The 121,896-nt window shown below is 41.4% G+C and overlaps 2 protein-coding genes across 3 annotated transcripts; one reads left to right on the top strand and one right to left on the bottom strand.

The window, feature by feature from the left end:
• Positions 1–251: 251 nt before the first annotated feature.
• On the top strand, positions 252–96,609 carry Rasgrp3 (RAS guanyl releasing protein 3). The gene is made up of 17 exons (XM_021659492.2): positions 252–537; positions 58,747–58,947; positions 60,216–60,318; positions 62,666–62,728; positions 63,235–63,366; positions 64,674–64,821; positions 66,163–66,336; positions 67,379–67,495; positions 70,177–70,452; positions 77,020–77,097; positions 79,204–79,320; positions 82,034–82,149; positions 84,914–85,061; positions 92,357–92,393; positions 92,650–92,775; positions 93,110–93,471; positions 94,756–96,609. Exons 2-17 carry the CDS (start codon positions 58,878–58,880, stop codon positions 94,762–94,764), a joined length of 2,076 nt encoding a protein of 691 aa, XP_021515167.1. The 5' UTR covers positions 252–537; positions 58,747–58,877; the 3' UTR covers positions 94,765–96,609.
• A 7,501-nt stretch (positions 96,610–104,110) lies between these two features.
• Fam98a (family with sequence similarity 98 member A) lies at positions 104,111–118,513 on the bottom strand. Of its 2 annotated transcripts, XM_021659491.2 has the most exons (8): positions 118,308–118,513; positions 114,226–114,374; positions 111,857–111,991; positions 108,157–108,341; positions 107,110–107,190; positions 106,419–106,535; positions 105,969–106,136; positions 104,111–105,883 (listed from the first exon to the last, which is right to left on the bottom strand). In XM_021659491.2, the coding sequence occupies exons 1-8, from the start codon at positions 118,358–118,360 to the stop codon at positions 105,224–105,226; spliced, it is 1,548 nt and encodes a 515-aa protein (XP_021515166.1). In that variant the 5' UTR covers positions 118,361–118,513; the 3' UTR covers positions 104,111–105,223. The 2 variants fall into 2 exon arrangements, with proteins under 2 accessions (XP_021515166.1, XP_060220344.1); XM_060364361.1 differs by lacking the exons at positions 108,157–108,341; positions 114,226–114,374; positions 118,308–118,513.
• Positions 118,514–121,896: the final 3,383 nt, after the last annotated feature.

The following is a 121,896-nucleotide window of genomic DNA, read 5'->3' as shown; positions in this document are numbered from 1 at the left end:
AAGTTGAATTAGGCCAAATTTTCTTCAGCATGTTTGCTGGTGTAGGCTTGAAAGGAACACACACACACACACACACACACACACACACACACACACACACGCGCGCGCACCTCTGACTGCCTTTTGAAATCAAATACATTTCCTGCCTCTTCTTTCCTCAGTACTAACACCAGCAGCTTATTTATAGCCCAGGAAAGGGGAAAAACAACAACGCTCCACTGGAGGCCGGAAAACTAAGTCGGGAAAGAATAGGAGGAAGTGGGCCTGCTTTACTCCTTTGAGCCCAAAGCCTAGCCCCTTCACAGTAGCGGTTGCTGGGCATAGTTGGCTTGCAAATTTCTTTCTTTCTTTTTGACTCTTCACATTGGGACTGTACTTGAGCCATGGAGGTGATGACAGCTTTTTCAAGGAGAGAACAGCAATCTCCAGGTGTTCCGGCACACTGAAAAGACACTTTGAAGACCCTGAGGAAAGAAGGCCGACTCACTACTGCCTGGACTTCTATTGACTACCTGACTGTGGTGACTGCGAATTCAGGTACGCCTCAGTTCTACGTTTCCCTCCTGGTGTGTCTTAACACATTTCATTGGCTTTGCATGTTGGCCACCGGCAGCACCTGTGATCTGAGGGCAGGTCCTCCTGAAAATACTTGGTGAGCTTTGTGTCTCTCAAGAGTAGACAGCCAGCTGCCTCACACACGGGCTCCCCCTGAGCCCTAAGAGTAAATGTGTACTTTATAGTAGTTGTTCCCTTGTGGTAGATTCCTCTCATTTCAGCATCATCTCTAATCTCATTGATGGTCTTTTTTTTCTTAAACATCTGCCTGATACTAGTTGTGTTCTTTGTTGTGCTGATCAAGAACCCATCTGCCATTTCTGTCATCAATACTGGCTTAGAATATACTTAATAAGCGTGTTTTTAAACACAACCAGACTGTTGCTCAAGTTATTTTACCGAAACTTAAGTTTTGTATAAAATTATGAAGATGAAAATTAGTCTGGTACAACCTTTCCTTTCTTGATCAGTCATTTTTAAGCAATCACAAACCCTATAAGAAGGTAAAAAATAGCCCAGCACTGAACTTTTGCTGTGATGAGAACCATTCATAGTAATTATTTACATTTAAATTATTATTTATTTCCCAAAACATTCCTGCTGCACGTATTCTGAGTGTCTTCAAAAACATCCCTGCCCTTAGAAACGGAGAGGTGGGAGGTCAGCTAAGTGAACCCAAGAACAGTTGGTGCTGCTCAGAAAATCCCGGGGCGCTCTCAAGGGCATTCCTAGCTGCTAAGCGAGTGTTTGTTTAAATGATGAGCCCGAGTGCTTCTGAGGCAGGTAACACCCACCTTTGCGTGGCAGAGACGCTCACTGATGTCGGCACAGTGACCGACAAAGGAGTGGGCTCTGTGGGTTGTTGAGAAGGAAAGCAAGCAGTTTGCTGCTCTCTCTGGTCCTCCCTGTGAGAGAGCGGTGTGTTTAGAATCTGCAGCAAGAAGACAGACAGCAAGGCTAAAAGCAGAACCAGGAGCTTGTTTTCTATTTGTCAAAGACTTGTTGCTTGCTCCTTGTTTCTGGTTTCCCAGTTTAATAAATATATTCATGAGATTCCAGTTATTTCAAATGCATTTTCTGTGAATTGCCAGAAGAGCTTGCCAGAGCTGGTGAGGTGCCCGGGACTCCTTTCTAGATCAGGGGAGCTCTCTTGGGCCCGTTTCCACGCTGAAAGATTTTAAGTGCTTGTTATTGTTGTGGTTGTTTTTTTTTTTTTGTGTGTGTGTGTGTGTGTGTGTGTGGTTGTTATTTTGTTTGTTTTTTTACTGCCTCGAAATTTGTAAGCCGTCCCACTGAAATGGTTCACAGAGATAATTTTTTTTTAATAGAAAAAAGAATGATTTCTTGCCTGTACTGAAGTTTTGAAAAGACAAAGGGAAACACAATGGCTCTAGATAAGTATGAGAGAGCTGAACAAGCCACTCTCCATATTGATTTTTCAAGGCACCACAATACTCTCAGGTCAGTTCTGAATCTGTCTTGTTCTACTGAGTCGTCATACATGTGGCAGGGACTGAGATCTTGCTCTCAATAACCCACATCTCCTGCTGCTGAACTCGTCCCTCCCAAAATCGCTAGAGCACTTTTGCCAGCTGAGCTGATGGTTTGATTAAAGTGCTTGCCAAATAGGCAGCAAGTAGGAAGATGGAAGTTTCAATCCCCAGCACCCACATGAATGCTGGACAGGCTAGTTTGCCAGGTTGGCAAACTCTGGCTTCATTAGATGATCCTTGCCTCAGTGACTATACGAGAGGAAGCCTCCCATGTCAATTGCACATCTTTATACCCACATGCACACCACACACACACAAGAAAAAGAAAAAGACACTTTTACAGTGAACACACTCAGATGCTTATCTTATGAGAATTAAGGTTTAAGATGAATCAGGTTTTCAGCAGTAGATAAAATGATGAGTTCTGGGTTTTAGTTTATAAATTTATGTTTTCTATTTGTCAAAGACTTGTTGCTTGCTCCTTGTTTCTGGTTTCCCAGTTTAATAAATATATTCATGAGATTCCAGTTATTTCAAATGCATTTTCTGTGAATTGCTTAATAGCTTTATAGATTATTTGGGGTATTTTCAGGTTTTTGAGAGTATTTTAAGTTAGGTAATTTAGAAAAACATTTGTCAGCAATTTTTCACTTTTCTATTAACCACCCCTAACATAACGCCTACAATTACTGTGTGTTTACAGTTTATATAGAATAGCCACCCTGGGCCTCGTGTTTCCGTACGAATGAAAGCAGGGTCAAAAGATCACATGGAACTGCAGTGATTTAGATGTCAGCAAGTATAATCTTCAACATATGGGAGGAGTAAAAGAGGGTGTGTGGTGAAGCAGGCGGAGGTCAGGAAGCCACACCCAACCCCCATCTGGCCTCAAGTTGGGCAGAGGACAGGGTGTGCTGTGCATTGGGTCTGCCCGATGAAGGGTCTTGGCAGATTCCCATTGTCTTCCCTCAAACCCTGCGATCCAAGCTAGAAAGCAGCATCACCCCACCAAAGCACAGCAAGTTCTCCTAGCTGTAAAATCCTGTCGTATCTTGGCACACTCAACATAAGTTAGAGAAAGAGAATCAAATAAAACACAGGAATTCTCCATATCGAACCAACTAATGATATAGATGATGAAGGAGATAAGATATAGAAGATAAGGAGGACCTCAGTCAGTGAGGCTTGATGGAGACATGAAGAGTTGAGTTGGTTCCTGGAGAGCAAAGATATGAGAACAGAAGAGGTGAGAACATCCACTGTAGGAAAGAAGCCCTGAGCCTGGACAGAGACGGAAATGAACATGGCCCACTCAGGGAACAAGGTTGTTACAGAAAATGAAAGTTGTCTACTGATGTGTAAATTTCTGGTTAAAAAAAATCACATTCTAATATCTATGTCCTATTGCTTGGGCTTGCACAGGGACAATTGAAAGGCTCATGTTTATAAAACAATTACCCTCTCACCTGAAATCATATAATCATATTTAATTAGATGTCCTTTTTTTTTTTTTAATTCTGCTCTCTGGCAACCCAATCAGGAAGCAGAGTCACAGCTTGACAAAAACAGAGAATGGAGTATGTGGGACCAGGGAGAATGTCTGAGAGGGTGAGGCCACACTGCCGTGGGACTGATGCAGGACTGAGGGATAGCATGCCTGAAAGATGTCATGGGACACTGAGAGATGTTGGACAGGTCAATGGCATAGATAAGACTTGAAGCAGGGCTTGCTAGGGTAGGGAGAACAGATCCCTGCGGCCTGGGTTCTGAAGCAAATGAAAAGTCCATTAGGGAGCAAATTGACCCACTCTGAAAACTAATTAGGATGGCTAGCGGAAGAGAGGGCCGAGTGTGATGGTGTGACTTATGGTCCACTGAACACCCATCACAAGTAGCTTCGAGCCAGGGAGTGACTGGGGGAGGGAGCAGATGATCAGAGATTATAGAGTTTGTGGTGATGGTGGAATAGCTAGGTGGAAGAGCAGTTAACAGCTAGAAACGCCGACTAGCTGGGAAGGAAGCCGAGGCAGCGCAGTAACGGCAGCCTGCTTCTACTGAACACTTACTGTATGTCAGGACACTGATGTGCGTTACCGTATTAGATGCTCACACCCAGTTCTGGGAAGCTTCCGTTTGCAGTCCCGTGAGAAAGGTGAAAGAGTGGAGCGCGGAGGGCGGTGCCAGCTGTCCACAGGTCAGGACTGCAGCAGCTCGAAGACAGTGGAAAATGCAACCCAAGCCCAGATTTGTGTGTAACCTAGATTCCTGGTCCTTTCTTGTTTCAGATCTGAGTGGACATTATAGAATTCTTCGCCTTTGGGATAATATCGCTGAGGAAATGGAAATAGTTTATACAAAGAGCTTTCACTTATTATTGTAATCACCTTTTCGTTTTTTATTTTTATATTTTTAGTCAGGGTCTCACTCTGTAGCCCAAACTGGCGATCTTGTCTCAGCTTCCTGTACTGGGTATACAGGAATGGGTATGATACCTAATTTTATTGTTATATATTTATTGCCTATTGTTTCCCCCTTATTACATCATTTTTCATTTCCCCATAATTTTTCTAACTGTAATAGAGATTGTGCTGAAGAACAAAACAAGGACCTGGTTACCCTCTAGTGGGGTCATCTGCTCAAAATCGTCAGCAGAGACTAGCCTGGCTAAGCCACTCAGGAGTCTTAAAGAGTGTGGCCCAAGCTTGCACTGCGGTGCCCGCTTTGTTTTGGAGGTTGTTTGTATTAGGAAGGCTGCAGAAAACACTTCATGAAATTACCTACACCCTTCAGTGGTAGAGCATTTGCCTGGCAGGTGCAAGGCTCTAGAGTGCATGATCAACACCAGGAAAAAAGAGAAGAAAGAAAAGAAAAAGAATTATGTTATTTTATTATGCTAAAACTCTAAATTAGAAATATATTTCAAGGAAATAATCACTTTCGGACGTTGTATGTAGACTTCTTTTTAAGGAATCACTTTTTACTTTTTTGTTTGTATTTTGCCTGCATGTATGGACAGAGGTGAAGCACCCATGTGCAGCACCCACGCATGCCAGAAGGGAGTATTGGGAGCCCTGGAATTGCAGTTGGGGGTGGGATGGTAAGCTGTTGTTATGTGAATGCTGGGAACTGAACCCTGGTCTCCTTCCTGTGAGAGCAGCGAGCGCCCTTATCAGGTGAACAGTCTTTAGTCCCTGGAGAAGAATCTTTATTTGCAACAGGCACACTTTATTACTAAGCAGAAAATTCAAAAATAAGGGAGCTGTTTAATATTATTCCATAATTTTGAATTTTATAGAGCCCTTAGAATAGTTAAAGGTGCTGGAAAATAGTCAGGTTTTTAATGTTACATGTGAAAAAAAAGACTATAAAATTATATTCGTGGTATGATCATTTTTTTTCATATATATGTGAAAAATTATATATTTATATAAATATATTTGTATACTTACATATAATTTCATGTGCATACATACATACACACATATATGAATTACGTTTGAGAATTCATAAGCTGACATGTTAACAGCAGGGATTTCTTGTCAGTGAAGAATACACACTACTTTATAACCAGCATCAAAGCCCAATACTGTCTACACAAAGACTCTGTCCTGTGCCCTGCCGTCATGGTGGACAATATGTGCTAATTCAGCGCTATGTGTGGCCTCCTCACCCGGTTCAGAGCGTATCCTGTTTGTGACAGCGTTAACTCTTGGTCATGGAAAAGCTTGTGATGCGCTGGCCACCTCCATGACTTCACTGTATTCACAGGCAACAGGAAAAGAACACACACACATACACATGCACACACACACACACACACACACACACACACTTTTTTTTTCCGTAATTGTTTTAGTAATAATTGACAATTGGAGGAAATGAATGGCAGAAAACAATTACAGGCAGACAAGATGTCAGCAGATCCGACTGGGAATTTCAGTGGCACCCCGTCTCCTCCGCTTTATTCCTGAGCTCACTTCAGATATTATTGTTTTGTTCTCAATCTACTGCTGAAATCACTATTTTTTTTTTTCTTTTTTACTAGCAGTCACACGATTCTTTGCTGGCAGCATGCCCCCCCCATGTGTGTTGAATTCAACAATATGGTAATCCATACCAGGAATTGGTGTTGAATAGTTTATGCTTACTGCTATGCGGGGAACTCCTCCCTGCACACAAATCCAGAAACACTATTCAGCAATATCTCTGGAATTTTCCTGCATCAGACTAGCTGCCTGCAGCCCAGACATGAACTGTTAAAATTTTTACTTTCTACTTAACTTGAACTTGAAACAATCACATTCATGTTTCTATTTCTGCAAAATGATCTCTTGGCTTTGTTTAGTGGCAGTAGATAGGGCTAGGGGGTAGGGGTGAAGGTGGTGAGCAGAAACTCAGGATGAATGATTCATGATTTGCCGTCCAGTTTCTATGCCATGATATGGGAATAGTCAATGACGCCTTAGATGAAAATGAAGAGTGTATTATCAACCAGGATACGCTTAAGGGAGGTGAGGTGCCACTCACCTTTTACCGGCTTATGCCCATGGCTGTTGTGATGTAAAGTATTTAGATTCCGAGCATGGGGGAGCTGAGCAAGCAAAGGCTGTTACAACCTTTGTCCTATTTGTTTTCCAATGAATTCGGTCTGGACTAAAATTCTGCAGTAGCTCAGACTACACCGCTTTGTACTAGGGAGGCCTTAAGACCAGTGGCATCCCACAGGGATCTACAGCGAGCCACAGGTGAGCCACGTGGCTTATTTCACCTTGTCAAGTGACCGCATTAAAATATAATCGAAATAACTAGGTTCAGTAAATTTTAGCAAATAATTTCATTTAACCACTTGGCTCTAGATCATTACCGATTCAACACATGATAGATCCAAAAACAGTTTATGAGATACTTTACATTTTCCTTCTCCCCCCCACCATCTTTGAAGTTTCTGTTTTGAATTCAGACTGGCTCCATTTCAAGTGCTTGGTAGCTTTGAGTGTCTAGCGGCTGCTGTGAGTGTCCACACATGTAACATTTGGATTATGATCTACCACTTGGGGTCCAGAATCTCCATCCTACCCAGATTGTTGGTAACCCTTTGGGGTCTCAACTAAGCTAAATAGTTAAAAGCAGGCAAAGAACTGATGGCTTTTGTCATGTGGTCTATTAGAACATCTCAAAGTTTGATGGGTCTGAGAAACTACTGATTTCTCAATTGAAGCCATAAGTAAACAGTGCTGGGGAGGGGGCACAGTGGGTAAAGTGTTTTCTGAGCAGTTCTGAGGACCTAAGTTTGCATCCTTAAAACCTCCTCCCCCATAAAAGCTGGAAGTGATGGCCTGCCTCTATAGCCCCAGAACTTGGGGTACAGAAACAGAAAGATGCTGGGGAACTGCCAGTATGCCCCAAATGGAAAGCTCCATGTTCTGTCTCCAAAGATGAGGTGGCAGCTGCTAGACACCCATGCCTGACTCCTGGCTTCCGTGCAGGACTCGTGTATCTGCCAGACACACACATACAACACCGGCAGGAGAGTAATGCAGATTCAAAACAAATCTGGATTACATATTTGTAATAGACTTTATTTTATCATCACAATGATCCCGGTGAATCTAGGCTCAGAGTAGATTCTTCTATACAGACTGAAACAGAGTTCCAGAAAGCATTTGTGATTTTGTGCTTCTAAAACTGCATCAAAAGGAAGACATTTTTAGCAATTAAAATGCGCACGCACGCACACACACACACACACACACACACACACACAGTTCTAGCATTGTGACTAGTTGCTGATGTTTCATTAAAGGGTAGGAAGCATGCTTCAATAGTGTAGTGTGACTCTCTGCCCTGGGGACTCCCATGCCAGTCAGCTGGGGTGATAAAGATAGCTCTATGCGCTCAATAAGGAGATGCAAAAATAAACCTGTGGAGGAGCATATAAAACCAGAGAACCCTGTAGGTTTCCAAAGGCGGAGACGAGGAAATCCAGGCTCCTGGAGCCCTGAAGAGGAGCTACGGCCAACTGCAGCAGTACTATTTGGGGTTCATTTCTGGTTACACAAGGGTTTGATTATGAAGGTAGATTTAGAGCAGTCAGAAAAATTCCAGACGCAGAAGAAAAGCTAATACCAATGTCTGAAATGCAAGTAATGCCCGTTTGCTGCATGGCTCACTCGCTGGGAATGCTCCAAAAGCTGGGGGATTTTCCTGGCCCTCTCAATTCACTTTCCATTTTCTGCGCTGGAACAGAGCTATAAATAGTGATCAGGCGTCTGAACCTAAAATGCCATATGTCTTCAATGAAATTGTTTCAGTGCATCTACAATGGGTATACACCCATTGGACAAAGCTCGGGCTTGATAAGCTATTGTTTAATGTAAATATGTTATTGAATTGCTTAAATTATTCATTTTATTTGCAAAGAATATAAGGGTTTATATGGTATTTTTACAGTGATGCAATGCACTATATACACACACTATTAATATGTTAATAATTATACGATAAATCCTTGCATAATATGTTAATAAACAAAATAGCCAACATAATAAGCCAACGTATCTTCACCTTGTGTGTAAAGAACCAAGCACTAGTAAAGACTGTAGGAAGCAGATGCTACCCTGAGTTCCAGGATCAGCCTGAGAGGTAAATCCTATCTGTTTTACCTGTGCATGTTGGTAGGAAAGCAAAACCATTAATAAAGAATGGGGAAATACAAGTCTCATGAAAGTCACTTACCTAAGTGACTTGGGAACAGTCCCTTTTAGTCTTTCATGTTTAACTTTACTTCCAAAAGCTGACCTTGGCACTTAATGCATAACCCTATTTAGGATTCCTTTCTATCTCCTGGTCATGCCTCTGAGAGAGGGGAGGGAAGTCTGTGGGGGTGATCCTAGCTGACACTCCTAGCAGTGGGATATGGAGCCTGAAGTCTCCATCTACCTCCTGTAGCCAGACTTCCAGTGGAGGGAGGGGGACACAATCCAACCATAACACTTTCAATCCAAACTTTGTCCTGCCTATAAGAAATGTAGGGATTAAGATGGAGCAGAGATGGAGAGAATTGTCAACCAAAGTCTGGCTCAAGCTGAGACCCACCCCATGGGAGAGAGCCAACCTGTGGCACTATTAATGATGCTCTGCTATGCTTGCAGACAGGAGCCTATTGTAACTGTCTTCTGAGAGGCTCATCCAGCAGCTGATGGAAACAGATACAGAGACCCATAGCCAAACAATAGGCTGAGCTTTGGAGTTTTGTGGAAGAGTGGAAGGAAGGCTTGAGGGATTTGGAAGGGTCAAGGACACCATAAGAAGACCTGCAGAGTAAACTAACCTGGGCCCATGGGGCCCACAGAGACTGAACCGCCAACCAAAGAGCATGCATGAGCTGGACCTAGAACCCCTATATAGATGTGCAGCTTGCTCTTTGTGTGGGTCCCCTAACAATGGGAACAGGGCTATCTCTGACTCTGTCTGCTGCCTTTGGATCCCTTTCCCAAAGATGGGCTTCCTTTTCTGGTCTCAGTGTAAGACGATGAGCTTAGTCCTCCTGTGACTTGAGGTACCAGGGTGGGTTGTACCACTTAAGACCCTCCTTATCTGAAAAGAAGTAGTGGGAAGCATGGGGAGAGGAAGAGTGAGGGCAGGACTGGATGAAGCGGGGAGGGAGCTGGTATCCGGCTGGAAAGTGATTAAAATTTCAAAAGGGACTACACTGATTTACAAATAGGTGAGGTTTTACTGAAGGATAGAAGACAGCAAATTGCAGAGGCAGTTTAGAATTAAATCCTGAAGTGTATTGGGAATGAAACTAGACAAATCAGCTCAGGACTGCTTGGGAAGAGGGTGAGACTGGGCTTGGAAGAATGACTCTCTGAAGCCTTTGGGGTCTGGGAAAGGAAAGGGAGGGGTATGTCGTTAGCTTTCACATCCCAGTTTTTTTTTGTTTGTTTTGTTTTTTGTGTTTTTTCAATTTTATTTTTATTAATTACAATTTATTCGCTTTGTATCCCCCCTGTAGCTTCCTCCCTGCTCCCCTCCTCCTCTTACACCCATCCCCCTCCCCCAGTCCAGTGATAGGGGAGGTCTTCCTCTCCTTCCTTCTGATCCTAGTCTATCAAGTCTCATCAGGACTGGCTGCATTATCTTCCTTTGTAGCCTGGTAAGGCTGCTCTCCCTTCAGGGGGTGATCAAAGAGCAGGGCAATCAGTTCATATCAGAGACAGGACACTATCTCTGGAACCCACTTGGACACTGAACTGCCATGGGCTACATCTGTGCAGGGGTTCTAGGTTATCTCCATGAATGGTCCTTGGTTGGAGTATCAGTCTCAGAAAAGACCCCTGTGCCCAGATGTTTTGGTTCTGTTACTCCTGTCCTCTCCAGGTCTTACTATTTCCCACTTCTTTCATAAGATTCCTGCACTTTGCCCAAAGGTTGGCCATAAGTCTCAGCATCTGCTTTGATACCCTGCAGGATAGAGCCTTTCAGAGGCCCTCTGTGGGAGGCTCCTGTTCTGTTCCCTGTTTTCTCCCTCTTCTGACGTCCACCCTCTCTGCCTTTTAGGATGGGGATTGAGCATTTTAACCAGAGTCCTCCTTCTTGATCAGCTTCTTTAGGTGTACAGATTTTTAAGTAGGTTTATCCTATATCATATGACTAATGTCCAATTATGAGTGAGTGTATACCCTGTGTGTCTTTCTGCTTCTGGGATACCTCACTCAGGATGATCCTTTCCAGTTCCCACCATTTACCTGCAAATTTCATGATTTCCTTGTTTTTTTATTGCTGAATAATATTCCATTGTGTAGATGTACCACAATTTCTGTATCCATTCCTCAGTTGAGGGACATCTGGGTCACATCCCAGTTTTTAAGCATTAGTGAGTAGCAGCAAGCTGGATTCTGCGATTGTTTTCTCTTTGTTTGTTTTTGTTTGCTTTTCTTATATTTATGGTTGTGAGCCTAGCCTTTAACGGCTGAGCCATCTCTCCAGGCCTTTTGTTTGCTTTTCTAAGCACTTGGAAGTGAGGTGCTTATAGCAATGCCAGACACAACTTGATCTTCCGTGAAGGTCAAAAAATCTGGGCTGAGTGTGCCAGTGTTTACTTTTACAAAACAGTAAGTAAATCCAGGGACCCACAAGGAGGTTGGGACAGAAGTTTGAGACAGGGAAAGAGAAAACACTTGCTATACTTGATTCTCCCTGAGAACTAAGGAGGTTTCTTTTGTCCTAGGGGCCTGGCCAACAAAGACAAACAGTGGTGACTGTGCCATTGGGGTGTCCTGAGGTGTGTTTTTCAGATAACACCACCCTAAGGCTCTTCTGTCATTAACCATCCTTTTTCAGTACCTCCTTTCTTGGTTTCTTTGTCTTTTACTTAGGTCATTTTCTGTCAAATATCTGCATTTCCCTGTGAAATAATCTTCCTTCTGGAACCCTCCACCTGTCACCCCTCCACACACACACACACACACACACACACACACACACACACACACACACCATGATTTTCTCTTTTCTCCATCACAATTTGAAGTTAACAAATCTGACCTCTGTCCTCAAACTCACTGAAAGCCAGGGAGAAACTGTCCAGGTGAATAATGTTTTTCAGCTTTTATCCTCTTTGATCTTTTTGCCTTTGAAGATCCTAACCTTTTCCAGGATTAGACACTGCTTGGTCCTGGTGTTCTTCCTACTGTAAACACTTAATTGATGTGTGTGTGTGTGTGTATATTTGTGTTGTGTGTGTTTGTGTGTTTTATATATTTGTGTGTGTTTTTCATGTGTGTTTGTGTGTTGTGTATGTTTGTGTATGTATATTTGTATATGTGTTTGTTTGTGTGTGTGTGCACATATGCTAGTGTGCCTGTGCCATAGCATTCATGTGGAAGTTAGAGGACAACTTCTGGGGAGCGGGTCCTCTCCTTCCACCTTGTTTTGAAGCAGGGTCTCTCTTGTTTTGTCATTGTGCTGTGTAAGAGAGTTTTCAGCTGATCTCCCTGTCTGTGCTGCTCATCTTCCCATAGGAGTGCCAGGATTACAGATGTGTACTGCCACATCTGGCTTTTTAAATTGAGCTCAGGTGGTCATGCTCATGTGGCAAGTGCTCTTACCCACTGAGCCATCTTCTTAGTCCTTCTAACCTTTCAAAGAACTTCACCTTCTCCCCACAAACGTCACTGTTTCCCACTTCTCTCTAAATCCATTCTCCCCAGGTACACTTTTTTGCCACCAGTGTGCAAATAACCCTGAGCTTCCTTAAACAGCTTTGAGAGAATTGGAGCTTACGTCGTATGTCCACCATTGTCTAGTTGTCTGCAGTATCGCTCTTCTTGATGTTCCTCAAACAGGGTTTCTGAGATGAGAATCGAGTCCTCCATCGATGTCTGCTGTGTGGTTCTTGGTCCTTGAGGTGCTGACATCACTCTGCAGCTGTGGCCATACATCCCTCCATCATGCCCTTCACCCACCGTGAACCCAATTGGGCACCCTTTCTGTGAAATGTGTCTTCTATTCTCCGCACTGTTCTTCCATTCCTGTTCCTTTTCTCCTCATTTCTGGAGTCTCGTAGTGACCACACAGCCGGTTCCCTTCTTGTAGGGACTCCCTTTCCATATACTCAGTCCAAAGTCCTGAGAGAACAGTGAGTCTGGGAGAAGGTGCAAGCTGCCTAGAGTCTTAGCCAGCTTGCAAGAAACAGAGATATAGACAAAGTGTTTTATCTGTTCCAAGTAAAGCCATGTGTTACATAAATGGAAGAAGTAACCAGGGAGGTGAGGGCCTTTCTCTAGAAACCACAAGGTCAGGGGCTAAGGCTACATGATGGAACATGACGGGCACTTCCTTATCCCTTCCTTCATTCTCCCACCCAGCTTCTTCTTTCTTAACCTTGCCCTACACCCACACACAGGAATAGAAAGAAGTCTAGCAACTCCCGGTTTATCTCTCATAGAAATTGATACACCTATTGTGAGGCTAAATTTTTGTTATTCTGTTTTTGAGGCTTGGTCTCAACTATGTATCCCTGACTAGCCTGAAACTTGCTATATACACGAGATTAGCCTTGAACCCAAAGAGATCTGTGGCTCTGTGTCCTGAGTGCTGGGATTAAAGGTGGGAACAACCAAGCCTGGTTAATTTAATTTTTGAACATTTATTTGTATATAGACAGGGTCTCCCTGTGTTTACCAGGCTGGCCTCCCACTCAGTATATAGCCCAACCTTGCTTCAAACTTTTAATCCTCCTGCCTCTGCTTCTGAAGTACTAACATTACAGTTCATGATACCCAGCTCTAGCCCATTATAGATTTGTTTTGTTTTGTTTTGTTCCACGCTGTTGTGGTTGGAAAAGCGACTTGACAAGGTTTCAGTCTTTTGTAATTTGTTAAGACTTGTTTTATGTCCTAATACCTGGCCTATTCTGGAGGCTGTTCTGAGTGTGCTTAAAAGAATGCATGTTCCATGGTTGGATGGAAGCTCCTCAGTGCTATGTCCATTCAGCCTAGGGTGTATTGTTCAACTCTATCATTTCTACCTTGGCTTATTTTCCATTACTGAATGCTAGGTGTCTAAATTTCCTATGATTATATTGTGTATTTCTACCTGAAGTCCTGTTCAAATATCTAAGCATTTCAATAATAATCACACGTATTTATAGTTATTAGAGCCTTTTATGAATTAATTCCTTTATCATTTAATGCATTTCTTTTGTCTTGTTTTACAGCTGTTGACTTGGCATCTTTTATTTGTAGCTACCTCTGTTCTTTTGGCTTATCTTGCACATGGAATGCCCCTTTGCATCCCTTTACCTTCAGAGTGGCCGACAGCAGACCCTTGTAAACAACACAGAGTTGAATCTTTGGTTTTTATTCATGCAGCCACTTTATGGCTTTTGACTCAATCCATTTAGCAAGCAACCACTGATAGGTAGGGACTCTATAGTGTAATTTTTAGTTGCTTTCTACTCTCCTGTGTATATGTGGTGTATGCATGTGTCTACCTGTTTGTGCATGGATGTACTTGTCCATATGTGCATGTATGGAGGCCACAAGTTATGTTGAATGTCTTCTATGACTCTCCAACTCACTTTTTTTTTTTTGAAAGAGGGTCTCTCACCAAACCTGGAGCTTGCTAATCGGCTAGACCGGCTGACAAGCAAATCCCTAGGATACACCTGCCCTGAAAAGGGGTGGGTGCGCCACACCTGATATTTCATGTGGGTGATGGGGCTGCAAACTCAGCGTGCTTGGGCAGCGAGCACTAAACAGCAGAGACATTTCCCCAGCTCGTGGCCCACTGTTTTAGAGATCTTTTGTTCATTCTTCCCCGGAGGCTGACTCCTTTGTGGTCTAATTTTTGTTGTTGTTGTGGGAGTCTGCTTTGATTCCTAACTTTTTATCTCTTGTTTGCTCCACAGGCTTTGCTTTGTTGTTACCACCGGAGGCTTACATAAAACATCTGATATTTTTAGCCATCTGTTTCAAGCTGAAAACAATACCTTTTTTTGTTATTGATGTCACAATTTACGTCATTCTATATTGTGAATCTATTAATACAATAATGTAGCTATAGCTAATATTAATATATTTTGAATTCTACTTTCATGCAATACTTAAAAGTGACTAGGCCATCACCATTATGGCATTAGAATACATATGGGCTCATACTTACTATGGGCTTACAATTTTATTTTTAGTCTTTTGATGGTCAAAAGTGAGCCCATTCTATTGGAATCATATTTCAAATATCATATTTTGATCATTTTTTTTCCAGCCAGTGATATACAGCATTTATTCTGTGATGATACTGGACAGTGGCCATGAGTTCCCTGACAGGCATATGATACAGAACAACCAACTGGCCCTCTATACCCAACTGTATTGTCATGCTGCAATGCATGGAAGGTTTGGTGAAATAATTGCTTTTTTGACTCATAATATTTTTGACATCTGATGCTCTTTTGGGGGTGTGGTACCATTGTAGGTGGAGGAGTAGCCGCATTCTGAACTTTGCTAGATACTCACTTTTTAACAGAGATGAGTTTAACGTCTTTAAATTTTATTTATTGTTTTCAGTGGATGGGTATTTTGTCTTCCTGTGGTGTCTGTGCAGAGGCCAGAAGAGGGCATCAGCTCCACTTGGGCTGGAATAGCTGTTGTGAATTGCCATGTGGGTGCTGGGAGCCAAACCCTGGTCCTCTGTAAGAACAACCAGTACCCTAATCCACTGAGCCATTGCTCCGCCCGTAGAGATGAGTTTGATACTTCCACACAGCTAGTTAATAACTTTTCACTGTGAAGACCTCTCTTTAGCTCCTAAGGCATGTCTAATTAGTGATGAAGCCTCACACCTCTTGTGTGTCTGGGGAAGTCCCTTTTCTCTTCTTCATTTCTGGAAGATGGCCTTGCCAGGTTTATTATCTTTGGCGGACAGATTTTTTTTTTTTCTTTCAGCTTCTGTATACATCATTCCATTTTTTTTTTCGTGGACTACAAGGTTTTCTGAGAATTGTCTTCTGAAAGTTTTCTATTTATGTGGTGAGTTGCTTTCTTTCTTGCCTTGCTGCTTTTCCTTATTTACTTTGTCTTTGAGTTTTGAGAAATGATTACATTGTGTCAGTGTGACGATATCTTCCTATGTTAACTACTTGAGGTTCATTGGACTTCAGGGATCTGAATGTTTATTTTTCTGTCTACATCTTAGTAAGTTTCTGTCAACTCAATTACGCACTTGGAGATTTGCAGAAAGCATGGAGAATGCAAACGGGGCAGAAGTTTACTGGAGGAAATAACAATATCTTCCTGGCGTGGCATCAGAATTCCTTCAGAATGAGGCAATGCTTTTTATGTCCTTACCTTGGAAGTTGAACTGTCACTTTTCATGTTGGCCAGAGAGGATCTGCCTTGATTCAGTGTGAGTAAGGGCTACACAAGAGTCCATGAGGCTGGCTGAGGGCCATTGCAGGCTACTGCACACATGCACCAACTCAGCCTTCACAAAGTTGTGATTAGAGAATCTCATTTTTCTTTGCGGTGCAATATGTTAACTTTTTAATAAGGATTTATGATTTTTAGAATCACAAACCTGTAAGTCAGCAAAAGTTCATTAAGCTGTGTTCCAGAGTGTAGAAAGTTGTCCTCTACCACGGTGACATGAAGGTGAATGATCTAGACCTTCTTTTGCTTCTGACAAATCTGTTAACAAGGAAAGTGGAGCTTGGCTAGGAGGAGGGATAGTTTCAAAGGCAAAACACAAGGCTGGGAAGAATGAGCCAAAGTGGAACATCTAAGGAAGGAATGAAAGCACCCAAGGGCCAAGACGTCAAAATGAGTTGATCTTTTCATAAATATGAACATATTACAAAGGCTTCCAGCTTCCAGCTTCCAGCTAGAGATGTCTTCCCCTCCTTCTTCCCCTCCTCACCTACTTTTGCTTCTTTCTAATATTGTATTCAAATGAGATCAAAGAGTTTTTGCATAAAAGAGAGATCATGTCTCTTTGACTATAGCAGAGACTGGGGTTTATTCTCTCAAGAGGTTTAATATGAGATATTTTGATTGCAGGACTCTCCTCTCTGGACGAGATCCAACTGAAGACAAACATATTTCAAACTGGGGAACTGACTCCAGCTTGAGACCCAGCTCTTTTCTCCCCTTTAGCACTTGGAATGCTGTGGACACTCAGAAAAAGTTCATAGGTTGTAGGTTTATCTTAGAACTTGGCTAGAGAAAAGAAGTCATCTGATTTCACATCTGAAAACCACAAGGGTTAGGGGACAATCTACCTGAAGCGGTGTTTGCTTCTGCAGTGCTCCCAAGTGAGCAAAGCAAGAAGGTGCCAGTGACTGGCTTTGCTTGGGTCCAATGCCTACCTTGGGCAAAAGTAGACTAGGCAGGTTGAGACTGTAGTTGAAAGTGGTGGCGGAAGGAGGTGGAAACCTTGAGCAGACAGTGTCATAGTGCCAACTCAAACTTCTCAGCCTCTTCTGTAAGAGATGACATCATGTGGACAACAGCATCAAGGAACTTACAAAGTGCCTCATGAAAGTAAGAAATACATACACTTTATGTTTTGACAGTACAAGTTTTTTTTTAATTAAAAATTTTTGAGGTTATAATTTAATCACCAGGCATGATGGTACACACCTTTAACCCTAAAACTTGGGAGTCAGATATAAGAGGATCTCTCAGTTCCAGGCCAGCCTGGTCTACAAAGCTAGTTCTAGGCCAGCCATGGCTACACAGGAAAACCCTATCTTGAAAAACCAAAATAAATAAATAAAAATAAAACTTAAGCATCTCAGTTTTTCCCTTCCTCCTCCAAACTCTCCTATGAACTCCCCCTTTGGTTTCTTTCAAATTCATGGTCACTTTTTAAAAATTGTGGCTTCATCTATATATCACATATAAAATACAGATTTCATATATATTATATATCACATATATAGTATAGATACTATATACTTATATAGCTTTATATATAGTATTTATACTCTATATATTATTGTAATATCAGGGTTTTCTAGAGTAACAAAACTTACAGAACAAATCTCTCTCTATGTATGTATACACATATGTGGGTTTCATTAGAATGACTTACAGGCTGTGGTCTAGCTAAACCAACAATGGCTAGCTGTAAACAGAAAGTCCAAAATCCAGTAGTTGCTCAGTCTACAAGGCTGGATGTCTCAGCTGGTCTTCAGGATATGCTGGAATACCGAGGAAGCAGGTTCTAATGCCAGTGAAGGAATGGATGTGCTAGCAAGGTGAGAGCAAGCAAAGAACAAAAGCTTTATTCCTACATGTCCTTATATAGGCCTTCAGCAGAAGGTGTGGTCCAGAATAAAGGTGTGCCTTTCTACCTCAAGATCTCGATTAGAAGTGGATTTTTCTACTTCAGACTAAGCAAAAACTCTTACAAATATGCCTTCCATTTTTGGAATTTAGTTAATTCCTGTTATAGTAAAATTGATAACCAACAATAGATGTCACTAAAACATGATATATATATATATATGTATGTAAATATAGATATAGATATGTCTGCGTATATATAAATGCTTCCTTCTCAGTCTGTGTAATGTAACTTGTATGTGTACCTTTTCCGGAGCTGACCATTTTATATCAGGAAACCCGTAGGTGTGCTTGTCCCTGGGGGAGACCATTTCTCCCATACTGAGCTTTCCTTAGTTGCTCATAATTCTTGTGGAGGGTTGAAGACTTATCATTTTTTGTTATTCCTAACCCCATCCACGTTAACAAGTCTACTGGTATTGCTGTTGTTCAGACTTAAGACTCACTCAGCAAGACGGAAATCTTGGTACTGGAAACGGCCATCGACCTAGTAAAGTCGTGGATCTTAGAGGAGAGTCTATAATAGCCACTTTACTAAAACAACATAATCCCCAACTCCATTCCAAATGTTTCTTCTTATACACCTAGATAAATTTTACCCCCTCCCATGGAAACTTCTCTTTGCAACGGTTGGAGACCGTTACAGTAAAACCACAACTAATCAAGATGCAGAGCTGAGGTGCCCAGTCCCAACCAGCTACAACACAACTCCTGCACCTACAGCGCAGGGATCATTGCACAAGAGGGGGCACTCACTCATCTAGTTGATTTATGATTAAGATGGGCTCCGAAGAGCAGTGTGGTAGAGTAGCTTACTGTCCCTCAAAAGGACTAAGCTGAAATAGCATGAGAAGAAAGGAGAAGCCTAGTCTTGGGGTTCCTAGTCCTGTTCAATGTTCTATTTTAGCTACTCAGTGATCAGTAAGCATCACAACTTCCTTGAAAATTGGGAATAGGGAAGGACATTTGGAAAGATGCTTTCTTCAAGTAAAGAAGATTGCTGTCATGTTCCTAGTTCCGTTGTATCTCAGGCACAGTTCCCCTGCACGTCATTCCCCAACACGTGTAAAATGAATGGAGGATGAGAAAGTACTGCCATACACAGCCCAGAGGAACCACGTGGCCTCCTTTTGGAATCAGACTAAAGGATTAACTTCTGGAAAGAATTTTCCATCTGTTTCCCTGATAAGACTGATTAGAACCATCTATCTAGCTTTGCATACTCTGAACTAGCAGAGGAACTGTACCATCTGGCCCTGCTAAATTTAGTGCAGATTTCTTCAAGGAGTTCTGGCTCCATTATGCAGGCAAAGAGTTCCTTTTCCGAAATCCAAAGGAAAACAGGAGCTACCAGGTGCTAGAGATGACCATCTGAATGCATGGCCCATTCACGTAGGAAGTGTTGAGTGATTTTCCTTAGACTGGCTGGACACCTGGTAGCCAACTTCTTGTGAGTTTCATTCTTTTTGTGGTGGACTTAACGGCACAGACCTCCTTTGTACTTCTCCCATCCCTTGCTTTTCCTACTGCATCAGTCAGTGTCTTCTTTTATTTTTGGCATAAAGAACTTGCTTTTAGGTAGTGTCAAGGTTTTAGAATAGGCAGTTTAAAGGGATTGAGTTGATGAGAGGTATCTCGCTGGTCCTCTTACGTATACACGAACAACCTTATACCTCATAAAAACTGAGCTGACCTCAGGCCTGTCTCCTTGTTTGCCATTTAGTGACAGGCTTTACTCACTGATTGTGAATTGAGACAATCTACACTGTGGTCATTAAAATATTATGTAACTTTAGTTTTTAGTATCACATGTTTTTTTTTTTTTTTATCTCTCTTGTTTCTGTCTCTGTCTCTCACCTTCTTTTGAATTCTTAAAGTTTGCTATATTCCATTTTTCTCTATTTGTGTTTTGGAAGTTACACAATATGTCTTCTTTGTTTTATAATTGGAACACACACTCTATTTAACAAAGTCTAATATCAACATAGTTAATCTGAGGCAGGCTTGTGACCCACATGAACTATTTCAGCATTTGAGAGGCTAGAGTTCGAAGCTAGCTTCAGCTACATAGTAAATTTGTTCAAAGGCAGTCTGAGCTGTTCATTAAGATCTTGTCTAAAAAAAACTGAAATCAAATCAAGGCAACAACAATAAAACACCACCGCCAGCCTCCTCCTGAGTACGTAAGACCTTAGAGATCTTTAATTCTGAACTCATTCTTCTTCAGTGCTATCACTGTAAGGGGTCCCCAGAGTAAACACAGAACACACCCAGACACCAAGTTCTCAGAACAAAGGAGATTTATTACCCTGGAGGGATAGGGTTGGGGCCTGGGCACTGCCTCTGAATAGGATAAAGACAGGTGTTTCTGCAGGAGTGGTTTTAAAAGAGGAAATGGGGAAGTCTGTGATAGGGTGAGTTGGGAAGTCCTGATGGGACATGTTAGCCAGATAATGAATTTTGATTGCTGGACATTGGTGTTTTGATAGCTGGAATTTGAAGTTTTAGTCAGGCATAAGGAAGTAGTCAAATAAGGGAATAGACCTTGGGGGCTGCCTTTAGGAGTGTACTCTAACTGGCTTAACAATTATTGGGCCTGTTAGCCCTTCCACAACTGCTGAACATTTAATTTCTACTTAAAAAAAAAAAAACTGCCAAGATACAATGGGCATAAAATAAATTGTGCATATTTAAACTACAATTAGATTTCTTGACATAGCACAAATGCATAAAATAACTGTTACAATAATGATTAAGATACCACAGAACAGATTTGGTATAAAGGAGATTTATTGTGGGAGATAGGGAGAGAGAAAGGAGGGTGCAGAGAGAGAAAGAGACAGAGACAGAGAAGAGAGAAACCAAGAGAGAGGAGAGAGAGAGAGAGAGAGAGTGTGTGTGTGTGTGAGAGAGATTGAGAGTGGGCCCTTTTTATCCGGCACACACCTGGTGGCACCTCTGGAGGTGGTGGCAGGTGATGACATCAGAAGTTGCTAGGCCCCTGAAAGACAGGCTAGTGGAATTGCCTGTGAACCAACAAGGACCACCATAATAATAAAGGCAATAAACATCATACTTCCAAAACAAATCAATCCAGCTCACACTCAGATAAGATCACTGTATGGTATGAAGATCTGCTAGTTTCCTGAAAACGTTAAAAGTTCTAAAAGCCTGATGGCTGGGAAGGAAGAAGAGGAAGCAGCAGAGGTCCTACCATCCTTTCCAAGCACACACATCCGATAACCGAGAGTCCTCCCATTAAACCCCACGCCTTACAGGCCTTATTGCCTTGACACAGCACTGGGATGTGGCTGAGCCTCTCACACCGGTGTCTGGGGCATTTATTCAAACCATTTCAACACTGAGTTTGTATTTCACTTAAATTTTACTTTTAGGGCCAAAGAGTCGGCTCAGTGGCTAAATGTGCTTGTCGCACAAGGCTGATGACCAATGTTCAGTCCCTGGAAACTGTTTGAAGGTCAAGAGAGAGCCAACTCTACGGAGTTGTCTTCTGATCTCCACATATGTGCATTTCCCCTGCCACTAATAAATAACGATAATAATAATAATGATAATAAATGCTGATTGTAGAGGATGAACTATTTATTATAAATATAATTGGTGCTAAAATTAATCATATAAGCAAATCAAAAGTAGAATCCTGTTTGGTTTCATAAGAATAGATATATATTTGTTTTCATCTTTTCTCCTGGCTGCATGGTGTATACTTCATTGAATATTCATTCTGGTTATTTTGACCAACTGTTTCTTGTCTTTGGTCCTTTTTTTCTTCTTTCCTAAGACAGAGAAGCCCGGAACTCACGATTGGAACCTTGGCTGGTCCTCAACTCACATAATCCTGCCATAACACTCCACCTGAGAATTAGTATCACAGGTGTGAGGCTCTGATTTCTGCCTCCTCCCCTAATCTTTGAGTTGTTTTTCTTTTTAGCATGACATATGTTGAGTTTGTTTTACATGCGTCTCTGTTCACTTGCTGGCTATTTTTATAGGCCAAACTTCTGAAGTAGAATGTATTATTTCCTTTCTAAAAACCTATGCAGGAAACCAGTGCAGCCACCTTTTGAGTTGTGTGTTTCCATTTCCTTATTCAAAATGAAGTCTTTTTTTTTCTTTCTCTTCAGAGGTTCAGTTTATACATGACTGAGTGGGGAATGAGAACCCCATCGCCTGTTCTATGGAATGCAATTCCCCAGCTCATCCTATTACCTCTCTTACTAGGTTAGAAAAGGACTAACAAAGAAAATAAAAGAATTTGTGGTAGAATCATCAGGAAGATTACTATGAATTTTAAGCAAACAGCAGTCTATGGGATTGGGGTCCAGGGGACCATTTAAAGCACTTTTATTCTTACCTGGCCTTTCAATTGAGGACATGGAGGTGAGAGCTAGGGTTCATTGATCATTGAGTCCACAGGTGCCATAAAGTCACTGTGTATCTAGGCAGCAGAGACTTGCCTGCCTGTATTTTGTTCTGAAGGAAAAAACATTGCTCACCTGGGCCAATAAGTTGGATACAAAAACAGACTTGTATTTATTTTACCTAATTAATGTGTTCTTGAATTGTGTGTGTTGAACTTAGATTGGTGAGGTGTTATTTATTTATTTATTTTTTTTATGAACCAGGAGCCTATGTATATCTCATACGCTTTAAACAAATGTGTTTTTAAAAACAAAGAATGCTTGAGAATTATGAACAAATTCCCTCGTCTGTGTATTTGTCTGTGTATTTCCCTTGTATGTCTATTTCTTATACAACTTACAATTTTTTTCTCTTAAGGCCAGGAATCTGGAGTGTAATTGTTAGTGAGTTAAAATGTGGCTGTAGGTGCTAACATAGCTGTGAATAGTAATGCAGACTGCATACACTATTAAAAATACTCTCGTTCTAAGGTCTTAGTCTAATTTACCACACTAAAGTACGCAACAAAGACTTAGACGGTAGAAGAGTTGGTTTTGTTTGTTGACAAACTATCACATCTGGGGGGGGGAGTATTTGTGGACATTGGTGATTCTTGGCCCTAGGTTGATATTATATTCTTGCCTTGGGTGTCACGTGAGGTGCTGGCTCTTCAGTTACAAGATTATAGGCCTGCAAGCCACACAGAGTCATGTGTGGGAGGGACTGACCACCTCCCAGCAGCAGTGCATGCTGGGAATGTGCAGGAAGATGCTTCAAGATAACCTTACGGTTTTGGTTCTTTAAAGCCTGCCACTTTTTAGCTTCTCATGAAAACTGATCATTATTATTATTATTATTTCCCTAAGACAGAGAAGCCTGGAACTCACTATTGTAACCTAGGCTGGTCCTCAACTCACATAATCCTGCCATAACACTCCACCTGAGAATTAGTATTCCAGGCGTGAGGCTCTGATTCCTGCTTGATTATTTTTTTTCTTTTCTTTTTTTTTTTTTGCCAACCAGCAATTAATCTAGGGACTGAAATAGTCACTAGAGTTCATGGGAGTCTTAGTATGGGCAGATAATAAATGCTAAAATAACAAAGGGTGGCAGGAGGCATGGTAATGAACACCCATAATCCTATCATTTGAAAGGCTGATGTAGAAGGATTGTGAGTCTGAAGTAAACCTGGTCTATAGAGCACAACCCTGTCTCTTAAAGAGGAACTAACGCGCAAGGGAAAAACAACATTTAAGAAAAACCAGAAGTTGACAGACTCTAAATTTTAACTTTGACAAAGTTTAGTTTAGTTTAAGATCCTTTGGAAAAAAAAACTTATAAAATGTATAAAACTAAGCAGGCACCTTCTGATTCAGTTATTGAGTAGGCATGGCTGGAGGGATGTATTCTGAAATGAAATGTTATTGCTTCGCATTCTACAATCCAACTCCTCCAAGTTAATGTTTCTCAGAATGTTTCAGCCTGGGACCTTTTACCACTACTGCTGTTCAGCTTAGGAAAATAATTGAATTTTTTTTTTTTTTTTTTTGTCAAATCAGACATAAGTTCAAGGGACAAGGACAGATTTTCATCAGTAATCACTTTGGCAATCCTGAAAAAAGAGCCTGACCTACAGACTAGGGGGTAATGTGATTGTACAGAAGTAACCAGGAATCATAGAGAGAAAATGAGGGAGCAGCCAAGTAGGGGCTCAGTAGAGTCAGAGGGTTGGTGGCTATTGGCTGTCTGTGTCTGCTACTTATCAAACTCAGGAAGTTAGCAGTTACCAAAGTGAGAAACCTCTCCTCCTCAGAGAAGGAATGACTTAGGTCTTGTCTCCCTGGTGGCTGGAACAAGCAGTAAGGATTTTTGACAGCCTTGAGCTTCCTCAGGCAGGTACATCTAAGGGCAAACTAAAGCAGTCTTTCAGAACAGATGGTACCTTGACATTCTAGAAACTATTTTGAAGTTTGTTCAAATTGTGTGTGTGAGAGAGAGAGTATGTGTGAGTGTGTGTGTATGAGACAGTGTGTGTGCTGTGCTGTGTGTGTGAGTGTGTGTGTGTGTGTGTTGTGCTGTGTGTGCATGAGTGCAGGCGGGCACATGTGTCTCATGGCACACCCTGAGAAATCAGAGGACACGCTCCAGTGCAGGGCATTACCTTCCACCTGTTCGAGATGGGTCTCTTTGGTGTTTGCCACTGGGCATGCTAGGTTAGCTGCCTCTTCTTCCTGTCTCTTCCTCCCATCTCTCTATACAAACATGAACTACTATGTCCATCTTGTGTGGGTTCTGGAGCCCCAAATTAGGTCATCATGCCCATGCAACAAACCCAGTAAGCTATCTCCCTAGCCTGGGTTTGGTTAAGTCCTGGTAGGTCTAGATTGATAAGAGCCGGGGTTAGGGGAGGTCTGACTAGCATTTGATCAAGAAGAGGATCTTTGTCAACTGAAATTAATAAATGAGCAATCCTGATAATCCCATTTTGGAAATCTATATTATAGAAATAAAATAACCAACAACTGAAAAAAAAATGCATGCAACAATGTTGTGGGCAACAGTGTTTACCGAAGCAAAAACTGAAATTTGAATATTTAGCAACAGTGCAAGTGGGTACACTCTGTTTTAGCTGTACAGTATGGTAAAGTATATAAATTTAAAAAACTGTGTTATTGAGTTTGGAGCCAATATACATGACCATGCTTTAAAAAAAATTTAGAGGGTATCAGTTTTAAAAGCATATCCATGCTCCCTATCATTTTAGAATCTCATATTGCTGACATGTGACATAGAAAATTTATGTCAGTGAGACAAGGGAAAGGGATTGGTAAATGCCTCATGCATAACTCTGTCTTCCTCAGTTTGCTACCATGAGCGCGTAATGCTTTCATATTTAAGAATTTCATAAGACGAAGCACAACAGTGCTGCTTTTGTGATTTTGTGAAGTTAGGTGCATCCTTACCCCACCCTCTGGTGTGATGTGATGCCTGTGTTCTGGTCATTAGAATACGGGTCTAGAAGGAAGTTGTGGGAATCCACACTCTATCACAGCCTCACAGTGTAGGCTGGTCATTTCCAGCTGAGCAGCCCATGCTCTTTTGTTGCAGAGTCTCACTCCTCAGAGCTCATTACCACTAACAGAAGCTTTATTGAAATTTTAACCTCTTGTGGTCCATGGAAGGACACAAAGCCAGGCTGTCAGTTCTGAGCCCTCCATGTGACATGACTTACTTCAGAAGGGTAAATCATGTCTTTTTCTTGCTTTTTCTCTGACAGGAGTAGACATCACAAAGGTGAACCCTGAGAACATTCCAGTTTTAGTAAAAAGGTTAGGCAAAAAGATACTTTGTTCACCATCTTTGATGTTCTACTATATGTGTCTTCTTAGTTCACCCTCCATGATCTACAAGTCAGAAGATTCTTTTGCAATAACATTAGGTCCTCATTAGCTGGCTCCTACTTAGCTTGAGGTCTTTTCTGTGTTCTCGCAGGAAGTCCTATGAAAAGAGCAAAGAGCCCAAAGGATCCCTACACAGCAGTGTAGGTTCTCAGCCTTTCTATTGCTGAGACACTTTAATACATTTTCTCATGGTGTGGTGACCACAACCATAAAGTTATTTTCATTACTACTTCATACCTGTAATTTTGCTACTGTTATGAATCATCAATATCTGATATGCAGGACGATCTTAGGCCAGCCTTGTGAAAGGGTCATTTGATCCCCAAGTTGAGAGCCACTGCTATACACCAAGAAACCACTGAAGAAAAGTTAAACAGATATAGTATAAGTAAACTGTGGCCCTATTTATTGAAACATCAGATGAACTTTAGAATGGGATGTAGAAGTGAGGCCAAATGCCCGGACATTTATAACCCGGAGACTGTGAGTGGTTGGTTAAAATGTGAGGAAGAAGTTTGGCACTAAGGTTGGAATGACTGATTTTGGAGCCAATGTATATGGAGTAGACTTGTAGTTAGCTAGCTGGGTTTGGTAATCTGGTAATTAAGTGAAGAGAAAAACCAGTTAATTGATTGACCTTCTTTAGAATTGTGTACAATTTCGAGCATGTAGATTGGCATACAGATAATATAGCTATTCTACGATTATAGGCCTGGTGGAAACATCCACACAAATGTCCCTCGACCCATCCATCTCTCCATTCATTCATTTATCCATCCAGTATTAATTTTTGCCTCATTATCTCTGAACCAGGCTTGTATTTTCTGCTTTGAAAGTCAACTGACTGGATGCTAGACTAGAAAAAAAATAGTAAATCTGAAAATTGCCCTCATAGTATTCTCAGCACCCAGAATGATTCTCAGGAAAATGCATAAAGCTGTTTGCAGGATTGAAAAGGTGCATGCTTCTTCTCAGGAGCTAAAAGAATCTTGGGAACAACAGTGGCATCCAGAAGAATAGCACTAGGTTCAGATCAACTGGCACAACTTACCTGCCAGTCTCTGGCTTATACCGGCGACGTCCTCACCGATTAATGAACGTTGCTGTGGAGTCGGATTTTAAAATAAAACCATTAGCAGAAAAAGCTACTGTTGTAAGTAATGATGCCAAGCAAAGTGTCTTGTGGTGTGAATGCTAAATTTTACTGCTCATGTTTTGTGGAATCTAGCTTCAGCTGAGTTTAAAGAGCCAACGAGGAGGGAGTGCTTTAAAAGAAAAACACAGCCATAAAGGTACATTTAAACAAATTTAAATTTAAAAATACAGTTATGCTAAGGGTAATGTCTTTAAAAAGTGAGTGAGAATTTGCAAAAGGAAGGGAAGAGGAGAGCCAGACAACAGGACAAAACAGAGAACTGAAAGGGGAAGTCTGTTTTAGTCAGGAGTAGTTTGTCTGCAAATTTGGGAGTTTCTCCAAGGACACTGAGGAAGAGGAGCTGTGGAGGCTGGGTGCAGAGACCAATTCTGATGGAGGCTGTTCCCCCTCGCTTCGTCTGTTGTTATTGAGATGATTTCTAATTCATCTGTGGAGTCCAATGATGGGTTGTCTGGAACTCAGCCTTGTTTATTCCACAGAATGCGTTTGTTCATAAAGAGAAGGCTGTAAATGTCCTTTTGCTGCCCATCACACAGCCATTTCACTATGGTAACTTGCTAAACATCACATTTGCAGTTGATAATATTAAGCAGCTATTCTTTTTTGTTTGCTTGTGTTTTGAGACAGGGTTTCTTTTTATAGCCCTGGGTGTCCCGGAACTATCTCTGTAGGCCAGACTGGCCTTGAACTCACAGAGATCCAGCCGCCTCTGCCTCCCGGGTGCTGGGAATGAAGACATGTGCCGCCACCACCACCTGGCTAAAGAAGCTATTCTTACGATGCCAATAGTTAAACTCTCAAATGTAAGAAAGATGACTAGATCGCTGTGCCTTGAGGCAAGTAGGCCTAACTAGATGAACAAGTCTTCTGTGGCTTCAAAGATAACCTCTGCAGCTACCAGAATGATGGAGTGATGTGCAGGGCTTAGAGTCAGAGTGGCCATCTGGGATTACATCCTCATTCCTTAGACTGCTTGAAAGTCGTGAGTAGGCTAAATAACCTCCACAGAAATCATCTGGGAGTGATAACAGCATCTCCCTAGAGCTTTGCAATGAGAATAAACTTTTTGTACAGCAGTTAGCAGGGATTATATTAACATAGTACATGTATATTAATATATTATAATTGTTATTATAATTACTTATTCTTGTATACGGACCTCTAGTGTTGCTCTTTATTCCCAAGGAATTTACGTTCAGAGATTTTTGTCTCATTTTGATGCTCTTTAGTAGATTGAATGCAGCAGATTCTTTTTCTAATCATTTGTTGACATTGGTTGTTTTGTGCAAGGGCAATGAAACTAAAAATCTGAACTCTGAACACATAGAAAACAATTCTTTCTTTTTTAGAACAGGAATGTAGCTAGCACAGCTCTTACGATGAGTTCACCATGATCGGGTGGGTACTTGCTTTAATTTCGCAGAGTTGGAAGGGAAGAAAGGAAGGGTCAAGCAAAAGGAACAGAGAAAGTGTCCCCAGGATTCATAGACAAATGATGAAGCTAAAAGAAATACGGGGTGGGGGGTGGGGGGGGTGGAGTGGGGTGGAAAGTGAAGGGCGAGGGCTGGCTGAACAGAGCGATGCTGAATGCAAAGTCACGACGCATGTTAAGGCCTCAAGCCAACAGCAGATGCTGTGTCAGCAACTCAGAGCAGCTTGTGTGGAGGCTGGTACGAGGCAGGGAGCCCCTGGCAAGGAAGAGGGTGCTTTCTGTCCCCAGGTACGAGATGGGAATTTAGGAACTCTCCTTCTGTAGACACAAAGCGCAAGAGGGTACCCCGGCAGCAGAATCTGGGGTGTTCAGGCCAGACCACTGTTTCTCCCCTCTTCTCATGTTCGTGGAATCTACCGGTTTCATCACGTCTAGCAATTCCCTGTCACATATTCCTCCCTAAGACTTGCAGGTGATCGAACTGACACATATCCAGCTGTGTTAACGAACTTCCAGGGTTCGCCCCCAAACCCCTGCTCTCTGTTCTTTTTTCCCAATCCTTTTTCTTGTCAGTGGCTTTCTCCTCTGTGTAAATGCTGAATGAACACATATATCTTTTAGATTACTTCCTCTCTCTTGTACTTTTGCTTCATTCATTCATTCATTCATTCACACATTTATTTATTTATTTATTTATTTTTGGGAGAAGTCTCATATATCCTAGACTGGCCTTGAACTCCCCATGTAGCTGAAGATAGCTTTGAACTTCTGATCTCCTGCTTCAAGCTCCCAAGTACTGGAGTTACAGGCGTACTCTGGTTCAGGCCAGCTCTTTACCAACCGAGCCAAATCCTCAGCCTCAGTTCCCCTTGTCTCATTTTTTTTTAAAAGATCTTGAATTAAAAAACAAAACAAAAAGCCATGATGTGGTCAGGAATAAGTGAACTTAGCTCTCAGAGATACTCAGACAGACACAAACTGTCTAAAATTTTTGATATTTGTTTTAGGCTTTTTCCTACGTTCACATACATTCTCTTGGAAAAGTGAGGTTGGGATGGAGAAACTTTTGGGATATTGTTTTCACTTACCCAGCACCAAACATTTCCCAGGTTAAGGATAAGCCTGAACATGGTTCTTCTGTGACCGTTGGCTAGCCCTGTGGCTGTGAAAGCTGCCGCCGAGGCGCCTCTTCCAGCACTCAGACGCAGCCACACAGTTATGCAATCCACAGTCTTCCCTTGGAGCACATTCTTAGAACAGGAACTGGTGAGTAAAAGGGAAATCACAGTTTAAAGAGCGTTTGCCTCACATTACAAAATTAGCTTCTTCACATGTTGTACCAGTTACTTTTTTTTTTTTTTTTTTTTTTTTTTTGAGAAAGGGTTTTTCTGTGTAGCCCTGGCTGTCCAGACTGGCCTTGAAACTCAGAGTATCTGATTACTCAGTATCTGCCTACCTTTGCCTCTGCCTCCTGAGGGTTGGGATTAAAGGCAACCACTGGCCGGCTTATTAGTTACATTCTTGACTGCAGACTAGTGGAGTTTCTATGTTTTAAACCATCTAACATTGGAAATTATCATTTTTTTCATTTTTTGTCAAGTGTATAGATAACAAATGATAACTTATTTTCATTTAATTTGTCCTTGGTAATGAATCTGATTTTTTTTCACATTCATATTGGCCATTCACATTTATTCTTTTGTGAAATATTTACTGATATCCTCTGCCCAGCTATTACGTATCAATACTGTTTGTATATTAAAGCTATTTATCACTTACCTGTATGCTTCTCTTTTTAAATACCATTTAGATATTTGTGATTTTACTTCAGTTATGATGAAGCAATAGTTAATACCCAGAAATTTTATCTACCTTTTAAATGTTTTAATTTTTTCATTATAGTCTAGGGTCTTGTGACCGTGATTGAAATATTTTTATGATGATTAAAGGATTTAATCATGATTAAAATAATTTTCAGGTTATGAAAACAATCATTTTCTGCAAGTTTTTGTTCCATAGCAGAGAGAGACAGAGGGAGAAGGTGGGCTGGAGAGAAGTATAACAAATAAACAGGGGCATATGGCAAACAGAAATTGCCCAAGCGACCATGGCCCCTGAAAGGCTTCAATCATAGCTAAAATATGAAAGAGGCATTGAGGTCATGAACGGGGATTTTTAGAGGCAAGTCAATCAGCATGCATGAGACATGTTAAAAAACAGGAATAAGGAAGAGTGTTTACAATTCAGGGTTAGGTAGAAAGGGAGGCCACATATGAGGCTGAGGAAAGATGCAGTAAGATTTTGAGCACACCCCAGGAGCCGCTTAGTCAGTTGGGTCAAATACAGACAAAAGCTCAAGTAAAATAAGAGCAAAAGCATGTCCATTGCTCTTGGGGTAAGCAGTGTTGGTGAAGCAGGAGAAACCAGACCTCAAGCAGACTGAGCCTTTAGTGAGATCCGAGAGGACAACGACGACGACGGGAAGACAAGAATTTCTTCTCCAGAAACTTAATTGTGAAGAAAGACTGAGCTGTGATAGTAAGAGCATCACATCGGAAAGATCGTTGTTAAGACGCAAGAGCCATGTGAGTGGGCACAGCTTGATGGTGAGAAAGGTGTACTGAGTGGGAGCCGTGTGGAGCTCCCGCACGCTGTGTAGGTGGCGCGCATAGACAGAGTTGGGAAGCATCGGTGGGAGGGGAGCCAGAAAGACGCAAGACTTTGGAGTTGAAGGAAATGGTGGGCCCCTGTGGGCGAGGTGGTTAGAAAAGTGCTCTTGAGGGCTGGAGGGATGGCTCAGAGTTTAAGAGCACTGGTTGCTCTTTCAGAGGTCCTGAGTTCAAATTTTCAGCAACTATATGGTGGCCCATAACTATCTATTATGAGGTCTGGTGCCCTCTTCTGGTTTGTAGGCATATATGCAGAGAGTATACAGAATAATAATAAGAATAATAATTATATATATATATACACACATATATAAACCAGTTCTCTCTTTCCTTTGCAAGGCTGTTAGATGACATCACTATAGAGCTATCAGTCACCTGACTAGACCCAGAGTAGAAAGAGCCAATGGCTTGTTCTCCAAACTGACATTTTGCTTCCTAAGTACGTCAGGGTCTGCTCTTGGCTGTAAATAGAATTGGCGAAGAATCTCTCTATTGTTTTTTTATTTTTATTCTTTTGTTAGTCACTGAATAGTTTCCAGAAGTCTCTCCTTCCTTGACTATGTGGTATATAATGGATTATCAAAATAATCAACCTGGTCAGCTGTAGATGAAGTGACTGGTGAGTGTCATCGGGTCCAGGAGCTTCTGTTTCTGTAAACATGGAGTATAAATAAACCACAGAAGAATTTCAGATGATTAGCAGGCTTCCTTTTCTGTTTGGGAATGGAGTTTGAGTCATCGACACAGGCATGAAAAGGCCTCTGGAAATGGCATGTTTCAGGGCATTGCATCCCCAGATTTGGAGTATATTTCTATTGCTGACATTAAACTCTCACTGATAGGTTTTGATATCTCTGGTGTTTTCTATTTATACTATGGGCTTTCATAACTCAATAAAAAAATTAAACCTAAGAAACTGGCCGTCTTCTTCTTCTTCTTCTTCTTCTTCTCCTTCCTTCCTTCCTTCCTTCCTTCCTTCCTTCCTTCCTTCTTTCCTTCCTTTTTTTCTTATATTCTCTTTTATACAGAGAGAAATTTCTGCTTTAATTATCATCACAAAAAGTGTAAGATGAACCCCATTTTGGAAGGTTGGCCATACATGATCCCACACTAAGGGAGTTTACGCTCTTTAAAAATCAAGGCTGGCAGTGTAACAGGCTAATTATGACCCAGGAATTCCCTGGAGGACATCCTTTCCGTAGTCTTTTCCAGATAAGCTGACTCTCAGCCAGATCTCCACTCTTTCTTGAAAGGTGAGTTCCAAAGGAGTTTTAGGAAGCGTCACCTTAATATTCCAAGAAGTCAGAGACTCAGGGTCTTGCACCTAAAGCCACATGCTCCAAGGGTTTTCTCAGGAAGGAAAGCGAGGGAGGGTGAGGCAGAAAAATAAACTCGGGTGGAAAGGATTAATCCAACACCATGGTCAGGACAGCCTGCAGCCACTGTGAGCAGACACAGAAGCTGCACCTGTCCCAGCTTCCCAGAACACAGAGTGGCCAACAGCACACCTGTCAACTGGTCATTTCTCTTTCCAGTCACCCTGGCTGACAATCTCAACTGCTCTGTGGTTCCCCAGAATGTCGACAGCGATGCAATAGGCAACTATGTAGAAGTGAGGTTTGAGGCCACATGAAATCATTTCCACTGGCTGTTTCCACAGAACTGCATGAGATCTTCTTTCACCCCTCTGGACTTGTCCCTAGCTGTCTCTGGCTGCAGCAGCCCTAGCTTTGGAGGGGTATGCCAGGTGGAAGTGGGCACACGATTAAGCAGTCTTAGAGGGCTAAGGTTTGCCTTCCTTGGGACAGACCCCTTAGTTGTGTGGAGAGCTACACACACTGGAGCCTGGAGTTCTGAGAAAATGAAACCAAGCTGAATGATGTGCTCTAATGGCACCTGACCTATAAAGCAACTTCCACCTGCTGGCTGAACTCCTGGTTCCCTTTTCTTGCTGACTAGACGGCCTAGAGAAAACTTAAGTGAGACGGGAGAGTGGTGATTTTCAGCCTCCCCACCCCCACACAAAGGCAGTTAGCTTTCTGTTTGTAGTGACCTGCCCTCTGCGGTGTGACTTATCAGCTCTTGGGCCATTTGTCTCCTAAAGAAAACAAATGGTGGAATGCACTGCCTTGCATGCTAATGAAGTGGCTGGGCCAACCCACAGCTTAGGAGAAGGTTTGCCAATGGGGAGAATAATGATCTTCAGTTTCTGACCTCCTGGCACTGAGCGGTGTTTATCAGGAGGTGCATATGACTGGTTAAGACACACAGCCTGGCTTGAAGGAAACAGCTGCTGGTGGCATGCCTCACACTTGGCAGCTAGACAGGCCGAGTGCTGGTGTGAGGAAGACAAAATTATCCCCGTAAGTAACCAGAGACGTTGGTGTGTGTGTGTGTGTGTGTGTGTACACGCACGCGCCTGAGTCTGTGTGTGTGCATGCATGGGTTTCAAGCCACCACCAACTTCTTATTTCGTGTCAATTTTGGTACTCTGTGACACTGTAGGAAGGCATTTGATTTGTGCTTGTTAATTTGTGTTTTTACCAGCTTTTTAAGAAGGTGTTCTTTTTAGCTACTGTGTCTTCCAGCTTTGAGAATGAAAGACTGGATTCCTGTCCAGCAAATGAGTTGACTTCTAGTTATCCAGAATTTCTGGGTTCATAGCCAGGATTTAAATCACAAAGTAGTGAACTGGTAAATAGGAGCTAGTGGTCGGACTTTTGCTAATGTTTTACTACTGAAACTTGAAAACATAGTTGTTGAAAATATCTGGTGAGTTAATGGTATAGTTGACTTGACCATTCCTAGTCAATTCTGGAAAAAAAAAAGGATTTATGTAACGTGTAAGATTCTGTAAAACATGCTTCTAAATTGAATGCTTAGCTCTATGCTTTTCTTCTGTAAGCTCACTCACTCTCACGGCTTTAAAGCTAACACTTTGAGTTGTTGTGGGTCCTTCTTATTTTAGTCTCTCTGTGGTGATCTTTATGACGTGAGTTATGAAAGCGTTCAGTGACTAGCTTGCTCTGGAGAAATCAGCAAAGTGGGAAGGATGGTGAGACTAAGCTGTTTGTTCAGGGGCACTTAACCCATGTGGAGAAAAGAGTAGGCAGAAGCCTGATTGATGACGTAGCTTCTAAAAGTGGCAGTTGTCTGAATCAGAGCTGCAGAGAAATGCCCAGGCAGCTTCCTTTTCTGGATTGCTGGGGCAATCCTGAGGGAGTAGAGAGGGACAGGGTTCATTTGGAGTCTCATGAGATGGCATCTTGCTTGAGGTGAGAGTAGGATACTGTGAGTCCAAGATGACTGATGGATGGTCCTCCTGGCTGAAAGCATTCAATTTGCTTACAACTGTTGCTTCAGGACACACTCTGTCATCTTCACCCTACTGTGCTCCATTGTATGTGAAGATAGAAAGAAAATGGTGCAGGGTGTGGCAGTTCTGTCACCATGTCTCTGGGCACAGCTGATCTTGCACACCTCATCAGCTTTCTATGGTCTACAGGGTGGGGGTGAGGGTAGGTGACAAGAAAAGGCTACTCTGGCACCAGAAATTCTTTCCACTCTTTTCCTTATAATGTGGAAGAAACTGCAAAATCTTGAGTGTCCAGGGAGAAAAAAAAATTGTTCCAATTTTTTGTTCCTCTTTATGCCATTTTGTGGGGTCCTAGAGTCAGCCTGTATCTTTCCTGTGACTTCCTTGTCTCCCTTCAGAGGGATGCTGTTGCCTGGGCCATTCTTGAGAGTTCATGTTTAGTAGAGTTCACATTTTCTCTGTTGAGACAACAGATGCATGATAACATCTAGGGATACTGTGGAGCCAGCGGTACAGCAGTTGCCTGGCATCCATGAGGCCCTGGGTATACACTTTCTACCCACCAAGCACATACACAGGGGTGTCTAAGTGGGACTCAGTGTCTTTTGGATTGTCCAACTGCCAAAGTTTTGAACACCCACAGAGTTTGAACAGTGCAGTGATACCCCAACTTTTGAAAGTATTAATAGAAAAATAATTTAAAAAATCATTAATTTTACATGCAAATAATATATACCATAGTGTCAAAGATCTGGATATGAAATTATACAATGTTGAGTTTAACACAGACAATTTGAAGATGGAGAATCTGAAGTACTACTGTAGTGACAGTAGAACATCAAGAAGCAGAGTGTATGCTTTATGCATTTACCGTACCAAATGATGAGCACAGATGCACATCTTTTCATAGAATATGCATGGTAATGCCACTAGGAGTCCGTGTCTAACCAGTCCTTAGCTCATGGTACCTCTACTTAACAATTTTCTCAACTGTATGATGGTGTGAAAGTGACAGGAATTCAGTGGAAACTGTGCTTCAAATCTTGAATCTGCAGCTTTGTCTGATCTGGCTGTTTATTGGCCCTTCTTCTTTTGAGATGCTGGGTAGTATTGTGAGCTACATCTCTCGGTTAGCCAGCCGACCAGAAGGCAAACAACTGGTACACTCCAGGGCACCTTGTTGCTAAGTTGCTTTGCTTTATTGAGTGCATTTAACTGGGTTAGACTCTTGGTCCATATATATTTTTTCAAAAGGTGGAATTTGTGTGTAATCACCACCATTTGAAGATCCCATCAATTGAAAACCAGAGTGTTTCTGTCCCAATGCTATCAGATACACAATATTTGTGTGCAATGGGCTTCTAAAGTCTCTACAAAAGGAAGGGCTAGTTCCCTCTGTGACAGTTCCAATCTAGACTCCAGAGGAGCACTGACTAGCAGTGTACTATTTTTCTTGTTGAAAACCAGTTCACAGTGAAGACTTTTGTGTTGGTAAGTCCGGTCCTTAGATTTTTGTTATTAACCTGGAATGCTCACCGACGCTTTCCCTTATGGCTTTTCCATCATTTATTTTCTTCTGTAACTACTTTTCTTTGGAGGATAGCCACCTTACCCATGCTGGTTTGGTACTGGAAAAACTATTTTCAGATCTGTTTGTATGGTTCAACTTAGAAGGCTGGTGGTTGTTCAAGTAGGTTGTTTTTTTTTTTTTTCTGTTTATTTTTTCTTTGTCATAAAAACAGCACAATCCTTCACTTTGATACTCTCAAAATATCACCCATTAAGTAGTCCAATATAAATACCACTAATATCGATACTACACCATCACCCAGTTAAAAAAAATTGTTAAATTAAAGTACTATGAGCCAAGGACTGGCTCAATGGCACGTAGCATACGCTATGCATATTCTATGAAAATACATATACCTCTGCACACCATTTGATATATTAAATGCACAATAATCATCACAGCTGTGCATGTGTGATTACACTTGTGTCTGTAGAGTACAGCATGAAATAGGTCCCGTGGCAGGGGACTGGCTAGGAGTGGAAGGCGGAGATCTGATGGCTGTTGCATGTGTCATTTTGCTATGAGTCATTCTCATCTTACAGTTTGCTTTGCTATGCATCTAGACACAGGCTGTCTCGCTTGCCAACAAGGAACCTGTGCTTCTTCTGGGTCATCAGTCAGGCTGAGCCTTTACAGAAAGCTATTTCTTGAACATTTTCACAAATTTCATCTGCATTTATATATCCATTCACTTGGTTAAATGTCAAAACTGTAATGAGCAAGAGGCTTTGTGTAATACATAAGGATCAGGGGGGAGTGGGAACGTTTTCATCAGTCTGGTGGAACATTGAGTAAATAAGCCTTACATGGGAGGGTACCTTGAGATCAAACTATTTATAGGAAGAAAAGACAAATTTTAATCTTTAGTTTTAGTCACCTAATCCCTCTAAAAGTAAGTCTACCAAAATAGTAGCTCTCAGTGTCTAAACCAGAACACTGAGAATTAGCTCCAATGGGAATTAGAGTTGTTCCTTAGTGTCCTTAGATGATAAGTTTTCAGGATTTCACAAACACCAGGAGTGATCCATATGTCCATGACCCCATATTCAATGGCATGGGGTATGATATACCCTATGTTGCTCTTCCTTCCTATGTGTCTTAAATCATCAGTGTCCTACTTGGAGATGTGACTTAAGAGTGTTTTTCTGTATTGCTTAAAGACTAATGAAAAGGGCAAAGGAGTTGTACATGCTCAATACAGATACCAGAATTTTGAAAAACATGCTTTAAATTCTTGGTTGGTTGCATTTCATAAAACCATGAGGATATGAAGAATCTGATCTTTGATGGAAATTGCTTTTTTTCCCCTTAAGGGAATCATATAATTCATTGAGTGCTAGTCAGACACACAAAGAATGGACTCAGAATTTTGACATCATTCTTAAAGCATATTCAAGCTGGAATGCAGCAAAATCAAATTCTTGCTTAATTTCTTGGATGTCTTACAATAGGGAATGGAATTCTATGATGCAGAGCAATGTGCATCTTGCCAGATTGTATGCCTTAAAGACACCTGTTCTCAAAGAGTTAACCCTATGCTCCCTTCTTTCCCTTCGTGTCTGTTGCTCATTTACAAGAGGAGTTAGCCATTGGGGTGGCAAGTTCTCATTGTTTTATGGAACCTGAGGTCTTGGGTGCTCTATTCTTTCAGGTGGTCTTTGTCCTTTCACAGTCTGTAGTATGTAATGTCACTGTGCTTTGATCTTTGGGTTCACCTTTGGGATTGAGAAAACAGAATGCTTCTTTTGCGTAGGAATTCACTGGCATTAGCACTCTCTCACACTTTGCAGCAATTTCATGAAGGCCTGTGGGCGTCATTACTATTGTTTACAGAGAAGAGACCAAGAATGAAAAAATATAAGCAACTCATCCATAGTCATACAAAAGGTAGGTGTCAGAATTCTACATAAAGTATATAGACTATTGGCCCGAATCCCAGGAATTTCTCTTGGTTTATGCTGTCATCCGGGAAAAACTAGTGTCAACTACATCATCACCGTGCGCATTTTGAACTGTCTTTTGTAATGAAAAGGGTTGTAACTTGTCATTATCATCTGTTATGCATTATATTATAATTATGCATTATAGTTATGCATTGGTTTACCTCTCGTAGACTGCTGGGTGATGCATATTTTGGATGGTATTAAAGAAGGTTATGAGCAGTTGACTTCAGGAGTGAGGCCATCTCAGTCACGGACACAAAAAATCTTGGCTTCAGATAATATTTGTCATGGAATTTAGCCATGATCTTTGCCTTTGATGTGGTTAGGTCGGAGTCTTAACAATGACAGCACAATGTAACGTCAGCTTTGAGGGAGTTTGTTTCTGCGATATAATAAGTCAGTTATATAATTAATTGATTAAATTTTCAAAAATTCAGTCTGTTCTCTTGCATGCATTCTCCGTGCCTAACAAAAGCACTGGCAATTCTTGGGAGTTCTGCTAGTCACAACACTCTCACATCCGGGGAGCAGGAGTGCATTCCGGCATGTTATTATTTCCGTCTGTGTAGTTATTTTCTCGCTCTGAACAATCTTAGCTTAGTAGACTAATTGAGTCTCTCTGCTGTTGGTCAGTTTTCCGATATGTTCATTATTTATTGGCTAACAACATTATCAGTACGCTGGTCAGATCATAAAAACTGATGTGATGTCCAGTGGTTGTAAGTACAGCTATACACAGTAATAGCCCGGCGAAACATACGTGCAAAGCATTTTGCAATAAAAGTTATTATAATAGCCTTTGTAATGTGACTACTTAATATTGTTTTCTTTGAACTAAAGGAAAAGTCTTGAAAAACATTTAATTCATGAACTGATCCAAAAGGTGTTTTTCACCTTTAATGGCTATTGTGACAACCAGAATTTTCTGCACCTCCAAAGAACACGTGAGTGAACATTTTTAAAAGAAAAAAGACAGTGAAATGGTTGGTTGTAGATGTCATGGATTTTATTTTTGTCAGTGGAATCCAAAGAAATGTAAATCTTGATGCCCCGACTGTAAGAGAAGGATTTCATTCAAGTCTGTTTAGTGACACGATTCAGGCAGCTGCAGCTATACCAGCATCTTTTAAGCTTCTGTTTAGTAGAATTGGCACTTTTATTTTCTGAAGGCTTCCTTATTTCCCAAATAAGGAATGTTGTCGCATCCTTTCCCTTAAAGAGGTGAACCGTCACCACCCCATAAGATGTCATTATTATTACATTGATTTGCTTTAGGATTATAAACATAGCCAGAGTTTTAATTAAGGACATGTTTCTGGTACAACCTGACAGAGAACTACCAATGGAATAAAAATAACGTGTGGTAGTTTATATCAATTCCCAGAGTTCCTTTTTAGTTATTGTTTTCCCATTGCTTAATTTTTTTCAAACCCGCAGACAAGTAACTTCATTAGAGAGTACATAAGTGATTTTAATTGCCTTTCTTTTTTCCTGTCTGGGACATTTGTAATGTGGCAGAGACCTAAGCCACTAGCCCGAAGGGAAATTGATGAGCGAGAAATGGACTTAGACACAGTCATCTGTCAATGGCAGAGCCTACCTCCAAGTGGACAAAACGGCTCAGTCACTTCTCTACTCCACAATCCACACTGCTTTGGACACCAGGATTCCTTGGTGTCTTCTGTATAAATCAGCATCGGAAGGCACATGAGAGAGCTGCTCCTAGAAAACTGCGTATTCAGGCCCCTGTTGCACAACACTTTCGACCTGGAATCAAGGACACAGGGAGAAGTATGTCCTTTCCCAGGCATACTGCAGCAACTCGCACTGTGAAGGATGCTCTTTCACAAATCTCAGGTTAATGCACCTGGAGCTCAGGCATACTCAAGAGGTTTAAGCAGTTTTAAATTGAAGAACCGAGCACATCCATGTTTGGTTCTGAGCTACTCACACTGCAAGTTCGATTTGAATGAACATTGGAGTCTGCTCAGGTCTCAGTTCTGCTTTCTCAGAGTAGAAAGTATTTCTGTGGCATGGGCAGTGGGCATTCTGAAGGGTGCTTCTGCAGGTTTCTCCGTGGCCCTCACTCCGCAGCCACTCTTGATTCTGAGAGGTCTCTGCTTCTGTCTGGGTCTCCTTTGTAGTAAGTATTTAAACTGTTCCTGCTGTGGGAAGGGGAAAGAAAATAACCTTTACTTTTACCTCACTGGGGAAGTGGACACCATTGTGAGGACTATACTTTAAGAGAAGAAAACAAGCTTCAGGAAAGTTAAGTGCTCTGCATTTTAAAAGGCCACCCAGGATGAAATTCTAGCTGGAAACAATGCCCAAGCATTTTTAACATAATGGTGCCATCTCTCATTCTCATTAAAAACCAATGCTGTCTATGGAAAGGACAGCCACTGTACAGTAAAGACCGCTGGCCTTTTCATGCAACTGATGCTGCATCAGGACCGATACGTATGTCATTTCCATTAGTAGACTTTTATAAGACAGAGAAGTATCTTTAGGTTCTGTGGATTCACAGCTGCACTCCAAGTCTCCTTTTAGTTCCTATCCAGAACATACTCATTCAGTATTCATTACTGAAGTGTTCTCTCAACTGTGGTTGTCTGTCTTTGTGCAGGGTGGTCCTGTAGAACTCAGCCCCTGGCAACACGCAAGCATCATTATACAATCTCTGATGATGACAAGTAGAAAAATGGTCACGACTGTAGGACTAGCAGATTCACCAAAAGTGACAGTTCCCTGAGAGCTGTATTTAAGTTTTATAAGACATGACATAACATTGGCACTGAGAGGGGCAGTCATACTCACTCATAGAAAATGTTTCTGGGGATCATTATTGTAGATAGCTAGAAGGGCCAAACAGAGCTAGGAACAAAACCAATAGAAGGTACCTCAGGGCACTTCATCTTTGTATTAAAAACAAACAAAGAAACAAACAAACTTTTTTCAGCCTCTCTTTGGAAGTTGCAAGAGCTTTGACTTAGCCAGTGATGGTGATATTGAACAAGATGTAAGAACTTCATGCATGAAACATTCTGTAACTCATCTTGAATATTATCTCATGCCAAGCTTATGGAAGACAGATGAATTTAGAAATTAATAAATTTAGAAAGTTATTTGGACCTTTAGTCCCTAAATTTAGAAATATTATTAAATCTGAAACTTTTAAAGGCTTAATAAATACAGTCCAGTTTAGTGGTCCCCTCATGCAGAAGTCATAAAGAGAAATTTAAAAATCTACAACTTTTTTTCATACAAGATGATTCATTCTGTATTTTAAAACATCAAGCATGGATAATTATATGGACTCCCCCTTCCCCAGAATTCTAACCAACTTGTTAATCATGCATGAATTTTAAAGTATTGCAGTTAGCACATTGATGTGCAAGGATATATGTTTATGACGCAGTGTTCCACAGAGAACTATTGTGCTCCAGGAAATTGAGATAACTCTATCAGGCTGAGCCAAAGAAGGTTTCCTGGACTTGATGACATTTGAGGTGGAGTAAAAACAAGCAAGCAGATAATAACATCATCATCATCATCAACAACAACAGTAAGCTGTTACTGTTGAGAAGAAAATGAGAGTATTTTCAAAAAGTCTGTTCTGGGGATTACAAACAACTCAATAGAGCTGAATCATAGAGCAGGGCAGATGGAGAAGGGCTTGAAGAGACGTGCTTGTAGCTGGCCAAAAGTAGTGTTTGCTCTTCTGAAATATTGAGATATAGTTGAGAGTTATTTAAAGCTCACAAAAGAACACAACTTTTTCAGAAGAGTGAAATAGAAGGATTAGAAATTTAAGGCCAACTTGGGCAACTTTGTAAGACCCTGTTTCAAAGAGAAGACAAAAAACCAGAAATAAAACAAACAAACAAACAAAAAAATCAAACACAAAACCCAAGTTTTTCTTCTGGAATATTTGAATATATACAAAAGTAAACAAAATAGCATAATAAATTCCCATGTTTTCATCACACATCTTTAAGATCTTTTACTTTTCAATGCTGTTTATATCTCCACCTATATTCTCCTCTTCCCTTCTGTAGTCTTTACTTATTAGCTCAGTGGGAAAAGGCACTTGCTGCTACCTTTGGAACCCACAGGGTGGAAGGAGAGAACTGACTCCCATAAGTTGCCCTCTCCACACGTGCGCTGCGGCACCGGTGTGTACACGCACTCACATGTGTGCTAAACAAAGAAAAAGATCAGAAACACACGCACACATTGTTTGTTTGATTTTGAGACAGCATCTCTATATATAGTCCTGGCTGTCCTGGTTCTCACTATGTAGACCAGGGTGGTTTTGAACTCAGATATATGCCTACCTCTGCCTGTGGAGTACTGGGATTAAAATGTGTACCATCATGCCCAGCTTGAATGAAAGAAATTTAATAAAATTTTAAAAAATCATTAACAAGTCATGGCAAACAGGCAGGAAATGGCATCTTAAATTCAAGGGAAAAGAAACCACCTGGACACACTGAAAACTAAGGACTTGTGCTGGGTGGGACGAACAGTTACAAAATTTAATGGCTACTCTAAAAGGTACATGGCTTGTCCACTAGATCTCAAATGCTAGAACTTTGAAAGAGGTGATCTTCAAATAATGAATAATATAAAAGTGAATGATGAATAATAAAAAACCAATGAATAATACAAATTTATATGATGGAAATGTTCAGAGAAACAAAAACGCCGAAAGAATTGGAGAGCGAACACCCAAAGGTTGCTCAGTGAATTCAACAACAGTGTTCTGTGTTTGTTCCTTTCGCATCGGTCCATGTATCTGTTCCGCTCTCTTGCCCAGCGGTGTTTTGTTTTCAAAATGAAGTCCAGAGAGCTACATACTTTACTACCAAGCAACTCATCGGACACATCATTAGTAAGAGTACGATATTATGGAGGATCCATGCTTTTCAAAGAGAGGTTTACCTTATCTGTGTTTATTTTCTCTAAAGGAAAGTTGTTGATTCCAGAAAGATAAGTATAACTTGTTGTTGGTTCTTTAGGGGTAGTTATAAAGACAAAACAAAACAAACAAAATAACAAAAACAAAGAAAAACCCTTGAAATGGCTGGGAAACCAGTTAATCTTGAAGAATTGCCCTACTCCCGGTGGTTCTCAACCTGTGGGTCATGACCCCTTAGGGTATATATCCTGCATATCGGATGTTTACATTACGGTTCATAATGGTAGCAAAATCACAGTTATGAAGTAGCCGTGGGGTAGTTTTATGGTTGGGCGTCACCTCACTAAGAGGCACTGGATTAAAGGGTAGCAGCATTAGGAAGATTGAGAACTGCTGCTCTTAAGGCATTGTCAGACGTGGGCTTGGCAAAGCCATGTTCCTCTCAATGAATATGAATCTAATTTGAATGTGAAGCTGCTGACACCTGGAATGGTGCACTTGCTGCTCTTAAATGAAGGGGCCAGTGCTAGAACAAGCCAGCTCTGACCCCTTCACAGTGAGCATCCCTCCACCTCTCCCAGCCCTGTAGATGCAGCAGCATAGATGGTTTGTAGGTGAAAGAGGGCCAAACACATTCCCTACAAGTTCACCAGAGAGTGTGCAAGGGGACCAGCTGTGCAACAGAAAAAGAGAGGAAAAGGTTTCTATGTGAAAGAACTCTATTCACATACAGAAAACAAATCACTGTATTCATGCTTATTCTCTGCCTCCCTCCAAAATGGGCTGGAACAATTGCATTGTGACATAAAAAAAATAATAATTATCTATGTAATTAGAACTACTAAAAAACCCAAAAATCCAAAGCCAAATTATTTCAGTTACTAGGGTGGGACCAAGTTCAGACTTAAAAAAGTTAAACTTTTACCTTAAAGGGCTCTACATGTTCCCTCCACCCCCCCATACTGTCAAATGGTGAGTGGGACTGAAGAAGGAGGATGCATTAGGGAGAAGATGCTGTGCATTTGGAAGAACCCAGAGTTGGGGAGGGGGCAGATGGGAGCCCAGAAGCACAGGATCTGGGTCAGGGAGCAGTGCCGTGCCTGCCTCTCTCTAACTCTGGCTCAATGAATGGCAGAGTCAGTGTTTAGGCCACACAGGGAGTGCTTGCTCTTGTTCTGCCTGGCATGTAGCTCTTCCACAGGGTTCCGTCTCACTGGGAAGGCCGACTATCCAAGTGGAGGGACCTCTCAAAATTTCTTTCAACTGTTTACTAAGAGACAAGTCTTTTTTCTGCACACAACATCCCATTTTATAAGGTAGAGAAACGTCTTCCCAAAATTAAATTAAATTGGAGCTGCCCAACCCCTTAAAATACTAGAGGGATTAATGGGGAGGCATTTGCTTTTGATTAATTTACTTGCTCCATCCTTGTCTTTGTTTTAAAAATTACATTTATTTAGTGTGTGTGTTTACCACAATACATTTTTGGAAGTCAGAGGACAATTTGTAAAACCAGCTCTCTGCTTCTACCCTACGGATTCCAGAAATTAAATTCAGGGGGCCAGGCTGGCTGCAAACACTTCTGTCTTCCAAGCCATCACTCTGGTCTCCCATTTTATTCTTCTTGAGAAAGCTGTCCCTGCCTCGTGTGGGCAGAATTTAGAGACGGGAGTGAAGCAAACTGCAATTTCCAGATAAGTTAGTTTAAATTTTGACAGATCAGGGGGTTCCCCCAATAGCTAGTGGTCTATTGGTTCAATGTCATAGCAACAAATGGACAGACAGGGGTAGGATCCAAGCCTGAGAGCTACAGAACCAGTAGTTTGTGCCGGAACCTACTTTGAGTTCTTCAGAGGTTCACCCCTAATTACCTGTCTTCAAGCATTTAGGAAACTCCCAGGATAGCTTCAGCCTCTCAGAGTCCATTAGCTAGAGACAGTGGATCTTTACTAAAGCCCCCACTTTCACTTTAGATTGCTGAAATAAAAATTTACTTTGACCAGGAGAGGTAACAAGGTCAAGATAACCTTTGCAAAATCAAAGAGTTAAATTTCCTTGACGTCAGACCAGTGAGCAGAAATTCCGTGACTGTTAGCAGATTGCCAAACATCTCTCTATAGCTAAATGACAAGTGGACTGCTTTGTGGTAGAAAATCCACACATCCATAACTAGGAGCTTTACTTCAAAATCAGCTTGCTTCGGCATGCATTCTGAACCTCAGAGACACTCCCACCCCTATGCAAATCTGGGTTCTAAACGCTTACTACAGTGGGCTATTTTTCTTTTGGCCACTATACTCATTGCTTACACATGGGCCAATCATTACCATTTTGTCTATATGAATCTTCTTTTAGAATAAGAATGCCAACCCCAAAACTAAGTAAAAAAACCCCTTGAAAAGTGGAAATGCACCTTGTGTCTCCCATTGCTGCAGTCTCCTTCTGAATTAGAGTTTAGTTTCCAGGATAAACCCAAAACATTATCAGAAAACTTGAATGAACAGGAAGACGAAACTGGGTGGGAGAAGCCCAAGCCTGCAGCTGCCCGACCAGTAAATAACCTTCTGTTCTTTCTGGTTTCTCTTCTTAGAGTAACAAACAACCACAAAGGAAGACTACCAGCTCAGCTTCTCCAGCCAGTATTTACTTGTGACTTCATTTTTTTTTTCAAGAGCTACAAATGACACACAGCAAACTATTCTGAAAGGCCCACAGTGGGGAGCGTGTGTGACTTCCATGGGCCTGCATGGAGAAGTCAGATATTCTTAGTTGTAGTTAGCAAGCCCGGAGCAACAGGAAGAGAAAGCAGGGCAGAGTGTAACACTATATAAGTGTACAGCACTGAAGGAGGTGTTTGTCTCTAAGATCAGGGAGGTACAGTTTTTAGAGGTTTTCAAGTCAATAGACATTTATATTTTCTTAATCTTTTTACAGTATACTAAAGGAAATGCTGGGAAGGTATAGACCCACATGATTCATTAGTGAATGCCATCGTGCCATCACTTCTTTGCAGGTGTATGTGTGTGTGGTGGAAGCATGTGTGTGCAGATGCAGATGGATGTGTTCCTGTGTGTGAAGACAGGATCTACCATCGAATCAGGAGCGAATCTAGATACCTAGGTTGCCTGGGGGATCTGTTGTCTCTTTCTCAGGATTACAGGTGGGCTGCCATGGGCGTGCTGATCTGAACTCTGGTTTTTTTTGTTTTGTTTTGTTTGGGGGGTGGGTTAAGGCAGTTTCTCTGTAGCCTTGGCTGTCCTGGACTTGCTTTGTAGACCAGGGTGGCCTCAAACTCACAGTGATCCGCCTGCCTCTGCCTTTCTGAGTGCTGTGATTACAGAGCATCCAGCTCTGAACTCTAGTTTTTATGCTTGTGTGCCAACTGCTTTATCCATTGAACTCTCTTTCATCTGAGAATTTATTATGAAAGAAAAAGAAAAACCCACAGAAATCTGAGGGAATTGTAAACTTCGTAGTAATATACACATTTAGGGATAATTTGAGTGAAAATAAATAATACCTTGTTAGCCTAATGACAGATGTGCAAAAGTCCCCCAAACTGCTTTGGGCACAGGTGGAAGATAGAATTTGTTTTGCACTTTAACCCTCTGTTTTGAGTGAACGTGACGGGAAGCTTGAGTAAGCACAGTAGCCTCCTTGTCTTCCCTGGTAACTAATCCACATGGAGAACCATTCCCAGCCTCTTCACAGTGAAAGGTCCTTCTTCGCATTTGAATCTGAGAGGTCAGAGGACCACCCAATGGGGCACTCTGAGATGGGGGCTGGCAAAGAAATGTTAACAGCAAGCTGGCACCAGTTCTTTTCCTAAAACTACCAAAGGAGGAAAAGCACATCACTGAATAAGTAACATTCGGTCTCAGCCTCAGGGGACTACAGAAAGTAGTGAAGATTTAGGCAGCCTGAGAGAGACTTGCTGGTTAGCTCAATCAAATATTGCCTCATGGTTGGCAAACCTAGTAACAGGGAGATTTGATTTTCCTACAAGAATCAAGAAAACTAGATATTAAAGTGGAAGTTGGGTTTGTGTATTATTATACATGTAGCTGAAATCTTCTTTTGAAAAAATTAAATACCAGCAGCACCAATAAATAATGCTATGAGCTGCGTCATTTCAGGAGACCTCCATTTTGCAATCTGTAGATGGAGGTAGAATTGATTTGCCTACACGATCGTCACTGTAGAGAAGACATGGAGACTTGCAGTCTGTTAGTTGTCTGTCATTAGATAGGCTTTCTCAGATAAGAGGGAAAACGTGCAAAGAGAAAGGCGTTTGTGAACGGTATTCATGTCTTTATAGGGGTGTGTTCTTGCAGTTCACCGCTGTCACGTTAGAGACAGAGTTTGGGGTGATTATGTAAAGCAGGCTTGTGGTTTTGGACCTGCAAGCACAGCTGAGAGAGACATTGCTGATGTCATGCTCATGGCATTCCGACAGTGTTCTTGTCATCCACATAGGCCTCAGTTAAAAACTCAGTGGAATGATTTGGATATGGCCCATGTTACACCAAAGGTGCAGATTTATAGAGTGCAAAAATATGTAGGAGGTTGGCTTTTCTTCCTCTTTTATGAAGGTAATGACTGCTTTCTCCAAAAGCCAACATTACATTTTAGGAAAGAAACTACCAATGTAGAAAATTACCTTGCTAGGCATTGTGGCACATGTCTGTACTTGCCAGCACTTAAAAAGGACTTAAAGCAGGAATACTTAAAAGAAAGAAAGAAAAAAAGACAAAACAATGCATACAATGCATACATGTCAGATCTCAAGAATTTCTTAATTTTCATATGTAGAGACAGTTCCAGGCATTTTGGTATTTTTCCTAGTCATTGAACTTTCTTATGTGTGTGTGTTGTATTCCTGTGTATGACTGCAGGCATGTATATGCTATGCCACACTTGCACAGGTCATAGGACAACCTCAGGTCTCAGTCTTTTGCCTTCTACCTGTTTGAGACTCCTGTTTGCAGCTATGTACCCAGGCTAGCTGGCCTATGGGCTACCTGGATTCTCCTGTTCCTGCCTTGTGTTTCACTGTAGGAACAACAGGGGCTTTTGATACCACCCTTGGCTTTGTGTGGGCTCTGGGGATCCAAACTTAGGTCCTTACACTTGTGTGGCAAATACTTTACTCACTGAGCCATCTCCCAGTCCTGTGTTTTTTCTGAAACAATGAAAGAATGTAATACCAAATTAATGAGATGTTTAAGCATTTTAATTTGTATTTTTCAGTTTTAATTACACAAATACACATTACTTGTGTTACATTTAGTAGTGAGGAATTATCTTTTTAACTAAAATTCTGGTGAATACTGAATGTGTGATTAGTAAAATAGATAAACAAAAAGATCAATAAATACATCCTCGCTTTCTTTCTATTTCTTTCTTGCTCGCTTGCTTGCTTTCCTTTCCTTTTTTTTTTTTTTTTTTTTTGAGACAGGGTCTCTCTGTGTAACCCTGGCTGTCCTGGAACTCTCTATGTAGACCAGGATGGCCTTGAAGTAACAGAGCTGCCTTCTGTGACAGTGCCTACCTGCCACTGCCTGCAGAGTGCTAGGCCTAAAAGCATGTATTGCTCAGCTTGGAGCACATGCTCTGTCCCCTGGGCTGTGAACCAGAAGCTAACACTTAAACAGAGCTGCTGTAAATGAGATAGTGTGATAAGATACAACTGGCAACAGCCAGCTATTGTGGAACCCTGCATGCCTGTAAAATCCCCACAGATTACCACAGAAGCTGTTGTGTTCTGGTTCTAAATTTACTACCCTTGGTTTCAGTTGCTATTTCAACCCTTCAAAAATCCTTATTATGACTAGCAGATCCATTCACAGGACTTTCAGTGGAGATGGTGCACTGTCCGCATTCAGACATGGTTTCAGGGATGCTAGTCACTGGGAAGCATTATTCCTGGAATCTGACAGTGAACTTTGATCGAGACAAATGGAGAAAGAGAAGGAGAGGGAGAAGTGAAGGCAGGTCCTCATGAAGTACCAGAGTGTTAGAGGAGACCAGGAAACGGGCAGAATGAGACCCGTGGGCTGGGTCACAAAAGGAATTAAGGAATGGGAATTTAGTCAAGTGTGAGCACTTTGAGATGACTGAAGCTATCACACAATGTCCCCTGTGCTGTGCCAGTGGCTGACTCAGGCCTTGAGACCAACACCTCCTGCTTGTCTCCCCTCTCTATTGGAGCCAAATGGTTCTCTCTAAATGATCACAGGACACCCTATTTAAAAATCTTTGCTCAGTTCTCTACTGTGTTACATAGCTCTAAGGTCTTTTCTATGGCGTGCAAAACCTTTCATAAATAGCCTCTTACCCCAGGGCAAACCCTTATCCCAGGATGACCCCTTAATCCAGATCTACCCTTTACCTCAGGTCCACTCCTTACCTCAGATTGATTGAAAACCTCCCTCTGCTCCTCTGAAAATGACCTTCTTTTTCATAGTCCCCATGCTTGCACATTGCTATTTACTGTTTTTAGAAGTGCCGTTCTACCCCTGACATGTTTTAGTCTGATAATAACATACACACTTTTCAACAATTCTCCACCCCTCAGAACCTTCCAGACAGACTTTGGCACTCCATGAACTGATTTCCTCTCAGTTTTGTGTGATTTATACTGCTGACTGGATCTGTTTTCCTAGGAGGACAAGACTGCACTTTTTGAGACCCCCTACCCAGAAGTGTGTCTGATATCTTTATGTGGTTATTTTTTTCTGCCAATAGGTTCTTTGCTCTTCCAACATGACCTTTAAACTTCAGATTTGTTTCTCCTTCTTCCTAATTTTTGCTCTCCTCTGTTTGTTACTTCATGAAAAGCTAGCTTCCTTTCCTTCTATCCTTCTTTCCCTGTCTTTTTAGGTTACAAGTCACCATTAGATTCCTGGCTCTAGGAAGTGGATGGTTTTGGAAGCTAACCATACCAACCCATGCTACCAACCTCTAAATCAGTGCTTCTCAACCTACGGGTAGAAGGTCCCTTGGGGTTGCATATCAGAATGCCTGCATGGCAGATATTTACATTTTGATTTATAACAGTAGCAACATTGCAGTTACAAAGTAGCAACAAAAATAATTTTATGGTTGGCAGTCACCAAACATGAGAAACTATATTAAAGGGTCATAGCATTAGGAAGGTTGGAAACTATGGCTCTAAAATGCTTGAGAAACCCATTTTTTTTTTCCTGTGGTATGTTGACAGATCTCCCTCTAAAACCTCCTCATCCTCCTGTATGTAAATATGTTGTTAATGCATTCATAATGGTGTCCTAATGGGAAACTCTACTCCAAATTCCAGAATACTACTTTGCAAATTCAGTTGGGAACGTTTCACAACTTCGGAGCTTCTTCATCTTGAAATCACGTGGTTCAGCGCTCTCAAACCTTTTCTCAAATGAGTTCTTCTGTTCTGGCGAGGCAGGTGGAGCGCTTCTTTCCTGTTGGAGGATAACAGTGAACATTATAGAAACTGAATGGGACCAATGGTACTGCAGAGTGGTCCAGTAACTTAGGCTTTCTTTTCTGTAGGTCTGTGCTGTGAATCAGGCATAAGCAAATTAGTTGCTGTCTTGGATATGAGGATGAGCAATGTCGCAGCCTCTTGAGATTTTTTTTTTTCCTTTTAGAAAAAGACAGAGAAACCCTATTTTGGAAAAAAAGAAAATAAAAACCGAAGAAATATTTGTGGTAGGATAAACATTTGAAATTAAAAAGAGAACAGCAGTGTCGTTAAGAGGAGCTCTCCAGTTGGATGCTTCAAGCTGTGTAAATGAAACTAAAAGCAAAGAAAGAATTTGAAAGACACTTTTTTTAGGTTCTTATGTTTGGCTTTTAGTCAGTTCCAATAAAAAGTCTAGCTCCAAATCCCTGATTCAGAAGCAATTTAAACTGAGATTTTTGCCATCTCATAAAAGAGTACTATAAACACACAGGTTTCTAAATAGAAACAAATGTTTTCACTTATATTTTAACATAGTACAGTTTCAGTTGGAGAAGGAAAATAATCCGTATTACAGGTTTTGGAGGCTTTATTATCCGCACACGCAAAACTGGTATCAAAACGATGGAAAAAAGTTTATCTTTTAAAACTTATCACTGCCAATGATAAAATAGCTAAGGTCATAAAAACAATAAAGCATTCTGTCCCCTTGTGCTGTTCTTGTTTTAATTTAATTTTATGTGTATGAGTGCTTTGCTTACATGTGTGTTTGCACAGCACATGAATGCATGGTGCCCATGAAGACCATAAGAGGGTATCAGATAACCTGGAGCTGGAAGTTGGTTGTAAATTGCCATATTGGTGCTGAGAGTTGAACCCAAGTCCTCTGGAAGAGCAACCAGTGCTCTTACGTCATCTCTCTAGAGCCTTTTGCTTTCTGATTAAGTAATTAGGTTAGCACAGAACGTGATGCATTTCATCGTGTCATCTTCATACACAGGCGTCACTGTACTTTGGCTTCAGTTGCCACCATGTCCCCTCTCCCACTCTGGGGGGTTCCCTCCAAGTTACTTTCTCTTATGCCTAATTACCTCACGTATTCCATTACTCTTTCTTATAGTTTTGCTTGTGAGCTTAGCCTTTAACGGCTGAGCCATCTCTCCAGCCCTCCACTACTCTTTCTATTTTCCATCCAGCATAGGGTATCTTCCTTCTCTCTCATGACTGTCTTTCTAGTTTTATGAACTACCACCCCTCTAGTTTTTTTTTAATGTTTTCATTTACTTATGCAATTTTGTTGTCTTTGAGATTGGCATCTAGCTACCTTGCCCAGGCGACTCCCAAACCCTTAGACTTAAGGTGGCCTCCCCAATAGCTCTACCACTTCCGGCTTGTTCTGTACTTTTTTTTTTTTAAATTTAAAACCTGAGTTAGATGTTGTAGTGTGTACCTAATGATCCCAGAACTGGAAGTTTGAAATAGGAAAATCATGAGACCCAAGGATAGCTTGTACACACTGACACCCAGACTCAGAGAAAAACAAACAAACAAACAAACAAACAAACAAATAGTTATTTAATTAAATCCAAGGCCTGGGTGCTGTGTGTGGCCCAGTGGTAGAGCATTTGCCCAGAAAGTCTGAGGCCCTGAATTGAGGGTGGGTGAGGAAAATGGGAGATGAGGGGCAAGGACTCATTCAGAATTCATCCCACAAAAGTTCATTGTATTTTAGTAACAATTATGTAATAAGGATTTTGTTACATTTTACATAAGGCTGGAAGGCTGGGGAGGGACAGAGCCTCCAGAGTAGATTTTTTGGGGTGTGTGTAGGTGGGGCCTAAGAAGCTCAGAGCAGTGACTGGCATGGAAAGTATTGAAAATGATTCCTTCTCCATGTCTTCTTCCTCCTGCTCCTCCATGACCACCACCGCCATCATCAAATTCACTCTGAAGTAAGTGCAACAATCAAAGGAATACAGGAATGTGATGATCATTTCAAGTGACTTGACATCAGGTCCTTCTAGGGTATTAGAGTCAGTGACAGAATTATTGTGGGGACAAGATTGGCTTCTTGAGATGAAAACATTGATTTTTAAAAAATATATATTAAAAAGAAAACTATTTTTCCAAACTCAAATATTAATCTTTCTTTCCTCCTCCTTTGTTTTTTTATTTTTTTATTTTTTTGGGACAGGGTTTCTCTGTGTAGATTTGGACTTGCTTTGTAGACCAGGCTAGTCTCAAACTCACAAAGATCCACCTGCCTCTGTCTCCCAGAGTGCTGGGATGACAGGCATGCACTACCACGCCCTGCTCTGAATTTTAATTTCTGGAGTAAAACATTTCCTAGCTGCTATCCTTAATTCAGAATGTTATTTTCAGTTGAAATGTGGGGTTGTCATAATGAATCGTAGCAAGTCATAATCCTTGGGTGTGGATGAATGCATCCATCTGGATATCATGCACCCACTGTCCACAGTATGTGTGTCTGGCTTTGTTTCATTTTCAGCCTCTTCCTAATGTCAGGAAAGCACCTTTTAGTTGGACTTTGAAGTTTCATGGTTTATTACTAGCGCTTCCTCTGGACTTTCTTATTTAACTTGTACCAGCTAGTACTAAATATGGCAGTTTGACTGCTAGTATTAAATGCCAGCAACTAAGAAAAAAATGCGCAGCTGAACTTTGGTATTTTATTGTTACCCCCATCCCTGCTTCAAATGCAGTGAAGTCTTGTGAGTGAGATGAGCTCTGAGCTTCTCCTGTTTGGTACTTGGTACCAGCATTCCCCTGGCTTTGCCAAGCCTGCTGTAACAGTGAAGCTTATTCATCTATAGACAATATGGCCAGTGACGGATGTTTAGGAGTCAGGACAGAGAGTAGCGAGCATGTGTTCTCAACCTTGCATGGAAATGGATTTAACAGGCTGACAGGGTTTCAAATCATGGACAGGAAAGATAAATTTTAGGGTCAGACTTGGACTTTGGAAATTAGAGAGTAAAATGTTATTGGACAATCAGTTCCTCTTTAGGCCTCTATATTCTTACGTACGCAGAGAAGATAATTACTTTGGTTTTTATTAGAGTAAGCGTAACGTTCCCCCAGCATCACAACTTTCATGCAGTATTGTCAGCAATAAGTGTTTTTTTTTACATGCTATTATTGCTTTTTTTTAAAATTGAGGACAAAATATCCTATTAATATTACTTGATATCCTACTAATTTAGTAAAATATTTTAGAAGGAAATGATAAGTGAACAGTACATAACTTAAGATCTAGGAAAATCTTATTAAATAAGCTTGTCAAAGGCAAGAATGGAAAATAGTTTTAGAGTTGAAGAATATACTATTTTAAAAAATTATCTATTTTTATGTACACTTGGTATATGGCATACGAATATATCTGTGTGAGGGAATCAATCCACTGGAATTTGAGTTAGAGAGCAGACAGTTGTGAACTGTCATGTGGGTACTGGGAATTGAACCAGGGTCCTCTGGAAGAACAGCCAATGTTCTTAACTGCTGAGCCATCTCTCCAGCCGAATATACTATTTTCGATAGCTATTCTCATTGTCAGTGTTAAATAACTTTTGGCTCAGCCCTCCATATGTGTGGGGGATTTTATTCTTTATGTCATGTATTGTGGCCCATGTACAATGATTTACCCTTGCTATAATCACAGGGTTGGTTCTCTGTGCTGAAACTATTCCAGTAAGTCTGTGACACAAACAACTTTGACAGTGATAGACAACAAAACTGATGGAACATGCTGGAAAGAGCAACTGACCAGAGGAAATAAGGTAGAAAGAGAAATCTAAAGAACTGAGGGATGAATTTGAGAGAACTGGGATTGGATGTTAAAGTAACAAGATCAAAGTTGAAATAACAACAGCAACAAAATTTAATTGCAAAGTATGAACTGGGAAGAGAATAGCTGTGCTACTTTGTAAGGTTTTATTATTTACTTTTTAATCTTTTAAAAGACAGCAGGTAATGTGGGCACTCAAGGGCATAAATGGTAAAACCAGAAATGTACAAAGCCTAGCTGGGAGGGTTGCGGTCATGGTGAATGTAACTAAGTTGAAATAACCTGGATCAATTCAAAGGGTAAAAGAGAAACAATTTCTCTATTCGTATCTCTACTAATTTCCCTTAGTGGCTTAATGTCCTTTTAACCCAATCAAGGAAAAGTAGATGAAATGTTAGCTAGGCCTGGTGGCAGCCCTGCCATAGTTCTGTGGCTCAAACTTGGAGTATGAGGGTGACCAGACCAAAGCAAGAGGAACCTAGAACTGCTCCTTTTGTAAAGAAGAGAACATCATATTAAGTTGTTCCAGGAAGTTCAAAATAATTTCCGAGATACCCACACAAGTGGGAGCTACAATAGCTTAAAGAACGAAGACTATAGAATGTCATCTCAAATTCCAGAAGAGTTTGAGGTTTCTTCTATCAGTGAGAATTTTGGGGTCTTCTTCCTAGTGTCTCAAATAATTTTTCTCCTGTTAATAAATCTCAGATCTGTATCTATCATAGCTAGGCAAAAGATCTTTTAATATCTAGCCATCCAAGTAAAAAAAAAAATCTATCTATCTTTTACCTCCTGCCGCTGCACCAAAAGAGGTAGTCTTCCTGTCCCTAAGACCAATCTCTCCACTAATGCATGGGATCCATCACTCCTGTCCTGCCAGGATTATTATGTGTGAATTAACTTCTTACCTTTTCCACTCTTCCTTCAGTTAATGTTTAGCACTTAATCCTTCTTAAGGCTCAGCTTGGAGTCTCTGACAGCTATTCAGATAGCAGCTCAAAGTTCCTTGAATGTCACAGCCATTGCTAACTCTACATGACCAAATTAACTCATTTGTCTCAATGAACTTTCCTGTTCATTGAGTAATGAACTCAATGAATGTTCCTCATTCTCTTCCTTTAAGTTCACTATGAAGCTTGGGAATGGACCTATAAGCTGGCCTAATATCTAAGTAGAAATGTTGGCATTCTCTTAAATTCTTTTCTTTTTTTTTTAATTCAAAGTGATTTTATTGCTGGTGTATACAAGAGAATTTATGCCACTAGAGCAGAGGCTGTAGATGACTCGTATTTCCAATTGGGTGGGAGGACCCACTTAGTCTTATAGTAACGAGCCAACCGGTGCTTTTAAAAATAATAATAGTAAGCCATTAATATTATATAAGAAGCAACCTTAAACATGCCCAGCAAAACAAAAGAAGCACAGCGTGATGCTAGTGAGAGCTATGTTTTTGCGCGATGAGATTATAGGTAACGTCTTTCCTTGATGTCCATCTTAAGACGTAAGTGCCGTTGTTTTTGTAAGGCGGAATCTTTGTTTTGGAAAAGGTGTTTGTAGACACAACAAGGCCCACATGAATGAAATGCGATCACAGGTAAATGTGCAGGAGACAGAGGATAAGTGGAGACACAGACAGGCTTGGTGATGGCAGAAACAGATTGTAACCCAATAGCCCAGTCCACTTGGCCCACTACAAACCAGATTCTTCACTGCTCACAAATACAGCTCAAAATACAGTGACAGGCCTTTAGTACAGGGTTATTTCTAACCACTTGTGAGCAACTTAACACTTCCCAGACAACCCAGGAAGCATTTTGGAATTTGGCTTGAAAATACACTTACAGTCATGTACCGCTATTTCCAGCTAATTGTTTAGTCTCAACTTTTAAACATACTCACCGAACTTAAGTTAGAGAGAAATCAGGAAAGTGCCAACCTAGAAGAGGTGTGAAACTCTTATTATGACTATGGGTGGACCCTGTTAAATATAAAAGGCTGACAGAAATTTCTAAAGCTAATTTAAAGTAGTGAATCAAACTGAAAAAAGGAAAAACAAAACTTAAGTATTTATGAGATCTCTAATTCTCACACAAATTTGCACATAGACAAACTTTGGGTGATTTTTGCTTTATTCATTCATAAATCCACTCATTTGTAAAATTAATAAATCTTTCTTGGGGGAATTTTCTATGGAGAATTATTGCCTCAGACATTCAAAGGAAGACAAATTCATGAAGACAGTTAAGGCATGCTGAGTGGCTTGGAGAGAGAAGCGTTTGTTTGTTTTGTTTTTTTGTTTTTTTAAACTAGGGTGGTCTGGAAAGGTTTGCTGATAAGATAGTTTTATTATGGGGTGGATGAGAGTTGGCTCCACATGGCTTTATGTATCCCCTTCCTGTTGTTTTCATTAAGCTGTTCCTTTTATCCTCCAACTGTGGTGCAAAGACATGACCATATAGAATGAATTGACAGGAAACCTAGAAACCTTTTATTTTAATTGTAGAATTATATGCCTAATGCACACACTCACTCAAACGTCCTCCTGTGGCGATCCAATTGAATGAATACAACCATGCCAGTTAGTCATTGTTTCCCATTGCTTTCTGTAGCTGACTGTGAGCCCGCTGCAGGCAAGGACAGAATGATTCCTCCATCTTGGTAGCGTCTGTGCCTAACACAATGCCTAACGCTCGGTAAACAAAGCTTAAGAGGGAAATAAACACTGAGTCACACAGTTCACCAGAAGGTTCCCTAAAGGATTCATTTATGCACTCCTCTGTCCAACGCTTTATGGCAGGGTGGCCTCTGTGCCTCTCCCCATCCTAAGATGATCTGGCATCAGAAACCAGCTCTATGAAGCAAGGTGGTGCTGTCTTCCCAACAGGGACACATTCCATAACTGACTCTAAGGTGTTGCTAACCCCAGTTGCCATGGCCCTCTCTTACTTCTATGACTGACGATTTTCATTACATCCCCTTTTCTGATGTGGTGTGAAAGAGTACAACATTGGGACAGCTCACACTAGTCATATCATCTGGGGAAGTCATATGAGGGAAAGGGAGCCCAGAAGTTTTATTTTAACATGGACATCTTGCTTACCCAATCATTGAAAGATGAGGTGGTTGGGATTAATTTGTTGAGTCTCTGAATTCCATAAGCTTATATATAAGTAAATATTGCTTCCTCACAGCATCATGATGAAGATCTAAGAAATACCCATTGCTGGTGAGAGTGTAAACTTGTACAACCACTTTAGAAATTAATCTGGAACCTTCTTAGAAAACTGGGAATAGCCATACCTCAAGACTCAGCTATACCACTCCTGGGCATATACCTGAAAGATGCTCCATCATTCAACAAGGACATTTGCTCAGCCATGTTCATAGCAGCTTTATTCATAATAGCCACAAACTGGAAACAACCTAGATGTCCCTTACCTGAAGAATGGATAAAGAAAACTGTAGTACATTTACACAATGGAATATTATTCAGCCATTAAAAATATGGAAATCATGAAATTTGCAAGCAAATGGATAGAACTAGAAAAGATCATCCTGAGTGAGGTAACACAGACCCAGAAAGACACACAGTATATACTCACTTATAATTTTATGAACTTTAGTCATATAGTACAGGATAGACATACTACAATGCACAGACCCCAAGAAGATAAGGCCAATGAACATCTTAGCCTTCATGTGGGTCCACTAGTTAAGGGAGTGGGGGACATCGCTGACATGGACCATGTTGCCTGCTTTTGATGACTTCCCCTGATGGGACTTCCCTACCAGGCTATAGGGAAGGAAGACAAACTCAGTCCTCATGTGAATAGATGAGCTTGGGTGTCTGGGTAGAGAGGCTCCACTATTCTAAGGAATAGGGGAGAGGGGATGTGGGAGGGAGGATAGAAGTGGAAGGAGAGGAGGGAAGAACCTATGACTGAGATGTAAATTAATTAATGAAAAAGGAGATCTAATCAATAAAGTTGGGTAAAGATTAAAACTTTTATCCTGGTACCTAGTGCATTGGGCAGTTGTTCAATAAAAGAATATTGCTTTTTATGATTGTGGTGGTTCATGTTTGAATGTTTGAAAATGGCCCCAGTTGGTGGAACTGTTTAAGAATGATTAGGAGTTGTGGCCTTGTTGAAGGAAGTGTGTTGCTGGGGTTGGGCTTTGAGAGTTCAAAAGGTCACACTCTTCCCGGTTAACTCTCTTTCCACCTGTGATTGTGCATCAGGATGCAGTCTCAGCTGCTGCTCCAGCAGCATGCCTGCCTGATGCCATGCTCCTCTAACCCTCTAGGACAGTGAGCCCACCAAGTTTAGAATTTTCACTTACAGTTGCTGAACATTCACATGATCGATGAGGATGCTGCTTATAACCACACTTGTATTAACAGGTGGGTGCTTCTGAATAGATCTGCAACACCGACCGTCAAACTAGGTCAAGTGAGTAGCTAGCTTTCTTGAATGCCTTGGTACGTAAGAATATGAAGTGAGTGTAAAGCACTATTTTAAAAACTGGTCAGCTGCAGAAAGGGATGGCAATGAAGATGAAACACCTCTGTGTTCAAGTCACAGTGCATGCTAGGGGATATCCCAGCCAGGCATTTCATTCTCATGGCGGGTGAGATCATCTGTCAATCTGATACTTCTCTTGTAGACCATCCAGGCGATGGCAGTGGCAGGGAAGCTAGGAAAGCAGTTTCTTGATGTGGTCTAAATCTAGTCTTTTCTTCTTGTTCTTTTAGAGTGTTCCTGAAGTATAATTAGGAACAGAGGCTATCAAAGCGTGCAAGAGAACCATTGGCTCTTACAGATATGGAGATAATCTGTCTGCTGATGGAAATGTCTCCAGATTTTTGACAACGGCTAAACAACCATGGGGTCCAGCGGCCTTGGGAAAGCGGCGACGCTAGATGAGCTGCTCAGCACATGCATTGAGATGTTTGGTATGACCCTTTACTCTCCAGTTCCGTTGTGCCTCTTGGTGCTGCCACTGGCTTTAGTTCAGATGCAGGCTCTATGGAAAAGGTTTCAGTGTCTGCACATTGGTGTCTGAGGGTGGACCTCTAGTTTCCCTGGCTTTTACGTTTCTTTTTCTTCACTGCCCACAGCTCGTATCCCAGGCAAACTATCTACTTATTCCTGGAACATTCCTAATGTCATTTTCTAAGTCCATATTTTTCTTCTCTTATTGTTATTCTCTCTGAGGTCATCAGCTGTCACCCTAGATATTAATAATTCCTAACAATGTATCAGAAATGGTGCTTAGTTCCACCATTCCATGTCCAGTGCATGTGCTCATAATAAGTATGGTACATGCTACAGTAGTGATTGCCTTGTTCTTTGACTCGTGTGTCTTTCTCTCTGTGCGTACTTTGCAAAATATACCATAATCTTCATTTGTACATATCTTGTGTCTTATCACAACTATGAGCTTTGTTTTGCTCTTTGTATATCTATCTTATCATTGAGCATTGGAGTCACACAAGAGAACTTTGTTTAATCAACTTAACAATTTGATTTGTCTGAAACAAGCCAGAAGTAAGCCAGAGTGGGACTATTGGATAAAATAGAGAATGCCAGTGGTCAGCAAGGTGGCTCAACTAAAACCAGTGCCAAGCCAGATGGTCTGAGAGCTCACATGGTAGAAGAAGAGAGCCAGGTTTTCTGAAAGCTCTTCTCTGTCCTCCGCACATGAAGTACCCCCACCCCAACAAATAAATAAACAAATACAAGATGATCACTTAATTTGAATTTAAGATAATCAACATTTTTTTATATGTTTCAAATATGTCAAGGCCATACTTGTTCTGACAAATTAATCATTATTTAACTTTCGTTCAAATTTACCTAGATATCCTGAATTTGTATTTGCTATCTTGATCAATTATAAGGTAGAAAAATGGTGACGCCCATTTACCTTAGTTTGAAAGGAAATGCCAGCTGAAGTAGAAGGCAAAAAAGACAGTTGGGCTTGGCAGTTAAAAGTGCATGCTGCTCTTAAAGATGACAGAGTTCATGTCTGAGGCTCACAACTGCCTGTTACTCCCATTAATGCCTCTGGCTTCATGAGCACGTACCAACTCTTCTACACATAATTAAAAATAAATTTTACAAAATATAATGGGCATATGAGACATTGTTGGCACTGCGATGTTTAAGGAAGAAAAGATTAATCCTGCCATCTCTTCACCCCTTATTTTATTGTCCGCAGATGACAATGGAGAATTGAATGACAGTTATTTGCCAAGAATAGTGCTCCTGATGCACCGATGGTATCTGTCTTCCACCGAGCTGGCGGAAAAACTCCTCTGCATATATCTTTTCAACTGCTGTGCAATGTTTTTAGTCATAAATCACGTTCTGTATTTAAATCGAGTGTCTATCTAAAACCTGCAAATTAAGAGAAATAAACAGTCTTAATCCGTCAGTTATCCCGCTGCTTTGAGGCTACACAAATGTTAGATGAAACATCTGGATGATGGACCAAATTGTTGACTAGATACTGGGTATTTCGGCTGTGCTTGCTTTGGCTGTCTCAGTAAGATGTGAAATGGAACAGAAGTTGCAGGCTGAGGGTTCCTAACCTATCCTTAACTTTTTGACTTGTGGCATAATGAGTGAATATTTAACAGTCTGAAGACCTAATTTTTTTCTCCCATCATGACAACAAAACCTAGCTTTAGTTTTCACATTTCCTCTCCTTGGTAAGACACAGTGAATGTTCTAGAACAGTGGTTCCCAACCTTCCTAATGCTGAGACTCTTTAATAAGGTTTCATATGTTGCACTGACCCCACAAACACGAAATTATTTTGTTGCTATTGAATAACCGTAATTTTGCTACTGAATCATAATGTAAATATCAGATATACAGGATATCTGATATGTGACACTCAAAGGGGTCTCGACCCACAGGTTGAGAATCACTGTTCTAGAGTTTTTGTTTTTTTGTTTTTTTTTTGTCCCCCTCACCCCGTAATTTGCTGGTTGATGCTAAATTTTTTGTTTTACTGACAAAGAAACAAACCAACCAAAAATATGTACAAGCCTGGAAATTAAATTCCACATAGCTGAAAACTTCATTTTGGAGTAAGAACAGCTATTTATTGATTTTGTGTATGAATATGGTCCTGAAAATGATAATGCAAGCAGGCTCACAGTAAGAGGCGGTTTATTATAAGATCTGTGCTAGCTGTACAATCTCTAAGGGTCTTCTTTTATCTCTGTCTTACATTATCCAAGAGGCCCTGTGGGAGTGGGGGAGAATGCCTATTGGAAAAGGAGAGCCTGGGACTTAGACAGTCTGCCCAGGCATTATTGCCTGCCAAGGCTGCCTGAGCCAAACAGGGATGAAGCCTGTCCACTTCACATTTCTTCCTTATATCCTCCCACAGTCTCAAGGGACAAGGCAGTGTTAGAGAGGGAAAGGAGGCATCACCTTGAATGGAGAGCCTTGGCAGTGAGCAGAGTCTCTGTGACTCTTGGTCTCACTATTAACAGACAGATGAAGGGAAGGAGGAGGGAGTTTACTGCATGATCCATACATTGCCTACCAAGTTCATCCACAAACATCGCTCTGATCCTTAATATGCTTGCCAATGCAGGAAACACAAAGAGGGGTAATCAGGCATGTTAAAGCACAGTCTGGGAAATTTCAGATGGCATGAAAGTGGAAGACCGGCATTTTCCTCCTTGGATTCTTAACCAACTCTGTGCCCACTGTGCCTGGCTACAGTGGGAATATTTGTTAAAGAAGAACCAGTGATAGACTTAAGAACAAATAACAGCCATGGATTAATGTATCTGAACATGACATTCTCAAATAGCAATGAGATTAGGAGATTAGAGTGCTTGCTATATAAAACACCAATCCTAAATACAAAGTCCTTTCTAGCTAAAATGGTGCCTGTGGGAATTGTCAATTTTGAATTCTGTAAACTTTGCAGTGTGCTTGCGACCACAGTTTGTGTTGTTGATTGGCAAGTGCTCAGGAAGGTGCAACCGATTTGTAAGTGACTTCTCCAGCGGGTCAAAAATGCATCCCAGATCATTTGACTACTCAGTGTTGACACGCTCACATCCCCCTTCCATGCCCATTTGATGACCTTTAGGTTGAATTCACATCGTCAACAATTCTGAAACACAAACATTTCACATCTTGGATTTTTAACAAATTTCATAATAGCTGTACTTACATAATAAGAGGTCAATAAGAAAGACACCCAAGCTGGGCATGGTGGTGCAGGCCTTTAATCCCAGCACTCAGAGAGGCAGAGGCAGGTGGATTTCTCTAAGTTTGAAGCCAGCATGCTCTATAGAGTGAGTTCCAGGACAGCCAAGGCTACACAGAGAAACCCTGTCTCAAAAAGCAAAACATACACACAAAAACAAACAAACAAACAAACAAACATGGCATTCATGTCTAAAAATACACTATTTTAAATGGACTCACATTTAAATACAGCATCACATTAGTTCAGGAGTGGGTTTTTTCTTCTTGTGGTGGTGTTGCCTCTCCAAAAGTTTCAGAGTTAGAGGCATTTTGCATTTCAAAGTTTTGGATTAGAGGTGCTCAGCCTGTAACTCAAACTGCTTGGATTCATGTAAATTGATGCAACAGGATAGGCATACGCAACAAGAATATTTTCTTTAACTAGCCTACGTATCGGAATGCCAGTGGAGAAGGCTGTGATGAGTTCCGACTGAAGATCTGCTATTTCATGAGGTAAACCCATTTACAGATTTAATTTCTCATAGTTTTGGATTCTGAAATTGTCAACAATTCCTATCTTTCTAAGCAGCCTGTACTTCTCCCCCCGCCTTTGTAACTATCCGTTCTTCTCTGTTCCTCCTGGGTAGGGTAAAATTTACCTGAGGGACTAGAGACCAAGTAGGGGATGATGCCTTAGGGAGTAAAACCAGCTCACAGAGCCAGCAGATTCAATGTTTTCTACTCCATCACTGTACCCACATTGTCATGAATTGGGGTGGGGGCTCCCCTCGGCTGTGCTCTGTAGTAAGTCAGGAAGAAGTTCAAGTTGGCAGGATCTTGGTTCTCATTGGAAGGATATACAGAAAGGACAGAAGGACACAGGTAGGATTGCTGGGGATAGGAACTGACAATTTGGAACTATGGTACTGGGTTCATTGTTTTGTTCATTCTACAGTAGTCTCCAAAAGAAGTCCAAACGAAATCTTTCAGCTGTCTAAAGTTCTTTCTATACCTTCCAGGTACTGGATTCTAGAATTTCCTGCAGAGTTTAACTTGGATCTTGGTTTGATCCGCATGACTGAGGAGTTCCGGGAAGTAGCTAGTCAACTAGGATATGAAAAACACATCAGCCTCATGGACACATCCAGCGTGTAAGAGTGGCAAGTCTTTTGATCTTTATGGGTCCTTTGCTTCGGGGAGGGGCTGGTAATGGGCCTTCTTGGCTGGAATCTACATTGTTCTAGAAGGAAGTTCCTTCTTTGAGAACAGCCTGGTTACAATGAACACAGCTATCTATCTCTCCACACAATCTACCTCTCCAAGCTGCAGTTTACAGGGCAGTACCTTTATGGGATTATTCTGTGTTTGAAAAGTCCACAAGAGAGCACATGAACATATTTGACACACAGCGGATGCTGAGTACGTAGCTCTCAGTGTCTCCTGTGCCCCAGCTACTCAGATCACCACACGGATTTCTCCTAGGAGCCTATCAGAAAATAGTCTTGGGTCCTGACTAAGCCTGCTGAATTGGAATCTATACCTTAATAAGATCCCCAGGTGATCTATATTTTCATTCAAGTCTGAGGAGTTCTGTATCTCAGTGTTCCAGAAGCTCACTCTAGCTTTCACAAATGTTGATGGGAGTTGTGTCCCGACTGGATATCTCATTAGGGCCTTAGTACTAATTAGACACATTTAATACAGACCAGCTAACTTTGCTCAGGGAAAGCTTTCTCATGACCCTAGCTACGTATGCTTGTCCATATTACAACTGTATATTCTATCCCAACATGGCCTGAAATTCCTTATGTAGCCTAGGCTGTCCTTGAACTTGTGATGATTTTTCCATCTTGGATTTCTGAGTGCTAGAATTTCAGGTGTACATCAAATATACATATTTTGTGTCTTAGGCATTACCTGAAAATGCTTCTTCAAGATCAATAGATAGTGAATGACCCAGGATTCATCAGGGGTGCCTGTTTACAATGCCTGCCATTCAGATTTATTCCTAATAAATCAGTGCCTCTAGAAGTGAGATATAGGCCTTTGTCTTCATAATGAGTTTTTCAGATAATCCATATGATATTCACGTGTGATAACCACACAATGGCTGTTTCTAAGTGCCTTGAATCACCATCTATAGGCCAACAAACTTCTGCGTTTATAGGCTTAGCCATGATCTCTTCTTCATAGTTTAGATCTTGCTTGGCCACAAGGAATACCAAGTAAGAGACTCAGGATGGCTCAGGGCACACCTACCCTGCCTAGAAAAAAACAACTCCAAGTCTGTGTTCTATTGGCAAAGGGTGGGTGGTTTTCTCTTCAAATATGGGGGACAGGGTATGCATTTCACACAAGCTCCTGGCAGCAGGCCAAGAGTTACAGTCAGTAGGTTAATATCTTCCACTGAGTAAAATCCGTTTTCGGCACGCTGACCAGACTTGCTCTTCTTTCACAGTCCTTCCTATGACTGGATGAGGAGAGTCACACAGAGGAAAAAAGTATCGAAAAAGGGGAAGGCCTGTCTCTTATTTGACCATCTGGAGCCCATTGAGTTGGCTGAGCACCTCACTTTTCTGGAGCATAAATCTTTTAGAAGGATCTCAGTAAGGAACTTGATGGTTATTCTTCCAAGGGTAACAAGCACTGTGCCAACTTTCCCAAGAGCTGCGCGTTCATACTCCCAAGTGTTGGCAGCCTCTGCCACTGGGCTCGGCTGGAAATGTGCCCTCAATTCACAGGAACAATCCCTTTTAACCAAATATAAATATTATCCTGTCTTTAGTTTATGGCTCAGGAGCTATATTTCTGTCACTATGTTCAATGTCTCCTTTCATAGAATTAAAGCATGATTTTTCTAAATATTCAGCAGAGATTTAACCGTTCAAGGCTTATTTAGTTAGAGTGACCTTCTCCAAGCGAATAGTTTTGCTGGGCCTTTTATTTATGGTGGTGGGGGTTGGGAGTGAGTTAACTTATTTTGGTATCTATACAAATGCCTAACTATGAAAATAGGTTGAGAATTAAGAACTGGAGGCTGTGAGGAGATCTCAACATTAGATGGCCTCTTTCCCAGAGACAGAAGTCCTGAATTAGACTTTCTTTCCTACACTTCTCATTTCTTTTCTATGTTCCTTTTCCCTTCCATTCTCCTTCCTTCCTCACCTACAGTCTTGTCAAGCTGCCTTTTTGTTGTTACCCCTTTCTTTAGAGTGGTTCCATCAGCCGTTTACTTGCTCCATCTTGTGAGCTCAGGTGAAGTCAGTAACTGTTCCCTTCCCAAGAAGCCTGAACTTAATCATACCATGGTTGGCAAACAAGACGATTTTGACTAGAAGCATAGATTTCTTCCTTCCTTCCTTCCTTCCTTTCTTTCTTTCTTTCTTTCTTTCTTTCTTTCTTTCTTTCTTTCTTCCTCACTCAATCTTTCCCTTTCTTCTTTTTGTTTTCTTGAAATACTAGAAACCTATTCTTACCTGAGAATATGATATTGCATCCATTTTCTGTTCTTTGGTGTGTGCCATTGTATCTTAAATGTGCTTGTTCTTTGGTGCAACTGGTAGAACTGAAAATGGAAAGGCTTAGTTCTTTCCCGGGAGATACTGATCCTGTCTGCATCAGTATTCTCAAGATAATGGCCTAGGTAGACCTTAGGGTTCAGTAAGGTTGAAATTTTCTGGAATCTAACTTTGAATTTCCCCTCTTCTTCCCCCTCCTCTAAGGCACTGTGGTTTGTGTGTTGGTGGGAGTGGGTTTTGAAATGTGGTAAAATAACCCATAAAGACACACAGGTATTGAACTTGAAAAAAAGTACTTTATAGATGAAAAATGAAAAAAATCACCATGTTGCTATGAAAGGCTAGCTCACCCCTTTTATCCAACTGTCTAATGCCTGATTTTGTGAAAGATCTATCACAGTTGAGAATCTCTCATTCTTCCTTTGCCAGTTCACAGATTATCAGAGCTACGTCATCCACGGCTGCCTGGAGAATAATCCTACCCTGGAGAGATCTATTGCTTTATTTAACGGGATCTCTAAGTGGGTCCAGTTGATGGTTCTTAGCAAACCAAGTCCTCAGCAAAGGGCAGAAGTCATCACAAAGTTCATCAATGTAGCACAGGTTCGCTTCATCATAATCAGATCTGGGGTTGGGAATTCTGTATATTTATTAATTTTATTGAGGAAAGTCACTAAGAACACTGGCATCAACAATAAGAGAGCAATGAACAGGACAGGAGCCTACCACAGACGGCCTCTGAAAGACTCCACTGACTGAGGTATTGAAGCAGAGGCTGAGACTCAGCCAAATTTTGGGCAGAAAGCATGGAATTTAATGAAAGAAGGGGGAGATATAAAGACCTGGAGGGGACAGGAGCTCCAAAAGAAGACCAACAGAGCCAAAATACCTGGGCCCTGGAGGTGCTGCAGAGACCAATATGCCAACCAAGGACCATGCATAGAGCAGACCTAAAACACCTGCTCAGATGTAGTCCATAGACTCAGTCTTCAAGTGGGTTTCCTAGTAAGGGGAGCAGGTGCTGTCTCTGGCATGAACTCAGTGGCAGGCTCTCTGATCACCTCCCCCTTGGGGGTTACAGTCTTCTGAGGCCACAGAGGAAGACAATGCAGCCAGTCCTGATGAGACCTATAGGCTGGGGTCAGATAGAAGGGGAGGAGGTCCTCCCCTATTAGTGGACTAGGAGAGGGGCATGGGAGGAGATGAGGGAGGGGGACACATCCAGGATACAAAGTGAATAAATTGTAATAAATAAATAATAATAAAAGAGTATAATCGCAACAATCCTGAGACTTCAACATGTAAGTCTATAGAGTATTTTAATAAATAAGAATTTAGATAAAAAACAGTAAGAGAGCACTGGACAATTAAACCACACATAGCTGTCTAACGAACAAACCATATTCCTCTCACACAACAAGATTGCTTTTAAACAGCAATGCTTAGAAGTATTTAATTGTATCAATGTGAAATGACTGTTACTGTTTTTTGAGAGAATTCAATTTTCATTTCATCTTAAACTGATGTGTTTTCTCCCTAGATTCTTGTTACTAAAATTCTGCTTGTATTCACCTGTAATCTGGGAAATTCAAAACAATTTTTTAAAATCCTTACCAAGTACTGGTATTAACATGTTTCATTGCAGAAACTCCTTCAACTAAAAAATTTTAACACCTTGATGGCAGTGGTTGGTGGTCTTAGTCACAGCTCCATCTCCCGACTCAAGGAGACCCATTCTCACCTCTCTTCAGAAGTTACAAAGGTACTGTGGCTTTGATCTGAATTCCCACTAAGCATTTTAGATTGCTGAAATGTACTCCCATCCTCACAGGCATCACGCAGGAGGGCAGCCTTTCTCTCTTAAACCAATGCAAAGTTGCACATAGGGAACAAAATAGGAAGGGAACGGCCCCACTGGCTGAGTCTTTCCATAAAACCAGATTGTTGCTGATGGGAAGTATAAGAATGTCCTACTCCTGATGAGATCTGATAGACTAGGATCAGAAGGAAGGAGAGGATGACCTCCCCTATCGGTGGACCTGGGGAAGGGCATGCGTGAAGAAGGGCTAGGGAGGGTGGGATTGGGAGAGGAGGAGGAAGGGGTTTATGGGGGGATACAAAGTGAATAAAGCGTGATTAATAAAAGTTAAAAAAACAATAATGTGAAAAACAAAACAAAACAAACAAACAAAACAAAAACAAAACAACAAAAAAGAATGTTCTGGCTAGGCTTGTGAGATGGCTTCAGTGGGTAAGGATGCTGGTGACCTGGGTTTGATCCCTGGACCGCACATGGTGGAAGAAGAAAAAACAAACAAACAAACAAACAAACAAACCAACCACACTTCTGACAGTTACTCTCTGATCTGCATACATATGCTGAGCCATGCACACCCCCTCCCCAATAAATAAATAAATAAATAAATAAATAAATAAATAGAAGGAAAAAGTGTCCTAACCAAAGAGAAATATATTGTAAACGTCACCAAACATTTGTTTGGTGCTTGCTACGTGGCTGGCACTCTTGACAAATGTGGAAGATATCTGATGAGTAAGATAAGTGCCCGGTGCTTCTGAAAGGAACTCACCAGGGCCTGCTTGAGTCACTGCCCTGTGGCACATCGGAGATGCAAAGGAAAGGAAAGCAGAGGTCTTCTATGGAAATACTCAGACTCTCCACTGAGTTGCCAGAGACAAAAGCACGTGCCTTTAAAACCCAATTCACAACGGGTGTTCTGTACTGTACTTATTTGCAAACCAGGTCGAACAAGCTTTTTACTCCCTGAACTGAAAGGAACGTGTTCCCTTACTCGAACACTTGGCTGCAGTAGGAGGAGGGTGTGTTCTGTTTTAACCTTGAAGAAGGTGAAGGTGGAGAAAATCTAAACTGTTTAAATAATAAAGCAACATGTTGTCTGACATCCCAGGCAGTCCAACGGCAGGGCAAAGCCAGGTGTGACCTTACCAGAGCCTGGCTCAATGGCTTCACCTTCTGAATATATCATATCAGGGCTTTGATTTGTAGGTGCTTTTTGGTTGTTTGTTTGTTTGATTGATTGATTGGTTGGTTTTTATTGCTTGCTTGCGTTATTAGCCTGCTTTTCATCCTGATCAGGCTTTGGGGAACAACAGGGAAGAACTACTCTTATTCATGATAGATTTCTCATTTTCACTCTCCCCTCATTAATTAAAGACCCTCTGTCTACACGTATTGGGCCATCTCGATTCATAGGATGGCCATTATGGACCAGTAACAGTTGTCCAAGAAATACAGTGTATTAATTGGCTTAACCCTTTGTTCCTAAACTGTCTACAAATGAAACAGGTAAAATTTCCATGAGGTTAAAACAGAGTCCATCCTAAGTGCTGGGGGCAGAAACAGCCCCTGAGTCTTGTGGGATGCCTTTGGAAAGGGCAGACTGACGAAGGAGGATTCATTAGAAAGTCTAGCTGCTGCTCACTAACCAGCAAGGATTATCTATACAAACACAAGTGAGAAAGCCAGAAAAGCACCATATGGCCTCAAACTCTGCCCGCATCCCAGGTATAATGGAGCTTACTATGGGTCCTATTTTATTTTTAAGCTTTGTACTAAATTTCAAATAAAAGGCAAAATGAAAATTTAAGTTGTACAGGATAAAAAGCTTGAGGGTGATATCATATCTTGAAAAACGTATCAGAGGAATGGAGAGATGGCTCAGCTATTAAGAGCTCCTGCTGATCTTCCAAACGATGTGGATTTGATTCCCAGTAGTCACATGGTAGCTAACAACTGTCTATAACTCCAGTCCCACAGACCTAACAGCCTCTTCTAACATCCACAGGCATCATGCCAGGCACACATGTGCTGCACACACATTCTTGCTGACAGAACACTCATATACATAAAGTAATCACACACACACACACACATACACACACACACACACATATTTAAATTCTTGTGCAGGAAAAGAAACTTAAACTAAACAAGTAAAGAGCTATGCTCATATTCACCCTTTCAGTGAGTGTGAACTCTAAAACTCCAGCTCAGTGCAGCTTTTCCTACCTTCACTGTCCCAGATAAATCTTTAAGCGACATTTGCAACTTTCTCAGAAACATGAGAACATGGTAGAATAGTGCGTGTTTGCCTTTGTGAATTGTAATTTCTCATGGCTCTTAGACTCCTAAGCATACGTGATACCATTTAGCAGCTCATCTGTAAGCAGGGATCAAGCCATTTCTGTGTTGTTGCAAAATGGAGCAGGCTGTCCCAGCGAGAGCTAGGCCCAGTGCGTTTTTCTGATTCTCTTTCTCTTGGTTGATAGTTTCCTGCATCAACATTGGTACAGCTGATACTCCTCCCCATAGCAGAGGAATTCCAAGTCACGTCTTCCAGGATCTGGACGTGGGCAGGGGAGAAAGTTGTTGTTTGAAAACTCTACTTTTCCATCTCTTCCCAGAACTGGAACGAAATGACAGAGTTGGTCTCCTCCAATGGCAATTATTGCAATTACCGCAAGGCCTTTGCGGACTGTGATGGCTTCAAAATCCCCATCCTTGGCGTGCACTTGAAAGATTTGATAGCGGTCCATGTCATTTTCCCAGACTGGATGGAAGAGAACAAAGTGAACATTGTGAAAATGCACCAGCTTTCCGTTACCCTGAGTGAACTGGTCTCCCTGCAGAACGCCTCTCACCACTTGGAACCTAACATGGATTTGATCAATCTACTCACTGTGAGTCCTAGGGGCCAAGTGTGTGCTGACCAGCACTTCTGTTCCTTAATTTCTAGTGCCATAGAAAGATGTGTTGTGACAATTCCCTTTGGGGGAAAATAATTAAGGGGTCAGTACATGAGTTTGATCTCAAAGAATGAGGAAAATGGAAACTTACACCCATAAGGAGCGTGACTTAGACTGAAACCTTGTGGAAACATAATGTCCTTCTTTTGGAGGAACCCATTCAATGCTCAAATGAACCCCTTTACTTCCTAAGAGCCACTTTAGCCCTTTGCTCTCCGTCAGCACACTTGGCCAACTATCAGCGCCTTCCTTATGGCCTCAAGTCCTCTGCTTCTCTTCCGACTGAGAATTCAAAGACTCTGTATTCTTAACTTAAAACTTTTTATTTTGTATTATATGTACGTATGTGGTATGGGAGAAGGGAGGGAAAGAGAGGAAGACAGAGAGAGAGAGAGAAAGAGAGAGAGAAACTTCAAGAATTTTTTTTTCTCTTTCCACCTGTACATAGATTCAAGGCTAAAACTCAGGTTGCCGGGTTTGTGCAACTTTTACCTGATGAGTCATCTTGCTGACCCCTTCTTGCTTTTTGTTTTTATTTTAGTTGTTTTTGTTTTTCAGTAATTGTTGTTGTTTCTTTTAGACTGCACTTTAGCTCAGGTTAGTCTTGAATACAGTCCCCTGGATTCAGTCTCTTAAGTGCCAGGACTCTAGCTGTGGGCCATCATGTGCTGGCTTTTAAAGAGTTTGTCTTTCTAGAGCGTACTTGATTCTCTTTCGAAGCTGTCATGTCTAATGAAGCTGTCATGTTTCACCCTGTACTTTACATTTTCCTTAATTGTAGAAGGCATTGCTCTGCCTTAGATTAAATCTTTTTTCTCTTCTCGAGCTTTGTTTACCACATGCCCAGCACCTTCACAGTACCTGGCACAGTTAAGAACTCAGAAGACAAAGTAAATGCTGTGTTTAGAAGTGTCCATCCATGCCTGTAATTATTATTTGTTTACTTAACTTTGGCATTGAGGGCAGATTGTTTAGCTGGTCTTGCTCAGGTCTAGAGCGTTTAGACACAACAGGTGTATAGAAGAAGACATCTTCCATTGTTATTTTGTTTTGTTTTGTTTTGTATTGTTGGGTCTCTCTCTCCCTTTTTTTGGTGAAGAGGAAGAAAGATAACAAATTCTCTTACGGTTGCTCAAACAAGGGAAGGTACAAACAAGGGAAGGGACAACTTCCCTATTTGGCTTTGTAACAATGTAGCCTCTGAAACTTGGCTGCAGTGGTGAGTTGATGTTTTCTCTTTAATGGCCATGGAAAATGAAAGCAATGACTCCTCTTAAGTTCTGACAGTCAAAATCCTCTAGGACTGCTGTATTGGAATAGGGGTCTGATTCCCAGACTTCATATACACTGTTCCTGGAGCAAGTAATTGTCATCAAAGGACATACCCCTGATAGAATAGTAATATTAACGGTACTCTTAGTGTGGAGTTGAAGTGGTTAACACACAGATCTCTTGTGTTTATGTGATTAAACAATAAGCAGAAATACAATAATTTCAAACACAGTAATTCAAGCACCTGCATTGATTAATCACTTGCCATGTAAATATGTTTCCATGAATCAATCCCCAGAGTTAGAGCCACAATCAGACAAGAAACCACAGGACAGACAGGTGATGTCTGAGGAGAAATGCCAGTGTGAGCCCTCAGTTTCAAGTGTCTGCATCCAGACTGCATTCTTAGCCGTGAGTGTAACGTCATGAGGGAGATGCCTTCATTTGGGCAATGTCTCAAACACCTAAAAGACAATGATAAAGTAGGGAAGTTAAGTTTGAGTTTTAAGAGGATCAAGCAAGGGAAAGGACTTTCCATGGTGGAGTACTTGCTTAGCATGCAAAAGGCCCTGGCTCAATCCCAAAACAATAAAAACAAAACAAAACCTAAGTGCACCAAGCAACATTATCAAAAAAGTGTTTAGGAAAATTCTGAAAAAATTTTAATAAAAATTCAATGGTATAAATAGAAACCTGAATTTAAAAAAAAAAAGCTAAGAAACAATTCGTCTTGTTAAGAAAAATAATGATGCCACAGTGTGCCCACCTCTTTTGTATGGAACACTGAGGGAGAATGTGGACGCAACTTGGCACCATTTTGAAGTGCAGGGGCTGCATATTCTAGAGTGATTGCAAAAGATCCTGAATGGAAAGTCTTAATCTTAGCCTTGCCCCTGGGCTAATCAGTCCTAATTTTGTCTTTTTCATAATGCTCCTGTGCTCATTTATGAGGTCTAAATGTCTATGATTCTAGAAACGCAGAATGGCAAAGCTGTGAAAATAAGGAAACATTTCTGCGGTATTTATTGGTCATGGCCCACTGACTCCTCTGGGCACCACTGCAGAGCAGTCATGACACCTAAGCCAGTTTGTCCTTATGTCTACCATCTTTCTTCTCTCCCCACAATCGAGGAAAATGTTCACTACACACAAAGGCGCATCCATTTTGTCCTGACGACGAGGGAGGTGACATCCTCAATTAGAGTCCCGAGGAAGCCTATGTGTTCACTAGAGTCTAGCAACCACTTAATGAAGCACATACATTTTTGGATTAGAACCACATGACTGCAGCTGGGGTATGAGAGCATGTCCATAAGCATAGCATTTAAGGGGTGATTTTATTTGAAAATTTTGATTTCTCCAACTCAAAATTTCGCCGGAAGTGACAGTGTTCAATATGAGCTTCAGAACACTGAAAAACAGAAAATGAGAACTAAAGTTAATGAACAATTGTTAAACAACTATTCTCTGCATCAGGCTGTCTACCAATGCTGGAAATTTCCATGACCACCAGTTCACATGGCACCCTGGTAAATCCTCCTGTGGGCCCTGTAATGAAATAAAAACCAGGAAATGTCATATCACCTCTGTCCCTTCTTTCTTGAAAACGAAGGAACTGAGATTTATAAATGTACCCAAAGCCTAAAAATGGCTAACTTCTGAATATAAGGTTGGGAAGCTTTCTCCCTTGGGTAAGGTATTAGTCATCTTTTGTGACTATACCAGTATAAATTAATTTATTGAAAGGGAAGGCTTACTTTGGCTCAGCCTGTTACCAGTTGGCTTCGCTGCATTGCTCTTATGGCAAGGCTGTTTATCGGTAGGGCAACATGTGGCAAAGCGAGATCACTCACCTCATGGCTGGGAAGTGGAAAGAGAGGAGGACATGGCTGAGGTCCCACAGTTGGATGCATGGACTCATGATTTAAAGACCTTTCACCATGCTTCACCTCTTAATGTCCCACTACCTCACTGTAGTGCTGAGCCACTGAACAAGCTCTTAACATATGGCCCCTTGGGGAATTTAAAGTTGTAAATTAATACTGGATGGTTGACCTTGGGTGGACATCTGCTCTCTACTATGGGCATATTACTAACACATAATTTATTTGTGTCATTAAAAATTAAACAACATACAAAATGAATAAAGTGTAATTACTAAAAGTTAAATAAAAAATAAAAAAATTAAACAATATTTTTCTCCAACCCTTTCTGCTACTTATTTAGAGAATAACATTTATGAGGCAAAGACTACATCACTCTCTCCATTGTGTTCTTCAGACTTTTGAACAGCATGAGTAAATGAAGAGTGGAGGAACAGAGCATCAGACTGTTGGGCTTTAGTAGTTTCAGGGTAGATCTAGAGAAGGTATCTCCCCTTGAAGTCCCAATTCATATAATGGGGAGTTCTTGAAGCTGTTGCCTTCTGTTGCCTCTGTTTCACGATATATGAAACATACAAATTCTTTTCATGGTATTTTTAGCCCCATCAGTTACTTTTACCATTTTGAGCATATGCAAATGGCTGGAAAGCCCCTATGTTTTTACAGACTCATTTAAAAAAAAAGAAAATAAAAAGAAGATAGAGAAAAGAAGGAAGGAGGAGAAAAAAAAGAAAGAAGACAACTTGTTAAACTAATGAGTGTAAATGGTTTGATGATGGAGTGTTTTTTGTTTGTTTGTTTTATAATAAGCAAATTTTAACATGAAGTTTAACTCTAGAGCCACCTGTGCTGACAGGATTGGAGGGTAAAAGCAACAGACGATGTATCAGAATATTGCCCAAAACCATCAGAGGCAAATCAGACAAAAGCTGGTCATATTATTTAAAAGTGGGAAGCAGGCAAGATCCTTAGATCCCCATGGAGATCTGAGAAAGGAAACAGGGTTCAGGAATGGCAGGTCAGAAATGGTAGTGGCCCTGGGGACAGTTTTCTATACACAGATAAGTGACATGTGGCTGCTACATTGTCTAGATGCCAAGCATGCATGTGTGACCTAAGCAACGCCAGTGGAATGGATGAATACACACTAGCTCACTTAAAGCTTCACCAAGGTTCTGAGGGAAAGCTATTGCTTATCAGGAAAATATCAAGAAGATTAACCGCTTGCTCAGGGTCACACCATTGATAAGCAGAAAGAAGACATTTAGAGAAGACCAAATTATGTACACCACTGGGTCACTTATATGCTCATCTGTCATGGGAAAACAGCCAACAAGGGTACTTGCAAGAGCATCTAGTGGGCTTAGTAGAGGTTTGTGGTCATTTCTTAATGTCTTGGCACTGCCATTACATCATCCAATAATGCTGGTGCCAGTCATCTTGAAGGCAAGTAGAAGGAAGGGAACATGTTTGTCAGTCAAAACCGGGCTAGCTTCTGATATCGAGGAAACTGAAAGGAAGGCTGAACTTAACATTCTGTCTTTATTTATGGAAGATCCTCCATGCAAGGCCCCAAACTGCAACTGAGGAGAAAAGGACAGATGTTCTGCCCACTCCCCAGAGATTTCTTTCCTTGGAGATTCTAGGTCTTGAAGAGTAGATTATATTAACCATCATGGGTACCAATATGTCCATCAAATATCCCTTTTGTGGATCCAATTTTACTCTAGAGGCATTTGTCTGTTACACAAGTGAATGCTCTTTACACAATGTAAACACAGTGTCTATTCATAGCAAGCAGGATTTTCAAGACCTGGTAAGATTTTGGGACTATCTTAAAGCAACGTCAACTTTATTCATCTCAGGAAAGAACTTCCAGTTACAAAGTCTTCAATTTAAGTATAAAATATACACTGACTGCTAGGACAGTGATGTGACTGAGCTCTGGCAAACATTACATGATTGACAAAACATTTGTCAAATGAACGAGTGCATTGAGATCATATGGTGTCAACATCATTTTCAAAAGAGTAATAGCAAAAAAAAAAAAAGAAATCCTTTAAAACTATAGTTTGTCTTTAGTTCTCTTTTTATCCCTTCTTTTCTATCCTCTTTTTTGTTCCATACTCACAAATGATGAAGATATATTTTTAAATGAACAAAAACAACTTATAAGAAATTTGTTGAGTCTGAAGGCCAGCAGCCTTAGACTCCTTTTATTCTTGGCGAAGTGGTGTGATTCACTGATTTTCTCAGCATCGAAGGACATGGGTGGGAATTGTTTTGGCTTACTGTAAACCTCGTGACTTGCTTTCGGTGAGTGGGGGCATTCATTTTAAAGTGTTCACACACTGTATGCACTCTCCAACTTTCGTGTAAGCTGTTGTCCTTGACTATGCTGGCCTTCTCCTCCTCTAATTCCTTCCAGTTCACAGCTTACCTCCTGAATCTTTCCTGAGCATTTTGGTTTCCAGGGGTCCCTGTGTATAATAATAATAGTGATAAATACATACATATCAATAACAATATCATATAGCATTCACGAGGCAGTCCTGTATATTCAGTCCTTGTGAAGTACTTTGAGTATACTCTAGATTTGATCTTCATCAAAGTCTAGTTTGGTGGAGATTTGTATTCACATTTTACAGATGCAAAATCCTAGTGTAGGGCACAAATAACTTGTTCAGCGCTCCAGAGATCCAGCGATAAACTCAGGTTTAAACAGTAGCCCCTCTGCACTTTGAAGTGACTCTTCTCTTTCCCATAATAATTCCTGTAAAATTTGGAGTAGGGTGGCTCACTTCATACTTAAGATACATTGATGTAACAACAACTTTTTGTTGTTGTTTATTTGAATTCTGTTTGTTCAAGTAACTAACTGCCTGAATCTTGAGGGCAAGAGAACTCTTGAACCACTTCTTACCCTTTGGTATCACTAAGACTCTGCACAGTGCTATGCAAACAATAGGATCCTGGTTAATTTATTCTTTAATTCATGGTTCTTTAATCAGGGCTTGTGCTATGCATCTGTTCAGCCTCCAGACTATAAAAATCTAGAATCCCTTATCTTTGACTCATGATAAAACATGTAAGAGCTGTTAACCGATACAGCAAGGGAACAGAGACTGTTGTGTTTTTCTTGATGCTGATGACTCCATCAGGATTAACTTTTTCTTACTGAACTTTTATTTCTCACCTCTGCATGCTTCTGCATCTTGTTACTCTTTTACATCCATCCATATTACTGTGCACAAGACTTACAACATTCAGTTTGAAAATATTTTAGTAATGTTCATAAAGAAATGTGGTCCAACATAATCACTCCTGTCTTCTGGTTTTGTCATAGCTCTCTCTGGACCTCTACCACACAGAAGATGATATTTACAAACTGTCACTGGTGCTGGAGCCTAGAAATTCCAGATCTGTATGTACTGTTTCTTCCTCAGTGCTTTTTTCTGTTTGTCACTGGCTATTTTGATGGTGTTTTGTGTTCTAAAGACTGAAGAACTTTGAAGATCTGTATTATTCCCATTTGACCAATGGGCCAACTTATCTTCAAAGGCATTATTTCTTCACATCAAATGCTAAGGAAGAGGAAGACTATCATTTCCCTGCTGTTTTAGTATTAATCTTTTATCTTTTATATCCCAAGAAAAAGTTATTTTTCTGTTTAAGATCTTGTCTTAGGTAGGATTACTGGTCATGATATCTTATATCCTTTCACATTTTGTTAAAAATAAGTAAATAAAGTGTTCTAGAGAGGGCTCAGTGGTTAAGAGAACTTGCTGCTATTGCAGAGGACAGGGTTCAGTTCCCAGCACCCACATGATAGCTCACAACTACTGGTAACTCCATTTCTAGGGGCTTTGATGCCCTCTTTTGGTCTCCACACATAGGGCACATTCATACATGCAGGTCCAAACACTCATACACACCAATGACAGTTAAATAAACAAAACAAAACATCAACAGAAACAGCATACAATACCATCATTCCCCACAAAAGTAGTTTAACAAACTTTTAATCTGTCTCAAAAATTATGTGACTAAGAGTTATTGAAGAAGACACCCAACATTGACCACTAGAGTACACATACACATGAAACACACACTCGCATGCATAAGTGCACACACACTTATATACACAGAGCTGTCATGTGTGAAGAGAAGAATGAAAAAGTGTGACTGTGTGCATGAATCTATTTAGATTCTATAAAGTTTCCGGTCTTGCTAGTAGCCTACCAATAGCTCCCATCTAAACCTTGTTTGAGGTTTGAATGAGTTATGGTTCCTCCTCAGTTCAACTTACAAAAAAAATTATTCCCAGTTCATACTAAATAAAGGGCCTCCTAGAACAGGTTTCCCTGTGTATATCAGTAAAAACACTGCCACTGAATGAGAGTCCCAGAGAGGGGAGTACATAAGCCTCACAGCAGCCTTAGCTACATTCCCATTTGGACTGTATATCCTGCTTGCATTATTCTTTATTGCCACCTTTTTCTCCATGTAGACAAACCTATCGGAAAAGCCTGACAAAAAGTCAATGGCCCCAGACAGGACTGAGAGACCCAAGAATTCACACAATAGTCAGAAGTAATTAACACATTAAACTAAGTGAAAATGTAAAAGGACAGGAACTGGGACATATGTTGGTTACTAGTTGTTGTATACATTCAATGCAAACTTAACACTAATACAAATTATTTAAAGAACTAGATAAAGTTAGTTAACTTTTTTTTGTTGTTGTTTTTGAGACAGGGTCTTGCTATAAAACTTGCTGGCCTCAAATTCCTGATCTGCCTCAATCTCCTAAATGCTAGAATTACAAGTATGTGCCAACAAAGCTGATAACTTGGTAACTGTAATCTGTATGTATGTATGTATATGTATGCATGTATGTGTGTGTGTGTATGTTTGTTTGTATGTGTAAGTCCATGGTGGATTATTATGTAAACCTTTAGAAATGATTTGGTGATATTTATAGTTATAAAATTTAGATGAGCTATTTAGGTCCAGGAATACAATTTTTTTATACCTACTTAAAAAATATAATGTAGGCTGCTACAAAGTGCACTATCAAAATATGTCCTTAGCCGTGTGTGTTAGTGCACATGTGTGTTAGAAGACTCACACCTGGAGGCTGAGGCAATGGAATTGTAAGTTTCAGAGCTACATACCAAGAAACTTTGTCTTAAAAAGCCAAAACTAAGGAGAAGCATGTTTATAGTTATTGATTAGATTCTATTAAGAAAAACAACAAAAAATCTTGGTTTATTAACACATGAAGCTGGATATGGTGGCCTTGGAGGAGCAGAGGTGAAAGGACCTATACAAATTTGAGACCAAAGCCTTGCCTATGTTGTTTTATACCTAGATGGGGTGACACTATCTCAAGTTAAAAAAACAAACAAACAAACAAACAAACAAACAAAAAAAACTTAAGTCTTTACCGATATTCATATATCAAATTTTATCTCTTTGGTGGATCATGGTCCAGTTAATGTTGAAAAATGTGTGTGTGTTCTTTTAGCAGCCTACCTCCCCCACGACGCCCAATAAGCCTGTGGTTACCCTGGAGTGGGCTTCAGGGGTGATACCAAAGCCAGACCCTACAATCATCAACAAACACATAAGAAAGTTGGTTGAGGTAAGTAATTAACAGAGAATAAACAGAGAGTTCTTGAAAGCCCCCTTCTCTTTCCTGAATATTCTACAATTGTCCAGAAACCAAATGACAACCATGAAAACAGACCTTGGACAATAGGATCAACTGAGGATCACTTGACACTCCTTGCTTCCTGCATTGGTCCCAAAAGAAGAATTTACCAGAAGGGACTTTTCTCTGTCTTGTCTATGTCTTCTTATTTACCTAAGTAGTCTCAGCTCCTTCCAGCTCCCCTTTTGGGCATTTGCCACCTCTGTCACTGCCATCAGCTTCTTGACTTTGAGGATTAGAATTACTCATGGAAAACCCAGAGCAGATAAGGTGCTTGCTTCAGAGCAGGGGACTATCCTGTAAGCCGGATTGTTTCACCTGCTGTTTATTGTGAGGGTTTATGACACAGCCACACGATGCTGTGATGTGGCTGCTAGGACCACTGAGGTCCAAAATAAAATCACCGTGTCTGAGTCATGGCTCTTCCAGGGTTCGTCTTGTAGAAAGCAGAACAGGTTTGGGTGTGGTGTACCAGTGTGACCTCAGGACTTGGGAGGCTGAGGCAGGAGGGTGGTGAATTTGAGGTTATCCAAGATTATAGTGAAACTCTGCCTCAAAGAAAGAGAGAGAGGGGCTAGCACAAATGTGGATGAGAAAGTCGAAATGTCTTTGTTACGGGAAATTGTGATTGAAGCCTGATTTAACCCCAAACCCCTGCTTTCATGGGCTGGTATAGTGTCTATTACAATAAGGTTGAATCTTATTGAGACAGATAGTGCTTTTTGCTGGAAAAGGATTTTCAAGAACACAGAATGTTCTTCATCTTGGTAGAACCCAGGAACTGGGTAATTGCTGAAAGAAGTTTTATGGTGTGTGCTGTTATGGGTTCAGGAAGAGCCTCACACTGACCACACATACACAAGATTTTGATGGAAATTTACTGAATGCTGAACAAAAACTGAATGGTCAGGGCCATAATCTGGAGCCAGACTATGATGCTGGTCTGTTTCTAAGGTAGGTTTTTTTTTTTTTTTTTTTTTTTGTATAAGACCAGTTAACAACCAAGGAACCAGGTGTAGGAAGCGGGGGGAGGGAGGGAGGAGAGGCAGCATTATATAATTTTGACTAGCTAAACATAAGATTTTGTTCCACATATATATTGTGTTCTATCTAGGTAGCTAGACAAAGCACTTTATACTGATTGGCTGGGATTTAGGGTAGGGGAGCTCTTGAGGACTTCCCAGCTTTCTGGGAGTAAGGAGCACAGCAGGATGTTTCGGTCTTTACCTCAAGTAGAATGTGCATTTACCATCTGTTCTTTTATTCTAAGCAGCAAGTATTGAACTGTTGGGTCGTATCCTGGCCTCAGGCACATAGGTCTGAGAACTTGAACTTAATTTCGCCTTATGATCAAAATGAATACTTGGAGGCAAAATGGCTTCTGATATGCTAAAAGCTACAGCAGGTGTTAACAGAGGAGCTGTAGTTATGCTAAGAACTAAAGTAGGTCTCAACAGAGGGACTAAATAGAGTTTAAGCAGGTTACAGCATGCAGAAAGAAAGTTAGAAGCCATAGCACTGAAGGCCAGTGTGCTAGTGCACACCTGTAATCCCAGCACATGGGAGGCTGAGGCACGAGAGTTTGAGGCAACCAAAGTTACACAACAGGACTGTACCTCAAAAACAAGAAAGCTGAATGCTGGAAAGTTTGTTCAGAGGTTGAAAGGATTCCCTGCTCTTTGCAGGGCCTGAATTTGATTTTTAGCATGCTCTTTGGGTGGCTAATAGCCAACACTAACTCCTGCCAGGGGAATCCAAGCTCACTCTGACACACAGGTATACATATGTTTTGAAGTACCTATTATTTGTCATTGAATATCCATGCTTTTTATAGAATACAAGAATTTTGCAAAAGAAACTGTACTACAAGTTTATAAATAAAATTGGCTTTTGTTTGATTGAGCTGATGATAGGCATTTTAATTCAAACCAGGCCAATCTTTCACCAGGAAATTAGGGTTGAACTGGTGGGAATAGAGATGATGAAGGGGAGGAGTGAAGGGAGAGAGAGGAAAATGAGAGTGTCATCTGGGCAAAGACAGCAGTGTGCAGTATAAGGTGGGTTCAGAAAGATGCTTTCTGACATTGCCTGGGCTGCGGACTCCCTGTTACAAGTTGTCATGTGTCCTGTTAGTAAGTAGCACTGTGACAGAGTTGATTTCCGGAGTGTTCACTCTCATCATTCTGAACAATTTTTAGCCTATATATTGACTTTTATTTAAAGTTTAGAATATATAGGTTAACATGAAAACATTTCCTCCTTCCATATATAAACTTAAAAACTTCTTATTGGGATTTTGATGAGGATAGCATTCAACATATATTTTCATTTTTTGAGATAATCTAAACTTCCTAAAGCTTCATTTTATGTTTTCATGGTATTATAATCAATAAATTCAAGAAAATAAATACCATTCAACCCTGAGGTCTCAATTTAGACTTTTCTTTCTACAGGAAATCTTTCTTATCTAAATTCCAATCTCAAAGTCCTCCACAAACCACTAATCATTTTATAGTGTTAACTAAGCTTGGAGTTTAGTGATCTCCCACCAGGTTCTAGGCTGTTGGATTGAATGTGTCACAAGTTTAGTGCCTGGTTTATGCATGTCCATAGTAAATACTAAATACTTGTCTATTCTCTGCAGTCTGTGTTTAGAAACTATGATCATGACCATGATGGATACATCTCCCAAGAGGACTTTGAGAGCATAGCTGCCAATTTCCCCTTCCTGGATTCCTTCTGTGTGCTAGACAAAGATCAGTAAGTTTAATTTTGCTGTTTTTTTTTTTTTCAATAGATCTGGCTTAAAACAGAAAGTGATCTGGAGTGTGGGAGGCAGGCGAGGCTGTAGTCTGCATCCTGACAAGCTCTGCCCTACTGTTGTGATAGAGCAGTCTGGCTTTTCACTGGTTGTTTCTCTTGGTCTCCTTAAACATGACCAGTTGGGTGCTGTCATGGGACAGATCACATCTTTGTCAAGCATAAGTGTCCATCTGCAAATGAACCAGCTCTCAGTTTCTTTTAATACTTCTACTGCTTAACTACCAACTCTGAAAGCCTCACCAAGTCAAACAGTGAGAAGCCTGATGGCAAAGGCCTGAAGTCCCAGCTTCAGGAAGGCTCAGGCAGGAAGATCACAAGTTTGAGGCCTGTTGGGGCTACAGAGTAAGAATTCAAGATCAGCCTGAACAACTTAATCTGTGGTACTATGTCTTAAAATAACTATTAAAAGAGGGCTGGGGAAAATTCTGAACATCAGCCCTCCACCCTTAGCTTTACCCTCTTTTAATAGTTATTTTAAAAATAAGAGTCAGAGTCTGGTGTTCCTAATGTCTGGCCAACACTCCTCTTTCTAGTAATTCTTGGGGTAAGCTCCCTCTGTCTGTGGTTCTGCATACTTAATGTATAAGAGAACACAAGGTAGACAGCCATGGGAGTTGGTTGAACCACTTGGTCTTCCAGCGCTTCATAACCTATCTGTTAGAAGTGTAGTTCCTGGCTCTATCAGAAAATTTATATGATGCAAGATGGGATATGTGCTAAGCAGCAAACTCCTCCTTTCTTTGTCTGTTGATCCATGAAAGAATCTGAATGGTCTCACTGTCTAGTGGTTGAGATTCAGTTGACCTTATAGTGCAGTAAGTGTATGACTGAGTGATTCTACATCTGTCAGTTATCTATCTTATCTATCTATCTATCTATCTATCTATCTATCTATCTATCTATCTGTCATCTACCTGCCTGCCTGTCTATCTACCTATCCACACATCTATCACCGATCTATAATCCATCTATCTATCATCTGTCTTCATCATGGTCATCTCTTTGTCTATTCTCTGTTTGTCTGTCTCTGTCTCTGTGTGTGTTTTTTCAATTAATTTATCTTTAATTAAACTTTTGTTTTATGTTTGTGATCGTTATACGTGTGTGTAGAAATTGCAGGATAATTTTTTAAGATGAGTAAAATACTAGGTGATTTAATTTTATAAATTTTAAGTTTGATTCAAGTTATTTTGCAGATGAGATGCAGAAAGGCTCTTATGTCTGGGGTACAATTATGGCACTGCTAATAACAACAGGGGAACCTGTGGTAATGCTAGTGGAAAGGAATGTACGAACTTTGGCATGGCTATGCCAATTTTTAGAGGGAAACAAGCTGTAGAAGAAAAGATGCCTAGCAAGTTATTGAAGATGTAATACAAAATGTGTGAGAACAGTTGGGCTGGAGGTGTACATTATGTTTCCAGCCCAGCAGCATTAGCTGGTTGCTGGAGCATGGTGCAACATTCCTTTCTGGTGGAAAATTTAGGGGGAGATGAGCTCAGGACTTGGGACATGAACTTGCAGGACTTCCCTTCCTACTCATGGAAGATGAAGATAATGAGTGGATTCTGCAGAAGAGACAGAGAAGGGGGAGCAGAAGAAGAAAGAGGAAAGCAGAGAAGCATGGAATTGCATGCTCTATAGAGGAGAGGATGTCAACAAATAAGTATGTCCTCATGGCAGGGTGTGGCATGAGGACATGTGTCAGTGATCTCAAAGAATGAAGGGAAGCCATTAAGAACTGTCCTCAGAGACAGTTTCAGCACAGCTGCAGTGTGATGAACTTGACTCGGTGGTGCAGAATGGTGGAAGAAGATGATATTGACTGATGTGATGTTTTTGACAACTTTGGGAGTTGGTGAGAAAGAACAGTGCCGGGGAAGACAGCAGAATCAAGGAAAGAGATTTGGGAAGAAGGCAAGACTTGGACATCTGTGCAAACAGGAGGAACAGGTGAATTGAGCTGAGCCTGCAAGAAAAGAGAGGTCTGTGGAGGCTCAAGAAAAGGGATGGGAGCAGCCCTTTTAATGCTGTAGGAAGACCCAAGAGAAGAAGGGTCAGGGGATCCTGAGCTGGGCAAGAAAGGCTAGATCTCCATAACCAGCACTTGGCACTTGCCTGTGACACGTGTTTGGTCCTTACTGATAGACATGTGACAAGCAAGGTGTGTGGCAAGTTGAAAATAGGTAGGTCGATTGAAGAGAAGTTCCTTTTTTGTAGAGGAGACCTGGAGGTCTGGATGAGCTGACAGTCTGGAGGTCACAGATGCAAAGGTTACTGGGGAAGCAGCCTGCAATAAATTAGGCTGAATAAAGTTGAGAATGACAGCAGTGATTTCAACCTTATCCCTAGACAAAGAAAACTGTCCTTCTGGAAGCTTGCATTCTGTAATAAAGATAATTCTGTGACTCAGAGTATGCAGGCCATGTGTGGCCACACCTGTGAATACACACAATACACAGAGACATAAACACACACACACACACACACTCACCTGCATTCGTGCACACACACAGCATCCACTTACTTGGGAAGGTTTTAAATACTTTGTTTCCTTTGAGATTCAACCTCATTTTGGATGTTCAAGAATGTTTCTCATTTGCTTTTGGTCTTAAAGGTTCGGGAGGTGGGAACTACAGTATGGCAACTACTTAGTGATGCAATATCCAAAGATTCTTCCCTTCTTTGACTTTCCTAACAGGGATGGCCTAATTAGCAAAGACGAAATGATGGCTTATTTCCTGAGAGCTAAATCCCAGCTACACTGCAAAATGGGACCGGGATTTATCCATAATTTTCAGGAGATGAACTATCTCAAGCCGACCTTCTGCGAACACTGTGCGGGATTTGTAAGTCAGATTTCCATTTTTCATTTTTGTGGGACCTCGGAAAGGTAGGGAAATGATCTACTAAATGAAATTCACCTTTTTCTTAGATTTAAAAAAAAGAAAAAGTGTGATCACTCCCTGAAATGAGAGATGCAATAAAAGCAAAACTGAGATCTGTGAGCTTCAGCTTAGCTTGCCCCAACCAAGACAGGGCAGGTTGCTAGGCAGAGAGAGAGAGAGAGAGAGAGAGAGAGAGAGAGAGCCTGAGAGCAAGCGAGAGACTAAACTCTGCCAGGGAAGGTGTCAGCCCAGAGAACCCCGGCATTCATCACCACGATTGGTGATGGTTGTCATAAAGAGGAACATTTATCTTAGCCAATTCCTTCTAGCCCTCATTTAACATGGTATTAGTCACTGCATCAATCATGGCATGGCTCGATACTTCCCAACTCAAAGAGGATGGGGAAAAAAAAAACCCTTTTGGGATACGGCAGTCATGATAATAAATAACATTTACTTAGTGCTTGACAGTAACAGTCCCTGGACATGATGTAAGGAATCCCCACGGCATGCCTTTGAGGCAGGCGTTTTTCTCCCCGTTTTGCCCATTAAGATGGGGAGGTGTAGAACGGCCACGCCAAGTCCTCCAGAACTGCAGTGTGAATCCTGCACTCAGCCTTCACCGCTGGAGCACATGGAGACTGTAGGCCAGTGGTTCTCAACCTGTGGGTCGTGACCCCTTAGGGGTTGCCTAAGACCACTGTAAAACACAGATATCTACATTATGAATCGTAACAGCAGCAAAATTACAGCTGTGAAGTAGCAACAAAAATAATTTTATGCTTGGGGGAGGTCACCACAACGTGAGGTTGCAGCATTAGGAAGGGTGAGAACCTCTGCTGTACACCTACCCTGACACTGGGCAGTGGGGCCAGCTTTCGGCCCCATCACCACATTCTTGGGCTCTAATTATCTTCCATCTGGTACCCAAGTAAAATAAAAATGGAAAAAAAAAGTGAGGTGAGGGTGGCCCGGCACCTAGGTGTAACTGCCAGAGCTCAACTGCTGGTTTTGTTCAGCAGCCGCATCCCGGTGCTGACTGCATCCCGGCTGCCTGTCAGTTACACTTTTCCCATCCCATGCTTGAAAGACTGGCTCTGGGAGCTCAGGGGCCCACGTGTCCTGGGAATGGGTAAATAAGAGGCAGCTTTCACTTTCGCGGCAGTTCCAGAGGCTGACAGCAGCCCTGAGACCACCCTAGCCAGCTTGCCTTACCAATCCCAGAGACAGTGAAGCTCCTTTTCTGTTTATGTCTCCACTGGCCTCTTACCAGACTACTCTACTGTACAGCAAGGGCATTTCCATTTTCATGTGTCCCTTGTTTCTCTATTCTCATCGGTATTTGGGGAAATACATAAACCTGAAAATGCAAGTGAAATGAAGCCATGTACTCCACTGCCCTGGACACACACACACACACACACACACACACACACACACACACACACACATTTGCCTTGAAAAACATATTTTCGAGCCTTCAGTTTAACAGGTTAGGCTGAGAGGACCTGCCAAGCAACAATAGAAGGTCAGGGCTATTCTTGGCCTCTGGTGGTATATGAGGGCCTGGAGGCATTTATTCAGTCCACAGTGTTGTCTGCATTGCCTCATCCTTGCGTGGGATGGTGGTTTCATAGAAGCAGGAAGGTGGTTGTTCTTGGGGTGCCCCACCTCCCCCCACTCATTTGAGCACAAGTGCCAATGCTATGCGCCGATGCACCTGATAGGAAGAACAGTGCTCTGGACTGGGCGTCTGGAACCTTGGCCTTGAGCCTCACTTTCGCCTCCTCTTAACTCCATGCCATGGAGCTAAGTCAATGGCTATCTTTATGTCTGTCTTCCTATTTGTAAAAAGACACTCAACACACTGCTTACCTGCCAAGCTGCTGGCATGTTACAAGTCTGAAAGTGTCAAGGGAGTGAGAAAAAGTGGAAACAGCGTAAACTTTTTTGGAAGTATTCTCTTGCACTGTTAGAGGTTGCCTGAAAGTAACTCTTTTAATTTTTATAGTCCTTTTTATTTTTCAAAATATAGCTAATTGAATTAGTACTGCTTGACTTGGTCTTTGTTCATATAATACCTGAGGGTTCATGGATCTTCAAGGGATTTTTAAGTACAACTCTGAAGATATATCCTCGAAAGGAACTGTAAGAATGCCAGGAACCATTTTCCAGGGCCCAGGCCATCTGCTTTGGAAATAAATTCTATTTTTAAGGGTAAGGAAGGCAGAACGTGTGTTTCAGGATCAGGATGCCAGAACGGAAAGCCTGTTGGTAATCCCCATCTTTTATAGAAGAAAAAACCGAAGGCTGGAGAAGTTAAGTGAGTTAGTTCCCCAAGGTCACACAAGTCATTGGCAGCAGAGACATTTACCCCAGCCAGCTCTCCTAACTCTCAGTCCAGTGTTCATTATATTATAAAGAATTTCAAGTATTGTAGCAGCCCATATGCTCAGACCAAAGGAGCCTGGAAAGTGCTCCCGAGACTCACCTACATGAGGCTGCCATCAGCTCTCGTTGACTGGCACTCTGACCCTGTGCCTTTTCCTGGCAGTGTTTTCTCCTGGGTTCTAAGTGAGGTCAGTAGATCATGTCCTGAAAGCACTCTTCCTTAATTATATCTTTCTTCAGCAGTTCTTCAGTATGGCTAATAATGTACTGCAGCTCCATATTAGGGTGCTCTATCTTTCTGTGTGGCAGGGAGGAGTCTCACTCAATAGTCCAGGAAGGCCTTCTGGACTACTGAGACCCTTCTTCCTTCCTTCTGAATTCTGAGATCAGACACATGCACCACCACACCAGGGAGGGATGCCTTTTCATCGCCTCCCCCTAAAAGAGGGGAAATAGCTTTTTTCCTCACATAGTACACCCTGATTCCTGTTTCTCCTACCTCTACTTCTCCCAGTTCCTCCCCCCTAGCCTCCCATCCAGATCCATCCCCTTTCTGTGTCTCATTAGAAAACAAACAGACTTCTAAGGGCTGATAATAAAATATAATACAATAAGATAGAATAAAACCAACACATCAGAATAGGACAAGAGCCCAAGAAAAGATACAAGAAACAGACATAGATACAGAGACCCACTTGTTTACACTCTCAGGAATACCACCAAAACACTAAACTGGAAGCCATAACATATATCCAAAGACCTGTGTAGGCCCTGTGCATGCTGCCTCAGTCTCTGTGAGCTCACATGTGCGTCAGTCCTGTTGATTTAGAGGGCCTTGTTTCCTTGGAGTCCCTTACCCTCTCTGGCTCATACACTCTTCGTACCTTCTTTTCTTCAGGGTTCCCTTAGCCTGGAGAGGAGGGATTTGATGGAGGCATCCCATTTAGGGCTGAATGTTACAAGATCTCTTGCTCTGTGTATTTTCCAGCTGTGGGTCTCTGTGTTCTCTGCTGCAGGAGGAAGCTTCTCTGATGATGGCTGAGCAAAGCGCTCGTCTGTCAAGATGGTGTCATTAGGAGTCACTGTATGGCTACGCTTTTTTAACAGCACAGGAGTATTTGGTTTTCCCCCAGGTCTCTGACCCAGCTAGTCTCGGGTCCCTGATCACCCAAGCAGGGTTGGGTATAGGTTCCACCTAGTAGAGAGGGACTTCAGTAAAATCGGATATTAACTGGTACTCCCACAAGCTTTGGGCCACTGTTGCGCTAGCATCTCCAGCCAGACAATATTGTAGATGGAAGGGTTTGTAGCTGGGTTGGTGTTTGCACTTCTCCTTTGGTAGCATGCAGCGTAGTACATAGGGGTAAAGGCTTATGTGGGCACCAGTTTGACTTCTCCATGTTCAAATGAGTTGCGTAGGTATTGTCTTCAACAATAGGACTTTGCCATCAGTTGTGGAGAGCAACCTATGGTCTTGGCAACAATCTGGCTCACTCAGGGATCCCCATGGGACCCCTTTGCAACAATTCAATTAGATATAACCCATTCCTGGTACTGGCAGCTTCATTTGGTGACAAGCGATGCCCACTTAGAGCTATGTCGCCCCCACTATTTTGTGATTTTTATTTAGATCAGTTTCATATATGTATTTATTTTAGGAGGGTTCTACTATGCTTCCCTATTGCCCTTCAAATGGCCCTTAATTTTAGCTGTCTCTCCCCATATGTATTCTCTCCCTTGTTTCCCACCACCAGCTCTTGACTCTTCCCTTCTAACTCCCCACCCCCAATATATCCAAAATTATCTATTTTATCTATTAGGGAAATCTATCTGTCCCCCACCGTCCCTTACTTTATACCTAACCTCTGTGGCTCTGTGGACTATAGCTTGGATATCATTGACATAATGGCTCATATGCACATACAATTGAATACATAATATATGCATCTTTTTGGGTTTGGGATATCTTATTCAGGATGATTTTTTTATGTTTTATTCATTTACTTGTGAGGAGTTATTATTATTATTATAAACAAGATTACCCCTTCTTAAATCTCCTTCTAATCCTACCCAAGTGGCATTGTTCACCCACAAACAACCCAGAAATAGGGGTAAAAATGTCATTAAAGTTTTCCAGGTTGAGACTTGGCAGGTATCTATTTCATGGTCATCATCTTTATGACAGTATATATGACAGTATATATATATATGTATATATATATATATGTATATGACAGTATATGACAGCATATGACAGTAGCAGGCTAGGTGATTTTAAAGATTTGCAAGCCCTTGACATGATGCAAATAACCTGATCAACCACTTCCCCTTTCTGCCTGCATTTAGTCTTCAGTGGTCCTCTCCCCTGAGCTGACCTGCTAGTAGGGAGTAAAAATATCTTTCCTGTCCAGAGGTAAACTGCAGCCTTGCTGGGACCATTTGAATCTTAATGTGTTCTGAAAGACCTAAGAGCTGTGAAGGATCAAAGGAATCTCTGGGGTCCTCTGGTGGGATTCCATTGTCTCCAGGAGAGGAAGAGGCAGCCACCCCCATGTCTTTCTGTCACTGCGTTTGCAGCTACTTTTCCTTTCAGAGCCAGGTGCCTATATGCAGGGAGCTTGTTCACCATAATGTATTGTGAACAGGGTTCCCACTAGCCTCAAGGGGCCATTGGCCCAGATCCTTTCAAGCATTATTTTATCAAGCAAACAACCAAGACTAACCTATCAACTGATCTAAGCCTAACACGGAATCTGCTGGTGTCCCTGCTGCCCATAAACATGTGCTATGTGAAAGCAGAGGAAGGGCAGGGCGAGGACACTCTCCTCACAATGTCAAGAACCAGTCGGCCAGAAGGCCAAAGCCTGCAATGTTACTAGAGTGTTTAGGGTCAGAACCTCGGACTCATCAGCCCTAGGCTCAGTCACCTGACCTCAAGCTGCCCATTAGACAAACAATAGGAAATTCAGTGTGGCCACATTTGGGAAAAGGAACAAATAAAGATGGATAGTGAGATTCTGTCTAGTCTGTCTTCTGAGTTCTGCTAATTCAGGTTTATGCTTAAATAGAGCAAGAATGATACATGACCAAGACATCCTTATTAAAGTGTGGTTTGGCCTAATTTTGACCCATCATTGTATTAGCTCCAGTCTTTCCTGCAAGGTGGCCCGAGAGGCTGTCAGAATTGTGGGAATTCTCACTGAGAGAGACAAACCCCTCCTTTTGCTGGCCTTGGACATCAGGCTCTTTGTCTCCAGCCATGAGATTTCTGGAAGCTCCAATTCCTTGGGGACCATTGCTTCATTCAATAGCTTGAGGGATAAAGGAAAGGGAACATGGAACTCTTTAGAATGTCTTCATGTCTGCCAAGATGTTACACCACAACCAAGGCTGTGCCCAGAGCAGCTTGCAAAAACACTCTGTTGAACCTGAGATATTTGTCACGTCAAAAAATGACGTTACAGTTCCAATTAAAGATCATAGATATCGCTGTTTTAGATTTTAAAACCAGGCAACACATCATTCCACAAAACAGAGTAAGTTTTCCAATGAGCTGGGCAGTAGGGGTTGATTGTATAGACAAAGAAGCTGAAGCAATAGCAGCTTGGTCCTTCCCTGTGCATGGAAGCAGAACAATGGGGTAAAGAACAATAAAAAATAGCCAGGCATGAAGGCACATGCTTGTAACCTCAACACATGAGAAGCTGAGGCAGGAGGATTGGGAATTCAAGACCATCCTGGGCTACACAATAAGATACTGTCTAAACAGACAAAGAAAAGAAAAACAACAAACAAACTGATGACATGAGTTCCCTTCACCTTCCCTGTTTATGAACTGAGGTATAGGTAACAAATTGAAACTGGGAAGAATTTGGCTGCCGTTTCTCCTGATTCCTGGGAAGGTCAGACAAAAAGCTTAGTTTCAGCATTGTGGCATGGAACTTTAGTGTGGGTAATTCTTTTTTTTTATTCTTTTGTTTTGTTTTTTTAATCAAATTTTTATTTTTTATATTATTTACAGTTTATTCACTTTGTATCCCAGCTGTAGCCCCCTCCCTTCCAACCCTACCCTCTTTCTCTCATTTTCCATGCCCCTTTCCAAGTCCACTCATAGGGCAGGTCCTCCTCCCCTTCCATCTGACCCTAGTATATCAGGTTTCATCAGGACTGGCTGCATTGTCTTCCTCTGTGGCCTAGCAAGGCTGGTCCCCCCCTGGGGAGGGGGGAGGTGATCAAAGAGCCTGAATTCTGATTTTTAATTCGGTGTTTTGGGGTCCTGTGCAGCAGCTAAGTCCATCACAAAACAGCCCCCTGTAACTTTTATTTAGCAATCACTTCCTACTTACTAACTTTGTGGATGTAACCATATCTTTGGCTGACGGAGTCGGAGCCTTTCTGACATCTGTCACAGTCCTGCTGCAGACACAGTGCATAAGATCATTTGCCCCTACTTTACCTGGTAAAATCCAAATTAGTAAGTGCATGCTTAGATTGCCTTCTTTCCTGCAAAAGTGACCCAAAGCAGCCCGTATCATTAAAAGGAAAGACAGGGAGACTCACTGGTCAGTTTTCCTATACATTTGTCTTGAGAGTATGTCACTGAAGTCTAACCAGCATACCAATTTACCACCTCTAATTTCCCATCTCAACTACCATTTGGCTCCAAGAATGAAAAGGGAAGTTATGGCCACTGCTGGAAGGGGCTGGGAGAAGGCTCCTCTCTGACAGGAAGGGTGTCCAAAGCAGCTACATCCTGTTTGTGGGCTGCCAGTCATCAAACTTCCCAGGACTTCCTTCTCTAGGGTCTTGTTTTTCCTTTTAGGTGTCTCTTCCCATCACTGACATTCCCTTGTCTTTTGTTTCAGCTCTGGGGCATAATCAAACAAGGCTACAAATGCAAAGGTAAATAAATTATGTAGCACACCTTTTGGGTAGGGATCAGATCTGTTTGATTAAACCATAAATACCTTGGCCTTGTTATGGCCTTGTCTCTTGGGACAATGGAAGCTGAAGGGTTAATGTGTGTCAGAAAAAAGGCCCTGGTTCATCCCTGAAATTCAGGAGGGCATGGGGAAGGCTGGCAGCTCCTTTGCCTCCTTGGAAGCTGGGTCGGACACAGGCTTCACACTCATCTGTGGCACCTTTGGGGTCTTTTCAGACTGCGGAGCCAACTGTCACAAACAATGCAAAGACCTCCTGGTTCTGGCCTGCAGGAGACTGGCCCGGGCACCCTCCTTGGGCAGCAATCCTGGGTCACTGCCTGGAAGCCCAGCCTTGCCCCCAGGTAACGCTCTCTGTGTTCTTCACAAATGCCACATTGTGTCTCTGAGCATCTCTCCATACCTATCCTTCATCTGTGTTCTGTACCTACTTAGAGTCTGAATCATAAAAACAGCAAGGGTACTCTAAGGCTACCTTAGAGTACTCAGGATGCTAAACCCTCAATTCTTTTGCTTTTTAGTCTCATTCACATGCAGCTCACCTGCTGCTAGTCATTCTAACCCTAGTCTGTTCCTCTGGGACCTTGCAAATCAGATTCCCGGTGTCTATACTAACAGTGATGGTTTGTCCCTGAACAGACTGACGTCAGATAATAATCACTCTCCTTTCCCTTCTAGTGCAAGATGAGGTGTTTGAGTTTCCTGGGGTCACTGCTGGACACCGGGACCTGGACAGCAGAGCCATCACGCTGGTGACAGGCTCTTCCCGTAAGATCTCTGTGAGGCTGCAGCGAGCCACCACTAGTCAAGCCACCCAGACAGAACCTGTGTGGTCAGAGGGTGGCTGGGGAGACTCGGGGTCCCACACCTTCCCCAAAATGAAGTCCAAGTTCCATGACAAAGCAGCAAAGGACAAAGGCTTTGCCAAGTGGGAAAATGAAAAGCCCACGGTACAAGCTGGTGTGGATGTTGTAGACCGAGGCACTGCGTTTGAACCTGACCGGGATGACGGGCAAGATGAAGCCAGACAGGATGGTGAGGTCAGTGCTGAGAAACGACAACTACCATCAGCAGGAGGCAGCTGAGGCTGCTGATATGGGTGTTGCTACTCTGGAAAAAATAGCCTCATGACCTCAAAAACACTGCGACTAGAAACCAAAATGTATTCCTTTTAGAGTTGCTGCTGGCTAGTTAGATGAGCCCGGAAAGATGACTGCTTGTCCCCTCTGACCTGTTTCACCATGCATAAAACCAAAATATAATTCTGAAATGCAACAAGGTCATGACTGTACCACAGCGATCCATCAGGGATCTTTAACTATTACATATATTCAAATACCAGTACACTGCAGGTTTGCTTCAGTTTCCAAGACAGAGCTCAGACTCAGGGAGGGCTTGTAAACCGAGAGCTAGATTCTCCCCTGTGCTAAAACAGAGAATCTCAATAGTATCAGGAAAAAAAAAAGTAAGAATGCAAATTTTTCATGCAAATTCTCTTAGTGCCCTTATACATGTTATGGCATGAATTTCTGAGATGGAAACATTTGAACAAGGAGAATATTGAGAGAGGGACTAACGTTTTGTGCATCACCCTATGGAAGTGCTTATTGTTTATTGTATAGAAATTCTATGTGAGAATAATATTTTCATGTGCTCAGTGGACAGTCTGGTTTTCTACATAATTTTGTTTGTATGTATCTGAGTAGGCTCATGTGTGTGTGTTTGGATATGTGTACCAGTGCAAATGCACCTGCATGCATGTACTGAGGTCAGAAATGGGTGTTGGATGGCCTCATCTATAGAGCATTCTAAGTCAGCGGTCTCTCTCTGTGTCTGGGCTGACATTTTCCTCAGCTGGGGTGGAAGCTAGTTAGCTCCAGCAATCTGCTCCACTTGTCTTTCCCACCATCATCTCAGAGCTGCAGTTCCAGAGATGTGCAGGACAGCTAGCTATTTACACGGGTGCCAAAATCCAAACTCTGTTTCGCACGATTGTGCAACAAGCACTTTGAAACGTTGGCCCAACTCTCTGGTCCCTGCTATTTTTCTTTTTCTTGCTTTTAATTTTTTATTTCAAGACAGAGTCACATGCTGTTACCCTGGGTGCAAGGGATCCTCCTCTGACTCCCAGGTAGTGGAGGCCACAGGCTCAGGTCACAGCTGGCTATCTCTGTGATCTTTTAATTCCCTCCTAAATATGGAGGCTATGGGGTGCTGATCATGTGAGGTCTTCCCTCATATCAGCTGGAAACCAACATTCTCAGAACACCCTGCTTCGGTTAAATGAGACCCAACTCTGCAATAGGTTCTGGTTTGTATTGCAGGATGGCTGAGATCAAGCCGGGGAGACAGAAGGCAATCATGTCGGCTTTGGGGAGGAGAGAGCAGTGAAGCTCTGAAAAGCATTGCCAGCTCCGGAAGCCATCTGCAAGAGATCTGGTTATGCTCATGGCCTCACATCAAGGGATCTGGACGACTAGACTACGGGACAGAGGCTCTAAATTCTGAACTATTTATTTCCTGCACTCTGCCCCCACTGAGGTGCCACAGAAACTGTTATGTGGTCAGCTGTTCCTCACATCTCTCTAGAGCCGATTATACACAGGGGAATGAAAGCTTTGGTGCGCACGCATGATACCCGTTCTCAAACTCCAAACTTAGCTTTTCTATAAAATGTGTGTGTTTGTGTGTGTGTGTAGGGGTGTCTCATAAGAAGTTGAGTCTGAGCTCCTTTTTTGTGCCTTTTAGATAGGACCAGGACTTGAAGTTTTACTGAGGAACAAAGACATTCTTCAGGTTCTGGAAGGCGGTGTTCCCTCTGCTGATGATTACCCGTGAGGAGTGTTTATAGTGTCCTACCACACAGGGGCTGTGGTGTGTAACGCCATACATGTGTATCACCTAGGTCTTACTAGTCCTTTATCACTAAGGGGAATCATATCCCCCAAAGCTTCCCTGATATTCTTACTAGCCATGGTGAAAAAAATTATACACCTAATTGGCTTCCCCGGTCTTTCTGAAGATTCCCAAAATAGAACGTTAATTAAGAAATCAAGTCAAGTTCCAATGGATAAAATTTAGAAGGAAAAAAAACCCCACTGAATTATTAGGTGAAAAGAAAAACAACTAGTTTGGAAAGCTGAAAGTAAGTTTAAGACTTCTGTGGTGGTTAACTTCTGGATGCAAAAAGGGTAACTTAATTTCTACCTAATAAATTCTCATCCACAGGAAGAAAAATCATCATAAACCTCAACTATGGATTGATAGTACACTTACACCTTTATAATATTAATAATTTAAATGTCTTCCTTTGGGTGTGCAAATAGATTCATGATGTTCAGAAACAGAGACAGAGGCAGGCTGGTGTTGCAGTGCCTGTAATCCCTGCACTCAGGTCATGAGGTAGGAGGGCCTCAAATCTTAGGTTAGCCTAAGCAACTTAGTAAAATTCTGTCTTGAAAAAAAAATTGTAATAATAAAAATAAAAGAAAAATTGAGGTGGTTGAATCTGTCATTGAGGGACCAGTCAAAAAAAAAATATTCCACAGAGGTAGCCAGGTCCACAGTTGAGGGCTGACATCTATGCTTCCCATTTGAAGCCGATTGTGGTTTTATTTGGGAAAGTTGCTTCCATACAGATCAACTAATAATTCTGTTCTGGTCCTTAGGAACTGAGAGCATGGGGACATAAAGGCTAAGTGGTCCCAGTGTCTTAAAACTTGGGTAGAGCTGACATAATGTGCTCTGAAGGATCTGGGATGGGAAATGATTCAGATTGGGAACACTGAAGAAATGACGTTATTAACTGAAGGAGCCGTGAGTAAGCTAGGTGAGAACCCACCTAACAGGGTCAAGCATCTCAGAGGGCAGTGCTGTTAGATCTATGTATATACACTATCTGTTACTGTTCATAAATACAGTGGAATATATGTTAACAACTTAAAAGCAGAAAGTGGTAATTTAAGTACAGGAAAGCCTTCTGAAAAAAAAAGTCACAGAGAAACCTGTAAAGAAATGTTGGACTTTTTATATTTGTTTTTAAAGGAGTTATTTCACTTGTCATTTGGTTTGGATATTTATGAGTTTTCTTATATGGAAGGAATTCGGTATTTGCAGTCTTCCTGAGATAAGGAAACAAAATGTACCTTCAATGAAAAATAAACACAAACAGAAAGAAATGCAGTGTGTATTGTATGTGTGTATATACCATGCTATACCTGTGCATCACATACATATACAAACACAACAGTTATTAGCCCACTGAAGGGAATTCTAGTCCATTATGAAGCTGCTTTACAGTTTTGGTTATACCACTGACTTAAAACCAATGGTGACTTTAATGATGACGACTTAAATTCATCCGTTTTTCCAGAGTCAATAAAATAGCCAAGTCGTGACAAAGCGAAACAGAATGACTTTGCTTCCTCCAGTCCCGTTTTGTAGTAGATTGTCACCCTGATTTTCTTTTGTAAAGAAAAGCCTTACTTTGTGTGTGCATGTTTTGCCTGCTTGTACCGAAGTGCATCACATGCATGCAGTGCCCCTGAAGGCCAGAAGAGGGCGTTGGATTCCCTGGAACGGGAGTTACAGTTGTTAGCTGTCATTTAGGTACTGGGAATTGAACCTGGTTCCTCTGGGACAGCAGGCAGAGCTCTTAACCCCTGAGTCAGCTCTTAGCCTCGCTGTTATCTTCTCTGGGGGGGAGGGGGACATTCAGTGTGTATCTAGGGAAACAGGGTCTCACTGTGCAGTGAAAGATGGTCAGTAAATTTCTAGGTGGCTCAGGCTGGCTCCACACGGGAGAGTACTGAACTGTACCCTGCCACTGTCACCTTTGAAGGGAAGAGCAAAACTAAATTCTTCGTAGCCAATTAGATAGGGCAGTGCATATTAGCTACTTCCATTGATTCTTCATTGAGGTGCTTAAACTAAAGCAGCTGCAACTGGCATTTGAAGCCTTTTGTTGAATGAAGGTCTGCCTTCTCAACAATGTCCCCAGTTCCCACAGTAACTTTAAATGATCTTAGAGCTTTGCTTTTGGAAAATGATGAAGGCAGAATCCGGAGGATAGGCGCACCAAACTGGTAAAGGGTGATGGAAGCTCATATAATCCTCAGAGAATCACAGTATAATTGTCAAAACTAATGACGATAAGATTCTGGACTGACAAGATAAAAACTCAACAAACTGTTGAGCATACCTTTGGAATACAGCTTCCACCAGATTTATGCCCCATCTCTGCTGTCTGTAATCATGGGACACAGACCATATCAGACACATCTAGAGGAGCCTCAGTTTCTTCATGCAAAAAATACATTTCATTGCCTGCTGGGGGCGGCAGTGAATTGCACCTTTAATCCAAGCCCTCAGGAGGCAGAGGCAGAGGGAGAGGCAGGTGGATCTCTGAATTGGAGGCCAGCCTGGTCTAGAGTGTGTTCCCAGGACAGTCAGGGATACACAGAGAAAATGTCTTGAAAAACTAACAAACAAGGTATGTCATCACTTTCAACTATTTCAAAGAACCATTATTCAAAAAAGAAATACAAATGAAAATGCCTAAAGGAGCTTTTTATTCTGGGCACTATCATATGGAGTTTATCTTCTAACACTGTCTATTCTTCCCATTTGAAATTAGGTGATCAAGACAAGGAACTGCATAGGTAAAATGTAAATGAATTTAAAGAAAAATCTATATAGTGTGCACATGTAAACAGTCTAAAGCATAAATATGTTTAAACGGCTATGAGAATATAGTTTCTCACAGTGAGATGGGAGAGAAACAGAAACTAGCTTTAAGAGTCAATGTGTTGCTTGCACTGACGGCTGGGCTGAGTTTTACAATTTCAGAAGGCGAGTAAGCACAGGAAGTGACTTCATTTGCAACCCCACTTCTGGTTGCACCAGACGGAGCTGGGTAAACATGGGAGCACATGGGGACCTTACATGAGAATACTTCCATGTCCTCAAGAGTCTTAGTGGCAGTCACACTACAATTTGTGTCCACTGAGAATGTGGAGGAGCACTGGGGAGGGGGAAGGGGGATAGCACTTGAACATTTCCATAAGCAACTGTGCCGAACACTTTAGAAATAAAACATAATGAAATTGGGCGGAAAAAAAAAAAAAGATGGTGCAGTTCTAATCAAGTACCATACCCAGATGCAATGTTAGGGACCATGGTTACACTTTGGGTCAAACATTACATAAATCAGTCTTTCTATGGTAACTAGGGATATTTATATGTTATAAATAGGTTACACCATGAAAGAATGAATTCTAATTCACTTCAATATGATAATGACTCCGTGGTTATGTGGGAGAATAGTTTTAGGAGACACCTGTAAACTACTTAGGGAAGAAGTATCAACATCAGCAAGTCATTTTTCCGTATTTAAGGCTACCACATAGCTGGGTATGCTTGGCTGCAATGTGCTTTTAAATGGTCTTGGGTTTTTTTTTTGTTTTGTTTTGTTTTTTTTTTTTTTTTTAATTTTGTTTCCATTTCACAGTACGATAAAACAATATGACAAGATTTTAAAATGTTGACTCCAGAGAAAACATTTAAGAACTTTTCTGGACATTTCTATTTCTAAACAGTTTCAGGGAAAAGACACGTTTATCTTTACTATAAATCAGTTTTAAAGTAGCAATGAGCATAAAGGAGAGAGAGAGAGAGAGAGAGAGAGAGAGAGAGAGAGAGAGCGCTCTTCGGTCTTTAGCCCAGGGAAGGAGATGGCTCCAAATCAGACATTGATCAGAAGGGTCTGCAGGAGGGTGTGGGAAGAAGTTGCTGTGGTAGACAGTCAGTGGCTGTATTATCTAACAAACCAACAAACAGAGCAGACACTTATACTTTGGATAAAAGTTCAAAACTAAAACAGCATGAGCACCCAGGCCATACTAGAAATCATGCTGCTGGCTGAGGAAATGAACAACATCTGCCATCTCACAAGAAAACAAAATGGCAACAGAGCATAGAAAAATGGTTCTTCAAATTTCTCAAAGAATCTAAGCAGCATTAATGGGGTTCCTGATCCACACAAACCGTGTCAGTAATAAACATTTATTGCTGTTTTGATGTACTAAGTTTTAGACAATGAATACACTGTCCTACAGGATAAGTACACCACAACCTTTTGAAGTACCCTGTTCACCAGAGAAGTATGCATCTCTGGCAGACGAAAATCGTTTGTTTGTTGTCAGTTCTTTCCAGATTAGCACCTGTACCCTAATCTACAGTAAACAGAAGTCAAACACAGAAATCTGTAATATGAGAGATTTATTTTCACTTTACTCAGCTTCTGATAAACCAGCCAATAAGTACACAATAAGGCACTAGACCCAGACCATCCGATGCAGTAGCTAACAGTGCTGGTGCCAGGGACTGAACTCACAGCCATGCGCCTGCAAGGCAAGCACTCTGCCAATGAACCACGTTTCAGCTTTGTGTTTCAGATGGTTATAAAACAAAACAGAAACAGAAGTCCTCTACATTCTAGTACTTAAGGGATTTTACAACATGAACCAGTAAGGAGTCTTCCAGCCTGTAACTTACTCTTTTCCTTGTTTTTGAAATGCTTATTACAAAGCTGCTTAAGTTCAGCAACTTTATTAAGTGGTGGTGGTTGTGTAGAACCCCAAAGCATTCCAGACCAAATGGAGCAGAATGCACAACGCTCCTGGCCACCAACACAAGTAGAGACAAGGAACACTGGGAGGCTTAACTAGCTGCAGAGACACTTGCCTTTCACTGATAGGATCTGAGTAGCTGCAAACTGTGATTGGCTAAGAGCTGTGGAATTATAAGGATATACTTTGTTTAGTTAAAATTTATTTGTGTCAGGCAAGGGTACAGTGTACTGAGAACAAAGCCTGCTCTGGGCTATCACCCATGTACAGCGAACAGGTTTAGGTTAAGCTTAATATCCTTAATAGTAATAACTATTTTCTAAACCTTGTCACTTACATGTCAGTCTTGGTTTTCCTCCTGCCCTGACTCTCTTCCACCTGTCCCATAAACCATGATTCTTCAAAATTATAAATGATTCACTACCTTTCTCCCCTTATTTAAGGGGATTCAGTAGTGAATCATAATTATCATTAAGTATTCCAATGTAAAAATCTTTGGATCCTTGTTCCAGCCAATCCCAAATCTTTCAAAGCATTTCTTTGAGTTTTCAGATGAAATACAGCCCCAGAATATTACTTTTATTATAATAAGTAATTTTGAGACAGAAGAGGGAAGCCATTCCACCCTGTGGGTAGCCACTCGGCAGGTGTTAAGCACATCATTAAGGTACCTTTACAAAGGTGTTGTGAGCACTGTCACTAATGGTATGATTACTAATGTAAGCATTCCTTCTAGTAATCATCTTCTGGTGTGTAAATAAGTAGACACTGGGGGAGTAGGGAAATTTGATCCCCTTGTCGGCAGCTGTTGGATTCTTCTTTGCTGTCTTGAATGCCTTGACCCCAATAACTGTCAGTTAAACAAGCCAGCCCACTGGGGCTCAGTTTTGAATCCTGCAGATTTCTTGAGGAAATACAGGGCAATTACTTGCAATTGCTTGCTTTGGCTTTTGAAATGCAACCACAGCCATGCCCGTTTCTAGTAGTCTGTACCAGGCCATTTCCTAGCACACATCTTGGAGAACTCTAGATGGCCCTACAGCCATCTTCACCCAGGCTAGAGGGGATCATTTCCTGATGGCCTAGGTGCAAACACCCTTTTCCTGGCCTTGTGAGAAAAGGCACTTACTGATCTAGGCAGACACCACCTGTGTTCCTTCTCCAGTGCAGCAGGGCCACTCAACAAAAGGCTTCCCACATGACCTTTGTTTTTGGCGGAACCATGTGAGCTGCCATCAAGAAAGAAGAGACATCACATCTAGCCCTGAAGCAGCTTAACCAAGGAGTTAGAGGCAAGGTGGAACCACCAGTAGGCTGAGCCTTTGTCAGGCGGCCGACAGCAGCAGAGGCAGTAATAAGGATGGCAAAAGCAGAGTGGCTGGCTGAGAATGAAGGACAGAAGGCTGTGAGGAGCCAGAGAAAAAGCAGGCCCTGCTTACTAGAAAAGTTGTAGTGAGCTGTTCAAGGGCCAAGGGCTTCAGACACCCTAGGCCTGGGAGCTGCTCTCACAGGGTGAGAGATCCTGGTAACAAGCCTCCACCACACTGGGCAATGCCAGCCGTTGCCAAGGGCTACACAAACAATGTAACACTAGAGACATCTGCATCGTCAGTTTCCACCTGCCTGGGGCAGGTGTTCACTGCAGTCTCCATCATTAAACAGGAGGGACACAGACATAGGCAGTCGGGCCAAACAACAAATTATCTTTTCTCACTTAAAACCTTTGCGTTTTGCTTCTGACTACTGCCCAAATCTGTACTGTTTGCATTTGTTACGCAAGTGCATCCAACTGCACTGCATCTCACTTCAGCGTCTGCCTCCCACTGCACCATTAAACCTGTTCTCCACTCTAGCCCATGAATTAGATGAATTATACAGGTTCCAAATTGGGGCATCCCAGGTTTTATTGATGTGCCACTGAACAACAAAATTTCTAATTACAACCATGCAAATGAGAAACAGAATGATAAGGAAACCAGGGAGAAATCTTACAGAGCGTGGCTGTATGTGGTGATGAGCACAACAACGTGGATATATTTTTCTACATATATAAGCCCAATGATCTTTGGTGGTGCATACTGGTAACCTCAGCACTTGAGTTAGATGGAGGAAGGTCAGTACCATGTCACGCTGGGTTAAACAGTAAGTTCCAGACTAGCCCTAGCTGCAGACCTTCTATCAAAACAACAACAACAAACCAAAACACAACCAAATACCATAGGTGAAGGTAGTGGGCGATTATGTCCGCTTACTTGTTACAAGAACATGAGCCAAGTCCAGAAAGAATCCATACTATAGGAAAAAGAGGAAATGCTTAAGGAGATATGATTTAGTCAATGGAAATCAGTTCCGTACATATAGAAATGGTCTCAGTTCTTTCCCTCAGGCAGACTTAGTCTATGTCTGGTACAGCTGGACATCCGCCAGGTTAGTTCTCTAGCATGAAAGGAACAGGTCCAGTGGCACGACCTAAGAGTTCTCACCACTGACTCCTGGTTCCAGCTCCTGATCCTGGGTGGAACAATGCCTTGGAGGGCTGCCTAGTCTGTTCCTAGAGATGCCCTAGTAGTTCATGTAAAAACAAAACAACAAGAAACAAAAACAAAAAGAAGCTCCTAACAGCTTGATTCTCAAAGACATCCCCATTCGCCTTACTCCAGTAAATCACTACTGAGCACAAGTTTAAGAGTGTCTACAAGATCAAGTCTAGTGTAGTTAGTGGCACTTGCCTGTAGACCAATGTATTAGGAAGGCTGAGGTGAACCCAAAAGTTTAAGGCCAGCTTGAACAACATATTGAGATTCCAACCCCAAAGAAAACAAGCAAAACCAGAATATACCATCGATCAAAGAAACACTCTACACAAACACAAGGACACTAAAATGGTAAAGCTGGGCTATCTTATCTAGAGAATTTACGGTAAAGGGGAGAAACTAAATTATTTTATGGCTTCTCAATGTGGAGAAAGATGTCTAGTTTAAGCCAGAAACAAGGATGTAAAATTTAGGGCCATTGTGGAGAAATCTACCATTTATCCCCACACATGATCATATTGAGAAAGCAACCCAGTAAGAATAAATCAAAATTCTACTTGTCAAGAGTTAAGTCTAGCAGGAATGCTGTAGAGCCCTGGGCTATGAACACAATTAAAGCAAATGTCTACCTAAGTCTATTTTAAGACATGTGGCTGTGGACAACTCTTATTTCTAACAGGAATCACCTGCACACAGTAAATCTATGCATTCACTACTGCTTAAGAGAAAGTTTATACTGTAATTCATTTTAACAAAACATTTTGAACATCTTGCAATCAGAAAAACTAGCTGAAATTTGCTAAAATTCATAAAAGGGCCACGGTGGTCTTTCAAAGATAGTTTTAATTGTCAGAAATTCTTATTCCAATAGTACTTTTAATGATAAGACATACTTTGGTTTTTATCCCATTTTGAGCCTGTGAGATGGCTCAGAGTAAAGGTACTTGCTCCCCAGGCCTGACTACTTCCTAAGTTTGATCCTCCAACTCCCTCTGTGAAGGGAAATAACTAACTCCTAAAGGCTGTCCTCTGACCTTAACTAATGTATGCTCCCTCTCATAATACATACATACATATACCATACACCATAATAAACTTTAAAGAAGTTTCATTTAGTAGAAGATACATTTTTTTTCTTCTAATAAGTATCTTTGTACATTTCAATTCACTTTCTTTTAAGAAAACCACGTCTCCTGTTTTTAGGAAGAGAGAAAAACAAAACCTCTGAAAGATTAGGGAGGAGCATTAATGTATCCTGACTAACAAGTGTAGCAACAGCTACACCCAGTGGACAGACTCAGAGTGAAGCTTCCTAGCCAGGTTGTTATAAGGTAAATTCAGATGGCTCCTCCGCTCCCATACCCGCATCCCCAACTTGTTTTAGCTTCCAGAAAGGCTACCTTTTACTTAAGGAAATACTCTTCAGGAACAGAAGCCTTAGTCCATAAGCTTGACACAAATATTCAGAACAATTTAGTGTGAAAAATAGCTAAAAGAAAACTCTCAAAGCAAGAAGAGAATGTACAGATACTTTATTGCTCACCTCTCACACAATACACACCTCCTGCCACTTTCTTTCACAGCTTGACAGTGTTTACATGTACAAAAAACCCGGCAGCAAGCATCGTGTGATGTCAGTAAAGGAAAAAACGTGGAGAGTGACCGAGCCAGGCTTCTGTCTTCTGCAGCAATAATGAAGGGCCTCCCGCACTGAGCAGGACTCAATCTGACTTCGTAGTGCACTTCCATCACAAAGAAGGTCTCTTGCCTAAAGCAAACTAACTTGTATTTGCTGAGCCAGTGGCATTAACTCGTGCATAAAACAGAATTTCTGTTTGCCATTTCTTCTAGCAAATTTCAAGTAAAAACAAGGTTGAAGGAGGAACTTTGTCTCGGATGGATGCAGGTCTGTTTGAGCTGCTATACTTAACTAAGTGCCTACAGGTACTATAGTTTCACAACTTAGTTTGCTTTCGTCATCTTTATGGATTTTGGCCGTGTTCATGGTTTTTGGAGGAGCATATGGTACAGTATTCCACCAAAAGGATAAGGCTACTGAATGTGCTATCTGCAAAAGAGCTCATGTAATAGGAACTAACCCACAGGTCTATCACAAAGAAATGTGACAAACACTCTCTGAATAAAATGCCAATCAGGGGTAGAGCTGTGCTCAGAGAACAGACAGCAGAAAATCGTTATGAAAAACACACATGGGTTGTTAATATGAGGAAGGTTTCCCAGCAGTAAATATAAAAAAAGTCTACGTAAATCCTCATATTCAAAACTTGCATATTGAAAACGTGAAAACTATTTTATTCAAGTAATTTCTTCAAAAAAGCATGTATGTTCTAACTGGATTAATCTACCGGTCAATTAAAGCAATTTAAATTGCCTTTAAAATTTGTTTTTCATAGAAAGAAGAGATATGTTTCTTAAATAAACAGTGTTATGTAAAACTGTTTAATAATAAAAAGAGAGAAAATTGAATGAAGACCGGCAAATGGTTACCCCAAGCAGGAGCATGCCTGCCACTTGTGGTCTAACATTCATTTGAAATAGATGTTGGATTCAGGATTCTGAAGCTAAGTTTCTATTACTTGAGCTCTAGTAAAATATAAGTTTCTGTAGCCTCAACTAGTATAGTGTCTTCCTTGTCCAAATCCAGAATGACTATATTGATAGCCTCCATGTTGGAAGTGCTGTTCAAACTGACCCCCTTGGTGATAAGTCTGGCTTCCTCTTCCTCCCCAGCCTCCTCCCTGGCCTCCACGTCCACCCCGACCTCCTCGACCACCTCTTCCCCCACGACCACTACCTCGATCGCCATGGTGCCCACCATCTTGGTATCTATTGTCCTGCTGGTATCCACCTCCCTGGTATCCACTTCCTGTATATGACGATGTTTGGAAACCACCGTAGCCACCACTTTGATAGCCACTGCTATGGCCACCATGATAGCCACCAGGCTGGAAACCTGAATCTCGATAACCACCATCCTGGTAGCTACCTGCACTTCCACTCCCTCCATCTGTCCAGCCTCCTTGATGTTTATTTCCTCTTCCTCCCCCTCGGCCGCCATGGTCATAGCCACCACGTCCACCTCTCCCTCCTTGTTCATGACCTCCTCGTCCTCCATATGAGGAATGTTCATAACCACCTCTCCCTCCTCCTCGGCCTCCTGCTTGCTGCTGGGGGCCTTCTTGTCTTTTCTGCCATGGTGGCATCTCTGGGGGTGGAGGTTCAATTTCATTGGGTCTACCACCTCTGTCTGGCACTCTGCCCATCAACACCTATGAGATGAGAAAAATAATTTAAACTTCTCATTTGACGGACAGACAAATGCATGTGAAAGAAAATCAAAAGAGCTCTAGTCACCTTATTGATGGCACAGGCGGTCTTTTCTCTTATGGACCCACTGCTTGTCCTTAAAATCTTTGACAAGTCTTGTCTGGCGGCCAAAAGATGAGCAACGGAAATACTACCTTTAGGAGACAAGACTGAACGTTTTGGCTGGTAAACCTTAGCTAATTTTTCTGTCTGACTCTGTTGAAACAAAAGTGTTCAAAGACAAATATTAAAACTCAGAATGGCGTAGGAAACATTACAATTAAAAAAACGTTAATCTGCTGAGGAGGTTACTGGATTCCAAATGGTAGGAAAAAGCTTTCAACCCTGTACTGTTTCCTGTCCTTAAGAATTATCTTGTACAAATACAGCTGCTGGAGTTGTTGACACAGCATGGAATGAAGGCGGGGCTAGGCTCATTTGGAAGCTTTCTTGTCAGTCAGGTGCTTAGGGTCTGTGTCTACAATTATTTCAGCCTACCTTAGCTCTATCAGACCAGCCAAAGGACTGGACAGTGACATCCAAACGTTTGATTAGCAGCTTCCTCCGAACTTCGTATTCATTGGATATGGCTTGGTTAATGGCTTCTATCTTTTCCTGAAGCAAAATGTAAGAAGCCAGTTAGGATTTACACATGTGCTTCATCATCCCCTGTCCCTACAGCAGAAGCTGCTGCTCGCACAAGCAGCTCCCCAGCCGCACCACAACATGGTCCTTCCCCTCCCCACTGGCTAATTATGAATGGTTGGTGAAGTGACAGGACAGAAAAGTTAGTCTCAATAATAGATGTAAAGTACAAATTCTTGTTTAGCTTTCCCATAATTCACTGTGTAACATTAGTTCAGTTCAGTCAGGTTTGGATCCATCTGGCAATTAGAAAAAAGCTTTATTCATACCAAACTTCATTTATTCAATAAATACATTAAATATTTACAAATTATGAGATAACTGCTTTGAATCATACACAAATAAAATTATCCTCCATAAATCTGAAGTTTTCTCAAAATGATTTCAAAATGTAATTTAAATTAGCTGTCATCACTGTACTTGGAAGGCTCAGGCAAGAGGACTGCTGCCAGTTTGAGGCCAACCTGGGCTATGGGTGCTGACATTAAAGTCCTGACATAAGGAAGGTTCCTTAGGAAGTTGACTCAGGAAGATCAAGACTCACCCAGTGGGCTGGTCCCATTGGCTTCTTCAATAACGGCTTTCCCACATGATTAGGTGGAACTTTTGCTAATGTTTCCTTTAACTGACAGAAAAACAAACGAATGAATAAAAAAAAATCTAAAAGTAATACGAATCTTCCTCATTTCCCAATTCCCATATCTTGCCATCAAAAGAAGACTCCTGACAGAGGCAAAAGTGCAGGCTGTTTTGAAACGTAAACGTAAAGACCCATGAGATAAAGACACTGGCTTGTCCCACTCCTCCGTGACTAGAAAAGCACGGATCCTTCAATGGACCTGGAACAGTGCCTGACATCAGTGGGCACTGAATGAGCATCAGCTGAATGGATGAATGAACACAGAGAATACGGACTACAGATACACTGTTGTGCCCCACAGCGTTCACCCACGGTGAAAATGAGTCCAGCAGATATTCAGACAGGAAATAACTTTATACAACAAATACCATTTTCTTTTACTCATCCATTATTTTTTTTAAAATTTAAATTGGTTTTTCCTAGTCATTTATATAAATACATAAGTCAGTATTCTGTTGATAATGTGTGGCATAAAAATTACATACTAACTTATGTTAGTAGCCAGCAAATTGAGCTTATACAGGCCCAAAGCAACTGGATTAGAAAACAGAACTTATTAATGTCTTTTTCTGTCCAGTCAGTAGGGGGAAGCATAATAATGATAAAAACTATAAAAATCGCCTCAAAGTTAAATCATTTTATAAAGGACTTAAGAATCTTAGTTATTTTTACATTATATCTAGCTTACTTCAGCTTTTAAACCATATAGTATAAAGTTTCATTTTTGAAAAAGAAACATGTCAATGTTTGAAAATAACAAAACCAAAAAGGCCACTAAAATATTAATTTCTCCTTAACGTACCTAGGATTTAAAACCCCAAACTCATTTATTAACATTCCTTATTAATATGTACATTAGGTTCCCATTAAGAGGAATAAACTTAATACTTCATTTCAAATAAACGTAGGACTATGCCTTTAATACGCTACAATCGGTACTAAAGGTCTTACTTTTTTCTCAATCCCGCTGAAGAATTGGAACATAGTTATATTGGCTGGAGGTTTGGACATTCCTAGAGCAATACATATGCCTTTCAACTCTTGAAAGACCTCACTACCGCCTCCTTCTTGAGCTTTTTTTGGAGGAGCATTCACACAGAGCATTCTGGCAGCTTCTAGTTCTGAGATGAGGTATGCTGAAGTAAACAAAATAAGATTTCAAAATAAGATACTATAGTTAATAGCCATAAGTCTGGTGTCACACTCTATAGACCTAATGATACGTAACTTTTAAAGCTGCAAGAATGGACAGAACAAAAAATGAAAACCACTATTACCTGCTAATGACATAACATATATACTGCTTATGTAACTCAGGTATTTATGTACTGTTCACAGGTTAATTAAAATTAGGCAATACTTTGCAACCAGAGAACAAGGTTGATCTGGATTCTTGTATTCGACCATGCTACTTCCAGAACAGGGGTTGGCATGTTAAAAACTTTGCACAAGTGACAGGTGGCCAACTTTCAATTTGAACCACTTACAAGCACAATGACAAAACAATCCTTTTCTAATGGTGTCTGTCTAGAACTGGTATGAAACATGTTCAATGTGAAGGCACTGAAAGTTCTTCTCTCAGTTCTCTAATAGCCTTATGTCAGCTCACCTGCTGGGTGCTCCTTCCCATTTGTCCTTTCTCTTAATATTTTTCACCTTCTTCCCCACGAAAACAACTTTCAAGTGTCCTTTGCTTTTTGTTATAATATTATTATTAATTGGGGGGCGGGGGGTTGAGACAGGGTTTCTCTGTGTAGCCTTGGCTGTCCTAGACTTGCTCTGTAGACTAGGCTGGCCTGAAACTCACAGAGAACCACCTGTTTCTGCCTCACTGAGTGCTTGGATTAAAGGCATGTGCCACCAGGACTGGCATTTCCTGTGTGTGCACACTGTAGCATATGAATGGAGTTCAGAGGACAACTTGCAGTAATGACTTCTCTTAATTATGTGGGTTAGGAGTTTGAACTCTGATGGTCAGTCTTGGTGGGAAGAGCCTCTACCCCAGGAGCCATCCCTTTGGGCTTTTAAGTCACTTTTAGTCAGCACTCCCTTTGTGTTGGGTGCCCCCATGAGTTGTTTTAGCCTAGTATAAGGAGGGTTACATTCTCAGGTAATTCAGCAGAAGGCCTAACTAGTCAATGACATTCCTGTAAATGTCCCAAAGACACTTCCATGTGAGCCCCAAGATTTCTGAGTAGTCACTGAAGTCTGCTTCTACTCTTTTAGGAGTTGTTTTCTAGGTCTTTTGATCCTATCAGAATCACCAAAGTGTGATCAGCTTGAATATCTCACTTGCTATCCTCAGGACAAAAGGCAGAAGCCAAGGGGTCATGGTTTTGGCAAGTCATTTCTGAGAAACCAGCAATTCCTGTTCTAAAGTAATAAATGCAGCTGTTTCTGCAGAGGCCATTCATTCCATGTGGCTTTAATAAATCTTGGATATTCCACATAGTAAGCTATACTTAGGTGTCAAAGACAATGAAAAAAGTAAAAGTTTGTGGTTATGAAAACAACTAATGTCACTGTAAACAGGTTTTTACCAGTGTCCTGTCACACCTGTTCTCTCATCTGTGTATGTCTGCTTTCCTGCCAAAACATAAGAGCTCAGTGTTGCCACTGAGATGTCATACTCTGCTCAGCCAGGACTATTTACTGTCTGGCCCTTTAAGAAAGTTTGCCAACCCTTGTTCTAGAAAATCATATGACATGAATTTAATACACTAATTGCCTAAATCTGGGGTAAGATAGTTATTCATGAAATTAACTAATATCATCACATGAACAAACTTTAAAGCAACTGACACATTCAAAGCACTAGAAAGGCCCAAGAGACACTATAAAAAACAAAAACAAAACCCCCAAACCAAAGATGATCTTTACTAACAAGCTACTTAAGAATCAAAATACTCGCCCCCCATTCCCCCATCTATTAGAAACTCAAGTGTGACTTAACTTAGCTATGAGTATAAACTGAGAACCACAAAAGGCTATCGAACAGCCCGGAGTCCCTACACTCAAAAGACCCCTCTATTCTACTAGTTCAAGTGAGGTTCATTTCTTTTTCTCTTAAAGTACAATGTGCTAAACAATTCAGATTAGTGAGGCAGAGTGCTGGAAGAAAGAACATCCTAGCATCGAGATGTGACACAACTGACACTTGGCAAGATGAGAAATAATTACACAGAGCAGCAATGAGTACGTGTATGAAATACTACAATGAAAGAGGTTACAAAGAATGTTGGAAGCCAGGCTGCAGTGACAAGGAGAAAGAAAAAGGACCAGGTGCATGCTCACTTGTGAAGGATGTCAACAGTGAGTAACCCTTAGCTGCTTCAGTTATTTATGGGAGGAGCACGTGGTTGTACACTCTTGATAAGCTTTTCAGGTATCAACTCATAAAAATAAAGTTTATATTTATGACCCTCATTCCAAAATAGTATGTTCTGCTTAAGAAATGGCAAGGAGTTAAAAACATTTTATAGACATTTACAGACAATGTGATTTTCTTAAGTGTCAATAGAAAAAAGTTCTATGAAGACTCGCTATCCAGGGTCACTGCCAGGCATTTCGGAGTGGTCATCTTCCTATGTAGATAACATAAGTGAGAAGCACGACTGGTCAGGATAAGCGATACTACAGAGAAGAATCAGTTGGATCCGCTGCTGCTGTGCCAGTCACAATCTGAAGGAGACTGAATGAATATATAAAAGCTGGATATAAACATCAGTATCTACAGCAAGTCCTGACCCTGCAAGCATATATTCCCAGCAACAGACGCTGGACAAAAGGGTGTTAAGTAACTGCAGTAGGTTTTAGTGTCTAAGTGTAATAGCTGACACATTTTCCCCCTAAAAACAAAACAAAAAAACTTTATAACTGTGGTTATAGTATTTTTCAGATATCACAGTACAGCTATAAAAACAAACTCTCTGGACTATGCTCCTCATAGGACATCCAGTTAACCAGAGCTGAATCTAGCTGAAATTCAGAATGCTACACAGAATCTGAGTTATGATTACCACTCTTGCTTACTGGAAGTTTATACAAGGCAATGTAATTTGTGAGTCTACTAACTATTTCAGGAAGAGACAGTCATTAGTATCTTTTAAAAAGACATGGAAGAAAAGAACTTTTCAAACAAAACAGTTTCTCACAATGATCAGTGGGTAGAAGACCCATTCAAATGCTGATCGTGTATACTTAGAAATAAAAAGAAAGCATTTACCAATCCAAAGAAGCATCAGTAAAACAAAACACCTTTACATTACCATCATACAAGCACTGTTTCTCGACTAAAAACACTCTTCCATGTCTCTGCAGTTTTGCACAGCTAGTGAAATGTGTGTGCTTCTCAGCCAGAATACAAGTTTATGGTGACAACTCAGCACCTCCACCGGTCACAGCAGGAGAGGCACAACAGCTAGAGGAGCACCAAAGCAGAGGCCAGGAAAGAGCGTCAGTTATTAAATCAAAGCACCATCGGTGTGCATGCATCCACCAGCTACTAGTCGGAAATGTAGTTAAGTCTTGTTTTAAAATGGATAGTATTGAATTAGAGTCACAGTGAAGCAAAATACAACAAGAACAACCTATACATTACTCATGGAAAACAGAGAAAAAAACAGCTACATTTTAGTAGTCATAAACTTACTGAGCAAAAGGAGGCAGTTCTTCTGAACAAGAAGGCGCTTGGTTACATCCCCAGATGTCAGAGAAGGATATGGGCAGTTCATCTCCCCAAGTAGCCCACTCACCTCAAGCTGGAATTCTTCAGCTTCACTTGGACCTTGGGAGGATTAAAATAATTTTGACTGCATTAATCACAAAGTGGAATGCCCACTAGACTTTTCCTGTCTTAGCTTTTCTTCCTAATTCATCCTTTCTCACACCACTGCAAAATCCTTTTATGGTGTTCATTGGGCCCTTAGTTGACAATTACAATTACTATTCTGTGTGTATGAGGTGTGGGAAACACATAGGTGTGGAGGTCAGAAAGACTGTGGAGTTGTGTCTCTCCTTCTACCTTTATCATGGGTTATAGAGACCAAACTCAGGTCACTGGGTTTGTATGGCAACTGCTTTTCCTGCTGAGCCAACAGCTCCTACCTTATACTTCATCCAGTTTTTTTCTGTCTGCTTTTAAAGACTCTTCCCAACTGTTCATGTCTGTCTTTCCCAGAACGCCGCAACCATCCATATACCACTTCCACAAACACTGGATCTAGAGGACCATGCCTGTCTCCTCAATGTCCCAGGAAAAGCCATTTCATTTCTACTTCTGAGCCTTTATTTAAGCTAAGACTGTGACTGATGGGGTGACTACCCTCTTCTCTACTAGTGAATCTCTCTCTCATCCACCAAAGCCTACTGGGGCTGCTAATCAACAAGAGCTCCCTTAAGCACTTGAGGTTTAATGGGTAAGTCAAGGTGGCATGGGGTTGACTTGGAGTAATTTTCAAGTTCCAAGTCCATTTTCTCATCACATGTTTATTAAACTGACTTGTCATGCCTAAGAATCCACAGAGCTCCCTTAGAGGCAGCTAGGAGATGAGGAGGCAGGAGATGAGGAGAGCAAGCATCTGAGTTCCACGTGGCGCTTCCATGTAGCTGGGGAGATGAGGGAGAGCTGACCTAACGCGCCTCCTCCTCTACACAAGCGGAGCAACCACGCTCATCTGTTTGGCGTGTTCTATATAATCCCAGTTAGACAGTATCCCATAGATTATTTTCAAAGGTTTCCACAATTTCTGACACAGTGTAAGTGGCAGAATGCCAAGTGGTTAAAAACACTTTCCCCAACTTGTCCTGGTTTTGTGACTCCAGGCAATGTATCTAACTACTTTGGGCTTTTGTCATTGAATGTGTAAGAGTAATAAAAGCTAACTCACAGAAGTACCCTGAGGGCTAAATGAGTTAACGAGTGCATACTGATATGAACATAAGAAATAATACATAAAATACCATCTGTTATTATTATAACACTAGATCTTATTAACTGAATTGGTCACACTTGGGCTAGAACTAGATACAAGCAACTTGCACATATTAAACATACTAACGAGCCGAGTGTGGAAATTCCAGCAGTTGGGAGGCTGATGTAAAATCTCCCCAAACCAGCCTGAACTACGAGAGACATGCCTGAGTTATACAGAAAGATGCTGTGTCTCAAAAGTACAACGAAATAAAACATACAGCAGCAAGCAATAGTGAACTCTTCAAAACTGGATTATGTTGGAAGATATAGTCCCAAGGGTATGCTAACAGGCAGAAGGTTTTACTTGCTATCCCTGAGGGCTTTACCTATGGCAGGAGGAAGCAGAAGGTGGAGTGTCAGGTTCCACGCTCATTCAGTCAACAAACTAGTGGTAAATGTCAAGAAAACAGCAAATATAAAGGTGCTCCCAGACCTATAATCTGAGGTGCCACACCAATGTACCTAATGGTGGGTTCCAGTGATGAGAAAGCAACCTTATGGAGTGTCCCCACCCCTCCCAAGCAGAGTAGGATTATAATTCATACTCTCTGCATACTGTAGATGGTTCTGGAATCTGGCAGACATAAAAGAATACCCCAAATTCTACTAGTCACCAATCCCGAATCTTACAATCATGTTTTACAAAATGCAGACAATGTAGCCCATGACTATAATCCCAGAACTCAGCAGGTTGAGGCAGAAAGATCATGAATTCAAGGGCAATCTTTGTTAGTGAGCCCTGTTGAAAAACAAAACATATGTGCTATGCAAAGCACACATATCCCATATTTACTCTATATTTTTTGTTTCAGTGAAAGGATCTTTTCAGCCTCTGCATATATTTTATTGTGGCCTTATATTTAGAATTAGTTTATTCTTGGGAACAACAACAACATCAAAAGGCACTGTGTGTGTGTGTACTGGGGAGCACAGGGCATTGACATGTCTCTTTATGGTTACAAAACATTTAAAGTTTTAGCTTTGAAATTAATAATGCTCAGTGCACAGTGCCCTGATTCTGTTTTTAAACATGAAGGTTCACTTACTGTTAGTTGCTTGCACATTTTCTTCTAGTTTACAGAGCGCCCTTAATTCAGATACCAGCCAGGCACAGAGTTTGGTAAACTCGGGGGAAGCGGCTCCAGCAGAGACTGCCTGTGACAGCGCACCGTCATCCAACAATGGGCCCTTGTAACTGATGAATAAGAAACCACAACTCAGAAGAATATCTCAGCATGTGGAATGTTGCAGGTAAAACTCATCTATGCTTTGCCTATGTAAAGAAGCAATAACCTAATAAAGAATGAACACCAACACTGTTAAACTTGAAAACAAAACAAAACAAAACGAAAACAAACAAGGCACCGTAATGTATCATTAAAAAAAGAAGGTTAAGAGATGGCCGAGTGGTTAAATGCTCTGGTTGCGTTTCCAGAGAACTAGGGTTCACTTCCCAGCCATCAAACAGCAGCTTACAACTGTTTGACACCCCAGTTCCAGGGGATCCCGTCTCTCTTTTGGCCTCTGTGAGCAGAAGATATACATGCGGTATGTGCACATGCACACACACACACACACACACACACACACACACACACGCACACACGTAAACACATATTTAAAAAAAATCTTTAAAAAAATTTTTTAAATAAAGAAAAAGAAGTCAAAGTGGGCATGAAGGAACATGCCTGTAATCTCAGCACTGGAGAAACAGAGCAAGAAGGACCTTTGTCTGGAGGCCACAGTGATGTTTATAAAGTGAGATCCTTTAAAACAAAACAAAACAACAAAGAAACCAACCCAAAATAGCAGTTAACTGGTGACTGCAATTCAAGCTGGGGACAGTGCTTGGGTGAGAGAGTGCCTGCCCTAGCACACATGAACCCTGGTTTAGATCTCAACACAGTACAAACTAGGCAGGGTGGCATGTGCTTGAAATCTTAGCTGTAGAGAGGGAGAGGCATGCGGATCAGAAGTTCATGGTCATTCCTAGCTGTGCAGAGTTCAAAGCCTGGCCTAAGATATAGAAGACACTGTCTTAAACATTGTCCATTTCAAAAACAACAACAAACTCAACACAGAAAAACCTACAATACCTATTTAATGACCAGTGAACTTCTACACACTCTTTGCAAGCTCTTTTGCAGTTTACTCTCTTACAGTAACTGGATTACCCATTAAACTCTGGAATAACCATGTCAGCAGCAAAACTTACTTTTTTTCTGGAATTTTTTCCAAAAATTAATTAGATTTTATTTTTGGTGATTTGCTCTAGGAACTGTTCCGAGTAATCATTTTTTCATAAATATGTCCTTTGATTTTTTTTTTGTTTGTTTTTTAAGACAAGGTCTCATGCTGCCCTCATGCCAGGCATGAGAATTTAAGAGTAGTCAGGACTAGGTGTTGTGGCACATACATGTAATACCAACTACTCAGGAAACTGAAGCCGAGAAAGCAAGAGCTTAAGGCCAGGTAACTTAGCAAGTTCTGTCTCAATTTCTCAATCAATCAATCAATCAATCAATCAATCAAGTAATCTTATATTATACATTGTTCAGTTGGTGAGATGGCCTAGTAGGTATAGGTGCTTGCCACCAAGGCTTGATCATTGAGTTTACTTCCTGGAACCCACATGATACAACGAGAGAATCAACTGCAAACTGTCTCTGACTTCCACAAGTACACGGTGGCATATGCACACAAATAAATAAACGTAAATTATTATTATTTTTTAGAGACAGGGTCTCTCCTGCAACTTGCCATGTAAACCAGGCTGACCTCCAACTCACGGAGATCGGCCTACTTCACTTCCCTGAGATTAAAGACTGATACTTTGCCAGCAGCAAAAACAAATAAAGTTAACGTAGTTAAGATTATAGTCTTTTAAGTGAAATACTGAATAAAAATGTCATTAAAGACAAACATTAAATATGCTTAACATGGTATTTAGAAGTACGGATATGGTAGAGAAATTATATTTTGAGATTCCTTTAAAATATGCTTATATATGAAATGGATTAGAAAAAAACCTTCCACACAAAAGATCGCACTGTATTTTGCAGCGAGATTAGAAGGGGTAGAGAAGATGGAGAGACAGCGGAGCAGCTAAGAGCACCTGCTATTCTTGCCGAGGGTCTGGGTTCAGTTCCCAGCAGTCATATTGGCCATTTCACAACTTTATATAGCTCCAGTTCTAGGGTATCTGGCTCCCGCCTCTGGCCTCTCCAGGTATCAGCTAAGCACACGGTATACACTATACATATAAAGGTACATATATATGTACATACACACACATATATTCACTATATATATATATATATACATATACATACACACACACACAAAATAAAAAACCCAACATGTCTTTATGAAAAAACAACTGCAATTTGAGAATTCTTTAAATACACATTAATCAACTAAGGGTGACTTTTAATATCTGAATGTAACCAAACTAAAGTAAAGTTTCAGAAACACTCCCTAGTTTATATTACAATGCACCCAAACTACATATTTAGGGGAAAATGCTGCAGCAATGATTATTTACAGTAAGCCAGATAAGAAAATTATTAGGATAAGTGAACCACAAGGGGAAGCAATTTCATTCACGGCTGCTGGTCAACTGATCAGGACCCACACAGAATGTTTCTCCTCTTGTTCCACTCCTTCAACCCTACCTTTTCAAGGGAAGAGAGCCTCCTCAATGCTTCTCATGTATGCTTCTAAGAGGTGTTACATGAACCCCCCCATTCCAGACCAGCGTATACCCTGAGGGAAGTCCCAACCTGGCCCAGAGCGAGTATCCCTCAAAAATGTTTACTAAACAAGCAAATTATCCTCAGACATCCATATTCTGCAGAATATGACTTACTTATGGCCCAATGCCGGAACCAAGTTGCTTAAGTCTGGGTCATTCACAAAGTGTGTTTCAAAGAAATGACAATGGTGACGCACTTTAACAAAGAACGAAAGCACCTATGCTTCCTTTAAGAACAGGACCTACTAGGACACCAAGCTGTTCACATGCGTTGACTTTAGGATAACTCAACGTGTCTCCTACCCTAAAGAGGTTTCTCCTAAGAATTTCCACGTCATGGAAAAGCCTAAGGTTAAGCTTCATAAAAGACTGGTTAAAATACAACTATCAGCAGGGCATGGGGGCCTCACACCTTTAACACTAGGTCTCAGGTGACAGAGGCAGGTGGACCCTGACAGCCACATCCACACAATCAGGGTTAAAGTCTCAAAAACAAAACATAGCAAAACAACCAGCCAAATCTGTGCTAGTCCAAATCTGTACCCCCTGTGGTAGTTACCCACAGGCAAAGACTTTAACCATGCAGGGGTTTTGTTTTGTTTTTCTTGAATCACTTTTAGCCCGAGAGATTCAGGTTTTCAAGTTTGGGTACCTTGATCTGGATGACCCAAAGAGATAAGCCTTATTTCCAAACTTCTAAACATGGTGACTTTATGGCTGGGTAACTATCAGAGCAGAGACAAGATGCAAAATAAATATGCTGATTCTTGGTGGGTGAAGACGGCCCTGGAATCCTGGAGTTCCACCTGGGGTCAGGAGTCACTGTCTGTTGATTTCCAAGGCAGGTGGTGAAGGGCTAGGTGCACAGCTGAGCGGGCTAGAGCCAGCTGCATCGCCCAGACGTGCGCGTCTGGAAGCGTTAGGTGCATGCAGAGATGACTGAGCAAAGATTTGTTTGAGAGAAGTAGGGTGGGGGTAGAAGCACGAGACAGGAGAAGGAAATCTTGGGGGAAAGTAGGAAAGCAGAGACAACTCTGGCAAACCATAAAGTGGGGGTAGGGTTGGGAGGTCGGGAGGCAAAAGAGAAGCTCGGGGAGTGGGGGTGGTGAGAGCCGGAGCCGAGACAATGACACGCAGGACCGACACAGGCTGCGGGTCGCTGGGCTGAAGGGAGCACCGGGGAGCATGTGGGGCGTCGGAGCCCGGTCGGCAGGACAAGCGTGGACGTGGCACGGGGGTCCCTGGGCCAGCGGGAAGCTACGACGGGAGTCGGGGTGCGGCGTGGAGAGGCAGGTGGCTCCGACTGAGGCGCCCGAGGAGTTCCCGAGGTTCCAACAGAGTGGACTTGGAGAAACTCATGCCCCGTGGTCTTACCCTAGATCTTCCAACGACTCCAAGATGTCAGTCTCCATGAGGTCACACTCCATGCTACTGTGGTATTCAAATTTCCGAGTCGTCAAGCTGCCCTCTCGCCGGCAACGCGTACACTAGCGCATGCGCTCCCTCCCCGGAACTTCCAAGTCGACAGCTGGCGCCTCAGCCTCTGCATTGCGCATGTCCCGAGCGTGCGCAAGCAGTTTGGTTCCGCCCTCTGCCCCGCCTCACTCTCTGAAAATGGCCGAGCCTGCGCGTGCGTACTCTGGAATAGGAAGCTGCGTGCCCTAAGAAGGGCAGGAGGACTGGCGGCGTGGCAGCCTAGACACAGCCAGGGGGCGCGGAGCTCTTGCAATGCGCATGTGCACAGCTTTGGGCGAGGCGGGCCGGGGAGGAACTTGAAGCCGGTGGGGCTTGGCTTTCTAGGGCGAGCGGTGGAGTTAAAGCTGCGCGTCCTCTTTTCACCTGGGAGTCACCTCGGAAAGGCAGATTTTTGAGGTCCCAACTACGGGCTAGGGCAGGGGTAGACGGGTCAAGAACAATGAATGCCAGATAAATGCTATTTGATTTTCTTAAGTGTAGCTTTTGAATTTCAGGGTTAGAGAGGTCTCGGCTTTCCCGTGGTACGGATTCTTCAGAACCGTGTCTCGTTTCCCCGGGAAAGTTTTTCCTCCCTGTTCTCTTGAGCTTACCCCAGACGCCAAGCATTTTATTTTAACGGAAAAAGAACATATCTCAGTAGAGTATATTTGATCAGCATTTATTTTTTATTATTTATTTTTAATACAGGCTCTTAATATATAGCTCCTGTCTGTCCTGTGTGGACCAGGCTGGGCTGTGAACTCACAGAGATCCAACACGCTGCCTTCAGTACTGACAGATTAAAGGCATCTGCCAGCACAGCTTTGTCATTGCTTTTGGTCATACATGCTTGGGGACAGCTTTCAGTTAGGATTTGAGGAAGGTACTTACTGATTTTGTGCTAAAGCACGGTTGAAAAATGAGAAAACTTTTTTCAAAATGATGACATATTGTACATAATTTTAGTAAAGTGAGTCTTTATTATGGAAATGTTGAAGGTGCTAAAAAGCAACAACAAAAATCGTTTTTCAATAAAAAGCTTTTTTTCTTCGCTCAGTTCTTCCTTCCCTGCCTAGGTTACTCAAGACCATTTTAAATACTGACATTTAATTTTTAATAAAGTCAAGCAAAGGCAAAGGTTATCATTAGAAACGATGCACTGTCACAGTTTTCAACCATACCCTATTTTAAGTTTTGTAATTCAACAAAGCATTTGTGAAACAATCTGTAGTCTGGCTTTTATGCACCTTTATGTAGACACTATTATCCTACGTTATTAAGTATAAATTTTACAAATATGTTATTGTAACAGTGTAGATGAAGACGATTACATCTTCCTCTAGCTTCTCGGAAAAGACTTCCAATACGGTGGTAAAATTTGTATGGCTCTTTCCAGGATCACACCTCTGTGTTTTGCACGTGTAAGCCTGCTTATCTCCTTGTGTTTGCAGACTCTTCAGGTGATCTACTATGTCAGGGTTTCTGTTAATTTTAGATAATCAGTCCATCAGTATAATCTCAAAGATTTTGTAACTGGAATCTTCACCAACCCAGTGAGGAGTCACGGAGCTGCGTGGTGGCACACAGCTCATTCCAAACAGCAGACCAAAGGCTTCAGGCAAACTGACAGTGGCTCATGCCATGTTGAGGCTTGTTTTGGTGTTGTACTTTTCGGAACTGGGTTTCTGTAGCCACCTTGGTGCATGTGAATCCCAAGTATAATGGAATGCGGCCTTGCATGGTCATGAATCCCAGTCTTACGGAGGCAGAGAGGGAATAAAAAGCTTCTGTAGAGCTTAGATGCTGATGATATTGTCAGCCAGGGACCCTGCCAAAGCTCCTGGGTGTGCGTATATGTGTCACCTCACACACACACACACACACACACACACACACACACGAGTATTAGTGGTGCATTTGTGCCTCAAATATACATTTGTAAATTCCACAGCTAATACTATAGGGAAACCATGTCTACACTTGAGATTGTGTCACAGATGTTTTTGTCAGCTTGTGAAAGCTAAATTGACGTAAGCGGAAGACTTCAAGTGACGACAGACCTTGTTTCATGGTTTTCCTGATAGCTGATGCCAACCACAGCTATACTCTTGTACAAAGCATTTTCTCTTCCATCTTCACTGCCTGGCAAATTCTTCTTGCATAGACTTCAACACTAAGGTGCCTTCTTTGATTGCTTTCCTCCCTCATCTTTCGCCTCCCAAGGTTTACTCAGCCCATTGGCACAAGCAGCTCCAGTGTGTTCTCTGGTCTGCTGGTGTTCCTGTTGCTCAGCTCACCATCTACTCTGTCCCCAAGACCGTGTGCAAGAAGAATTGCCTGTTGGTACGGGTTAAGACTGAATTTCCTCTTGATTGGATTTTTAAGGTAATGGCATGCAACCCAGCTGATTCTCATAAGCATCTGAGAAAGTTAAATGAGGAAGTCTGGGCCATAACACTCATGACATTATGTTGATATTTTTAGAGTTGGATTTTGCCATCTGTATTGCTAATAGCTCCTCAGGTGATTCTGTGACAAATCTCTCACAATGCATCACTTAATTGCATTTTATTTTGTATTGCTTACACCGAAGTTCTAATCTGTTTTCTCCCATGGTGAACATGTACACCCTACACCTTGCCTGTTACACTGAAGTGCACACAAAAGTCATCAAGAACATTAATTGTTAAGTTGATGAGAAAACCGTCTCTCCCTTTCTCATAGCCAGAGTTGTTTGCTCCTGAAAGAATAAAGTGATTGTTTGCAGGGGGAAAATAAGTATATAAGAGGGAATTATACTCTGAGCACTTAGATCATTCTGGAAGTCATTCTTGTTTATTTAAAACTTGGATGTCCTGGTAGGATGATTTACTCTTTGCTGATTTGACTGCTACTAACAACTTTGTCCTGTGAAGGTTTATGACTGTAGGGGGCTTTGAGTCCTCTAGGGGTCCGCCCTCTGTTCTGTGATCTACAACCAGACACAGTGAAAGTACAAACATTGTAATGGAGATGCTACTGATCTAGAGTGTTACCACAAATGGAAGGTAATTAGAATACAAAAAGGCCTTTACATCCCAGTCCTGGGAGAGCTTGTACTTTGGATAGACCAGCCAGAGCTAGTTTTGAATGTCCTCAGCACATCTTGGCTTCCACTTCTTAGAAAGACTTACACTTTATTCTTTATTGTTATCAAAATAGGATCATTGTTTAAAAACATAAGAAAGGTAAAATAAAACCATATTTTAAGCAGAAACAATTATATTTGAGAGTTTCTGTGTTGGGTGGATTGCTAAAAAAAAAAAAAAAAACAAAAAAAAAAAAACAACTTGGGTTAAGTCACATGAATTCAGCTTTGAAGAGAAACTTGGAAGGCTATTCCAAGAAGAGTTATTCATCTAGAATCTAGACGAACCCTTCTCAACCACTTTGAGACAGAGTTGATGCCTTTCTATTCCAGGGTATTTATTGCATTTAATAACGAACTTTTTTCTTCTGTGTTCTTTGG

This window comes from Meriones unguiculatus, chromosome 1, assembly GCF_030254825.1.
Source record: "Meriones unguiculatus strain TT.TT164.6M chromosome 1, Bangor_MerUng_6.1, whole genome shotgun sequence".
Lineage (NCBI taxonomy): Eukaryota > Metazoa > Chordata > Mammalia > Rodentia > Muridae > Meriones > Meriones unguiculatus.
The sequence above is the reverse complement of the archived record's forward strand: the minus strand, read 5'-3'. Positions and strand labels throughout refer to the sequence as shown.

Bases quoted from the DNA above. Each gene is read 5' to 3' on its own strand.
- Rasgrp3 (XM_021659492.2), top strand. From the start codon at position 58,878: ATGGGGTCCAGCGGCCTTGGGAAAGCGGCGACGCTAGATGAGCTGCTC. The intron at 64,822-66,162 runs GTAAGGAACTTG...TTCCTTTGCCAG, and splicing joins AATCTTTTAGAAGGATCTCA to TTCACAGATTATCAGAGCTA. The intron at 70,453-77,019 runs GTGAGTCCTAGG...GTTTTGTCATAG, and splicing joins ATTTGATCAATCTACTCACT to CTCTCTCTGGACCTCTACCA.
- Fam98a (XM_021659491.2), bottom strand. From the start codon at position 118,360: ATGGAGTGTGACCTCATGGAGACTGACATCTTGGAGTCGTTGGAAGAT. The intron at 111,992-114,225 runs GTAAGTGAACCT...AATCCTCCCAAG, and splicing joins AAATGTGCAAGCAACTAACA to GTCCAAGTGAAGCTGAAGAA. The intron at 107,191-108,156 runs GTAAGACCTTTA...TTTTTCTGTCAG, and splicing joins TCAGCGGGATTGAGAAAAAA to TTAAAGGAAACATTAGCAAA.